We start from the raw sequence: 144,179 nt of genomic DNA on the forward strand, positions 1-144,179 counted from the left end.
AACCGACACTGCCTTTTGTTTGGTTTTCTTTTGCTTTTGGAGACAGTCTTGTAACTGATGTTGGCCTTCAATTGTGAGCCTCCTGCCTCAGCCTTCTGAGTGTGTGCCAATATTTTCAGACTTATTTGCCTTTGAAATGAAGTAAAAGACCCACACAAATGCCAGTTCCATGACCTTGTACTCTTAACCTCAACTCATCTCGGGTTATGCAAATACAGCTACAAAACAAAACTGTCATCATGCCCTTTGCACATGTACTGTGTGTCTAAGGTTGGTCAAAAATGTTGGGTTGTGCAACATCCTGAACATTGAAGAAACAGAAGATGGTCAGCTGTGACCAATGGAATTGTCTGCCTGGTATAATGGATACCACAGAAACTATTTGCTGTGGGACGGTCTATATGTGAAATTGCTCTGATTGGTCAATAAATAAAACACTGGTTGGCCAGTGGCCAGGCAGGAAGTAGGTGGGACAAGGAGAGAGGAGAATTCGGGGAAGCAGAAGGCGGAGGCAGAGAGACACTGCAGCCACCGCCATGACCAGCAGCATGTGAAGATGCCGGTAAGCCACCAGCCACGTGGCAAGGTATAGATTTATGGAAATGGATTAATTTAAGCTATAAGAACAGTTAGCAAGAAGCCTGCCACGGCCATACAGTTTGTATGCAATATAAGTCTCTATGTTTACTTGGTTGGGTCTGAGCGGCTGTGGGACTGGCGGGTGACAAAGATTTGTCCTGACTGTGGGCAAGGCAGAAAAACTCTAGCTACTGTAGCTGGAAGTCTTCTCTCCAGGTTCCCCAAGCCCCGCAGTCCCACAATCCACTTATAAAATAATCACTCAGACGCTTATATCACTTATAAACTGTATGGCCGTGGCAGGCTTCTTGCTAACTGTTCTTTTATCTTAAATTAACCCATTTCTATAAATCTATACCTTGCCACGTGGCTGGTGGCTTACCAGAGTCTCTACATGCTGCTTCTCCTGGCGGTGGCTGCAGTGTCTCTCCCCCCAGCCTTCCGCTTCCCAGAATTCTCCTCTCTCCTTGTCCCACCTACTTCCTGCCTCGTCACTGGCCACCAGTGTTTTATTTATATAGAACAATATCCACAGCACTTCCCCTTTCTTCTTTTTTTTAAAAAGGAAGGTTTTAACTTTAACATGGTAAAATTACATATAACAAAACAATTATCGAGCAAGAATTATAGTTACAATATTAAAGAAGATGTCCTATCTATCTTATATTTGTGAGTTTAAGGTTTTATATCTAACTTATCTTTTATCATAACTGAGGAAATTACAACTATCTAGTTTTCAACCACATCAAAGACCTGAGAAGGAACATAATGGTACCTGAGAAATGGTAGATGGATGCAAGCAACTTTCGGGAATCTTGCAAAAATAGACCAAGACAGCTGGCAGCCTGGACAGTCACCTAATGTTTCTCAGCATTGTTGGTGCATTCAGATTGGCTACAGGCCTAGAATATCTGACAGACCATTTTCAGAAGCAGGAATTTTGAGAGACCATCTTACCCTGTCTTGGCAGAGTACAGTGGTCACTTTCCTTGTGTCCCGCTTGTCCAGAAAGGACAGCATTGCATTTGTACTGTCAGCCATCAAGGCAAGGGCAGTTCTTTGCCCAGTAGGCCATTTTGTGCCAAAAAGACAAACTTCCAAATGGAAATGTCTTAGAAGCCCAACATTCTCTCGGGATCAATTGGTGCAGCCAGGAGCAATTGTGTCTCACATCAACAGAATTTTAAGTTATTTAAATGCCATATTCTCTAGGTCTATGAAGTGTTTGAAGATTACCTATCTATCTGAAATATATCTATGTATACCTAGAAAACTTAACTAACATGGCTACAGATATGATTATCATAGATGACTAATTATTAATCTATTTTTTAATTATCCATTACAATTTTAAATGAGTTACATAAACATAATACCTCAAACAAGAATAGAAATATATATATACACAGTATAACAATATTAACTTCAAGTTTGTATCAATAAACTAAAATCCATACCAATGTAAAACATTTTAAACATAAACTAAAATCTATACCAATGTAAAACATTTTAAACAAGTTGTTCTTTAAAAGTAGGTTCATTAATCTACCCTTTTATCTTATCATCTCCATATCCTATATATCCATATCATATCCCCTTTTCTTTTTTAGAAAGAGATCACATTTATAATCAATCTGTTTTAAATAAAAATATTGGTTTTCTCTGTCCCACACCAGAGGGCTCTTCTGATTTGGGACACAAGAATTGCCTAACCATTTTTTTTTTTAAAGCAATATGTCTGGGTTTAGAGGGGGAGTGAGCCAATTCCACCTCTAAAGCCAGCTTGGTATATTTGGGAATTTGGGCGTAGCATCTCTTACTACTTCCTGCTGGAGGGGGGCGCTGTATCTTATGGGGATGCAAAGAAAATTTTAGACCTATGGGGTAGTCCGTGAGGCTGTATTGTTTGAACCAGTTGCCTTGAAACCGCTCTGGATGCTGGATCATCTGGGCCATGGTGTCATCGGAGACTTCAGGGGGTCTTGGCTGTTGAAACCTGATGTATCTTAATCTGGAACAAATCCATAGCCTCTGGCTTTCTGTGGAAACAAAAGCAGAACCTCTTTTCCAAAGCAACATATCCTTAAATCCAAATTTTGAAGTCAAGGTACCTTTAAAATATACATTTTGGCATAACTCAACAGCTTTTGTAATCAAATGTTTTTCTTCAGTTACAAATATCAAAGACAACATAATCCAGATTCTCTGTGTGGTAGCCATCGTTACGTGGCTTATTTTTTATATTACCTTGAGCCTTGAGCCTATTGCTTTAAACTGTACCATTCTAAGACTGAAATAGCATTGTGGCTGCTGGCTCCACCCACTTTAGCTGCCCAACATGGCAGTGGTACATTTTCAGCCAGCTCTGGGAGTCATCAAGTCTCAGAAATAGTGGGTCTAAGCTTTCATCAAAGCAGCGTGTAGCCCAGAAACCTCTTTTTTTTTTTTTTTTTTAATAATAGTAAAGACTAAATCTACCACACAGCTTAATGTGCCGCTGGCAGATGCCTCATTCCCGCCATACTGCCGGTCAGACGCACACGCCAGGAACCCGCCAGTGTTCAAACCCGCGTTTTGCGCCGTCTAGCTGCTCATATGAGACAAGAAGCAGGAACCTGGTTTTGGCTCTGTTTAGAATTGGTTATTAAATATTCTCAGGTTTAAGGTGGAAGCTCGAGCCGTTGGGCGCCATTTGTAGCTGGAAGTCTTCTCTCCAGGTTCCCCAAGCCCCGCAGTCCCACAATCCACTTATAAAATAATCACTCAGACGCTTATATCACTTATAAACTGTATGGCCGTGGCAGGCTTCTTGCTAACTGTTCTTTTATCTTAAATTAACCCATTTCTATAAATCTATACCTTGCCACGTGGCTGGTGGCTTACCAGAGTCTCTACATGCTGCTTCTCCTGGCGGTGGCTGCAGTGTCTCTCCCCCCAGCCTTCCGCTTCCCAGAATTCTCCTCTCTCCTTGTCCCACCTACTTCCTGCCTCGTCACTGGCCACCAGTGTTTTATTTATATAGAACAATATCCACAGCAAGCTACAAATGGCGCCCAACGTGTTGGCAAAAGTTTCTACCTAAAACCTGAGAAAAGATTCCAAAACGGAGCTAAAAACAGCTTCCTAATTGTCTCTCTCAAATGAGCAGCAGCTGCCGGCTTGAGTTACTGATGGGTTCCTGGTGTGTGCGCTCGATCTGCAGTATGGCGGGAATGAGGCCTCTGCAAGTGGCACATTAAGCTGCATGGTGGATTTAGCCTTTGCTAGTACAAAACAAAAAGAGGTTTCTGGGCTACACGCTGCTTTGATAAGAAGCATAGACCCACTATTTCTGAGAGTTGATGGCTCCCAGAGCTGGCGGAAAACGTACCACCGCCATGTTGGGAAGCTGAAGTGGGCGGAGCCAGCAGCCACAGCGCCGTTTCAGGCTTAAAAGGCTGCAGTCTAAAGCAATAGGCTCAAGGTAATATAAAAAAATGAGCCACATAAAGATGGCTACCACACAGAGAATCTGGATTATGTTCTCTTTGATATTCGTAACTGAAGAAAAACATTTGATTGCAAAAGCTGTTGAGTTATGCCAAAATGTATATTTTAAAAGTACCTTGACTTCAAAATTTGGATATAAGGATACGTTGCTTTGGAAAAGAGGCTCTGCTTTTGTTTCAACAGAAAGCCAGAGGCTATGGATTTGTTCCAGATTAAGATACATCAAGTTTGACCAGCCAAGACCACCTGAAAGGTCTCCGATGACACCATAGCCCAGATGATCCAACATCCAGAATCGTTTCAAGGCAACTGGCTCAGACGATACAGCCTCACGGACTACTCCATGATCCTAAAATTTTCTTTGTGTCCCCATAAGATACAGTGCCCCCCTCCAGCAGGAAGTAGTAAGAGAAGCTACGCCCAAATTCCCAAAAATACCAAGCTGACTTTGGAGATGTGTAAAAGTTAAAACCTTCCTTTTAAAAAAAAAGAAAGGGGAAGTGCTGTGGGACGGTCTATATGTGAAATTGCTCTGATTGGTCAATAAATAAAACACTGGTTGGCCAGTGGCCAGGCAGGAAGTAGGTGGGACAAGGAGAGAGGAGAATTCGGGGAAGCAGAAGGCGGAGGCAGAGAGACACTGCAGCCACCGCCATGACCAGCAGCATGTGAAGATGCCGGTAAGCCACCAGCCACGTGGCAAGGTATAGATTTATGGAAATGGATTAATTTAAGCTATAAGAACAGTTAGCAAGAAGCCTGCCACGGCCATACAGTTTGTATGCAATATAAGTCTCTATGTTTACTTGGTTGGGTCTGAGCGGCTGTGGGACTGGTGGGTGACAAAGATTTGTCCTGACTGTGGGCAAGGCAGAAAAACTCTAGCTACAACTATTTCTACATTAGCAAGGCAATTTTCACATTTTGTTAGATGGTCCATAGAAACATGGTGAGCCCTTATTGAGGTGACCATCATCCTCTGCCATCTTTAGTTCTTTACAAAAAATGAAAACAAAAACAAAAAACCAACCAACCAACAAACAAACAAAAAGAAAAACCCTCAACATTAACCTTATATTTATGGGTTTGAGCTTATAGGCTACAGCTTTAATGGAAATGTAGATGTTACAGAGCAGGAGTTTAGAAGTGTAAGTGCAGAGTATGGAAGAACTCTGAGGACATAGACATGCTGGTCTGTATCAGGAGAAAACAGTTGAAAAGAACAGCTAGCTAATGACTAAAATGGCAGAGCATGGAGGGCTATACATCCATGGACCAGCTCAAACTGTAGCTTGTAAGAGACAGGCTGAATGCATTATCATCATGAGTCTTCTGTATTATCATTTGGTCCATTGCATTATGTTGTAGTTCGCACTCAGAATATCTAGACTCTATGACTCTCAAACAACCCTAGTGGGATAACACTAGGATAAACAACCAAATATGTTTCACCATCTCTTGAGCTGAAAATTTTCTGTCACTCTTACTATGTGAATTGGTTCTGTATGTGTGCCTCTATAGTTAAGCACTTTTCTTGGTTATAGATTAAAAGTCACCACCTCAGGTAGATCAGACAAATGTGTGCTATGACATGCTACAGACTTGGGTAGTGTTTCAGAACTTTTGTTTTCAATCAGCATGATACAGGACTGTGATTAACCTTGATTTAATGGTGTGAGAAAATGAATAACTCAGAGATTAAAGAGAAAGTGAGGTGGGGAACCATGAGTTCTGTACTGGGCAACAAAATTTCTGGTGATAGTGGGGGATTTGTGAAGCATGTCGTCTGTCAAGGCCACAATGTCCTCATCACCTGGCCAGAAATTACATACTCAGTTGCCGAGAGGGACCAGGCACATGTACAGGACTGCACCTGCCTAGAGTGTGGAGCTGTAGCCAATGATGAGGGCCACTCAGCCTGTCCTCAGATCCAGGTCTTCCAGGCCATGTGACAATACTGTGTCATGCATTGCAAGAGAATCTGGAAATACAGATTTCTGTAAAAGTTCTTTTTTTATTCTTAAGTATTGATTAAAATGTTAAAGAATGTTCAGGCCAAACAAAATGTCCTGTGTGTTAACGATAATTTACATAATTTAGTCAGTGTTTGACTCTGGAGGCCTGCTAAATAAGACAACCCCTTCTGAGAACTGATGGGGGCGTTCCCGCTGGCTGGGGAAGACCGTTGAGAAGGGTACAGCTATGTATGATGCTGGCCATGTTCACTCTTGGGGCATCTGCACTGCTGGGGAATCTGACGTATTAATCTAGTAAAAGGATAGAGGAGACAAAGCACCAACAGCGTCCCTGCAGTTTCAACATTAATGTCTACAAATGCATAATGACCTTCATATAAATAATAATGTGTGAAAACAGGTTTTCTCCAACACTCTAATAAACATAATTTTGTAGTGTTATGTGTGTATGTTTCCCCTTTAACATTGGTGTAATTTTCACTAACTAGTCCTAAAAAATGTCTTCATTGTCCTAAATATTTTGTTTACTCTCTAAGTCATCCTTGACACTCAACCCATTCATTCATTCATTCCTTCATTCATTTCTTTTTATGTTTAAGGATTTTCTCATGAATCCCCCTGCAGTCTTTCAAAATTTGAGATAGGATGCTTCCTTGCTACCAAGTGTCCATAAACTTAGTATATGCCCACTGTCATTAACAGCAATGTCGGAGAATGACCTCAGTATATGTGTGAAGGAGCTAGGGTGTCTTTAGGACAGCAGAAGCCATTCCAAGCTTTCTGGGATGGTGGGTTCACTACAAGGCGTTAGTGGTTTACTTGACTGTTGGAAGCATTGAAGGCACAATGAAGTTTGGGATATCCAGGGGTAGGAGGAAGCTGACACAGACCTCAGCCTGCAGCAACAGAGCAGGTGACTGAAAGACACTTTCTACACGGTACAGCTTCTTTCTCTCTCCTGCCCCTTCCACATTGTGGTGTCCTCTATGAGCAGCTCCCCACTCTAGGAAGGGAATCCTGAATGGGGCACCTAGAGGAGACAATGGCTTGGCCCCATTATAACGATCTGACAGAGTATCTCATGATATGTCAAAAGACAAAACTTCAAAAACATCATGACCTAATTGGATTTTACTTACCATTGCAGAATCATTTTTATCTAAAAAATGTAGAAACCCTCTGTTGGGTTTGGCAGACCAGTTGGTTTTTATAACATAGTTTGAGCAGACAAGGAGGCAGTGCAATATAGAACACAGGTCTGTCAATGTCCAGTTATTTCCAGTAACTTCCCCTTCAGAGTTGAGAGTAGGGTCCTGCTCATACTAATTATTTTCTGTTGCTGTGATAAAACACCATGACCAGAAGAAACTGACAGAAGAGTTTATTTTATTTAGCGTATGGTTCCAGAGGGAGAGTCCATGATTGTGTGGCAATGGTTAGGGAGAGCAGAGGGTTGAGAGATCATATCTTTAACTGCACACGGGAAGCAGAAAGAGCAAACAAAATGGAGAGAGGCTATGAACTCTAAAAGCCCATTTCCAGTGATGTACTTCCTCCAGGAAGGCTGTACCTACTCAAGGTTCCCCGGTCTCCCCAGAAAGTGCCTCCAGCTGAAAACCAAGTGTTCGAATACACGAACCTATGGGGGAAGTTTCTCATTCAAACCACCATAGTGCTTATCAAATTGTCTACTTTGGGGACTTTGAGTATCACTGGACTCTCCTAATTTCTCAGAAGTTAGATAAACAACTTCAGCATGAGGGACTTCAGTGGGTCAATCTTTTGGCTTCTACTGAAGAACCTTGGTCCAAATGGCCTCCTATAAATTTTATTTAGCATAGATCACCAGCTCTCATCAACCAGACAACGGATCTTATTCATTTCCTTTTTGTTTTCAGTGTCTAAGTTCATGGATAGAACAAATGTCCATGAAATGGTCGAGTGAATGAGGAGGGAACCAGATGAGCCTGACTGCACTGTAAACAATATTCAGAGAGGCCACTTACTTGCCAGTCTACCCAAAAGCAGATTATCAGACAATTTATGTTTGATAATTTATGCTACCGATAATGGCAACTCAGGGTGACATCTTTTCCAAGATGACCAGAGCTGTCACATTTCTGAAATTTTAAATCCTAGGTAGGAAAGAAGCTTTGGAAATCAGGGCGCTGCAGCTGCTGAGGCACATATTAGGGTGAAGAGCCGATTCCTATCCCTAAGCTCTTATGCCTTGTCCAGTAGCATGGTGCATAATATGATATGGCCACTAGGTGGTGCTCATGCTTGCTGTCTTTTCTAGACAAGGCGACCAGAAGCTAATGAAACCAGAAATGATTCAATTTGAAGGCAACTAAACCCTCCCTCAAATACTAACTACAGTACCTTTCAGTTCAAACAATACTTCTGGTAAGAAAAAAAATAAAAGAATAATTGTTTAACACCCTTTGCTGTGATGCTTTTGTGCTTTGAGTACAATTGGCACTAGAATCTCTTCAGAGAGAGAGAGAGAGAGAGAGAGAGAGAGAGTGTTGGGGGGATGTTATTAACCCCGGTTCATACATCCAGATACAGTGTGAGGTTCCTAAGCTCTTGTCTTACTTTTTTTGTTTGCTGGTTGGTTGTTTTCATTTTTTGAAAGGGTTTCTTTGTGTGCCCTGGCTATCCTGGAACAGGCGCCCCCCACCAGATTACGAGTGTGTGCCACCACTGCCCGGCTCCCTTTTGAAGTATCCCCTGACTCCAGCAGGTGAGTAGACTCTTGAATGAGTTCAGGTTATGACTAACAGAGGAGCATGACAAACAGACGAAACAGCTACAGCATGACTAAAATGTTTCCCTTTAAGATCCATGAATTTCTTTTTAACTGAGTTAGAGCTTTGCCTATGACGTCTCATACATTTTTATATCACAAAAGTCATACATACTCATTTATAAAACCCAGAAACAATAAAGAGAAAAAGAAAAACACCATTAATCTTGGTTCCAATAGGAAATAGACACTTTCATATTTTGTAGTCGTTTATCAGTCATTTATTTATACATGATATGATAGTTAGCTTTAACTGTCAACTTAACACAGCCTAAAATCACCTGGGAAGAGAATGCCAATGATGGACTGCCCCCCAGGGCTGGCCTGTGGGCATGTCTGTGAGGGGCACCGGCTTAAGTCAGTTCATTGGTGTGGGAAGAGCTAGCCTACTGTGGGCAGCACCATTCCTTAGGAAGAGGTCTCGAACTCTTGAAGGATGGAGAAATAGAATTAAGTGCAAGTAAGCAAACAAGTGACCATGTAATGAACTCATTTCTCTCCACTCTTGACTGTGAATGTGATTTGATCAGCTGCCTGCCTTGACTTTCCCACAGTGGTGGCCTGGGACCTAGAATTGCAAATCAAACCCTTTCTCCCTAAGTTGTTTCTTGTCAGGGTATTTAATCACAGCAACAGGAACAAAATAAGAACACATGGTTATTCTGGTATACTCTTAACATACTCACACTGTTTCACGCACCATGTTAAAATTTTCAGTTCACTAACACTGATTATCTCCAATTTGGACAACATTGTTTGTTGGATACACACTGTTTCGTGTGTGTGTGTGTGTGTGTGTGTGTGTGTGTGTGTGTGCATGCACTCATATGTGTGTGTGTATTGGATACCCTGGAAATGGATGACTGTTAACCAGCATCGGGGTGCTAGAAACTGATCCTGGGTCCTCTCCAAGAGCAGCAAGTACTCTTAACTATTGAGCTGTTTCTCCAGGCCAGTCTCATTGGTCTATATATTATAAAAAAACACTATCATGGCTCGGCGGTGGTGGCACATGCCTTTAATCCCAGCTCTGTGAGGCAGAGACAGGAGGATCTCTGTGAGTTCTGAGGCCAGCCTGGGCTACAGAGTGAGCTCCAGGAAAGGTGCCAATGCTACATAGAGAAACCCCATCTCGAAAAACAAAAAAAAAACCCTACTATTTTTTTTTTTATCTTGCTTTGTATTTTGTTTTCCTGAATGGTATACTTAGAATATTTTTCACATCTTCAGTTCTCCAAAAGCATATTTCAAATTTTATTTTCTGGATATATAGAAATTCATCTAATTTTTTCTGTTCTTAAACTGTAGAATATATATATCTTTTATAATAAAAATAATAATTTAACACATAATATTTCAGCCAAATCTTTACTCACATCTATAGTGATAAAGCTAAGTTCCCCAAGGTAGGGTTGGTGGGTTAAGTGATCTATAGCCTGCTAAGGTTTTGATCTTTCTTCTCATTCTTTCTGCATGAGACCTGTGTGGATTTGACTCTACTCCCACACTTCCTTGAATCCTCATCATCAATGAGCATTTTCACTTAAATGTAGTTTTTAGTTCTAAAGGTAAAATAGTATTTGAAAATTTATTTTATTTATTATTACTGTGTGCATGCATAGTTTATATGGTGTGTGTGTGTGTGTCACAGCACATGTTTCCGGAGTTGGTTCTCTCCTCCCAACAAGTTCTAGGACTTGACCTGTGTCATCAGGCTTGTGCAGGAAGCATTTTTACCCGCTGGGCCCCTTTTATGCTCCTTTGACTACTAACAAGATTGAAGATGTTTTCTAGTTAATTGTTCTTAATAGGTTTTGCACTGCTTTGTTGATTTTCTTCATCATTTTTAACTGGTATTAGCTTTTATTCTTATTGTCATGAAGAGATTAAAAATATATTAGTTAATAACTCAGCAATCATATTTCATATGTTAGTGTGTTTCTGTCGTATAGAATTTAACATCTTATGAATGAAATAGTTTTGGCTAAAGTTTCCAAGGTTAGCTTCCCCATTTTGTATCACTTAGTAATCAGGGGAGACAAGAGAGAGCATTGTATGGCCCACAGAAGTGGCCTTCCTTTTTGTCCTTAGATGACCATTTCTCTAGAGTCTTTGGCCAAACACCAAGGAAATACCTGGAAATCATTCAACTCTTACTGGGAAAACTTATCAAGTTGGAGAGCAGGCAACACTGTTTCCCTTGGGGACACTTGGAAATACTGGGCATTTTTTGTTGTTGTTGTTATTGTTGTCTTCATCAAGGTTCCAGAAGCATTTTAGAGAATGTAGAACAAGGGATTGTTCATCCCCAGTGCTAACAGCAGTGCCCACCAAGAAACACTGAGTTAGACCATTATCCAAAGATATCTTTAAAACATACCTTTGTTTGTTTTACTTATTACTGAGATTGTTTGAGATAGAATCTTACTATGTTGCCTAGCTTAACCTTAACTTTGTGATCCTCCTGCCTCAGCCCCCTGAGTGCTGGAATCACAGGCTGTATTACCTAGTTTGAATGAAAAACAATGAATTCCTTCCCTTAAGACATTTGAAAGTCACATTCCATCTTCTATGTCAGTGGTTCTAAACCTATGTGTTGTGACCCTTAGGGGAATTGAAAACTCTTTCACAGGGGTGGTCTAAGACCATCGGAAAACATAGCTATTTACATTGTGATTCATAACAGTAGCAAAGTTACAGTCATGAAGTAGCAACGAAAACATGAGGAACTGTATTAAAATGTTGCAAAATGAGGAAGGTTGAGAACCAATGTTCTATATGGCCATGTGTTTTCCACTGTGTTTATATCAGCTTAATGGATGGGAGCAAATGCACCTGTGTTTTCAAAGTAGAAGCATCTTGAGTCACGTGTGAGCACGTGACTGACCTTCAGAATGTGAATGGTCATCAATCGGACTTGGCAAGTTAATTAAATTATCATTTACTTAAAAGTATTGCAGAGGGAGTTGAAAATAAATTGTTAACTTGATAGTTACAGTCTTAATGATGCCACCACTCCAGGAAAAAGAAGAGAAAAAAATGCCCGTTGGGGACATATATACTTTCCATTCCCCTGATGCTTTCCCATCCATGTTTTCCACCAAAGATGGCAGCGGCAGCCTCAGCCTTGGCAGAGCAACTGCCTTGGCTCATGCTGTCCTGTCTCCTCTGAGTGCTGTTTGTGTCAGTGAAATGTGGAGGGCAGGAAACAACCAGGTCTATTTTTATCTGTGAGTACATTGTTCTTAGAAATATAATTATTTTCTTCATTGGAGATTGCCTTTGATCAAACAACAAAGAGGTATAAGCCAGAGTGGGTTTTTTGTTGCCTGCAGATGGCAGCAGTTATTAACTTGTCATTTTAAATACAAGGTGTTGGTTTTCTCCAGTTCCAAAGTGCTATATTAATGCAGGGCTAATTGTGTTCTAATCAAACATTAAAGGTGCACAGAACACATTTGGAGAAGAGAATTGAATTTACACACTTGATACATCATTTAAAATGTTAGTAATCAGAAATGGAACACAAAAGGCTTATTAAATTAATATACTTCCCCCATTAGACAACATATTGAAAATTGACATGAGAGTTTAAGAACAGGATTTGATTAATGTTAACCTGTGGTTAATCTCAATTAATATATGTTGGAAAATGACATTTCAAAATATGCTTAAAATATTATAAATTTTAAGATCTTTAATTTTAGTTTCAGAACAGCAAATAATAGTAATGTTGATTGTTCTTTGAGAGATACCAATGAGATGTATTCTGGATTGCAGACACTAAGTAATGCTTTCAACTAGTCATACCATTCAAATTGTAGACTTTAGTGAGGTACAACACCAATGCCATCGTCCTTTTGTGTCATGTAAGCATGTGGATAAAGTATGTAGTTCTGATGCCACAAGGAATATAGAGTGGAACTGCAGAAGTCTGGGAAGAGTCCAGTGAAGTGGACAAAGGAAATGGAAAGGAATTGAACGAGGCTGCATTTAACAAATGTGTCTTTCAAAAGAGATAAAGGGCATGGCAATGTAGTTGGAACCACTTTCATCCCACCTTTTGTTGTGAAGTCGTTTCTTCTAAGAATGGAACTACATTACATCCTACAGGATGCTCATTAAGATTAGAAGTAAACAATTCCAAAGAGTTTCAGGAAGTTCCTGAAACTGACCAGATTCACTAAGCCCCTCCTCTCATAAGCTTATGTAAATAGTAAAGAGCATTGTTGTCATTCTCTGAAGGGCCATGCTTCAAGAAGACTTTCAGACAAGCCCAACAGCCTGAGAGAAACAGAGACCAGCTGAACTGCCCAGAGCACCAGGAAGGGGCTCAGGCCGACTGAGATACCAGGAAAGGACACTATGCAACCTGTTGAGCTGCCAACAGGCTTTGCAGTGTGCTCCAGGTTTTCCAGCTTTGTGAACTGTCACCCATGCTGGGGTAGACTTTGGTGATACAGCTGTCTTTGAGTCATTACTGCTCCTGTAAGTAACCTCTTAACCGTATTCCATTAAGTAATATCAATAAAACACACTGGCTTATCAAGTTAGACTTTGGTGATATCTGTACTTTGGTCTTGTGGTGGGCTCCATATCTGAGGTGATATGTGTTGTGTCTCCCTAGAATAAGTCTGTCATACAACATCATTAAGTACTGCTTTACCTCCAACAGGGGCTAACATAGCAGATATAATGAGAGGTACCTCTTTCAGCTATGTGCTTTCACAGAATTACATATCAAGAGTATGTAGAATGTAGAAGCATAAATATGTTGAAGATCATGTGCCCAGATAAGGAAAATAGAAACTTTGGGACTGTACTTGGTCCCAGGCAGAAGTGATGAACTGGTTATGGAGACAGACTACTGGAGGCTTATGTCAAACTCCATGGCAATCCTTATATTCCTATCAATATAATCACAAAGCATTATGTAAAATCACTGTATTGGCATGAGTCTAGACATCTCTCAGATGTATTGGGTACTCTTACTAGAAGTATTCAGAGGAGGCTGGATAATACCTCAATGGAAATGCAAGAGGAAATGTATGCTTTAGATAGGGTCATATTAGATTTGTATTCTATAATTACTTTTTTGAAAATATGGTTAAAAGAGGGAAATGAGAGCCAAGTATGTGAGTGGGACGAACATGAATACACAATGCTGCCAGCTCTCTCCATTTTGCTCCCTCCAAGCTGAGATTTCATTTGTTTAGTAGGTAGATATTTACCAAGCTCTTTCTCTGAGCTGCTGTTAGGAGCCAATAGTCTCTCAAACCTTTATCTGGCTGGTAAATTATGACAATTAGAAGTAAAACAAAGAAGATCAAACATAGTTTCTCTCCTATGTGGGTTGAAGAAAATCTTGAGGAAGGGAGGCACAGAGTAGAAGAACTTGGATATAGATGCTAAAGAAATACGCACAGTACATGATGCGCCAAGTGCTCTGTTCCAGTGGCCTATAGAACCTTCCCATACATACTGAAATGTGATGTTCTCACTTTTGGCTCTTCTAAATACTTTCTAATTTCCATTAATTGACTTGTGGGTTTACTATAAGTGTTTTATTTATTTTTCCAGTATTCAGGCAAAATTTTCCAGATTATTTTTTGTAGATTTATTAATTTATTGCCATTGTTCTTATATATCACACTACAAAATCTTTAAAATTTACTGAACTTTTAAAAATAATATGCTTAATTATACTGTATGCTTATATGAAAATTTATACAAAGAAGATTTAAAAAGAAGAAATAATAATCATGCAGAATACAACTCCTTGGACTTGGGTAGTCACTGAGCATACTGTCAGGTTAAGTAAAACCAATGGCTTAGCTACTGTAAGGAACACCCACAACTTCCAGTAGCTTAACATAGTAGATGATTTTATTCTCGCTGAGAGTGTTTGGTGGCAAACTTTCCTGTGAGGATACAGGCACTCAGACTCCTGCATTCAGACTCGATGGTTCCTTAGATTCTCTTGGACTTCCTCTACTCCAATCTTTGTGTTTAGCTGCTTGAAATAACATGAATGATCACACAGCATACTCTAGATGCTGAATTTGGAAATGCTTTACATCAGAGCTACTTAGTTTTTATTGTCTGGGCCCAATTACATGGTCCAACCTAACAGCAGTGACAGAAAATGTTTAGGGGTGTTCAAAAGAAGAAGAGAGAGAAAGACTGAAGAAGGATTTGGAACCATTGATAAAGAAGAAGAATCTGGAGCCATTGATAAAGAAGAGGGATCTGGAACCATTGATAAAGGCAAGTGTTTCTTAAACTTTCTGAAGTTACTGGTTCCTCTCATCTTTAAACAAAACCTCAGGCTTTCTTCCTGTGAGGTGTCAGATTAAGCACAGATTCTGTAGGATTGCTGCTTGTCACTGGTCACCTATCTCTCAGATGGTCTTGGCTTTTGACACTTCCTCTCTGCTGTTCTGGCTTGTCCAAGTCACTATAAGCACAAACCCAGATCCATTTCTCCATCCTCTGGGACCACACTGAAGCACAGCAGACAACTAGTAGCAGTATACTAGCAAAACTTCATTGAGAACTAGGATGATCTATCAAGTAGGAATTCCAATCTGGAGTAAAGATGGCGGGCTTTGCTCTGTCAAAGTTTCAGCAACCAAGCCTGGAAACAGAACCCTGAAACTGGACATTTCCCTCCAGATTTTAGGGGATGGAATATTGACAAGAACCTAGAAGTCTATCTAAGCCCACCCCCATCTTCAAATTCTTTCACAGAAGTCCTAATCTAAACAAGCAAACCAGACAAATGAAAAACAAAACAAAACAACACCAAATTATTTGGCTGCTGAAGAAATGATCTTTTACCTGAGTCTTCTGAATGATCTAATCCCTTAGGAGTTTCTCATAGGGTTGGTTTTTCATTTTATTTTGTTTTTTGTCTTTGCTTTGTTCTTCTAAAAACCCTTAAATAATTTTTCCCAAATAACATTTTTCTCTCTAAAATGCACTTCCATTTCCCAGAATAACAATAATTGTTTTGTCCTTGTTTATTTATTTGCCTGATTCCCATCGACATTTCCCCCACCTCCCTATGCCAGCAGTACATTCTAATAGCATCCACACAACTTTTGGAAATTGTTTAAAAAGTAGACAGAAATCTGAGCTATTAATGAGTCCTTTGGAAAACACAGCAGATGCTCCACCTTGTCTGCACATTAGAGTCCCCCAGGGGGCTTCTAATCCTCTTGGTTCTCAGACCACACCCCAGACCAATTAGGTTAGAATGGCGCAGAGAGGCAGCTAGACCATAGTTTGCTTTTGAAAGTGCTTTACGTGACTCCACTGTGCAGCCAGGATTGAAAGCTACCAGCTTAAAAAGAGATCCATCTTCAACTTCAAAGAGTTAACTTTTTAGATGATGGCCAAATTGCAGCAAGATCTATGTGTTTTCAAAAGTGAAGTACTAAGTGTACCTTTAGAGCTACTTCTCTTGGGAAAGAGCCTACAATTTCTTTGGACTGTCACTGTTTGAAGATTTGACACTGGGGTATGATGTATTGGCTTCCAGATGAAATTATATTGCCTTCCCCCCTGCAAGTAATAGCATCAACCATAGCAATATCTTGGCTGTCAAATTTGTACATCTCAAAGCTAAGAATAATTCCCATTACCAGTAGAATTTTTTTAGGGGTAATTAAAACATTTTATCATAAATATCATTTAAAATAGAAGAAATTTTATTGAGCTTTATTATGTTCCTCATGATTAAGGTTTTTAGACAGCTGGAAAAGCTTTTAGAACCAGTCATATGAAGAAAATGCAAGAGTGATTAAATGGCTTTGCAGAGCTCCTACAATCTCATCCACCAAGCGTATTAATACATTATTAACTTCACCGCCAGCTCTCTGGGTAACAGCTTCTCTGCCCTGAGTGGTGGGAACCATCTGAGTCCCCTGAATTCCACCGATGTTAGTAAAAGCTGGAGAAACACACACACACACACACACACACACACACACACACACACACACACACACACACACAATTTCGTTCAAGGTGTCTTTCTGAATCTACCTCCACTTCCTACTAATTAAGGAAAGATTGATGGCCACCTTCCATCTGCTGTGGTTTCCATTCTTCTCTTTTCTCAAAAGTACTAATTCCCTTTAGTCTTCTAAAACAGAAAACCTTGTTCTTTCTTACTCTTTATGTTTTGCTATCTCTGCACTCGAGAGCTACTGAATGAACAAAGATCATTCTCACTTTGGATCATCTTCTAGATTCTTAACATCCTCTACATTTCAACTACCTTTTTGAGGGGAGGGTCAACCAGTTGCTTACTATTGAAGTTCTTAGCTGAGTCTCACTTTTAACATCCCCCGCCTTTCTAAACTAAACTTGTTTTTCTGTGAATTTTATCTTCTTGACTTTTATTTTCACCAAAGCCATGAGTTCTAACATCTTTAGCCTAGTTTAGGAATATTCTCTGACTCTCCCATGCACTACTTAAGAGCCCAATACCTATTTGTGACACCATGGTAGAGTTCCTACAGGAAATGAAGGAAAATGGGAAGTGGAATTGATATTAGGTATTTTGAAAATTGCTTTCAATGCAACATATTTCCCTGAGGATGTAATTTAGTTGATTTACACAAATGCAATTCATTTATTCCCCTAAAACCAATTGTTGTGTGCCTTGGGGAAATCACTTTGGCACTTGTCTGGTTGTAAAGGGATGATAGCAACTTCTGACCCTCTTCCAGTCCCGGTGAGAATGGACAGTCAGAGAAGATAATTGACAAGTTAGCATTCAGGAGGAGTTCGTAAGTACAAAAGATGTTGATTGTGAAATTTGTGCAAAGCTCATCCACTAACCGCCAGTCTCATGTGTAGAGTTTGCCCCCTTTAACTGTTTGGTAAGAACCTGTTGTTTATAGACACCTTAGCTATTTCATATGGAAGTGGGAGAGGGAATTCAGGCCCTTTTGCCTTTTATAATGATATTAATCCATTTCTTGGGGTCTCTACTGTGAATGAAAACTGAAAAGAAGCTGTTTCTGCAAAAACTTGTTGAAAGATTAGAGTTTCAGTACTGTGGAGAGATTGTAATGCTGCAGGTCCAGAGGCTAATTACCTTACCTTCGTCTAGTCCTAGCTTTCAGGAACAGCCGACCCTTGCCCAACTGTGTCTGAATTAGTATCTTGTGACTGATAGAAACCTTTTGGAATTTATTAACTTAACAGACCACTAACTTCTACCAACCCCCAAACTAAGAATGTTATCAAATAGCATCTTGGGTCTATAGAAAAGCTCCCCCTAATTTGCTGTAACTGTCTATGATATACCCACCAATGTATTTAAAATTGCACTGATTTGCAAATTTATTTTTTTTCCTGTAAAACTATAAAAACTTTATGAAACTGCTTTCATGTTGAGAAATAGAATCTGGGGTGACCAAAACCTGAGTTCCTGAACCTTAATGCCTCCAAATGTCTCCACATTGAACCTTCTCTGACTCCCTTTAAGTGGGAGCTGTGGGTTTTGTGTTAGCACAACCCTTATGACTTAGCAGCAGGGGCCTTGCCTTCTAAGCCATCACACAGGAGATTGCCCTTCACTCCACAACTTTGGTGAGGGGATTATACAAGCATTCATTCTTCAACAGACAGTCAAACCGAGGATAATGGATGAACTTTCACCCCAGCCAAGGGCCAGCAGCTTGACTGAATTAATTAATTTACTCTTTATGAAGGCTGACCTAAGGGAGAGCAGGAACTTTGGCCAGTTACTGATACAGCTGAAAAGTAGGTTGTGTTATGTACAATTTCATTAACATTTTCTCATTTTATTTCATCTCCCACCTCTACCTTCTACCCTTTATTTTAAAGAACATCCAAGGCATCTTGTCATTTTATTCTAAATATTTCATTAAGTACATCTAACACAAGGCTTAAAGTGTAGATTATTGACCCCAAATGGCAAACGATAAAATGTGTTAACAGTTAGAGGTTTCTGAGTGTGCAATCTACCAAAACGTAATTCAAAACCAAATGTGTAAGGAATCCCTGGTGCTTCTGAAAGCACTGACCCGTGTTGTCCATGCAGCTTCACTGAGACTTGGTTCTAAGCATGTCACAGGCTTGGTCTAAGCCTGTTTTATATGCTGTCTTACCGTGCAAGGCCAAGGAACACTGCCTGGAAAACTGTGGCTTAGATTCACGACTATTTTGTGCTATGAATTACAGAATCTCTACTTTAAATAAAGTTCCCTGGCCTTATAGAAACATAGTACTTTAACAATGGAAAAAATAAAGATTTTTTAATATTTTCCTACCATCACTTCTTAGTATCTAAGCATCAAATTAGTGTACTTCTGGATTACACTGTGTTAAAATTCGTGATTTTAAAAATGGCCGTTTGGGTTGCTGACCAGTTTCATTTTAAAATATCATAAATTTTGGTTTGGGATTAGAACAGAATGGCTTAACAATTTCTTAATTGACCCTAAATACTTTTTTTTTGTTCTTTTGTACCATATATTTATATGAAACTGAGTATAAGCACTGATGATAATGCTTAGTATCCTGAGGTATCAAATGTTCAACCTATGTGGAAAAAAGTATTAAAAGGAGGACACGACTGTTTCTAAGGGGTTGAGGGTTTTATTTTAGATATAAGGGAGAGAACATCGAGGAGAATCTAGAGTGGACATGACCAGCCGACTGGCCCATGCCATGTGAGGACATAAGGGAGGGGAGAGGGAGAAAGGAGGCCATGGAGCCAAGAGGCCAAGAGACCAAATAAAGGCTCACCTAAAGGTCTGAGGTTATACAAGGAAGAGCAACCGGGGGAAGAGCAGCCCAGCCCCTGGGCTGGAGAGTTCTGGGTAGAAGGTGGGGTATGAAAGCCATACCACGTAACTGGTAGGGACTGAGGAATGCTGGGAGAACCCGGCAGGCCAAAATCCACTTGGAAATATTAATAGGCTCATTAGCCATTTGTCCTAGGTTTGAGACCTAACATCACAGCCTTTTTGTTGCTGGTAAAGGGGTGATGTAGTCTCTTCTATAACTACTCCAGCTGAAATTGGGGTGTCATAGTTGGGGATCCAGAAAAGCTAGAATGCTAGCGAAGGCCAGGAAGGGAGAGGAATGCAGGCTGGTTTGGAGCAGTCTGGGGCTAGCTAGTGCAGGCTGGTTTGGAGCAGTCTGGGGCTAGCTAGTGCAGGCTGGTTTGGAGCAGTCCGGGGCCAGCTAGTGCAGGTTGGTTTGGAGCAGTCCGGGGCCAGCTAGTGCAGGCTGGTTTGGAGCAGTCCGGGGCTAGCTAGTGCAGGCTGGTTTGGAGCAGTCTGTGAGGCTGGACCACCGGGGGCTAGCCACTTTGGAGCCATCTAGAATGCAGATTCTGAAGGAACACTGAGGCTGGAACATTGTAGGCATCCTTGGAATAGTCTGCAGTTGACTTGAAATCTGCTAAGACAGATACAGACTAAGGAACTGGGGGGGGGTGCTTTTTATCTTGGGTGTACATTTAAAACATCTAGGCTCATGGTCTTGGTAGTGGGGGGAGGACAGTTCTAAGACCAGGAGAAAGAGGGAGAGAGATCCCACCCTCAGGAATATGCAGTAGGCAGGGAAAGTTACTTATCTGGAGTCCATTTGACCTATGACAGGTGGATCCAAGTCCCATGACTCCTTAAAGCTTACATAAAGTTTTAGGAAAAGCATTTTTAAGTCTATACTTAGAAGACAATGAAAGGAAATTTATATCCTGAGATACAGTTTACAGAACAGTTTTAAGAGATTTTTTTTTTTTTGAGAGCAGAGAATAGAGAAATAATAGAAACAAAAGAATTTTAAGAGTGGGAAGTAGAAAAACCTTAGAGCAGTGGTTCTCAACCTGTGGGTCATGTCCCCTCTGGCAAACCTCTATCTCTAAAAATATTTACACTATAATTCATAACAGTAGCAAAATTATACTTATGAAGTAGTAACGAAAATAATTTTATGGTTGGGGGTCACCACATCACGAGGAAGAGTATTAATGGGTCGCAGCATTAGGAATGTTGAGAACCAGTGCCTTTGAGATGAGATGTTTAGAAGGTAGAGCAGGACAAGTTCAGACATATGAGATTTGGGGATCATTTGTTTGTGCAGTGGCAGAAGTTGTTACCATAGCAGAAGATTTGAAAATCGAATGTGCCAATCTTTGGCCATTGATCGGTACTGAGTCAAGCAGTAGTCTGAGGAGGAGAGAGGGAGGGAGGGAGGGTAGCAAAATGAAGCTCTCCTGGAGGGGATTTCTCTAAGCAACAAGGGGAGCTGAGAGAGCACAGTGGCCCAGGGACTTTTAGGAGGGAGCTGGGAGACAGAGACCATGGCTGCAGGGGACTGCAGTGGAAATGCAGGTGATCTCCAGAGGGGTTGCAGGAGGACTTCAGGGGGAATGCAGGGGGATGCAGGGGGACTGCAGGGGGGATGCAGGGGGGATGCAGGGGGACTGAGGGGGGATGCAGGGGGGATGCAGGGGGGATGCAGGGAGACAGCAGGGGGGATGCAGGGGGGATGCAGGGGGACTGCAGGGGGACTGCAGGAGGATTCAGGGAGACAGCAGGGGGGATGCAGGGGGACTGCAGGGGGATGCAGGGGAGATGCAGGGGGACTGCAGGGGGATGCAGGAGGGATGCAGGGAGAATGCAAGGGGGATGCAGGGGGATGCAGGGGGACTGCACGGGGGATGCAGGGGGATGCAGGGGGACTGCAGGGAGAATGCAAGGGGGATGCAGGGGGATGCAGGGGGGATGCAGGGGGATGCAGGGGGATGCAGGGGGGATGCAGGGGGATGCAGGGGGACTGCACGGGGGATGCAGGGGGATGCAGGGGGATGCAGGGGGGATGCAGGGGGATGCAGGGGGATGCAGGGGGGATGTAGGGGGATGCAGGGGGGATGCAGGGGGATGCAGAGGGGATGCAGGGGGATGCAGGGGGAATGCAGGGGGGGATGCAGGGGGGATGCAGGTGATCTCCAGAGAGGATGCAGGGGGAATGCAGGGGGAATGCAGGTGATCTCCAGAGGGGATGCAGGGGGGGGTGCAGGGGGAATACAGGGGGACTGCAGGGGAATGCAGGGGGGATGCAGGGGGAATGCAGAACCAAGGTGAGGTCAGAGAAAGAGCTGAGTTGAAATGGATAAAGTGTGGTGATAACTTGGCGTCCCCAAGTGGAATGGGAAACTTGTCAAAGAGAAATGTTCCAATCACAGAGGAAAGGTCTCCCTTGTCTTTGTGACTGGGTCCAGTGGGGGCACAAGGAGCTTCCTAGCATACCAGTGTGGCTTTTGTAGTAGTAGCAGACAAAGCAGGCCGCTCCAGGATGACATTACCCAGTAGACAAGGAGAGAAGTGGCTATAGCAGGTAGAGAAGAAAACATCTGGAGAGGGAGACTGGAAGAAGGTTTTGGGGAAGGGGAGGATTTTACAGAGGGATAGGAAAGCACCTTAGAATGGGGAGGTGCCAAGATGGGTGTCCAGGAGCCAGAGAGACACTTACTGATAGTGGAAGAGAGTTGGAGGATTAGAGCAGGTGCAGGGGCAGGGTGGGGGAGAGCAGGTGAAGAACTGGACTCTAGAATTTGGAATAAAATTTGGTGGGTGGCAGAAGCCAGCAGAAACAAATGATCCATACACACCTTAGGAGAGTCAAAACCGCAGCTGGGTTTGGAGTGGCCGAGTCATTGGAAGGGAACTTGTTGATTCCACTCCCAAGTTTTAACAACAGATGAAGGAAAAAAGGAAATAGAAGGCGGGCATGACTGCTTCTAAGGGGTTGAAGGTTTTTATTATAGATACAAGAAAGAATGCAGGTGGTGGCAGAGACATTTGAGAGAGTCTACAGTGGACATGACCGGCAGACTGGACCTGGCCATGTGAGGAGATGGGGAAGGGGGAGGGGACAGGGAGAAAGGGGAACATGGAACCAAGAGACCAAGAGACCAGAAAATGACTGATAGCCAAAATGGCTGATATATGGGGAAGAGCAGCCTGGTGGAGGGGTAGCCCAGTCCCTGGGCTGGAAAGTTCTGGGTACGGGGCTGGGTATGCCAGCCAGAAGGATCCTGTAACAGGTAGGGACTGAGGGATGATGGGAGACTCTGGAGGGCCAGCATCCACTTTGATACGTTAATGGGCACCTCAGCCATTTGTCCCTGGTTTGAGACCTACACAACCAAGTGTTAATCTTTAATATAAAAGTAAACAAGCATATTCATCTCATAGTGTGCAAATTTGTGTTAGTTTTTAAATTTTTATTACATTTTGTTAAATTTATTAATTGAGTGTGTGTATGTGTGTGTGTGTGCGTGCGCGCGCGTGTGTGTGTGTGTATGTGTGTGTGTGTGTGTGTGAGAGAGAGAGAGAGAGAGAGAGAGAGAGAGAGAGAGAGAGAGAGAGAGATCAGGAGGGTGAGAGGGAGAGATAAAGAAGACAATTAATATTTTATTATGAAAAAATTTAGGCATAAATATGAAATGGCTGTGGAACCTTTAGGAGGTGGAGCCTCACTGTATGGAACTAGTCCCTGAAGGCTAAATTGGAGCTACAGTAAACGTTTTCTCTCTTATTTGCTTTTACTAGGCATTTTGCCATAGTAACAAGAAAAGAAACAAGTACATTATTCTATTGTTATGTATTGCAGATCTGGTGCCTACATGGAAACACCTTTGATTATTATTCCTATGTATTTGCCAAAAGTGACATGGTAAATGTATTTTTCAAAAAACTTTCTGATACTTGTTTTCATAGAAAATTACTTGCTTTATCAAAATTTTCTAAATTTGCCTCATTTTTTGCCAATAGCGAGCAATCATTTATGATTTTTATTGTTCTTGTTTGATTGCTCATCATAAACTTGGAATTTTGAAATGAAAGATTTTTACAACCTTCCCAAGCAACACTACTATCTGGGGACCATACATTCAAACATATGAACCTATGTGACATTTCTCATTCAGACAAATGGATGATCCCAATAAATTTCAAATGCATAGATAAAACAACTAAGAGTTTGAGATGAGCACTACAGTGTTATCAAAACCTTATATTCACCATACTTTGTGCAGATATACACATAAACACACATATATACATACATACATACATACACACACACACACACACACACCATACATGAACACAATAACACATAAATAAAATTTTAAGTTAAAAATAAGATAAAAATGAAATCCTAAAGTAGTTTGATTTGCAATGGCTAAGGATGTTGAACTACTTCGAGATTTCATCTTATACCTATCAGAATGGCTAAGATCAATAAAACAAGTGACAGCTCATGCTGGTGAGGATGACAAAAGGCATTCATTTGTTGTTTTTAATCTAAGTTGTTCATTTATCTAAGACTCCACCCAAGTCTTTATTGGTAATAGAGGAAAACCTGCTAGATCAGAGAAGCCAAGAAGCAACCAGCTGGCTTTCCGTTTTGGCCAGAGACACAACATAGCAAGAAAGCGCCTCTCCACATCATCCCAAATCAAAATCTAAGTCCCCTCTTCTCCTTCCTGTGTGACTCTCTGTTTTCCCAGGTCCTCTGCACACTATATAGATAATTCTTGTCAACTAGTCACTGGCTCCTCCTGATCCAAAGTTAATTTTATTACCACAGTTTCAGAGTTTCACAGTGCTATCAAATATCCTGAAACATCCATTGCTGGTGGAGTATAAACTGCATAACCACTATGGAAATCAGTGTGGTCTCTTCAGAAAGATGTGTATAAATTACCTCAAGATCCACTCTTGAGCATATACACAAAGCATGCTCCATCTTACCACTTGCTCAAGGGACACTTGCTCACCCATGTTCATTGCTGCTCTGTTCATAATAGCCAGAAATTGGAAACAACCTAGATGTCCCACAGCAGAAGAATAAATTTTAAAAGTGATACATTTATACAATGGAGTATTACTCAGCTATTAAAAAGAATTAAATTTACAGGTAAAAAAATCATCCTGAATGAGGTATCCCAGACCCAGAAAGACAATTACAGTATGTATTCACTTATATGTGGATATTACTGTTAAGTCAATGATAACCAAACTACAATCTATGGAACCACAGAGGCTAGGCATAGAGTAAGGGGCTATAGGGAGAGATAGACCACTCTAGGAAATGGAAGTAGACTAGTTATGGATAGATACGGGGTGGGGAAGGGCTTGACTGAGATGATCAATTTGGGAGGGGAGAGGGAGATGAGGGAAGGAATATGGAGAGAGACAGCTAAAATTAAGAGCCACTTGGTGGGTAGTATGGAAACATAATACAGAAGAAACTTCCTAAAATATATACATACACAAAGGTGATCTAAGTAAAATTGTCAAATAATGGGGGGAGACAAAACCTCAACTGGCCATCTCTTGTCACCAAATGAAACTTCCAGTATTGGAACTGGGTTACATCCAATTGAGTTGTTGGCATAATGGCACCGGAACAATAGATTGTCTTCCACAAACTGACACCAAGGCCCTGTTGCTGAAGACGGTACCCACACAACTCATTGAAAATGGGGTAGAGCTGATGTATATCTAGAATCTTCACCTCTACATTCTAGCATCCTTGGTGCATGCTACCAAAAGAGAAATGTAAATTCTCCAAGCCAGCCACAAACCCCTTGACCTATAATGGTGTACCACCTACAAGAAATGCTAGGGCAATGGTGGTACAAAGCATATGGGAGTAACCAACCAATATCTAACTTAACTTAAGGCCCACTCCATGACATGGAATCCAAACTTGACATTGCTTGGGTGACCAAGAACCAGAGACTAGATATCCCAGAGACCTAGGGTAACAACAAAACAAAACAAAAACACAGTGATAAATGTTTCCTAATGACATTCTGCTCTGCTCATAGATCAGTGCCTTATTCAGTTATCATCAGATAACCTTTCTCCTGCTGCAGATGGTAATATGAGACCCTGACTTTACACAGAGTGTGAGAGACCCTGGAACACTCAACTCTAAATGGGATGTCTCCATCAAATCTCTCCCCTCAGAGCTCAGGGAACCCTGCAGAAGAGGGGGCAGAAACAATGTAAGAGCCAGAGGGGTTGGAGGTTACCAAGAAAACAAGGCCTTCTAAGTCATCATGAGTAAAGCTCTTATGAGCTCATACAGATGGAAGCAGAATGTTCAGGGCCTGTGCAGGTCTGTGTCAGGCCCTCTGTGTACGTATTATGGCTTCTAGTTTAGTGTTTTCACAACATTCCTGAGTGTGCAAACAAGTGGGTTTCTGATTCTTGCGCCTTCTCTTGGGCTCTTTTCCTTCTGTTGATTTGTTTTGTCTGCCTTTGATGTGATAGTTTGTATCTTACTAGATTTTGTTTCATCATATTTAATTATTATCTCTTAGAAGCCTATTTGTTTTCTATTGAGAGACAGAAAGGGAGTGGATCCAGAAGGGAGGGGAGGTGGGGAGATACTTGAAGGAGTAGAGGGAGGGGAAATATTAATCAGAATATATTATGTGAGGAAAAAAATCTGTCTCCAATAAAAGGAAAAAATATAAAAAGAAAAGATAAAAATGGGATTAGCACAGAAAAATAGCCTGCTCCCTATAAATGTTAATTTTTTCCCATATTAAAAGTTTAAACTATAAAATAAAACTGCTTCCTTGAGGTGAATCTGTGATGTTATATACATGTACAATGGCTCATTTTTATATATTCATGTATATATGTATCCTGTTTTGAACAAAAATGATCTATAAATTCTAAACAGGGCAATTTGAATATGGGTAAGATAGTTTACGATATTAGGAAACTGCTGCTAATTTTCTTGGTGATAATGTTGGGGCCATTTAAGATAATCTTGTTAGGAGATTCACATTGAAGGATTGAAAGACAAAATGTCATATTTAAAGCTTAATCCCAAATTACTCATTAAAAAACTATATGTAAAAAAATCCTACCTGGGTCATGCATGTACAGTTGTATTATTTTCATCTTTTATGTCTAGATTTTTTTAGTAATAAAATTTATAAAGTAAGTAACAATGGAAAATTTGCAATACAGTTTTGATTAGTAAGTATTACATTTGATGCTTTCTTTTTTTTTGGTTGGTTTAAATAATTGTATTTTCACATTTAAAATTTTTACCATTTGTAAGTTATCTTTTTTTTACTCTTTACATTCCTTTATTGGATCAAGATTCCTGATGATACATCCATGTAGTTACTAAGCAGAGTCCTGTGCAGAAATTACACATTCTCTATCTACACACATTTTAGTTACCCTTTGTTCATGGATGGAGTGGTTCCATTTATAAAGTTCTATAAATCAAAAAGCTTTGACTTTGATCATTCTATTAGTCATCTCTGAAAGAGTGATGTTGAATTTTAGCTCTTTTTTTTACAACATTAAAAAGCGTATGCCTCAGATAGCTTCCCCAAACAGTATTATCTGCAGAGTGTCGTGGAGGACAGAGCTCTTGATCCACCCAGATTCATTCACAGAGTCACTACTGAGAGCTTCTGCTACATACTGGGGACAGAGCACTTCTGACCACATCACAGACTGCTTACTCTGACAGCCCACCCACCTTCTTGGCCAGTTCCCATTGCCAATGAAGAGATGCTAGCAGCTGTCCTTCACACAGATGGCATTCGAGGAACAAGTCTGTGACACAGTGGGAGTCGGTGCTGTCATAATATCCAGGTAACTAAAGGGACATTAAAAAATATCCAATTGAGATGTGATACAAATCCCTTTAACTCAATCTCAAAGCCCTGAGGTCATCTTACAAACTATGCATCAGAAAATATGACATTATGGAGACAAAGTTTGACATGATGTCATTAGGCAGGTCAAACTTGGAAGATCATGTTGAGCATCGACCCTCCTGACAGAGAAGCATCTAATCCTTTGAGCACACAATGGTTTCTTATACACTTCAACAATTAAAATGAGCATTATTTCCTTACAGTAAAAGGCAAAATAAATAAATTATAAACTTACAACAGAGAATGTCAATTCTAAATAAAACCCTACAGGTTCTGCTGATCCTCCCAGTGAGTGGCAAGGCTCAAGTCATCATTAGGGAAGAATTTTATTTTAAAACTGTCATCTTATAAAGCACAGGAACAAATAGCCAAAGAAATGGAAACACATGAACTATGAACCAAAGGCTGAGGGGCCCTCAACTGGATCCGGCCCTCTGAATAGGTGAGACAGTTGATTGGCTTGATCTGTTTGGGAGGCATCTAGGCAGTGGGACCAGGTCCTGGGCTCATTGCATGAGTTGGCTGTTTGAAACCTGGGGCTTATGCAGGGATGCTTGGCTCAATCTGGGAGGAGGGGACTGGACCAGCCTGGACTGAGTCTATCAGGTCGATCTCAGTCCTTGGCGGTGGCTTTGCCCTGGAGGAGGTAGGAATGGGGGGTGTGCTGGGGGGAAGGGGAGGGGGGCAGGAGGGGGGAGAACAAGGGAATCCATGGCTGATATGTAGAACTGAATGGTATTGTAAAATAAAATAAAAGGAAACAAAAACTTTCATCTTAAACTGCAAGGATGTGGGTGGGACATGACAATCAAATGTGCTAAAGGCGAAGCCATGTTGTCACAGTGCCCACTCACCTCCCCCCAGGCACCTCAAACCCACCCTTGCTGACCTTTTACACCCTCTCTTTTCTTTTTACTAAACAAGAGAGAGTAGACAGATACATGCTGGTAAATGCTAACTGTATTCACATAGAGACACAGTGTGATCTGTGAGCCCAATATACAGAGAAAGGACAAAAGCTAGAATCCAATGCACCACTTCAGGGGCCTGGCACCCTCCACCCTCCAACAGAGCCAAGGTGGCAGGAGGGCTTTTATTCTTTCCCACAGAGCACAGTGGTAGTGTTGAATCTACAGTTTTTAAGACAAGAAAAGATCAAAATGAACTTAGAAAAGTGGAGATTCTTTTCCCGTTGTATTTTGCTCAAGGTGTCCACCCCCCACCCCAAAGCAAGTTGAGAATCATGGTGTTGAGAGAGACCTCAGAAACAGGGTGACTGAGCACAAGAGGGATGGGGTGGGAATGACTGCAACTTGCTCCCAGGGACTGGAGAAAATTAAAAAAGAAAAAAAGAAAAGCAAAAAGGTGGGAATGCATCAGTCTTCTGTGCTTAGTCATCTTTGCCTTCATCCTCCTCTCCCTCCTTCCTCCTCTTCATCATCATCTTTGTCTTCTTCACCTTCATTCTCATCCCCTTCATCAATATCTCCCAGTCCTTCCTCCTCCTCCTCTTCATCATCTCATTTTCCATCTCTCCTTCCTCATCATCCATATCAGGAACCAAATAGTACTGCAAAGGATTCCACCAAATATTGTTTTTTGACGACCTCTCCTAACTCATCTGCACCTGATTCAGAAGGGTCAGTAAACTGGTAAAGCTGCTCTCTGGCTCTGTGTGCTGTGTCTTCCTGCTGGTCTCATTCTGCATCTGACTAGAGCGTTTTGTCAAATCCTTACCAGACTTCCATTTGAGTTCAGTGGACTTGGATGATGGGTTGCCACTCTGAATCAGATGAAAATCTTTGGACAGAGCTTCATTTTAAAAGTAAGGATTTCCATCAAAATGAAAATCTGTTCTGTAACCTGATTTAGTGTCTTCAAATTCTGTTGTGTCTGTTATTTGGGAAATTGGACATCTTACAGCCTTCTGGAGTTTGTAGCCATCAGCATGAGAACTCACGTGTCTTTGTCCTGCCTTTGTGCATGTGACCTGCACCTGTGCTGTGGGAGGTCCAGGTCTTCAGTTTTGTTTACATTTTTCTGTATACATTTACTTCTCTTCTGGTCAAATAATGCAGGATCTTTTAGTCTTCTTCCCCAAGCGGTGCAGATACTTGTGGATGGCTGACAAATGCTGTTACCACCAAACTGGGATTTTGGTGATCAATTCTGACCTCTTTTGAAAAAAAAAAATGGTTGGCAGAGTTTGTTATAATTTTGTTCTACTTTCAGAATGTCCTCACTGGCTTGTTCATCAAGTCTGCCTCTTTCATGTTGTACTTCATCCATATGTTCAGTTGCTTCTTGCTGTTCTTTTCCCCCTTCAGCAGGCCAGGAGAGGCCGGTGTGTCCTCCAGCTTCAGGGCAGGAGCCTGTCTGGGTCTCTCTGGCTGAGGCAGGAGCACAGATTGCTGTTGTAGGGCATGGCACCAGGGACCAGCCAGAAGCCAGAGGCCAGAGGCCAGTGTTCTCAGCAGGAATACACTCACAGGAACTAGTAAATAATTCTTAGTAACTTGTTCCTGATGCTCTTTAGGATGGTTATTTTTGTTTGTTTTGTTTTCTAGCTTTTTAGGCAGGATATTTAAATTAGATGATTTTTATTATTAATTTAATTTAAACTTGATGTAATCAATTTTACTGTGGTCAGTGCCTTAATTGTACCTGATAGATTCTGATATATAGACTATTTACCAATATTCCTTAGAAACGCTGAAATTTCATGTGTGTATTTTACTTTGATCCAAGAATTGTATAACACGGCAAGGTTATATGTCCAGGTAGAAAGTCTTTACATTTCTAGTGTGAGCACATGGCTTACTGTGTTGAGATTTGGGATATATTTGCTTATCTCTATGTTGTTGAGACTCTGGTTTTCTTTGTGAAAAGAAAAATGATGTGTGCACTTGGGAAGCAGAGTGATGTTATATAAGTGTTTACCATTCTTGCTTCTCTTACAGCTGCTAAGTTTTGAAGGCTGTTCTGTTATTTGGGAAACTAGGTGTCTTATAACTTTTTGTAACTCATAGCCTTCAGCATGAGAACTCATGTGTCCTTGTCCTGCCTTTGTGCATGTGACCTGCACCTGTGCTGTTGGAGGCCCAGGTCTTCAGTTTTGTTTGCATTTTTCTAGAATAACTGGGTCTCCTTGAATCTTCCTGAATCTCCAGCTTTTATGAATCACCTTAAGTATGTCTTGTGTTTAACAATGTTTTGCTTCCTTCTGCATCAATGTGAGCATCTGCAAACACTTTTTTAATTATAAAAGCAGTGTGTGCTTCTTTCAGTGAGGCAAATAATAGCTACACTGCTCACAAAGAAACCCCCAAGCTCTTCTAGCTCTGCTCTGCAAGGCCAACTGCTGTTAGCATTATGCTGTATTTCATTTGGTTATTTTCTGTCCCTTAAAAAGTTCGTTATACAATAGTTCTACTTTTTGTCACCTATTTTAAAAAGAATATTATTTTTCAGGGCATAAATTCCACTTTCTACATGTTTTTAGAACCACTCAACTCAATATATTCACATTTTCTGTGTTCCCACATCCAGCTATTCATAATATACACTCATGTATTTGTACTAAATTTCAGACTAAAGGATGAAGAAAAAACCTCCAACTAGATTTTTTTCTCTGAAAATTTCAGTTCTGTAAAGTTTGTTGTTACACAAAATATATTGTCTGCTCTGGTTTGGCTAACATGTAGTTCAAGATGAGCTGAATGAGCATATAATGTAGGCTTTAACTTGGAATGAAAGGAGAGCTATTAATATTTATCTCAGGATAACAGACTTTAACTGAGGGTGTTTTGAGCAAACTAGATCTACATGTGTGCTTCCATCCTCAGGACCCCTGTAAGGTCTCTCTCTCTCTCTCTCTCTCTCTCTCTCTCTCTCTCTCTCTCTCTCTCTCTCTCTCTCTCTCTCTCCCTCCCTCCTCTCTCCCCCATCCTTATCTAGCTAGCTGACCATTTCATTGAATTAGACAAGAATCTTCTGCTTGCTTTCAGCATTCATCTTGCCTTGGTGTTCTTCAGCTTCATGGTCTTCATAATGAATGTAGTTTGAGTGAATCTTAAGAACTAACTGGTGGAGCTGGAGAGATCAGTGGTTAACAGTGTTTGCTGCTCCTGCATACATCCCAGGTGTGGTTCCTAACACCCGCGCCAGGCAGCACACTGCAAGTCCACTTGCAGAAAATCCACCTTCCTTTTCTGGTGCACATAGTACTAATAGTTAAAATACCAAAGATTAATAGGAGTATCAAAGCAGGGATGGGCCAGCTCTCTCAGATGCTGTCTGGACATTTGTACACAGGCCACAACTTTCTCAATGTTGATGTTGTCATTTATCTTCTCATTATTGAGGAAGTCCTGAAAAAGCTTCTGATTGGTGAATATGGGCAGAGTCACTAAAATGGGATGGGCTTATGATTTATCTTTATTAACACCATGAGGAGATTTCACCACAGAGTCCATCATACCACAAAACATATCAGCATTCAGGTATCAAAATGGGAATGAGCAAAAAAAGCTAGTGAGGAAAAGAATCTCCCAGGTTTTTTTCTGGACCCTGAGAGCATGTGTTTAGTGTATTTAGAAGTGTTAGAGGAAGAGGTTGGAGAGATGGTTCCATGTTTAAGAGCATTGGTTGCTCCTCTAGATGTTTTATTCCCAGTGGCTCACAACTGTCTGAAACACCAGTTTCAGGGGCTCCCACACCTTCTTCTGGCTTTTACAGTCACCCACCAGGCATGCATGTGGTGCACAGAAAGACATGGAGGCAAAACACCCATATACATAAAATACATTAATAATTTTTTAAGTATCAGAGGAAGCAAAATAGACATCTTGTTATTCCCTAACCCCTAATAATTTTTATTATTTTGACCCTAAGCCTGTCTTAATCATGGTTTCCGTTGCTGTGATAAAACACCATGACCAAGGCAACTTACACTCTCTTACAGAGCCAGAGAGACAGGAGCCCATCAGAGCCTGGAGTAGGGCGGTGGGCAGGCATGATACTGGTACAGCTGAGAGCTCACACCCTGATCTGGAAAGAGGAAGCTGAGGAAATACACTGGGCATGGCAAGAGACTTCTGAAGCCTACCCCAGTGACACACCTCCTTCAACAAGATCACGGCTTCTAATCATTTTCAAGCAGCCACCAGTTAGGACCAAGTTTTCAAATAAAGGAGTCTGTGGGGGCCATTTTTATTCTAACCACCACAAGCCAGAAGCTGAATTACTCTTCGACTGGTTCAGGCAAGCCCCTCTACTGGCACAGATACCCCTACCTAAAGACGGGACTGTGGGCAGAGGAAGAAGCCATCGAAGTCCAGAGTGAAGGTGTGTTGGTAACAGGCACACTGTTCTATCAAGGACCCTAGCCTCAGACCCATGGATAAATGGCAAAGGTCAGAAGGATGGCAAGGCCTTCCTCTGGTCCATGTGTGTATTTTGAGAGCATGTGCAGAAAATATTTACTCGCTTCCCCCGCCCTGGATATTTATGGTCTGAAGACTCCTTACATATGGAGGGTACTCCTACTAAGATTAGCTAAACCTGTTTCCTTCATCCTGCTGTGTACCATAAACCGCACCTCCTTGTTTATCTGTACCTAGTAACTTTGCCACCGTGTCCAGCTGTGACAATTTATTGACCCTGCACTGCTCTTCAGTCGTCTATAGGAAACGCTCCGAGCTTCTCCCCGAGAGAGCCCAGCCCACCTGACCCCAGCCTTTCTGCATCTGTGTGTCTGTGTTTGTCTTTTCCTCATTCCCCCATCACCCAGTGAGGTCTGTCTCTGGGCTGTGCAAGGATGTGGCATTGAACACTGAGGATTTCATCTTCAAGACTCAGGACGAATGCTGTAAAAGTGCCAATGAACTCCAGGGTTTAAGGTCAACATGCTGTATCTGGTAACAGCCATGCTGTCCAAAACACAAGCGATGGCAGTGGCATTGGGCTTGTCATTAGTAAAGAGATCAGGGATGCTTCTGGTATTGTTTTTGCCCAGACAGTAAAAGTTATGAAAGCAGCCAGGTGGTGGTGCATGTCTTTAACCCCAGCACTTGGGAGGCAGAGGCAGGCAGATATCTCTAAGTTCAAGAGAGCCTGGTCTACAGAGAGAGTTCCAGGACAGCTAGAGCTACACAAAGAAACTCTGTCTCTACAAAAAAAAATTATGAAAGCTCTAGTACCATGATGATACTGTAGCACACCAAAATTAGCCTCTGTAATTTTATGCATCTCTTCTCACCAAGCTGCAGATAAAATTCTTTCATTTCCTTCTTATGAAACATTTGGTCTTTGGCCTGATTGGCTTATTAAAGAAACAAATAATCAAAATGTTCTCTAGTCCTACATTTGACAACAAAAGTCATATTTTGGTATTAACTGTAACTGGCAGTGATCCTTTGTATCTGTAAATGTAACATAGCTTCAGTGATGGCAGTGAGCTGGGGTCTACTCATGGGAGATAACCTCCCAGGAACTCCTTGTATCAATGCCAACTCTAAGTTTCTTCCACATGACTCAGAATAGACTAATAGCTCATTAGAGACAGACACAGAAGCCAGAGCTACTGCTGTATTCAGCAAGCAGTATTATTATTTTAGTACATAGAATGTGGAGACAGATTTCCTGTTCCTACTGCTGCTATCCTTTAAGTTTGGTATAATGAGGCTCTTCATGCGCTCAGTCTCGCTCTTCTTCCTTCTCCTGTTTTGGAATTCTTCTGAAGTTGAACCAGCAGTGACTTGGATGCTTTCTGATGACTGGTCGGTAGTGAGGCTGCGAAGACAAGCCTTTGATAATAACACCAAAGTTAGAATTGGTGACACACACCTGGGAAATAACCACCCTGTAGGCAGGATGTTGACTTTCAACCATGCGTTCTTATCCTATATTTCCTGTGGGATCAAAATTTTATGTTCCAAGGAAATGATGTTTTCTTATTGCCCAAGATCCATTGCAGACCAATGTTGGATAGCTGTTATAAACTCCAGGTGGTTGGCTTTGTTCAGAGGCTTAAGCTCTCATTTCTGGTGCCTTCTGGAATGAATAGGTGTGATGTGAGTACCTTGAGTGACAGCTCTCAAGGAACAAAGGAAGTACAGCCTCAGCTTCCTTATGAAGTGAAATCATAAACTTGATTTAACACTGATGCCTGTATTAAGACTTTCTCTCTTCCCCAAGATTCGGGAGCAAGCAGTGCATACTTTTTTGGGGCTCAGTTTCATTAGTAGTTGTTCTGTGTATCCTGAATGAGTAATAGCACATATTGCCTGTTTAAATGCTTTCTGGAATTTTGGATAGTAGACAACTCTAACATGATATTTAAACTTTCTTAATGAGTTAATTTCAACTGAAATTGCCACTAGAATTTTGTATGTGAAGTTATTATATCTTACGTGGTGATAAGTAAGAAAACAAGATATAGGCAAAAGCAAGGACCTTCTTACTACATCAGTCATTCAGGAAATAAAGCCAGCAACTCACAAATGAGACTTGATAAAATTAAACAACTTTAGTACGAGAAAGGAAGCAGTTAATCCGGTGCAGTGACTGCTTACAGAAGTGGTCAAGGAGTAGAGAGAGATGGATGAACACTTCTCAGTTTGTTTATTTTATGTGGTCCAGGGTCTCCTGACCAGGGAATGGTGCCACCTGTGGTGGGACAGTCTTTTCACCCCAGTTAACATAATCAAGATAATCCCCTACAGGCATCTCCCAGGACAGTCTCCTACTGACAATTACTCACTCCTTGTCAAGTTGAGTCTCAAAACTACCACTGTGAAGCTTAAAACCTCCACCTCTTGCTTTCAAGGGCTCATGACCATTTTATAAAGGGAATTCAGTCCACCTTCAAACATCCTCATAGTCTTTAAAAATTCCAACACTTTAAAAGTCCAAAGTCTGTTAACCATGAGCTCCTATAAAAGTAAAAAATAAGTTACATACTTTCAAAACCACAATAGCACAAAATAAACATCATATTCCAAAATGGAAGATCCCAGGCATATCATGGATCAGTCATACTAAATCCGACAGCTCCAGGTCCCAGTCCTCCAGCTCTGCTGCCCTCAGCACAGTTTTTCCTGGGCTGGCACCGTTTCATTACTTCAGCTTTCCTTGACGCATGTGTGATGGTCCTGGGATCATCATAACAGCTCTCCTCTTTTCTTCGAAGCTTCACACAATTGGCCTCTCTGATATCATGGACCTGAGATTCCTGGACCCCATCAACCCTTTCTCTTCCATGCTTGCAAAACCACAGGGATCATGCTGCCAACCTCAGGCCGCTCCCGATGCAGCCTGACGCAGCTGGCCCACGGGTGTTTGAGCTTCTGTATGCAGACCTTGATGAAACACATTCCTAGGCAGCTGCTTTGGAGGAGCTTGGAATCCCTTCCGTTTAGGTTTCCTTCTGAAATGAATTCGGGTCATTATTAGGTAGCCTCTGGATGAGTGGGGTTTTGCCCCGGGAATAGCTTTTCTGTTCTCTCAGTGCAGCTCAAAAGGCTTCTTTTTAGTAATGCTGATCTTTTAAAATAGTTGCAGCTGCTTTCTTGACACTGATCTGAATGTTCTCCTATCTTGAAATTTCACCTGGCCAACACGCCAGTCTATTATTTTTAAGTTCAACTTTACTTGGGTTCTCAGGACACAGGAAGAGTGGAGGCAGATTTTTTGCCATCATAGGATGACACTGGCCCCGAGTCCAGTTCCCTTTAGAGTCCTTGTTCTCCTTTGAAAATCACATGTGGGGCTGCCACTGTTGTTTCAGTGTTACTGTCTTCTATCACGGGGGTGGTGGTGGTGGTGGTGGTGTCTCAATGCACTGTGTGTGTGTGCGCGTGCGCATGTGTAAGTGCACGTGTGTGTGTGTGTGTGTGTAAAATGCCCATATGTAACATAGTATTGTATAAATTGAATATACACCATGGAATAAGAAAGAATAAAAGAAAGAAAGAACTACAGGGCAAACCTGACTTTGAAATTTAGTGTTTATTGCTTGGTATCTTCTACTTGGGTTTCCCACTCAGACTTCTGTTGATCGGATTTACCTGTAGTGATATGTGTGGTCTAATACATTCGCTGTGTCATAGCCTTATATTGTTTGAATAGATCCAAACTAATTCATTTCCCCATTTTTATAAAGATATGCTATTAGGATGTTTCCTTTTTTATTACAATGAACAATGCTGCTGTGATCACAAAAGCAAAGATAAATGCATTTAATTATATTAAAATATAAACTGCATTAAAAAATCTTAGGGAAGCAGAAAAGTCAATTTGTGAAATGTATTTTCAGTGCATATAACAACCAGAGGGCTGGTATTTGGGAATCTTAAACAACCTATATAAATCAATAAAAAGACTATAAAGACAATAACAGTTAGAGATAGTCATAGGATGATTTACTGAGGAACAGAAGAATAAACCTGAGTGGCCAGTACAACAGTAACAGATGTCTCACAGCACAAAAATGCAGATTAAATTTACAGTAGCTACACCTATTACTCTGTAGGAAGAAGAGAAAGAAGCCATGCTTAGAAGCTGTGGGTTGATGAAAACACATTTTTTCATGGCTTGGAAAAGTGTAGATTGGTACAATTATTGTAGAGAACAAATTGACACAACCTGGTAAAGTCAAAGGTATATATACATAGAGAGAAAACTCCCACCTGGCTGTCTGCAGGGGTGTGTGAAGGACCTCCAGGCCTACGACTAACTTGGATCGTGCAAGGCATACTACGTTAGGGTGATGGAGTTACTGCTGTCTCTGTATCTGGAGCATGTGTTGTCTTTTGTGGGATTTTTGTTTGTTTGTTAATTTTTGCTGGGATTGAACCTTGCATGTTTGCACATTCTGGGCATGTGTTCTCACTTGGCTTTGCCCTGGATTAAGGGGTGAGGGAAGGATCCTGGGTAATGCCTGAAATCTAAGGTGAGTTGTAGTTTTTCTGTTTAAGATTCATCTGTACATTTTAAAATATATTTTGTGTGTAAAAAATGCCCTAAGAATTTAAACTATTCTCCCTTCTCTCTCTCTCTCTCTCTCTCTCTCTCTCTCTCTCTCTCTCTCTCTCTCTCTTCATATTACTCCTCCTCCTCTGACATCTATTATGGGCTGTGTAATGTACTGAAGTAAAGGAGGCCCAGCAACTACTGGTTATGACTTTCAAATTTTATTTTTAAAGCTTTTAAAGCTTTTTTTCTTTAAGAGAAAAAAGTCTGTGCTCTTAGAAATATCTCTACCCAGAAGGCAAGTCACAGCTTTTCAGGGAGCATCCCATCATCCGGATTGACCTACCCCATTTCCCGTCATCTCTGTCTGGTCCTGCAGAGGCTACTCTGTAATCAGTGGTTGATAGTGACCTGTGATTCACTCCTCACCTGCTCGTCTCCTGGGCTTTTATCTGGGAAAGAGACATTAAAGACATCCACTTAGTCACTAGAAGGAAATGAATATACAGATACAGAATGGCTTATGAAATTACAGAGCACAGCCCAAGAATAATTCCCCGAGGTTCCCTCTCTCAGCTTCTAAGAGTCAGAGGAAGTAAGATTAAGAAAATATGATGGAAAGATAGTAGAAGAGGCATTTATATGGTTCTCTGTGTGCTCTGATATATTGTTCTTAAACATTTCAGAGGGAAAATAAAATGCATTTTCAAAAGTTCTTCCCCCTCAACCCCCAAACCATTAACACGAAACTGTAACCCTGAGGCTTGAACAGTGAAGGGAGGAAGATCAGAAGTTCAAAGTCACTCTAGATGACACAGTGAGTTCAAAATCAGCCTGGGCTGCATGAGATCCTGTCTTAACAAACAAAAACTTAAACCCCAAACAAATACAAAGAGTTTTTTTCCCCACTTATGTCAGACAGGAATATTTTTAAAAGCTTTGAATTTATTCTCTGGAATTTTATACATGAGTACAATGTATTCAGATCATATCCATGCCCACTCCCTACCTCAGTCCTCCCAGGTCCCTTTCCCAATCTGCTTCTACAAGTCATGTCCTCTTGTTAAAAAACTAACACAGAAACGAATAGTGATATCATTTGGTTTGTACATATCACATATAGTATCACATACGCTGAGAAAAAAATCTGAATTTTACATTCCACATATTCACCCAATTTGTGAACACCTCTTTCTCAGTTAGAAAACTGGATCTTAATCTGATAAATGAGATTTCAGAAGGTGCTGTGTACAGATGATCAGACTCGCCAGTTTTCAACCCTGCAGGCAAGCAATGTCTTCTATAGTTTATATCACTCCATTATGTATGAGTAAGTTTTTCAACAGTTTTGGAAATAAGACCTCAGACTGAAGACATTGAATTCTCTGCCATGATAAAATGATGCCTGTGTGTAGCACACCTGGTTCTACACGCTTTGCTGCCTGAATTTTTTCTTCCTTGTGGGGGAGCAATGAGACACACATGTTCTTCCTGCTTCAGACTTTAGTGATGGCCATCAGAATCTGGAACAACAAAAATTGATAAGCATGCATGGCAGAGAAGAGGGGAAACTGAGCAGGCAGCACTTTCCTAAGCCTCCCTAGAATATTTTGATTGTCTACTACCCACTGAGACCTCTAGTGCCCTTCCCTGCCAAAAGAACCTACTCCACAGAGCCTAGGGAGAACGCGCCTCTTCTGTTCCAATATCTTACACGTTGCTGCCGCTCAGGAGCTGGGCCTCCACCCAGCATTTAATTTCGAGCCAAGATTAAGGATGCAGCTCACACGCAGGAAGCACAAATGCTTATTACTACATAATGCGGCCCTCTGGGACAAGCAAATTAGCTACAGAGATGGGTAAGAAATGAGGTTTAGCGTGGTCTAAGGTAAGGACTCAGGCCCCAGGACACTGGAGTGCTTACAAAAGCTGCTTTTCTTGGAAGCGTGGGAAGCTGCATTCTGATTGAGGGAAAAGCCGAGGGCTGGGCGAGCTCCCTCTGCGTGTTCCATTTTGTTCCATGGGAACATGGCACACTCCAGGTCTTCTTGGGTGGCAGCTGCAAAACCTGGACAGAAAGGTAGAGATCTACCCACACTTGCAGGGCTTAAGCCATTGTGCAGCTCAAGGGAAAGGCAGGCCCTTTGTTCAGGGTGTGAGATTGAGGAAACCCAAACCTCAAACACTGGCACCAACACTCCCCACACTCTTTCTTAGCTCCCTTTTACAGCATTCAAAATTTCAGAATCAAAAGTTCATGTATAGCCTAGAGAGATGGCTCAGTGGTAAAGAGCACCAAGTGTCCTTTCAGAGGACCCTGGTTCCATTCCCATCAGCCACGTGGTGGCTTACAACCATCTGAAAATCTGGTCCCAGGGGTCCAATTCTCTATTCTGGCCTCTTTGGGCACTAGGCACTCAACAGGTGCACAGATATATGTGCAGTGTAAACACACACACACACACACACACACACACACACACACACACACACATACACACACACACTAAAAAATTAAAGTTCATTTATTTTGATTCAAGCTGATGCAAATGTCCATGGCAGCATGAAAGCTCTTCTTCCATCAGCCACTTAAGGAGAGGATGCACTTCCATTGTGAAAACGGAATAAGTTCTTACAGAAGGGACCTGAGCAAGCTGTTTTAAGACAGCCTGGAAGGAAAGAACACATTCATGATATAAAGAAATGCTCAGCGAGCTCAAGATCAGGTAGGACCACCATGGCAATTCATTCTAGCAGGCATCAAAATGGGATCAGAGACACAGGAGATGGAGTTATTGGCAATGAGAAGGGAAACAGGAAAGGGAGGGGAGTCTGTGGTCAGAGCAAAAGCTCTGGGCACATCAGAATTTGACTAGTTAATTACCCCAGCAATCACATCTTTGATTGGGTTCTTTTCTGTTTCCAGATTATTTTAAAATATTTATTCATTATTATTTTATGTGTATGAGTATTTTGCCTGAACATATCTAAGCAAACCATGTAGCAGCCAGAGGCCAGAAGAGGGAGCCAGATAAATTAAAACTGGAGTTATAGACAGCTGTGAACCTCCATGTGGGTACTGGGAACCAAACTTGGGTCCTTTGCAAGAGCAGTAAGTGCTCTTTGATGTCTCTCCAGACCCTAGATGTACATTTTATAATTAACTTTCTAAAAAATACATTTTAAGAATGTCATTTTAGGTTATCTTTGTTCTTTTAGGTTAGTTTCTCTTTTGGTCTGCACATTGAGTGTGGTAACATCACTCGGAGTGACTAGAACTAAACATTTCCCTATAAAACATCTTTGCCACTTTTCAGAGAATCCAACTTTCCCCCAAATGAAGGCATCTTCTAGCAGTAATGGAGGAATGTTAGGCAGCAGAAACTTCCTGAAGAGGATGCATTATAGCATCGTTCCGGCAAGTGCTAGTTCAGCTCTGGGTATTGTGCACAGAAAACACGATGAAATAGCTCCAAGGGTGGCAATAAAAACTTGGAGCAGTCTGTGCTTCACTATTAAACAGAGTTGTAGATATTTAGGCAGAATGTCAAATAGGGAAGCTAGAGTTACACACGAATAAGTGCTATTCAAGGAAAGTCACTCAGCAGACATCATCGGAGGCTCAGTTAATGAGAACAGTCAGTAAGTGCTCATGCTGGGAGAGATGTTTTATTAATACCGTGTCATTGGTTGTTTCAGAAATGCCTGAAAAATGGCTCTCAAAACATTCCATAAAGCCAAGGTGTACATGCAAAAAGTGTAAATAACAGATGCCGGGTGTCTGTAGTCTCCTTTGGCTGGTACCCGGCTGAACAAGAACCCACAGTGGGGTGGGTGTGGCTGAAGACGGTTTAGAGGACATGGCACACAGGGACTGCTGTTATTTGAAGATGAAGATGACGAAGGAGAGGCAGGGCTCTAGGTCAAGGATGGAAGACTGTAATGAGAAGCAGGGTCATGGCACATCTGAAGGAGTCCGCCCTAGGTGTGGTGGAGGGTGATAGAGCCTTGCCCAGGGCTTCAATAACATCTTGTTTTGTGCACAGCACTCCATTATAGACACAATATACTTTATCCATAAATAAGAAATATTAGAGGCATGCAAATGCAAATAAGATTTAAGAGTTTGGTAGAGATCCATATTCACAAAGACAAGCTTAAGAAATAATATACATGTATCTCCAGAGGTAGACACCACACTGAAAATGTTTACTATTGCTACTTACATTGCCATGCTTCTGTGATATATGTGAGTGTTTATGCACAGCATCTAATATTGTTTCACATTTTTCAAAAATTTCATTAAGAGTATGTGCTTTCTGCAAAGCTCTTTTTCTCCTCCAATGGCATGTTCTTATGGTTTAATCATATTAACTATTATGAACTATTTCATTGATGAAAAATCCCACAATTCTTTCCTTATCTTTCTATGGACTTTTCTAGGACAAAGGTTAAAGAGAAGCCATCCTGAATCACTGAATTTGTGTGTCTAGAACTTTCCAAGCTAATTATGTGAAAGGAGTTATTAACTTAGAGGGGTTATGTTGGAGAAATTATTTTGGCCACTCCATGTAGTTAAAAGGATATTTATTAAATGGCGTAACTCACAAATTAAGTAATGGGTAGGTCGCAGGGTCTGGGGAAGGTGTAATGCCGTCCAGCGGTGTTCTCCGGAGCTCTGCACAGTCAATCTGCACCGGTCAGCGTTCCGGCAGGCACCGAGAGCGCGCCCAGAGCGAGCGTTGGCCCATCCAGCTCTCGGGTCCCCAGGCGCCTCCCCTCGCCCCGCCTCGTAGGCGTGACAGTTGCCAGAGTCTCAATGGGGGTTGGAACTTCCAGAACCAAGCTATCCACTACATCTCCCCCTTTTTGTCTAAATAAGAAGGTTCTAAACTAATACAAGACTATATACAAAGGAATGGTTATCAAATATTGTCCAGAAATAATGAGAGATAATGACCTAGATAAGATGTAACTACAACCAATGCAAACAATATCAAGCAAGAAACACATACTAAAATCCAGAGAAGTATAGAGCATAGGTAAACAGCATGTTATAAAGATCATTCAAAGGTGTCCTATCCTAAAGAACCTGAACCTAATACTTAATATGTTCTATCTAAGATATTATATATACTAAGTTGTAACTATAACTGCTAGTCTTCAATCCCATCAAAGACCTGAGAAGGAACATAATGGTCCCTGAGAAATGGTAGATGGATGCAAGTAACTTTCGGGAATCTTGCAAGAGTAGACCAAGACAGCTGGCAGCCTGGACAGTCACCTAATGTTTCTCAGCATTGTTGGTGCATTCAAATTGGCTACAGGCCTAGAGTATCTGACAGACCATTTTCAGAAGCAGGATTTCTGAAAGACCATCTTACCCTGTCTTGGCAGAGTACAGTGGTCGCTTTCCTTGTGTCCCGCTTGTCCAGAAAGGAGAGCATTGCATTCGTACTGTCAGCCATCAAGACAAGGGCAGTTCTTTGCCAAGTAGGCCATTTTGTGCCAAAAAGACAAACTTCCAAATGGAAATGTCTAGAAGCCCAACATTCTCTCGGGATCAATTGGTGCAGCCAGGAGCAATTGTGTCTCACATCAACAGAATTTTAAGTTATTTAAATGCCATATTCTCTAGGTCTATGAAGTGTTTGAAGATTACCTATCTATCTGAAATATATCTATGTATACCTAGAAGACTTAACTAACATGGCTGCAAATATGATTATCATAGATGACTGATTATTAATCTATTTTTAATTATCCATTACAATTTTAAATGAGTTAAACATAATACCTCAAACAAGAATAGAAATATATATATACAGTATAACAAAATTAACTTCAAGCCTGCATCAATAAACTAAAATTTATACCAATGTAAAACATTTTAAACATAAACTAAAATCTATACCAATGTAAAACATTTTAAACAAATTGTTCTCCAAAAGTAGGTTCATCAATCCACCCTTTTATCTTATCTTCTCCATATACTCCTATATATCTATATCATATCCCCTTTTCTTTTTTAGAAAGAGATCACATTTATAATCAACCTGTTTTAAATAAAAATATTGGTTTTTCTCTGTCCCACACCAGAGGGCTCTTCTGATTTGGGACACAAGAATCTCTTAACCATTTTTTTTAAGCAATATGTCTGGGTTTAGAGGGGGAGTGAGCCAATTCCACCTCTAAAGCCAGCTTGGTATATTTGGGAATTTGGGCGTAGCATCTCTTACTACTTCCTGCTGGAGGGGGGCGCTGTGTCCTATGGGGAACGCAAAGAAAATTTTAGGCCTATGGGGTAGTCCTTGAGGCTGTATTGTGGGAGACAGTTGCCTTGAAACCGCTCTGGATGTTGGATCATCTGGGCCATGGTGTCATCGGATATCTTTCAGGGGGTCTTGGCTGGTGAAACCTGATGTATCTTAATCTGGAACAAATCCACAGCCTCTGGCTTTCTGTGGAAACAAAAGCAGAACCTCTTTTCCAAAGCAACATATCCTTAAATCCAAATTGTGAAGTCAAGGTACCTTTAAAATATACATTTTGGCATAACTCAACAGCTTTTGTAATCAAATGTTTTTCTTCAGTTACGAATATCAAAGAGAACATAATCCAGATTCTCTGTGTGGTAGCCATCTTTATGTGGCTTATTTTTTATATTACCTCGAGCCTATTGCTTTAAACTGCACCATTGTAAGACTGAAACAGCGCTGTCTGTTGGCTCCGCCCACTTCAGCTTCCCAACGTGGCGGTGGTACGTTTTCCGCCAGCTCTGGGAATCATTAAGTCTCAGAAATAGTAGGTCTACGCTCTTATCAAAGCAGCATGTAGCCCAGAAACCTCTTTTTTTTTTTTTTTTTTTTTTAATACTAGTAAAGACTAAATCTACCACACAGCGTAATGTGCCGCTGGCAGACGCCTCATTTCCACCGCCGGTCAAACACACCCGCCAGCAACCCGCCAGTGTTTAAAGATGCGTTTTGTGGCTTCTAGCTGCCCGTATGAGACAAGAAGCAGGAACCTGTTTTTGGCTCTGTTTAGAATTGGTTATTAAATATTCTCAGGTTTAAGGTGGAAACTCGAGCCGTTGGGCGCCATTTGTTGGAGAAATTATTTTGGCCACTCCACGTAGTTAAAAGGATATTTATTAAATGGCGTAACTCACAAATTAAGTAATGGGTAGGTCGCAGGGTCTGGGGAAGGTGTAATGCCGTCCAGCGGTGTTCTCCGGAGCTCTGCACAGTCAATCTGCACCGGTCAGCGTTCCGGCAGGCACCGAGAGCGCGCCCAGAGCGAGCGCTGGCCCATCCAGCTCTCGGGTCCCCAGGCGCCTCCCCTCGCCCCGCCTCGTAGGCGTGACAGTTGCCAGAGTCTCAATGGGGGTTGGAACTTCCAGAACCAAGCTGGAATGGCTACCCACTACAGGGTTATTTATTTAGACATTAATCCTTATCAGCTATATGCATTATATCAGTCATTTCTCTTTTATTTTCATGATTTCATTCTATTAGCCAATAGTGTTCAATGGTACTGAATTTATTGCTACATTCTGCTAAGTTTTTAAACTTCAAAGACAGTCTTACATATTCTCTTCTTAAGTCCAGAGTCTCGATTTTCCAATCATATATTAAACACTCAGTACATTTGGAATTTGTTGTTGAATAGAATGCCGCATCTCAAGCAAACATTTCTTTTGTTTGGTTACCAACTGTCACAACAAGATAGCTGGATCCATTCTCCCTCCACAGATCTGTGAAATGGCCTGTTTCTATGTGGTGTGAATTTGCTGCCACTGTCTGGACGATGCACTGTATACTTGTCTATCTCAATGCCAATACTATAAGCTATGTTTATTATAGCTTTGTAACAAATCTTTATATTGGGGTGTGTTTTATTTGAGATCAAATGATCTGAGCTAGAGGATAGAAAAGAAGTAAGTAAAGAAGGCAAGAACCTTAGCAAGCATTTCCCTCTAAGTCAATTTCCTTTTTGAAAAATTATCTTGGTTACTATTTGTCTGCTGCTTTTCTGTATAAGTTTATGAGATTAGAAAATTCCTTAAAAACCCATTGGTAAAGAGTTGGTTTACAGTTAGAGGCCATCATTAACCATAGAAAAGGGCATGAGCTAACAATGCAGTACATTTAGGAGGGCTGAAAGCCAAACTGAGGATACTAACCAAATGCTGAGGATGCCGGGCTACATGAGCTCTCATTCAGTGCTGGCAACAAAAGATGGCACAACCACATGGCTATTTTTTATGAAAATAAACACCCATCAACACAGCCAATAACTTCACATCTTGGCATTTACTCAAAGAAGTTGAGAACATGCTCATACTGTAAAGCAAACAAAACGAAATGAGTTAAAACTTGGGAACAATGAAAAGTTGATAAAAAAAAAAATAGAATGTTATTGGCCGGCAAAAAGACATTATTTTCAAGTCATAGTGGAGAAAAGAATCCATTTCTAATACAAAATTAGAAAAAGCTGATATGGTCTGTCTTTAAATACAAGTGAAGGAGGCACTGAATGAATGCCAGATGTTTTCCCCTAAAAGCTAGATCCATATTATTTGCCTTTCAATGTAAGGTTTGCTAACATTTTTCAAATTCACTATGTTAGGAGTACAGCACAGTTTTAGAAAATAAATTCATGATTTTCTCTTGAACTTCAAAAAACTTAGACTTTTTCTTTGTTAAAATAGCCAGTCTTAAAAAGATTATGTATTGTATGGTCTCATATACTACAACAGATGACATGCCGGGAAAGGCAAGACATGTGACAGTGGGAAAGATCAGTGGTTGCCACAGAGCGGGGGGAAGTTAGCGGGATGCATATAAAGAGATGAATGGAAGACTAACTTTTAGAATAAAATAATGCAATGGAAATCATATATATAAAAATATATTTATAATAAATATACTTAATGTATTTATATAAAAACTATATTAAAATTTATATAGTTGTAGATGTAACCAACCGTCTTATTAAATAAGAAACACAGAAACAATGTAAAAGAGAAAGCTGAGAAGTCAGAGCTCAGAGCTAAAATCTCACCCTTCCTCCTGCTGTCCCAGCTTCGCGAAAAGAGACCTACTTCCTGTCGGTTCGTTTTTTTATAGTATGTTGTTCTGCCTTCTCATTGGTTGTAAACCCAAACACATGACTGCCTCGTCACTGTCTGAATGTACAGCCCCCTAGGTCTTAAAGGCATATGTCTCCAATGCTGACTGTATCCCTGAACACACAGAGATCTTATGGGATTAAAGGCGTGTGCCACCACCACCACACTCTTGCTATGGCTCTAATAGCTCTGACCCTGAACACACAGATATCTATGGGATTAAAGGCGTGTGCCACCACCGCCACACTCTTGCTATGGCTCTAATAGCTCTGACCCCCAGACAACTTTGTTTATTAACATACAATCAAAATAATAATTCAGTACAATTAGATTACCACCACATATAGTTACATAAAAATAACTTTCAGAATAAAGAAAAGTAATGTATGTCCCTATACATTGGCTAGATCTTTTCTTACTATAAAAAAAATATTCAATACAGGCTACTTATAAAGAGAGGAAGATTCCTTTGGTTTATGTTTTTGTCTATGACTTGAAACACTATGCTGTTTCAGTCACTCCCACCAAGAGCTTTTTGTTGTTTTCTAGTAATCTCTCTATCCCCACTGCCCAACCAATCATTATCATTTCACTTCGAGACATCAACAGACACCATCATGAAAGGAACAGGGCAAGGTACTAATGGGGAAAACTGTTTTCAGAACTTAGTTTAGCTCATGGGATGGCTAGTCTTTGTTAGCAACTGGACTACATCTGGAATTAACTAAAATCTAAAAGTGGAGGGCACACCTGTGAGGGATTTTTGCCTAATTTAAAGGAGGAAGATCCACTTCTAATCTGGATCTTGAGGCAGGAAAGCACAACTTTAATCAAGGCCACACCTTCTGCTGGATTCTTGGACTTTCCATTCACAGCCAACCATTGTTGGACTAGCTGGACTGCAACCTGTAAGACAGCCTAATAAATCCCTTCTCTATCTATCTATCTATCTATCATCTATCTATCTATCTATCTATCTATCTATCTATCTATCTATCTATTGTGGTGGTAATCTAATTGTACTGAATTATTATTTTGATTGTATGTTAATAAATAAAGTTGTCTGGGAGTCAGAGCTATTAGAGCCATAGCAAGAGTGTGGCGGTGGTGGCACACGCCTTTAATCCCATAGATATCTGTGTGTTCAGGGTCAGAGCTATTAGAGCCATAGCAAGAGTGTGGCGGTGGTGGCACACGCCTTTAATCCCATAAGATCTCCGTGTGTTCAGGGATACAGCCAGCATTGGAGACATATGCCTTTAAGACCTAGGGGGCTGTACATTCAGACAATGACGAGGCAGTCATGTGTTTGGGTTTACAACCAATGAGAAGGCAGAACAACATACTTTAAAAAAACGAACCGACAGGAAGTAGGTCTCTTTTCGCGAAGCTGGGACAGCAGGAGGAAGGGTGAGATTTTAGCTCTGAGCTCTGACTTCTCGGCTTTCTCTTTTACATTGTTTCTGTGTTTCTTATTTAATAAGACGGTTGGTTACATCTACATCTGGCGCCCAACGTGACAAGAATCCATTAAAAACCGCTTGGCTTGACGGCAGGTCCGCTTTCCCGCAAGGGCGGCAGGCGGTGGCAGGCGGCGGAGGAAGCGGCAGGAAGCGGCCGGCGTCTTAGTCCGAGCTTCCGGCGTCCTAGTCCGAGCTGCCAGCTTCCTAGTCTGAGCTGCCGGCTTCCTAGTCCGGGTAGCAACTTCTAGCCCGGGCCTAGGTCTGTGAGCAGCTTGCCTAAAGCCGGTGCTACAAACAACTCAGACCTGCCCTGCCGAACAGGGCCCTGCCTGTAAAGCCAACGCACGTGGTCGGAGCTTAAGGAAGCCAGACCCAAGCCTTGACTCGGCACAAGAGGGAACACGTGGCTGCATTTAAGCTTTAGCCGGCTACGCTTTCTTGTGTGTTCTCTCTTTTCTCTCTCTCTCTCTCTCTCTCTCTCTCTCTCTCTCTCTCTCTCTCTCTCTCTCTGGATTTACACCTGGGACACTAGGTGGCTGCTTTGAAAATCCCCTCGGATTTCTACTGTTCTACGCAGATTTGGTAAGTCATAATATATCAGATATTTTAAAGGAAACTATCTAAAAGAGAATTTTTTCCACATTAAAAAACAAATGGGTTTTATGTGTACATTGGAAGAAAATTGGTTTTTGTTCGAAATTTTAGGCAGTCTGGCAATGGAACAACTATATAATATTAGTATTGGTGGAATTATGCACCTTATCACTATAATAATCCACATTTTAATATTTAAAAAGATAGTCAATTTAAGTGCCAGGATAACAGCTTTAGAAGAACTTGTTAAACCTGTAAAAATTCAGACAGAAGAAATTAACAGTGAAGTTGTTTCAAGTCGGGATCATAAGGTTGCAGAAAGAAAGCCTGTTTTCACACAGTCACCCTTAATTTATCCTGTAACTGTACAGCAGATGCCTGATCAAATGGCTACACAAAATACTTGGGCTCCAATTGAAATGTTGGATTTAAAAAGGTTTAAGGAGGCAATAGTATCTTATGGCATGCATTCCCCATATGTAAAGCAAATGTTAAACACTTGGTCAACATATAATAGGATAGTACCACAGGACTGGCGGGACCTTGCACAAGGTGTTCTGGAACCCAGCCAGAGACTTCAATTTCTGACTTGGTTTAAGGAGGAGGCTAAAAACATAGAAAAACAATGGAGGGATAAAGGAGTACAAGTTTGCCAGGATCAGCTTATGGGCGAAGGCCAATATGCTTCAGCACAAGCACAATGTTTATATGATGTCCAAACCCTAATTTTATGTCGAACGGCAGCCTTGAATGCATGGGACAAAGTTGAGGAACCAGGAAAAAAATCTGAGTCATTTACAAAGGTGAAGCAAGGCCCAAAAGAGTCTTTTACAGATTTTTTACAAAGACTGGCTTCAGCAGTAAAGAGAATGGTCTCGGATTCAGAAGCTGGTAAGGCAATAATTGAATCTTTGGCCTTTGAGAATGCGAATGCAGCATGCAAAAGAATAATCAGGCCATTAAGGGCAAGATCTGCACCTATGGAAGATTGGATTAGAGAAACAATTAATGTTGAAGCTGATGAGCATGATGATACATGGGTAGGAGAAGTAATTTCAAAAGGTTTGAGGAGTGTTAGATGTTTTGGATGTGGAAAGCAAGGACATTTGAAAAGGGACTGTAGACAGGTCATTTCCAGAAACAATGTTTCTTCAAGGAACAATGGCAACAGAATGCCCCTTCCTTCTGGAGTATGCAGAAGGTGTGGTAAGGGAAAACACTGGACCAACGAATGTAGATCAACAAAGGACAGACAGGGTAATCCTTTGCCTCAGTCTTCGGGAAACTCCCAGAGGGGCCTCAGGCAGGCCCCCAGTGCAAATCCAGTTCAAACCTTTCTGGCAGCCATAGAGGAAATGCCTGCTCTGGAGAGCGATTAAATAACCAAATGCCTATTGGAATAAATCATGCTGGTCAGAATGATGAAACAGAGAGAATAGAAAATTCAGGAGAAAACATAAAGAAAATTTTTTGGCAAACTTCTATTAATGAACAAAGACCAAAATTAACGATAAAAATAAATGGTGTTTTGTTGTCTGGTCTGGTAGACACAGGTGCGGATGTTACCATAATAGCACCAGAATTTTGGCATCCAACTTGGCCTCTTCAGGAGGTAAACGTTCAACTGTTAGGAATTGGGACATTATCTCAGGTGAAACAGAGTGCAAGATGGCTCGAATGTATAGGTCCAGAAGGACAGAGAGGAAAATTAAAACCATATGTGGCTAACATAACTATGAACCTGTGGGGTCGAGACTTGTTGCAACAATGGAATACTCAGATTAACATCCCTCCAATCTCAGAAACAAATCATAAACTAGCACATGTTACTGAGAGAAATATTAGAAGATATTGTTCTAATGAGTGGTCACCAGCCATCCATATTATACAAGAACAGGGCACAATAACTGATGATCTTCCAAAGACACCAACAGCTCTACCTTTAAAATGGTTAACAGACAAGCCTGTATGTGTCCAGCAATGGCCTTTAACAACAGAGAAACTCCAGGCTTTAGAAGAGCTGGTAGAAGAACAGTTAAATGCTCAGCATATTGAAGAATCAACCAGCCCTTGGAATTCTCCTGTATTTGTTATTAAAAAGAAATCTGGTAAATGGAGAATGGTAACAGACCTTAGAGCAATTAACAAAGTAATTCAGCCAATGGGCTCTCTACAATCTGGGATGCCTTTGCCTACTCTGTTACCAAAAGGATGGCCTCTCATAGTTATTGATTTAAAAGACTGTTTCTTTTCAATACCCTTACAAGAAAAAGACAAAGAAAGATTTGCTTTTACAGTGCCTACTTATAATAATTCTCAACCGGTTAAAAGATTTCAATGGAGGGTCCTCCCACAGGGAATGTTGAATAGCCCAACTCTGTGCCAATATTTTGTACAACAGCCATTGGAAGTGATACGTAAAAAATTTCCTAAATCTATAATTTATCATTATATGGACGATATTTTACTAGCTGACTCAAATGCAGATACTTTAGAAATAATGTTTGAAGAAGTAAAGAAAATTTTGCCTTGCTGGGGATTACAAATTGCTCCTGAAAAGATACAAAGAGGAGATTCTATTAATTATTTAGGATATAAAATAGAGCTACAAAAAATTAGACCCCAAAAGGTGCAAATTCGGAGAGATAGACTACAGACTCTTAATGACTTTCAAAGATTATTTGGAGATATTTCTCATCTACGAACTATTGTTGGGGTAAAAAATGATGAACTGACTAATTTGTTCAAAACATTAGAAGGTGACAAGGACTTAAATAGTCCAAGAGAATTATCACCTGAAGCTGAGAAAGAATTAGCCTTGGTAGAAAAGAAAGTGCATGAAGGACACGTGAATCGTATTGATCCAAAGCTGGATTGCATTTTGGTTATCTTACCTTCTAGGCGTTCTCCTACTGGAATATTAATGCAGAGGGAAGATATTATATTGGAATGGATATTTTTACCAAATAAACCAAATAAAAAATTAAAAACTTATGTGGAAAAAATCTCTGACTTGATTTACAAAGGAAAAATGAGACTTCGTCAATTAGCAGGCATAGACCCAGCAGAAATTGTCGTACCATTAACTAAGGAGGACATTGAAAAATTATGGACAGAAAGTGAACCTTGGCAAAGAGCTTGCAGTAATTTTTTAGGAGAAATTAACAGCAAATATCCCAAAAGCAATAGAATTGATCTTATAAAGAGAGCTGATTGGATCTTGCCTCGAATTGTATGGCAAAAACCCATATCTGGAGTTCGTACATTTTATACAGATGCCAACAAAGAAGGAAAGGCAGGTTACAAATCAGAAAATTTAAGTAAAGTGGTTCAAAGTCCGTATAATTCAGTTCAAAAATCAGAATTGTATGCTATTCTGTTGGTATTAATGGATTTTTCAGAACCTCTCAACATAGTAACTGACTCTCAGTATGCTGAAAGAGTGGTGTTACATATTGAGACTGCAGAATTTATCCCTGATGCTTCAGAATTAACTTCACTATTTATTCAATTACAAGATACAATCAGGAAAAGAAATCATCCTTTATATATAACTCACATTCGATCCCATACTGGTCTGCCAGACCCTCTAGCACAAGGCAATGATGAAATTGATAAATTATTGATAGGAAATGTGCTGGAGGCCTCAGAATTTCATAAAAAACATCACGTTAATAGTAAAGGTTTAAAAAAGGATTTTTCCATAACCTGGCAACAAGCCAAAGAAATAGTAAAGAAATGTCCTACTTGTTCCTTCTACAATCAGACGCCATTACCAGCAGGATGTAACCCAAAGGGTACTCAGAGAAATGAAATCTGGCAGATGGACGTGTTTCACTTTGCAGAATTTGGAAAATTGAAATATGTACACCACACTATCGATACTTATTCAGGATTTCAATGGGCAACTGCTTTGAGTTCTGAAAAAGCTGATTCTGTAATCACTCATTTGCTAGAAGTTATGGCCATCATGGGTATACCTGCACAAATCAAAACTGACAATGCTCCATCATATGTCTCTGTTAAAATGAAACAGTTTTTTGCTTATTACAATATAAAGCATATTACAGGCATACCACATAATCCTACAGGTCAAGCAGTTATAGAAAGATCAAACAGAACTCTAAAGGATATGCTAAATAAACAGAAATGGGTAACAAAAACCCCCAGAAATAGACTGCATAATGCTCTTCTAACTTTGAATTTTCTGAATGCCAATGAGAAAGGAACAACAGCTGCAGAGAGACATTGGATAATAGAAAAAACTACAGAATTAAATCAGCCTATATACTTTAAGGATGTGCTGACCTCAGAATGGAAACCAGGGTATGTATTACATTGGGGACGTGGTTTTGCTTTTGTTTCTACAGGAGAAGATAAGCTGTGGGTACCATCAAAATTGATAAAGGTTCGATTTGAACAAGAGAACCAGCATGAACATCCAATTTAAACTAACTTGTATCAATAAAACATGCCTTTTCATTTCATCAGATAATAACTTGCCAAAAAGGAACATCCCCAAAATTAGTCTTGGGGAAAGGTTTTTGTTTTTGTCTTTTAGGAGAATGAAGGTTAAGGAATCTGAAGAACACTGGACAAATGAGACAACTGAAGAAAAGGGACAAATCATCTATCCCAAGAAACAGAGTGAAACGGTGTATGGGTATATATTATCTAAAAAAATTTTATGTCTTCCTAAATGTTTGTTTCTGCTTTTCTCTAAAGATTTAACACTCTTGGTTTTCTAATAGTCCCAGTTCAATTAAAATTTAAAGCTGACTTTGGAGTTGGAGAATGGCTCTCTCCTTCTTTAAAATCAAGCATGTTGTTAAAAGGAAAATGCAAACTCCCTGTATCATGCCAGAATAAGAGCCATCTTCTGCTATGGTACAGGACAAAAGCAAAATTAATTAAGGGACTATTCTATTACTAATCTCAACTCTTTGATTCTATTCTGATTCTTTAAACTTTTCTCAAAGTATAAATTTTATATCAAAATTTACAAGATTAATATATATATATACATTTTAAACTTTGTTAAGATATGAATGGTCACATAGAGTACTAACTAATTCTAGAAAAAAGGCTAGCTGCATATATATGTTTTTGTGTTCGAGTCTCTTATCAGTTTTCTGCAGGAAATCATGGCCAGGCCTAACATCAACTGAAGTCTCCAGAAAGAAGATGGGGCCCCACAACAACAACAATTCCACTTGGACAATAATAATATCATTAAGCTGACAAACATCATCCATAGATCAGCTTTGAACTACAAGGTGCTCAGAGCAAATTTGAGATGACTAGCTGAGATGATCCAGTCTCAAAGACTACTTGAATAAGGACTTGAGATAAACCCTAAACTTTGGCATTATACACAGACTGGATAATGAAGGATATAGTTACCTCTCCTAGAATTTGACAATTAACCTAAAATTTTTCTTTCAGGATAAAGAAAACTTCGCCCATACCCAGCAGGAAGCAATTTTAAGAATACGACGCCCACATTCCCAAAGAGGTGGTGTGGGGCGGGTGGTTTTTTGGTCTTTTTAATGGGTTTTGGGTCTGGGATAATTTTCAGTATTTAGGGGGGTTGGTTACAAGTTATTGTCAAGGGTTAGGAAAAAGGCTAAGCAAAGGAGATTAGATTTAAGGTTCTTGTTTAAAAAAGAAAGAAAGAAAGAAAGAAAGAAAGAAAGAAAGAAAGAAAGAAAGAAAGAAAGAAAAAAGAGAAAGAAAAGAGAAAGACAATTACTAGTTTTAAATACTTTACATTGGATTGAATTGTTTTATATTGTACACAAATTTGAAACTGATATTGTTAGAAAATGCTATATGTATATTTCTAATTGTATTTATTCCATCCATTTAACAATGTAATGCAAATTTCTGATCCTTGAATGTTATTATTATCAACTATTAGGATATAAAGAAATGAAAGCTAGTAGTTAGACATTATCATAGAACTTGTAGTCATATTAGATATGTTTTAAAAATTGAGCAGAGATGTTTTAGACAGGTCATCTTCAAACCCTTCAGAGATCTACAGAATATGGCATTTAAAATGTTTTAATAACTTAGAAAATTTTTCTTTTTTGAGACATGTCGGCTCCTGGCAGTACCAATCTACTTTAGAGAAAATATGGGCATTGAAGAAACTGCATATGGAGTCAACTTTCATTCTGGCAAAAGTTAGCCTCTGGACAACAAAGTATCCTCGAATCAACAGGACAAAATGGACAGACAGATCACGAAACAAGGGACTACTGATTCTTGCCAAAACAAGTGTGGTTATGGCTTTATCAAAAGGCATCTTCTGAGGCCAGGACAATATGGCCCCATCCCTGAAGTGGCCTTTGCATCCGGAAAAGGTACGGTGCCCTTTTCTTTGAAGGCAGCTTAACAGGCAGAGGGCCGATGGATTCTGTTGTACAATGGAACAGCAGCTGAAAGCTCATGCCTCTCAAAAGTAGACTGGCATTTAATAGAGGGATGTGGAGAAGAAGGGGATGCTGAGATGAAGCCATATATACACAGCCAAGAAGAATGGACAGCTGAATTAAAAAACTGTCAACAATTTCCAGAATTTAAAATCCTGAATCATGACAGGACACTAGTGGAATTCAGGTGTTTCTGGTACGTGGACTGCTCTCACCCAATGTGAGGTTGAACTGTTGACCTTGTGTACATCCTACTTCACAAATGAGTCTGTCAGATACACTAAGCCTATAGGCTGAAGATGATGCCCCAACACCGTGGAGAAACCTCAGGTGACTGCCCAGGCAGCTGGCTGTTTCTGTCAACTCACAAAATTTTTTGGAAGTTGCTTGCATGCACTTCCTGTTTTTATTTTTGTTAGCTACTATTATTCCCTTCTTGGGTCTCTGAGGGAGTTGAAGATTAGTTAGTTATGGTTGAAGATTAGTTAGTTATAGTTGAAAATTAATTAGGATAGAAAGTGCATTAGATACATCTTGGATTTACCAAAATAGGATAGATAATGGAATTGTTTTCTCTGATTTGTCAAATACCTGTTTAGTTATTTATTACTTGTATATATTGTATATAGTTATTGTACTTTTGTATATAGTTTTTCTTTTGTTAGTTATAACCTTTTGCTTTCTTTTTCTTTTTATTAAAATAGAAAAGGGGAAATGTGGTGGTAATCTAATTGTACTGAATTATTATTTTGATTGTATGTTAATAAATAAAGTTGTCTGGGAGTCAGAGCTATTAGAGCCATAGCAAGAGTGTGGCGGTGGTGGCACACGCCTTTAATCCCATAAGATCTCCGTGTGTTCAGGGATACAGCCAGCATTGGAGACATATGCCTTTAAGACCTAGGGGGCTGTACATTCAGACAATGACGAGGCAGTCATGTGTTTGGGTTTACAACCAATGAGAAGGCAGAACAACATACTTTAAAAAAACGAACCGACAGGAAGTAGGTCTCTTTTCGCGAAGCTGGGACAGCAGGAGGAAGGGTGAGATTTTAGCTCTGAGCTCTGACTTCTCGGCTTTCTCTTTTACATTGTTTCTGTGTTTCTTATTTAATAAGACGGTTGGTTACATCTACAATCTATCATCTATCTGTTCTGTGATTCTAGAGAATTCTGACTAATAAAGCTAGTAAGTAGTTAGTATTAAGTTGGGCATGGTGGTTCATGCTTTTAATCCCAGCCCATGGGAGGCAGAGGAAGGGGGATCTCTGAGTTCAAGGCCAGCCTGGTCTACAAAGCAAGTTCCAGGACAGCCAGAGTTACACAGAGAAACTCTGTCTCAAAAAACAAAGCAAACAAACAAAAAAGTTAGTACCCACAAGAGAGGAAGTGTTTCTATGAATAAATCAGAAAAGAACCAATTTGGTTGAGGACTCAATAAGTCAAAGGCATGCTATTTAATACTGCAGAGAAATTCCTGAAGCTGATAGGCTGGAAAGACTGCCAACAAGGCTTCCAATACTGTAGAGATGGTGTGATGGAATTGTGCTAACACTGCTGAAGACCAGATTGCGTCACCCAGCAGAGTTATGTATGACTAGACTTGATGAACCAGGCAGTTTACTAGAAAGAAGATTCTTGGGAAGATCCTCACACACTAGGAGGCAGCATTTGCCAAATGCTAACAGCAGCATTGTTCACAATAGGAAAAATGCCAGCAACTCCAGTTGTAAGTCTCGACAGTAAGTCTCATAGATAAGTATGGAACATTTTATGTAGTAAAGTATTGCACCACAGGGAGAGGGAATCAACTTCAGAACACCCATCAGTATAGATGGTCTCCAAGGCATAAGCTTGAACAAAAGAAACTGGTTAAAAAAGAAGATGGAGTAATCCATCGTGAATGTTCAAGCAGAGGGACTCATAGGTCATAAAGACAAAACAAACAAAACCAGAGGAGATTACAAATGAGTGGAGGGTGACAATCACTTCCAAGGGGAGTAAGATGGGGAGTTCTGTCACGGACCAGAGTGGCATCTGGGAATGGTGATGTTCTATGTTTTGGCCTAAATGGAAAGTACGTAGTGCTAATTTTATCATGGCTCTTTATGGACTCTCAAGTTGCATTTTATAATTCTGACAAAGCCCCTGTAGGTGGAGAAGTCGACTCCCACAGAGCTAAGGTGCCTTAACTTGCTCTTCCTGCTGTTAATTTTGCTGTTTCATTTCAGGCCCCTCCTTCCTTTCATTTCCCTCTCTGCAAGCTCCTGCTTCTTTACCTGTCTTCAATAATCACCGTCCCCTGCTTCCTTTGTAATATCCTCATATGTCATATGTGAACCAGGCTCACATGCCTTCCTCTCGGAGTCCACCCCAGTGGTAGCCCTTCTTTGTCCTGGATAGCAAGAAAATGCAACACTCCCTAAAGAGACAATTCTTATTAGGCAAGGACAGAATTTAATGGCTCTGTAAGTAACTAACTACATAAGCTCATTTCTAACAGAGACTTTGTGAATCACACTGTCTGTTAAACATTGCAATTCAGGCCTTATCCTAGACCAGGGCCCCACACACCCCATTACACCTTGTCTGCCAAAGCTCATCAACCATAGAGGATGCCACTGGCAGGGCAGCTTTAGGAAGACTTTCCTGTGAGCCATAGAGAAAGAGAGAGAGAGAGGTGGCCAAAATCTAATCATGGAATCCAAATAGGAAGGGTGGAAAGCATAGGACCCAATTCTAGAAGTGCTGTCTAAATGCATTGACATCAGTGTGTCTGTCAAAACAAAACAACATTTTTAACAACGCTCGAGGAAGTCAGAGTTTGTTCAATAAACTCATCCTATGCAATCATTCTCTGCTGAACTTCCCTAGTGAAGCCTGTGTTTCCCATTTATTCAGCTTTAAACATGAACCCATTTATCTTTATTTGCCTATTCGACTCCATTCCACTCTAGTATTAGCTTGAACTTGCACGGATGTGTCCTATGGGAATTAGAACATAAACTTGTATGCTATATGTCTGGAAGAATGTTCATCTGACTGTCTTGTCGGAGGTCCTTTTAGCAATAGGATTGAATCAGGTGGTTAGTAACACTTAAAAGCAATGGCTCAGAGTGAACCAGTGAGCTGCTGCCTTAGCTAAACTGGATAGCACATAGTTGTTTGAAGTAAAAGCCTGAGCTACTGAGATTCTAACTTGCAAACTTTATATTGATAAGCTTAACAACATGTGTGGGAAACCTGCAAATATTCAGTATTTAGATGATTTCTTCCTTATGCCTTTTTATGAATTCTGAATAACATGGCAGTGTTCTTTTTATAGCATCCCACCTACAAGGTATAATTTAAGGTAAGTGCCATATTACATATTTCAAATATAGGTTGTCATCTTAAATACCCTTTATGTTATTGCTAGAAGTAGTTAGATACTTGTGTACATTGTCAAGCAGCATTATGACATCATCCTCTTCTGTTTCAAGGATATGCTTCCATACAGACAAACACGTAAACAGAAAGCTAAAGACCTTCACCACAGAGAAAGCATGTGAGCATAGTGTGGTTTTAATATGCTATAGAATGTCTCTGGGTTTTGATAGAAGATTGAGATTTGGGGGAAATGTATTCTATAATGAAAATAGAATTAAAATTAAAACAATATGCTTGAAAACTTGAGATATCGAAATGTTACAAAGAAAAGTATCTATTTGTTCTCCATACTTCAGGGGCATTTTTTAGTCCAAAAGGCCAAGCTTATGAAGGGCCAGCCGCTCTTCTGTGGCTCCAGGTATATCTAGGCCCATCTCAGGTTTCCCAGGACCATCTCTATCTCTGATAGTCTACAAGAGGCAAACCATTCATTCTACTTTTGAATTCAAGGTTTAAAGAAAAGTTTCCCTAGGAAAATATGACAGTGATTTAAAATCAAACAAAGGCCTCTGATACTGTAGCTAGATTCTTACTTAGAGCAACTTTTGGTAGATGTGTACAGTGGAGGGGTGCAGGAAGGAACAGATAAAGTACAGAATGTCCAAAGTGAAAACCACTTATGTTACGGTATCTTATTCATGTTCAATGGACAGTTATTGCCTTCCAATACCTCGATGTCATGAGTGACAACACTGAGGGGAGAATCTCTATTACTGGTGGCTTGCACAACACCTCCCATGCTGTGACTCTTGCTCACACTGCGGCATGTGGAATGGCGGAAAGGAAGAACACTATTCCTCCTGCGTGCTATGACAGTGACAGGTGGAAATCATGATAAATCCTGGTTTTCCTTGGGAACTCTGTTGGAGAGAACCTGAGTGGTGTCTATGCCAATATTATTACACCTGTGTAAACACAGGAATTAGTGTCACAACAGCATAGCACATATCCTATGTGTTTAGCATATGATTTGATTAGTAGAGCATGTGATAAGTAAGAAACAGTTTGGTGTCACTTGTATAATAGACGCTGTGGGTTTAAGGATGTCCCTTATCCTTGTTAAAATATTGGAAAAGTTGAAAACGAAATTGTACTTTCTACAGCATACAGAAAAACAATGTAAGCCCTGTCCAACTTTCAGAAGGACAGTTCTAGAGTATGTATTTCCGATATAAAAATGTACAAAGTCCACTGATTAGGCCAAGTGCTGTTTAACTGCATGTAAGGAGCACACATTTTTCTTGGCCAATTAAATTCTGAGACACACTTCTCAATATTGACTTTAGGAGGGAAAGGAGATGGTATTGGATTTTTCTGCAGAGAGGAATTAAGATCAGATACCAATTAAGGTTGGTAATGACACACCTGGGTGTATGGATTTAGAGGTAAGCATGGACTATAACCATCCTGACTACTCATATTTAGACATAGCTAAAAAAAAAAACAGTGTTAGTGTCCTTAGAACTCCTCTTGTGCTTCAGTGACCCCTGGAACACAGTTGAAACCAGGGCAACAGCAGGAACCCAAAATTATTCTGGAGAACTGACTTTTCCTTTCACTTTGCTTAAAAGGATGCACAGTAATAGAGGTAGCCAAGATAATATTCTTATTAAAATGGGCAATGCACCACCAACTTAGAAAGTGAATAAAAGGAGAGGTCAGTGTACATTAGCATTTTAGGAGAAATGTATGGACATGATAATAGAATGAAAAAGAGTTGCATACTTTGCAAAAGGAGAAAAAGTAAGAATCAAACATCAAGAAAACTATCACAGTAAATAAAGAAACAAGCAAAAAAAGGAGCAGAACTCAACACAATCAACCAACCACAGCCATCACTAGCAACAAAAGCAGGCACCTTGGGGATGGGAGAAGGCTCAGTAAACGTGAAACATGTTTGGTTCCCCAGGACACATGTGAAAAAGCAAGGTGTGGTTGTGGGCATCATGAAGGTGAGTTGGGGGAGGCAAAGACAGGTGAATCCCTGGAGCTTGCTGGCCAGGAAGTCTAGCCAGTCAGTGAACCCTGGGTTCAATGATAGATCCTGTCTCAAGAGAGATCAGTTGAGGAAGACACCCAACATTGCCCCCTGACCTCCGTGTGTGCACTCTCACACACGCACACATGCACGCCGACACGAGTGAGCACACACACACATTTCAGGGGGTAGGGAGAGAGAGGCTTGCACATTTAGGGGCAATTCTTTCTAAGAGTGTGAGCCAGGTCTTAACAAAAATGATGGTAAATGCAAAGGTCTTAGCTGGGGAACATTTCCTGAAGAAACTACTTACTAAAGTGCGAGCAGTTAACTTACGAACGTGGTGAAGCACCTTGATTAGCATCGAGCTATTCCCTGAAAGGAGGGGTAATAGGGGAGAGAAATGTATTAATGGAGTCAGGTACGATCTGCAACTTTCAAAGGGTTTAGATCTGGGTGAGGCTGTAACAACGGAAAGATGCAGCCATTGCAAGGCCATGACAAAGCAGGGAAGAGTGAGAGAATTAGCTTGACTCTTCCATGGATGTTTACTTAACTTCATGGAAATACTTAGTAAAACATTGAGTCTGATGAATAGAGTTTGAAAATAACATCCTGATAGAACAGAAGGAGATGCAGAGAAATTTGAAAACCCAGAGGAACATTTTGAGGACCAGAATCTCATAACCACAGATTAAATGTACAGAAATGTCAAGTGCCAGAACTAGTGTCATTGATGATGGAATTAATATCAACGAGGAATAGATGACCACCGACATTAGTAAAAAGACAAAACAGTTAAAACCGAATACTCACAATGAAGATGATCCAGCACATGATACCAAGAATCTTTAGTAGAATAGAAGATATAGAAGATAAAAATTGCAATGTGAAAAAAAAATCCTTGTAAGGGAAGCAGAAAAAATTCAGACTAAAAATACATGATGCATCAGGCATCGTGGCACATACCTTTAACCTATGATCACTTACTGTTTAAGTCCCTGAAGCTTGGTGCTTCTCAGCAGTCCCATGTGCATATTGCTCTTCCAAAGGACTTGAGTTGGATTCCCCAAGCACCCATGCCTGGCAACTCACAGCCACCTGTAACTACAGCCCCATGCGGTCCAACTTGCTCTTCTGCACCTTTACTTGTGTGCACACATATGCAGCATTTTAAATAAACCTTTAAAAAACACGATGTTCCTGCTGCAACCAGGACCCAGTATGTGGTATTCCACAGTGCATCTCCACTAGTCTCTCTCTATTTTACTTACTGCTGAGCCTTATCTCAAGTGTTAATTTACCACCAAAGACAAGAGTAAGCAGTCAGTTATATAGAGAGATGTCTTTCCAGTGGGCCAGTTTATCGTGAAGCCTTTGCTGTGAGCGAGTTTCAGAACTGATATTCTTTTAATCCAAGTAGAGGATAAGTCAATTTTCTATTGGTTTATCTATTAAAAGATAAGACCAAAAAGCCCATCTCTCACTTAACAAAGCTGAGAGAACCTGCTGTTCAGAAAGCACAGTGAATGAAATACATCTTCCCAAGAAACACAACATCCCTCCCTTCAATGGACTTACTAGCTCATGTGTACATAGAACAAAGCAAAACAAAACCATATAGTGCTGTAAAAGTGTGAGCTGGAAGGAGCTATTGGCTAGTGTAGACAGTAGAAATTTAACACTTCTTAGAGGCAACTGAAAGAAGAAAAGGGGATGGTGTGGATTTATAAGTTGTGTTGTCCCTAGAACAACAGTCATTGAACTTGCTGTGCATGCTAGGTGAGTTGAAGAAGGAAAATAGAGGTTCAGACATGGTGAATATCTAATATGGGGACCAGCAGGAAGATACAGGGTAAATGAAATTGAGCTGTAGCCATAGAAATAAGCAGACAGGGCAACTGCCAGCGTCTCCCGACATATTTTGGTCTATGCAATGAATGCCGAGTGCATTAGTTCAAAAAGGAAACTTCAGATCATTGTAGATGGCGCATTGTCCTCCCGCTTGGCAAAGCCATCATTTGCGGCTCCTTTCATCTTCATGATGACAGGAGAATCAGAATATAGCTCTTTCATGAGAAGAAAGAACTCTGAGTACTTGATATATATAATCTCAAACCAGAAATTATGACGTATTTCTGTTTCCCTCAATAACCTCATGTCTTTCAGTCTTGGTAGCTTCCCCTTACATAATGCTTTGTGAGCCTCTACATTTTTTTTGTTCAAAATTTGGTGAGCAAGCCAGCACTTTTGTGGGCATTAGTCTGCATCCCGTAGTCTTCATAAGCAGTGTCTTCAGAAATATGCTGAGTGGCGATGTGCCCTTCTATTTCAGCTCAGTTGAGTGCACAGCTGGGCCAGCAGCATGGCAGCTGCTGGATTGTTTGGGTTCCATGGAAGTCAAAATTCTAAGGTGATCTGGGCCTTGCATGTGGAGAAGACCTTGAATACAATGACCGTTAGGTTATATTAGCTGGCACAGCTGGATTAAAAAGGGTGGTCATTCTGGGCTGGCCTGAGCTAATTATGAGAGCTTTACTAATGAATGCCTTCTTACTGGAAGGGAACAATCAGGGAGATTTGAAGGACAAGAACATTGGGCCTACAGACATCTTCCATCCTCTTCCCCTCTTTCCCCTCCTCCTCCTTCTGTCCTGGGAATTGAGCCTAAGCTAGGCAGGGACTTGGCACCCACATTCTTCCTTCTCAACTTTGAAAATTAGAGGACCACATGTCAAGGAGGAAGGGTAACCTGGATGTTGAGTACAACTCTCAGTCAACAATCAGCAAGAAATGGAGATTACAGACCTATACATACAAGAAATGAAAACTGCCACAAATGACCTGAGCTTGGGAAAGGCCCCAAGATCCAGAGGAGAATTTCCTGGCATGGCTGAGACTTTGATTTAAGCCTAGGGAGAACTTGAGTTGGGTCTACTTGCTATGCTAGGGATTCTGGGCTAGAAAACTATGTCTTAATAAGTGAGAGTTGTTCCACACTCCAGTTAGTACTAATTGGTTATGTGGTAATAAACATTGATTCAGATTCTACACTTTGTCTGGTGTAAGAAAAGCTGATTTTTCCCTCGCTAGAGACAAATATTTATGTTGAGGACTGAGAGGAATCATGCTCTGTCTTGTTTGTCCCTGTGTCACCGAGAGACAGTGTGATTTCTTTGGATGTCAGGTGCCTCAGCTGAGAATGAAGGAGTCAGGTAAGACACCGTCTGGGTTCTTCTGCCCCACACTCTATGACTCTCTCGTGGTGACTTGTGTCTGTGGCTGTCGAAGTGAAAGCTGCTGTGAGGGGAGCCATCCACTCTGCTTACACAGAGAAATTCCACCCTCTCTTCCACAAGGAGAAGGTGGAAGACTGGCCATCAGTGGAGAAGATGACCCAATGCTGACTGGAGCCACGCTGACATTATTTTTCAATCTTTATACCTCCCGATACTCTCACCTCTGTAGATGTAACCAACCGTCTTATTAAATAAGAAACACAGAACCAATGCAACGAAGAAAACCAAGAGGTCAGAGCTAAGAGCTAAAACCTTACCCTTCCTCCTGCGGTGGTCCTACCTCTCCAAAACCAGAACTACTTCCTGTGTTAAAGTCTTTATATAGAGTTTCTGTTCTGCCTTCTCATTGGTTGTAAACCCAATCACATGACCGCCTCGTCATGGCCTGTCTGTATAGACCTCCAGGTTTTCTATGGTTGGTATTGAGATTAAAGGCATGTGTATCCAATACTGGCTGTATCTCTGAACACACAGAGACTTACCTAGCTCTGCCTACCAAGTGCTGGGATTACAAGCATACGCCACCACCTGCTTTCCTATGGTTTGCTAATAGCTCTGATCCCTGGGCAACTTTATTTATTAACATACAAATAACATTTTAATACAAATAAAATATCACCATACACCTCTATGGCATTCCTCAGACACACATGGAAATCTGTGGTCTAAGCATTCTGATCAAATATTAAAACCCCTATAGATGGACTGACACTCATTGGGAAATTTATGAACATAAATCTCTCACAAGCGTCATGTTACAGGTCAGATCTGTCGTCTCAGGCAATGGATGTAACAGTGTCTTATTTAGAATAAAAAAAAAAGCAAGCCAAGATACACAAGACAAAGAAATAGAAACATGTCAGTTGACCAAAACTGGATAGCTTGTCCATGCTTCATGCAGACACACAATTCATATTCAGGGTAATGCTCTTCCCGTTATTGTAAGTCTTAAAATGTGTGGGATGCGCTTAACAGCGACTCCATGTCAAGGGAGAGTGATGATGCCATGTTTCTTGTTCTGCTTTGAATGCATGGCCTTCTGACTGCCAGCAAACTGGTTTTGCTGCAACTTAGTGGATATTAATGATTAATGGCCTTTAATGATAGCAGTTTTCCAACAAAGTTAAATGCAGCTCCAAACTGAAATATATCTAACTCCATTTCACTGTAATATAGGGTGCTGTAACACAACAATTATAAGATTAATCCCAGAATTTGTTTCTCTTACCGTTCTTGTTACTGCAAAGGGGAAGAGGAACTGTTTCTCCTCTATTAATTATAGAATTAATTCAAGTTCATTATAGAAACAAAATGCAGATAAGCATTATTTTGTAGTCCCAAATAGTTAAAAATTATTGCTAAATTGTTGATGTGCCTTCTTCCACAAATTTGACATACATATATTTATGCAAATTGACTCTCCCACCTTCCTTAGCCTGACTGGTCTCAGCCCTTCTCACCCATGGTTCAGTAAACAGAGGCAGAATTTTCCCAATGTGTTTTTACTCAGTCAGTCCCCACTTTCCCTTAAAATGTATTAATGAGTGACTTTGTATTGTAACTGCTAGGAATGGATTCCAGGGCATTGTGTAGCTGGCCAAGCACTCCACCACTGAGCTGTACCCCCAGGCCGATAATCTGCTTTCTCATTCACTCCATACTGAGGCATCTATCCATGCCTGCAGTCTGCATCATTGCTTTAAGTGGTTGTACATTACTTTCTTGGGATGCTATGTTATCATTTGTTTAATTAACTCTACGATATTAAACAGCTTTTAGTTTTTCCACTGTATCCAATGCCACTCTGATAAACATCTTATTTGCAGATATTTGGATCTTCATCGAGTAAGTCTTTTTGGAGTAAGGTATTCGATGTGGCTCCCTGCTGTGCACATGACTGTAATGAGTGTTTTTTTTTTTTTTTTTCATTTTCATCACTCAGCATCTATTGACCCTAGTTTAGAAACAAAACCAAACAAAACTGTACTCCTCCTCTGCGGGTTCTGCCACCTGCCTTTGTGTTCCATCTCACTGGGACTGTCACACACAAGGTGTCACTCTCCCCAGGCCAGCGAGTGAGGCCGATTGGCTCATCATTTCTGGTGACTGTAGTTCTTGTGGAGGGACACGAGGGCCTAAAAATGTGGGGGATTCTCACTCATCTGTTTATTTCCGTGAGGGTGCTCTAGTGGGATGACTGGTTCAAGTTTAGTCTTGCTGTTTGGCTTGGTTCTCCTCCTTCCCTTTTAATTCTGTTTCTCCAGCCAACATCATTCCAACACAGTCAATTTCTGCTGAAGTCAACTAGAGACAGTGTCTATCATGTTATCACTCCAAGAAAACAAAGAGCAACAATGTTTTAAGTTTCTTTTAGGATTATAAATAATCAAAATGACTTTAAAAAATATCATTTTATATTTCTACCAATGGCATTTTAAACTATGCCTTCTTTAATTCTTCCTCCTTCTTTCCCTCCCAAGTTCTCTTTTTGCCCCCTTCCTTGTATTTTGATGACAAGGTCTTGCTGTATCACTCTGTAGCCCAGGTTGTCTCTTGATTTCTAGCTCCTCCTGTCTCGGCTTCCCAAGCATTGGGATTTCAAGTGTGTGCCACCACACTTGGCTCTCTAACTTCCTTTAAACAGTTTATCATGAAATATGTTAATCCTTATGGTCCTATCACTTTTCTGTACTTATCTCTAGTAAGCCTTCAACAGGCTTTCTGTATCCCCAGGATTACAAGATTGATCCCTCTAACTTCTTCTTAACAACAATATTTAAATCTTGAATTTGTTTGAAAAATTACATGGCATGGCTCTGTTTCTTTTTTTAATGGGGATATGTCTTAAGTAGCCCAGGCTAACCTCAAACTCCCTATGTAGTCAAAACTGATCTTGAGCTCTTGATCCCCCTGCCTCCTCCTCTGGAGTTCTGAGATTATAGATGTGAGCCACCAAGCTTGGCTCAAGGACTCTAGTATCCTTGCCTTTGGTTAACCAATGTGTAATGAAAATGCCTTTGCCACCAGCATTCCAATAGCTAGTCTTTTTTCTTTTCCCAGACAGTAGAGTGGAAAAGCACATTACTCTCCTTCCCATACCCAGACTCTGTCCCAGTCCAATTTCCCTACAAATTTACCAAAGAGAAAGGCGTGTTAAACTTTTGAACTACTATTATTTTCCCATTGCTTTCTCTCTGTGTTTTCTATATGAATTTCAATCTCATGTGGTGATACTTTAAAATAAGTATTCAAGAAAGTTATTTCTGTTGTGGATTGTCCATTCTTCACCCTATTCAAATGTTTGTTATTACATAGAATATTGGTATTCATTTTATAATGCTAGGTCTCTTTATTTTTATGACTCAGATTTTACCTTCACTTTTATGACTCAGATTTTGTAAATTGTTTTGTTCCTATTTTAAGCTAAATTTTTGGATATAGCATGTAAGTTTAATGATTTTACTTTTCATGGATGAATTTATCCTACTTATATTTATTGTTGCGTCTATTTGACTTTCTTTCTGAAATTTTTGCTAATGTTTCCTATTTTTCCTATTCATTGATAGTGAAATCTTTTAGTTTGTTTTCACACATGCTCTCTAATTTCTTCCCTTTGTGCTCTCTTCCCCTTTCTGGGTTGAAAAGTAATTATTGCTTTTTAACCCTCTTACCAATTGCCCCTGCATCTTTCAAATAATTTATGCTATTTCTTTCTTACTATTATTTCAAATAATTACTATTTACTGCAATCCATCAATGTTGAGAGTCAAACCGTATTTCTTGCCTTTTCCCCAAAGAAGTAATGATGAATGATTTCTGTGTTAGCCTCCTGCCTTCCATACACACTGTTTGACATTTTCTGCAAAGTTCAACCTAGTCTATTATGCTTAAATTGTTCTTATTTTACATTTGTGCTGTTCCTTCAAAAACTACAGAATTACACCACGTGAATACATTATTTGGACCTGAGTGATCATCAACAATCTCTTCAGAGTGTGCCTTTTCCAACCACAAAGTCTTTATTTTGTCTTATCTTTCAACTGGTTGGGTAATGTTTGAAAATAGATTTTTTTTTCAAAATGCACGGTCATTAAAATCTTTGATTCTTCATTTAGTGAGACTGTCTTTCTCTCTTTTCCAAATGGATGACCTTCTGGGCAGAGCGTGTTCTGGGTGGAAGCCTATTCTGGCTAATACTTAGTGCTCTCTGCTGTGGTTGGAAGTACTTGATCAACCTGCAGTGACCCTCCTTCCCAGACGTTGCTGCTTTGCTTAGACAGCGTCTCTTTTAATCAGAAAGCTTTGAGTTTGTTATTTTTAATTTAATTTCTTATTTCTGTGGTTTCATATGAAGGTTTTCATGAAAAGCTCCATCTCTGTGGTTTTATTAGTCTTGTTATGATCAATATTTTATATACATTCTTTTACATGCTTCCTAACAGAGTTATATAGAATTTTATGTAGGTCATATGTCTTTGGAGTGGGATTCCTAGTTAGTACAGTGTATACATGTTTTATTTTACAACATAATGTCAATGCTTTTAAATCAATGCTTTTATATTAATATAACACCACATATACAATGTCGATTAGTTTCCAAAGTACTTACCATTTTCCACATGAGACTAATTATATATTTCTTGATGATGGACAAATATCATACAAGCAGAGATTCAGCATAGCCACTCATTCTTACAAAATTACTGTAATCCCTCCAGAAATAAATGTCAGGTCTGCTGTTGGAATTCAGAGCTCAAATGCGCAGTATCGTTGTCTGTAACACACACTGCAGTTCTTTGTAAGTTCATCTCTAAATGCTCACATCTTTACAGACTCATTTGCCAACAGTATCAGAAGGACAATGGGGTTTGCCTCCCTTTACCTCCCAAATATTCAATGCACTTACACGCTCAACTCCATTTTTCATTCTTGCAACTTTTCCTCTGTGGAAAATGGCTTTCTTTCAGTACTTTTTTCATATGACACTACCAGTTTCGTATATTTAAATGTGTACATGTATACTGATTTTCTCTTGCCATCATGGTACATTACTATAAATATTGTGGCTAAAACAACATCCATTTGTTATTGCACAGTTGTAGACATCAGACTTTACAATTTCTGTAAATGCCACTTCTGAAATGATGGCCTGCTGGTGGCTCAGGTGAGGTCCTCAGCTTTCAGAGGCTGCCTCCAATCCCTAGTCACAGTTTCCTAGCTTCTTCCTTCAAATCCAGCAATGGCCAGTCAGGTTCTCATGCTTCTGGTGTCTTATCTCCCGCTCCCCCAAGATTGAGCCATTTTTTTGTTTTTCCTGATAAATCCAAAAACCATGAGGGAAGCCATGTTTAGCATGCTTTTCAATCATGGAAGGATGCTCTAAGAACCTGAGATAAGGCAAGCAAAGCCAGCTGCAGAACAGGACTCCGGCATGTGATGGCATTTAACAAGCCTTCTAAAGTACCCGAATGCATGCTCTAATTTCAGAACTGCAACTGTTCCCTCAAAACTCTGGTTGCTGGTTCTAATCCTGGACTTACTGATGTAGGTGACACAGGAGGAGCTTAGGAATTTGCCTTTTTTTTTTTTTTTTTTTTTTTTTTTTATCATGTAAAGAGGATGCTGTTGCTCATGGCCTGGGAGCCAGGCTTTGAGAACCTTGAAGTAGTAAACTAACCTCAAACATAGGAGTCTTGTTCTGCTATCCACTGCTCTTGGGATGTCTCAGTTCTTCGAGGGTCTTTCCATGAGTTCTAAGAACCTGAAAAAAATGTCTTCCCTTAAACTAGTTAGATGGTTTCAAACTAGATCATTTTGGATTCTTTTGTACCTCAAGTTGCCTGAAAATGAAACAGGCAAACAAAAATACTTTGTTGTTGCTGGGTTTTGTTTTATTTTTATTTATTTATTTATTTTACCAGAGAGCCCAATGCCAGTTTCAGTTTCACTGATAGAGTTGTGGGGTTCATGCTTAACTATTTCCTTTCCTTTCTTTTGAATTCAGAAGCTATGTGAGGATGTTTAGTTGTAGATCAAATACCGACTTTTTAAAGAATTTTCACAGCTTTCAGAGGAGAAAGGTAGCAAGTGTGCTTGCAAACAGCCTTTCTCACAGGCCTCAACTGTTCAAAACCTAAAATTTTCTGTTCAGTGTCTCAAGAACTAGATCGTGCTAAGGAAATGCACATTAAAATAGCGAAGGTATTCGGTGATTCTAAAAATTTATGATGATGTTTTAGTTAAGATGAAGAACACTTTATAGTTTACCAATCATAGCAAAGAAAATGGACTAAACTCCTTCCATGTCTCTATAACATCTGTTCCTGTCACGGTCTGATGCCTGCAGACAATAAATGTGTGGCAAATGATCCCTGCGCTATTAAAGGAACTAGTTGATGGCATGGCAGAGCAGAGCTCGTAACTGGAGTATTGGTGTGTCAGAACCAGACTGACAGAACCAAACAACTGAGTAAAAGCAGAGCTACAATTCTAGGCCTTTGAAATTTAAAAAGACAAAGATATATTACTTTTGTAACATGTATCATCTTAGCCTTTCTTTTTATTAATCTTTCTCTGTGTCTCTCTGTCTGTCTCTGTCTCTGTCTGTCTGTCTCTCTCTGTGTGTGTATGTATATAGGCCACAGTGTATGTTTGGGGGTCAGAGATCAACCCTCAGGAGTTGGTTCTCTCTTTCTCCCATCTGTCCTATGGCCCTCCATCTAGGAAACACCCTGGTCTTCTGTTTGCTCCTAGGTGGTTAAAACATATCATGTGTCACATGGGTCATCATGGTCCTTTAGTGAAGTCATATTTAGGATCATTGAAATATGTCATCCATATACTACGAAGACATTTTAGTGTTCTTTATACTATAATTTCTGAAAGTTTACATTTTGTTTCTAACTTTCAAGGACTTGAGATTTAAAAGACTCATTTTCTAGCTTAACTGGAAATAGAACAGAATTTTTTTTTACTATTCTATATGGTGGAAGAAGCACAGTTAACTAAAAGATACTATGTATAAAATATAGCCTCTCCTAGACACTGAAAGATCCTGGTCTGTTTTCATCTATAGCATTTGCACATAGCGTGTTGAAGATGTGAGGAGTAATTTTTACCATCTAGGAGCAAAGAGAAGAACACTTTCTGAGTCATCTTATGTTTTTGTAGTTTGATATTCCTTTAATTTAGGTATGTATGGTTTATAATACTTTGTTGTTTGAATCTTAGATGGTCTTTTAATAAAAAAAAAACCTCTGAGATATTGGGGTGAAAGCTGAAATATCAGAGAAGCATAGCAAGCCACTGCCATGTCTCACCTCACCAACTCCATGAATCCTCTGACTGAAATCCTCTGAGTCCTCACTCAAAAGGGTCTCAACTGAACTGCCTTTAGTTCCTATCTCCTCACATCTTATATACCTTTCTCTGCCCTGCCAAATTACTTCCTGGGATTAAAGGCATGTGTGCTTCCCAAGCAAAGGCATGAGATTTCAAGTGCTGAGATTAAAGGTGTGTGCCACCACTGCCTGACCTCTCTGTTTAATCTAGTGGTTGGTTCTATTTTCTGATCCTCAGGCAATTTTATTAGGGTACACAATATATCACCACAATACTTAAAGATATGCAGTTATTTTCCATAGCTCAGGGTACTTGTATAATTTTTAATAATTTTACAAATTCTAATAATCTGTCTATTTTCTATAAAATAATTATTTACAAATGGTAAATGATAAAGTGAGACATGGCCAAGAATGCCTACAGTCCCTGTTCTTCTGAAAGCTGAGCCAGGAGGATTGCTTGAGCCCAGGAGTAAGTCCAACCTAAGTGATATAGTGAGAACCTCACTTTGCAAATAGACAGAAAATAACCTGTGTTTCCAAGATGTTGGTCTTACCTTTTGCTGAGCTTTAATGGAATTGCTGGCAATTCAGACGTTCTGGTAGTTAATTAGGACTTCTGTCCCACTGAGCTTTTAAAAACAATCTGTTGCATTATAGAGGGCAGTTGAAGGTTGGTTTTGATAAAATGGCAGTTTAGACTCTCCAAGTGACCCTTATTTCCACTTCAAATTCTTTGCTGTCTCTACAATAGAAATGCTTGCATGATCTAGTTTTACATTTAAGGAAAGGAAACAGCTCAACTATCAAGGCCACTTTAAAAAGAGAAGTATGGAGCCACCATATTTTAAAGCAGTTGCTACAGATTTCGAGGACAACTTACAGAAATCCAAGTACTTTCTGAATTGTGTGTGCCATAGAACTGTGTGCTTAGCACCCCAGGGAGACTCCTCTGGAAAGAATGGTATCCATTTGATATACATAGTTCAGCCAATTCCTCCTAGTCCTGGACTGCATTTGCCCTTAACCTCATGTATGATTTCTCAAGGAGTTATTTCATGATTGTGGCAAGGGAAGCCGAGGATCATGCTAAGGTATCCATTGCTGAAAAGGGCTGAGTTAGAATCATCAAAATGGCTCACAAGCATGACTTTGTTGCTTAAAATTGTAAATGCATCTTCCAAGGACCAGATTTCTTCACTATTCAAGCTCAGGTAATAAAACACCATCTTTTTCATCATTTTTTTTCCTTTTCCTATTCAATAAACAAGACCAACTGTGATAGGCTAGCACTGTCTTAGTGGCAAGGGCTGACCAGAGAGGGAGAGGCAGTATCCTTCGCCTACCCAGGGATAATTAGACTTTTTTTATGGATGTCTGTTTTGTCAATAAATACACTTTGGTCTTTGGGGTATTTTTCATCTTCTTATTAATCATTAAATGTTTTGATATCACTGTTATTGTGCAGTTCATGGTTATTTTCCCCTGTTAGAGTCCTCACAATATTGTACATCTATAAGACAGTCAATGAGTGATGACTGAATGAATGGACGGCTGAATGAATCAGGATTTCTGCTCTATTGTGCCTGAGTATTATAATAAATTTTACCCCCGGAACAAAACAAGCTCAACCTTGATCACTGTGGATTAAAATGATGTAAAATACTTGAGCACCAAGGAAGCCATTACAGTAGAATTGTAGAGCCATCTAAAGTATTTCTGTGGAATTATAAGATTCATTGTTATAGCCTAACAGAATTGAATCAAGATACAAAAAATGGTTTTAAGTGGAGAATGATATATTTACCTAATAGGCTTAGTCTATTTAGAAGAGGCCATTAATACATATTAGGAAAGAGTAGTATTTTCTAAAATTGCAGCAAGGGAAGTTTTTTTTTTTTCATTTTCCTAAATATTTATTGTCTAATAATAGGTTACAGAGCAAAGATTAAAAAATATCACTTACTTTATCTTAGAAAATAAATTTCTTTTGTCTGTGTAAAATATTAAGGAAGAAAAAACAGGCTACCCAGAAAACAAAACAAAACATTGTTTTAGACTGAGATTCATATATACCACGTTTAAAAAAGGGAAGGACCTTTCTGCCCTCTCTTTTTTCTAAGGTGGGGGCCAGTTTGGATTGGGTTTACTCTTTTTTTCTTTAGCTTTTAATTTCTCTCATATTTCTTACCCCTCATTACCCTTTTGTCTTTTATTTATCATGAGCCTAAATTATTTTGTCAAGATTTTCTCTCATTTTTTGTGTATCATGTGCATATGTTTATGCATGCATGTTAGCACGTGTGTGGACATGCTAAATCAGATGTAGAGCTCCACAGTGTGGGTAGTCTTGCTAGCCGTATTGCTCTGGATATCCAATCTCTGCCTTCTGAGGCTGGAGTCACAGATAGACCCCCATGACCATCTGGTATTTTTGTGGGTTTCTGGGGCACAACCTCTGGTCCTCTTGCTTGCTTTGTAAGCATTTTTGTCTCCAAAGCCACCTCCTCATCCTACTTACAAGATTTCTTCTATAAGATGTTTAACTATCAACTCTGTAAAATATTTCTAGATTTGAAGGCTGGGGGAGCAAAGGGAAGAGACCTCATTTCAATCTTATGGCTTTGTCTTTAAATTTGGAAACAAAGTCAACCAAGGGTGTTGTTCCTTTAGGAGACCAGTTAACACCACGCTGGTATCAGTTTGCAAGACAGGTCAAGTTTCAAGAAATGGAGAAATGAGTATAGTTTTGCTAAATACCATAACCTTTGAAACTTGTGTGTGTATGCTTGCATGTGTGTGTGTGTGTGTGTGTGTGTGTGTATGTGTGTGTGTGTGTGTGTGTGTGTATTGTATCATACAGTATAACACTGAAGAAATATGTTCTGCATGTTCATATGTTTTGGAAAATGATTATGATTATGAAATGGACAAATGTTAGGGAATCAAATATACCCTGTAGTTAAAAAATATCTTGTGTAGCCTCTGTTCCCTCTTCCAATAGAGGAAACTGACAGGACAATGGTGCTGGTTGTTTGGCGGAAGAGTCACGAGCCATGTTTACCAGAGTTAGAATGGGCTTTATTAGAGAGAAGAAGGGATAGGACAGGAGAAGCCAGGCCTGGCAGAAAGAGAGGCGGGGGGTGGGGGAGAGAAGGAGGGAGGGAGGGAGGGAGAGGGAGAGAGAGAGAGGGAGAGAGAGAGAGGGAGAGAGAGAGAGAGAGAGGGAGAGAGAGAGAGAGAGAGAGAGAGAGAGAGAGAGAGAGAGAGAGAGAGAGAGAGAGAGAACACACGACACTGCCTTATAAAGGCCAGGATGCACCTGTGCACACAGGCTCACACACAGAGATCACACGGTCACGTCCATGCAACTACGTGACCATGTAATCATGGGGCGTGGGTCACGCAGGATGTATGACCCAGAGATGACTAGGTGGAGATGGCTAAGTGTCCCACCCGGCATGCATGACCATGGGGCGTGGTTGGAACTCCTATCATCCCAGACTCTTATCTTTTATAAAAGATAGCAGATGAGTGGGTATGGGACGTCATTTCTCCCAAAAACTGCTTCCAGCTGATTTGAAGGGTGTCAGTTGGCTCTTGGGGGTAATAGGGAGGGGAGCTTCCGAGGTAGACAGGTGTTTTGGGATGATGTGCTGTCTGTCATCTGTTGCTCTGGAGCCGTGCATCCCTCTTGGCTTGGCACCCTGGCTGCTTTTGTATCTGAAAGGATGCTGATGAGACAGGAAAAGCCTGAAGTAGGTCCGACCTGTCCAGATGGATTTAAACTGGTTTCTGGAGCTTGGGAAAATCTTTGAACATGTTAAGAAGTAGCCATGAGAAAATTAGTGACCATATGTGGTGTTTAGTACTCTGTTTGTATTGGTTAGTGTTAATGGGAGAGACAGAGAGATTGGAACATGTTAAGTTTTATCAGAGACAGATTATTTAAGGCACCTGTTTCCTTTACTGGTTTGGCATCCAGGAGACAGGTAATCAATTGTTGAGAGCATTTAACAGTAATAGATGGTTATATTAAAGTCTGTTTTTGCAGAGCCCAGATTAAAGTCTGTTTTTGCAGAGCCCAGATACTTTTGGGTCGGGGTGGGGGTGGTGGGGGTGGTGGGGGTGGTGGGGGTGGTGGGGTGGTGGTGGTGGTGTAAATACCTTTTAGCTGTTACAGTTTCTTACTTGATGATCTCAGGACTCCGGTTCTGTGGTGGTCCTGTACCATTAGCTGAGCAGTGAGTTAGAACAGGGAACTGGGAAGAGAAAAGCTTGTGGTACATGAGAACATATTTCTTTGGAATTAGGGACAAGGCAAAGAGCAGGGCCCTGTAAGCACAGGCGGGTGGGTATGGAGTGAGGCACACGGAAGGGAGCAAAGAAATGAAAGCTCCTATCTTAGCTGGGAATCTTTTCCCATTAAGTAACCCTGAAAGTGCAATTAAGTCTGGTGAGGTGGGTAAGGCTGTCCTCCCTACCCTGACAATAGGGAAACAGGAGAGGTGACATCCCAAAACTCCCAGGACCGGGTCAGTGGCGGTCCAGAAGGAAAGAAACGGATCGCTTCCCTACTGCCTTCTGGATTCCCTGCAAGCCTGTAGCCAAGCCTAGGTCTGCTGGAGGTCTTAGCTTGATGTTCCCATGCCACCTTAGTGCTTGGGGGCAGTCAGCTGACTGGCTGTCTTTCTAGGCGGCACTTTCAATAAGGCTGTTGATGGCCTGGCAGGGCACTTGCTAGTCTGTGGCATTTTTCCTCACTTAAAACAGGGACTCAAAAGCTTTCAGAGTCAGCGAGTACCAGCACTTGGCAATTTTGTTCTCAGGTTTTTTATCTCTTCCCTGGCACACCTTGAATGACACAGATGACACTTTCACCTGTGGGGTCAGGAGCCTTCTCTCCAGATGCTTAAGTTTTGTTTGGGGAGGTCTGGGGAACAAGAGACAGATTTTACTCCATGTCTCGAATTTTTTTTTCTTTTTTTCTTTTTTTTTAATGTTTGCTGGCTTGAGGACAGCTTTTGAAAGATCTGCCAGGAAGCAGACTATAAACTAATTTCTGGCTTAAGAGTCATCCTGATTACTGTAAACTTATTTGCATGGATCTAAGCCTGCTTCCCGACCTGTCTGTGCCTCTCACGGCAGCTTGAGAATGAGTGGGAGGAGTTAAGGTGAGTTAAAGTGAGCCTGCCCACACAACAGTAAAGAACCCACCCATTGCTGGAGAGCAGAAGGCCGAGATCAGATAGACAGAGATGGTTGCATGTGGCAGAGAAAACATCAGAAATGGGGAGGGAGAAGGGTACAGAGCTTTAGCAGAGAGCTTGGCAATAAAGTAACTTTTTTCATTTGCCTGTTCGCTGGCAAAAGTTCTCATGAAGCTGTCATGCGGCCAGATTTACTGGTATCCGCCAATTTTACTTGTATCTGCCCCTTTATCCCATGCCTGCAGCCGAGAGAAAAATAAAAAATTAAAATAACAAGCTGGGATCCTAGGCTCCTATCCCAAGCATCTCTGAGACTAGAAGAAGGATCTATGAATCAGCACAAGTTAGCGCCCCCCACTTTGTCAAGGGAGGGTTAAGGGCTGGAGCATACATACCCAGAATACCCAGACAACATCCTATACTTCATCAAGATAAAATGTGTTGTGGTACGCAGCCAAGGACCACCCCCGGGAGGTTCCAGCACGAAGAATATAGGTGAGGCTACAGCCCAGGGAATGGCGGTAGTGGTAGCGGCGCAGTGGTGGACAAATGCATAGTGGGCACTGTCACAAGCCCTCAGTATAGAGTTCCCCAACACTCAGCCCCGGATGCTGGGTGTGAAGAGAACTCTGAGATCCCCGAAGTCCAAAGCACCAATGAAAGGAAAACCGTGCTGGTGGCTGGTGCTGGCTACCACGTGGAAAGGTCACAGTCATGACAGAACCCAGTGGTACCTTTTAGAGCCTTTAATGGAGGGAAGTGGGGAGGGGGGGGAGAGGAGCCAGGCCTGGTGGAGAGGAAACAGATAAATATATATATATATATATATATATATATATATATATATATATATATAGAGAGAGAGAGAGAGAGAGAGAGAGAGAGAGACCAGGGGAACATGGCACTGCCTTATAAAGGCCAGGATGCACCTGCGCACATGGGCCCATGCATAGAGATCATTCTGTCACGTCCACATGACTATGTGACCATGTAATCATGGGGCCTGGGTCACACAGGACGTATGACCCAGAAATGACTAGGCAGAGACAACTAAGTATCCTGCTGGGCATGCATGACCATGGGGCGTGGTTGGAATTCCTATCAGAAACACCATTTTTTTATGAGTTATGTTAATTATTTTTTGGGTTTTCTTTATATTATTACCTCTTATTTCATATATGTAATACATGTTGCCTAGTTTTTATTTTTAGCTGAATAAAAAAAAATGCAAGATGTGTTAGAAAAGGAGAGAGTGATGGTTAATCTAATTTGTCAAGTTAACTGGATGTACAGCCCCTACATGACACACCGTGGGCTTATCTGGGCATTACCAGAGAGATTTGCCTGAGGAGGGAGACCCCACCTATATGTAGGTGGCAGCGTCCCATAGGCTGGGGTCTCAGACTGCATAAAAAGGAGAAGATAAAGGGAGTGGGGTACTAGAATTCATTTCTCTCTGCCTCCTGATTGGATGCAATGTAACCAGCTCCCACATGTTCCCATCAGCATACCTTCCCTGTCATGATGGACTGTACTCCCAAACTGTGAGCCAAAACAAACTCTTCCTTGTGTGGCTCACAATTTGTCTTAGTTGGGGTTCCTATTGCTGTGAAGAGACACCATGACCACGGCAACTCTTATAAAGGAAAACATTTAATTGGGGTTGCTCCCTTACTGTTCAGAGGTTTAGTCCATTATCATCAGGGTGGGATATGGCAGCATACAGGCAGACATGGTGCTGGAGAGGTAGTTGAGAGTCCTGCAGTCTTGATCCTTAGGCAACAGGAAGTGGTCTGAGGCACTGGACAGTATCTTGAGCATATATGAAACCTCAAAGCCTGCCCTCACAGTGACACACTTCCTCCAATAAATTCACATGTCCTAACAGTGTCACTCCCTTTGGGGGCCATTTTCTTTCAAACCACCACACAATTCCAGGCCACAGTCGATCACTGAAGAGAAATCAAGGCAGGAACTTGAAGCAGGCCACAGCACATCTATAGTCAAGGGCAGAAGGGTCCCCTCACAGGGAAGGTGAGGAGGGCAATCTCTTATTAGCAAGAGCTCGGCAGCTTAAGACTTCCAGCTTATTTTCTACGACACTTAAGGATTTTCTTCCCCTGGCTATCAAGGAAAGTATAAAGCCATGCTGTGTTGTACTGGATCCATAGTGAAGGAGTCATTTCATTTGCTCTCTTAATTTTGCAGTGTTTAGATAGATTACAAAAACGATTAAAACAGTTATAATTGTGAGAATGTGTGGTGCCTTGATGGTTGCAATACTGATGTAAATGACTGAGGGACAGATTGGCCAAGCTTTTCTTTAATTCATTCTTTGTGTTCTTTTACATCATGCCTCCCGATCCCAGCCTTTTCCCTCCCCACCCCAAAAGAAAACAAATTAAAATTTAAGGGAAAAGTGGGAGAAAAATTAAAGGAAGAAAGGGAAAAATCTCTTCAGGGAAGCTGCAGTGTGACACAGTGAGTCACACAGTAAACCCCTTTTTATCCATATATTTTTGTATGCAGGCATTTGTCAAAAAGAATCATTGCTCTGGTTCTGGGCCCCTGGTCTCTGCTGCATCGTCAATGCTGGGCCCTCACTGGGACTCTTCCTGGACATCCTGTTGCTGCCCTGTGTCATGGAGTTCCTGAAACCTGGGTCCACAGGACTCATCCCTACTCCTACCCCTCCCTTACTCCAGCAGATCACAGATGGGATGGATGTTGGGATGGGCCAACACATAAGCCTGGTTCTGGGCCTGGGGCGTTGCAGGGTTGATCAGTCCCAGCCTGCCAGCTTTCCCCTGATATAACCACCTGGGCGGGCTCTGCAGCATTGCCCTGGAGAGTTCACCCCTTGCAGTGATGAGCAAGGGGCGGGGCCAGTTCTCCAGCTTTCACATCCTGCTTCACATGTGAGAGGTGGTTCTCTCACACCTACACCTTCAGGGCTTGCTCTACTATGTTGCCCAGTAGAGATGTAGGGGCCAATCTCCGGAGTGCTGCATTTGATGAGGGGCAGGGACAGCTCTCCTGCTTTTAACTTCAAGGCCAGCCCTTCTACCTGCATCAGGTGTTCCCAGAGTGTGCAGAACTCTGCATCTGTAGAAAGAGAAATCCACTTATGAGTACTCTATAACATGTCTCCATCTCTCAGAATAATTAAAGAATCCCATTGTTCTCACTGGGCAACCACCCAAGAGCCTGCATGCTCTCAAGCAAGCCCACTTCTCTAAGCTCACCTTTTGCCACCTGCCCATTTGTAGCTGTGCTCAGATGCTCACACGCCTTGGAACACATCCTGACATTTCACCTTTTGTCTCTGTTCATGGTGCTTGCTGACATTGGAGCTCCTGCCTTCCTGATTCCTCTGGCACACTCATCCTTCAAACCTCCTTTCTCTCTTAACAGGGATTATCCCTCTGGCTTCCTTATTCACGTTCTTCCTGCATTCCTACAATACTTATGTCCTAACACCAATCTCTATCAAGTTACATCTTAATCTTTCTTCTAAACCCATGCATTTCTCCTACTCACTGAAAGCTTTATGAGCTCAAAGACTATGGCTCACATATTTTTAACTAAACCATAACTTCCTTTTTGTCATCAAATACCCAGGATTCAAACTTCTCTGGCTGACTCACAATTTTTAAAATTAGATTTATGTGGATTTCAAAGAATGCCCATACACTGCACTGGTTGATGTTTCTTATATTCTCTTCCTCCATCTACTACCGCTTTGTTTTTCTTTATTTTAAGGAGGGTCTGGGTGCTCTGCTCTAGCATGTGTCCATAGTTAGGCATTCAGAATTACATTCTTCTGCAGCCATTTAACACATCCTTGTGACCTTTACTATCAGTTAAATAATAATAATAAAACATGTGTTCATCCTTGTTTTTGGCAAGATTACTTACACAGTGTACAAGTCCATCAAAAAGCAACAATGACTGGCTTATGTCTCTCTGTGGTCTGAGCAGCCGCTGATGACTGTCACCTGGGTTCATTGCTTCATTGGAGGCGAGGGAACAGTGATGGTTTAATTTTAACATTTCATTTGTTATCTAGAAAACTTGAACAGGGAGTAACTTCTTAACAGCTTTTATAGTAAAGTAGGATGAGTGATTGAATCCTTTACTTTATTCTCACCACTTTTAAAATAATCAGTTGGTTCCCTTAAAAAAACAACCCAAGAATGCATTTTGTCTTTTTATAGCTAATGCTCAACACAATGTCTATCACACACACACACACACACACACACACACACACACACACACACACCCAACAAGTTCATAACATCATGTTTTATGAGTGATCAGAGTCAATACATTAAGAAATGAAATAATAAGCCAGGTGACGGTAGCACATGCCTTTAATCCCAGCACTTTGGAGGCAGAGGTAGGAGGATCTCTGTGAATTGGAAGCCAGTCTGTTCTACAGAGTGAGTTCTAGGACAGTCAAGGCTACACAGAGAAACCCAGTCTGGGAAAAGTAAAAGAAAAAAAGTGAGATGAAATAATATACTAGAGATTGAATTAATATGAACTGTATACAACTCTGTTGTATACACTGCAGCTAAACAATGGTTCCCTTGCAGTAACGGTGGGAAAGATTCAGAAGCCATCAGCAGGAAGTTGTTTGCGATACCACGCTAGACCTTAGTCACTGGCAAGATGTGCTGTGTGCACATGGAGGATAGCATGAAGCACCAGGTTGTTTTTTAATTGGTTCTACACATACTTTTGGTTACACTATGCACTATTCTCTCAAACAAGACATGTCTTAGATATGCCATGGATTACCATGAATGGATTTTTGGTATATTTACATAGGTCAACACCCTACCATAAGTAATTTTAGAACATTATTAATATCTTAAAATGAAATACTCTACTTGCCATAAGCATGCTATGCTAGGAATATTGATGAACAATCTGTGTTAATCAGGGTCGCTAAAGGGACAGAACTTATAGAATGAATACTTATTAAAAGGGGATTTCTTAGACTGACTTATGAGATACAGTCTGAGTAGTTCAACAATGACTGTCTCACACTGGCAATGCGGAGAACCCAGTAGCTGTTCTCCATATTTGTTTCTGAAGGACTGGAGGATTTCTAGAGAGACTCTGGTCTTCAGTCCACTTTGAAAGCTTGAAGCTGTGTCCTACCACCAGCGAAGGAATGCAGCAGCAGCAGCAGCAGCAGCAGCAGCAGCAGCAGCAGCAGCAGCAGCAGCAGCAGCAGCAGCACAGTAGATCAACTTGCCAGTGAGAGTGAAGGCAAGTAGCCAAAGCAAGACTTCCTTTTCCCATCTTTTTCTGGGTGGCTAGCAGAAGGTGCAAGAAGACTTGTGTTTCTCCGCTTGTCAGAATTTATTCAATAATAGTAAAGTCACCAACTAGAGGTTTCAATGGCAGCAGTTTTCCAGATAATCTTACCTACCTGGGTAATTTGGCCAAGGCAAATCTAGATTCTTTTACTCCAATCTTAATTATTAATATTAATTCATATATTACATATCACATAGCACATGGCAAATTATGTGTCTATGTACCTACCTACGTACATATCTATGGGGATACAAGGTTTACAGAATGAATATAGGTTAAAAGCTACAACACTGTTTGGGAGGTTTCATAAGTGGGTTGATTGAAATTAAAATAGAGTCTGTATTTACAAAACAAGGATGCAAACCTGCCACAGGAAAGCAGTTGTTGCTGTCAGGCTCCTTGAAAGCCTGGAATAAGAGCCAAGAGGTAGTCATTTGCAGAGAGGAAGGACTAGTCCAGAGCAGGAGTTGATAAGTCCAGGTCTTGATAGGTGAGCAGATAGACAGGCAGATGGCAGTTGAGTGAGGAGGCAAGGGACCAAGCTGAGCTAAATCCCCAGGAACAGTGGGTGTTCTCGGGCTTTATTCTCACAGTGTTAGGTAGCTACCACTTTATGGGGCTCAGGGAAGGAGGTGTAGCTTTCCCTCCATATGGACTGTCTAATAAGTTCTTGGGCCTCATTTTCATGATATGATTTTAATATACCCATAGATCCCTACTGTTTCAATTTACCCTGATGAATCTGCAGGCTAGCACTACTATTATTTTCATGTTCAGCCTGTGCTGTGTGGATGGTGCTGGAGAGATAGTGTTTGTGGGTTTGCATAGGTACAAAATCAACCCCCACTCTTAAAATGGAGCCAAAACTGTTGGGAATGCAATCTCGGGGCCAGGAAAGGCCCGAAAAACCACTGCTTTCCACAGTGAGGCATAACAGAGTAGGACAGTCTCATCTTAACTCTTAGCAGCCACCCTCCATTTTCTGGGCCATTGTGCTCCCTGGAAACTACTCATCTATTGTCTGCCTCTGTGGAGGAGACTATTCTGGACATTTCATATAGGTGGAACAATAACATATGTGTTCTTCCATAAATGATTTCTTTCACCCAGAAAAATGCTTGTAAAGTTTATCCAGGTTAGTGCCCACACACCCACATCCACACCCCCCCACAGAGAATTTTATTTCTTTTTTCATATAATATTCCATTATTTATGTATACTGTATTTGGTTTGTCCACTCATCAGTTGATAGACATGTTAGTTTCTCCACTTAAATTCTTTAAATTACTTACTATTAATTAATTCTTCCCCAGCTTGATCAGTTTCCACTCCCTCCCCACTTCCTCCCAGTCTCTCCCCCAACCTCCCCTCTGACCCCCCCCCATCCACTCTGTCTCCTTTCTCTTCAGAAAAGGCACGCCTCCCATGTATATCAGCCAGCCACAGCATATCAAGTTGCAGTAAGTCTAGGTACCTTCTCTCCTATTAAGGCTGAACGAAGCAACCCAGTAGGAGGAAAGGATTGCAAAAACAAGTAATAGAGTCAGAGACAGACCCTGCTCCCTCTGTTAGTGGTCCCACAAGAAGACCAAGTTACACAACTGTTACATATGTGCAGAGGGCCCAGGTCAGTCCCACGCAAGCTCTCTGGTTGACAGTTCAGTCTCTGTGAGCTCCTATGAGCCCAGGTTAGTTGATGCTGTGGCTTTTCTTGTGGTGTCCTTGGTCCTCCCTGGCTCCCATAAACCTTCATCCTCATCTTCCACAGAATTCCCTGAGGTCTGCTCAATGTTTGGCTGTTGGTCTCTGCATCTGTTCCCATCAGTTGCTTGTTGAAGCCTCCCTGATGACAACTGGTGTAGGCAACGATCTATGAGCATAGCAGAATACCATTAGGAATAATTTCATTGACTTATTTTTGTGTTTGTTTTTGCCAGTCATGTTTGGTTCTCTTCTAGGTCTCTGGGCTGTCCACCCTCTGGATTCTGACTCTCTAATCTGTGTCAGGGGTGAGCTCCCTCTCATAGTATAAGTCTTAAGCTGGATCAGTCATTGGCTGGCCACTCCCATAATTTCAGTGCCACCTTTGTCCCAGCACATCTTGTAGGCAGGGCAAATTGAAAACAGACAGGTTGATCAATGAAACCAAATCGAAGACCCAGACATAAATTCACATATCTATGAACACCTGGTTTCCAACAAAGAAGCCAAAAAAAAAAAAAACCTGTGGACAAAAGAAATTATTTTCAACAAGTGGTGCTGGTCTAACTGGATGTCAGCATGTAGAAGAATGCAAATAGATCCATATCTATCACCCTGCATGAAACTCAAATCCAAATGGATCAAAGACCTCAATAAAAATCCAGTTACACTGAACCCAATAGAAGAGAAAGTGGGGAATAGCCTTGAATGCATTGGCACAGGAGACAACTTCCTGAACAGAACACCAATCGTGCAGGCACTAAGATCAACAATCAATAAATGGGACCTCATGAAACTGAAAAGCTTCTATAGGGCAAAGGACACCATCAAAATGACAAAACAGTAGCCTATAGAATGGGAAAAAAATCTTCAACCCCACATCTGACAGAGGGCTGATTTCCAAAATATATAAAGAACTGAAGAAACTAGACATCAACAAACCAAATAATCCAACTAAAACATGGGCTACAGATCTAAAAAGAGAATTTGCAACAGAGGAATCTCAGACATCTGAGAAACATTTGAAATGTTCAACATCCTTACCCATCAGGGAAATGCAAATCAAAACGACTCTGAGATTCCATCTTATACCTGTCAGAATGGCTAAGATCAAAAATACAAGTGACAGCTCATGCTGGAGAGGATGTGGAGCAAGAACAGTCCTCCATTGCTAGTGGAAGTGCAAACTTGTACAGCTACTTGAGAAATCTATATGGTGGGTTCTCAGAAAATTGGGAATTGACATATCTCAAGACTCAGCAATACCACTCCTGAGCGCTCTACCCAGGATACCCAATACCCCAAGGACATTCTACCACACAATGACACTTGCTCAACTATGTTCATAGCAGCTTTATTTGCAATAGCCAGAAATTTCAAACAACCTAGATGTCCATCAACTAAAGAATGGATAAAGAAAATATGGCACACTTACATAATGGAGTATTACCCATCTGTTAAAAACAATGATATCTAATTTGAAGGCAAATGGATGGAACTAGAAAAGATCAACCTGAGTGAGGTAACCCAGACCCAGAAAGACAAACGTGGTATATACTCACTTATAGGTGGATAATAGCTGTAAAGGATAACCATGTTATAATCCACAGACCTAAAAAGCTAAGTAATGAGGAGGGCTCAAGGTGGGACACAGGAATCTATTGTGAAGGAGAAATAGAATAGATATCAGAGGTGGACTTGGGTGGGAGGAGGCCTGAATGGGAGAAGAGCATGGGAACAGGAATGATTAGATGTGGAGGGAGGATGGAGGGAGTGAGTACTGAGAAAGACAACTGCAATCAGGGAGCATCTCTGGGATAAGCTAGAAGCCTAGTGCAATGGAAACTCCCAGGAATCTATGAGGATGACCCTAGCTAAGAATCCTAGCAATGGGGTACATGTAGCCTGAACTGGCCATCTCCTGTAACCAGGCAAGACTTCTAGTGGAGGGCTGGGACCCCAAACCAGTTTCTCCACTTTTTAAAAGTGTATATACTATGTTGCTATGAACATTCATATGTAAGTCTTGTGTAAACATACATCTTGTATACATATGCCTAGGTATGGAACCCATAGTAACTCTTTGTTTGCTATTTGGAACAACTATAGACTATTTTTATCTGTGCACAACTTTTTATTCTTCCAAGTAATATATGAAGATACCAATCTCCTACTTTAACCTATCTTTTAAAATTGTAACTACCTAGTGGGCATAAAGTAGTTCCTCACCTGGAGTTAGCCTTTGCCCTATGACTAATGACATTGAGCAGGTTTTCACATGATTCTTGGCCAATCACTGGATATATATATATATATATATATATATATATATATATATATAATATTTTATATAACACATTTCTATGTAATATATACTATATATTCATTTATAATATTTAGATTGTTGCTCATTTTACAATTTTCATTTTATTAATGATAAGAAACAAAAAAAGTAAGAACCTTAAATATATAACCCGGCTACAAGTCCATTATAAGAGATAAACTTTTCAAACACTTCCTTTCACTCTGGTGGGTTGTATTTTCATTTTCCTGATCATTTTCTTTGATGTAAATAGAATGCTTAAATTTGATAAGCTATCAAAAATTTATCATTTTTTGTCAATATTTTGCCTAACTGAAGAACATGAAATTTACTTCTCTGTTCTCTTCCAAGACTTTTTTTCTTGTATTATCTTAGTTTTTAGATTTATACTTATGGTCTATTAGCAGTCTCTGTCTCTCTCTGTCTCTGTCTCTCTCTTTGTGTGTGTGTGTGTGTGTGTGTGTGTGTGTGTGTGTGTGCGCGTGTGTGCCTACACGCGTGCATGTGTGTGTTTATTCTGGCATTGTCCAGGTGAGAAGATTATTTCCTGCTTTGAATTGAAAGCACACTAGCTACAAGTCAGAGGTTTTATTTCTGGATTTTAGGTTCTATTCTGTGTCTACACATCTGGCCTGATGTCAGTGCAGCAGTTTTGATTACTGTAGCTTTGTAGTGACTGTTGATATTGGAGTGTGTGAGGTTTCTAAAGCTTGCATTTTGTCAGAATTATTTTGACTCTTGGGTTCATGTGAATTTTTATAGAAGTGTGAAGATCAGCTTATCAGTGTCTCCAGAAACACAGCTGGGAGAGAGCAGGTGTGGGTGAAAGCCGTGAGAGCATCTTTTGCTTTTGGTATGCTGTCACAGCCAACGTCATTGTCAATCTTTCTAGTGGTGAATTACTCGTTTCATGTACCTTATGTATTTTCTTGCATATACATATATTTTACACTATATGTGACAGATAAATATGTAATATACATGCAAACCTATTATATACAAATACAGTTAAACGTATAAAATATATACATATATACATACCTATCATATAACCACATGCCATATACATTTTATATAATATATAAGACATTATATTTGAGTTTATTATCTTTATCATTTATTTATATGATTATAGTTGGTCTGACCTATAATTTTCTTGAATTCTTTTTGTTTTAGTATTTTATTAGGTTGATCTTCTGAATGATTCAGGTAGTTTTCTAGGATAAGCCCGGTCCTGTACATTGTGATGGGTAACTAACTGGACCTGTTCTTCTATGTATCAAACAGTTACTATAAAATGGGAATGTTCATTCCTGGAGTTGTAATTGGAATTCCCCATTAAGAGGTTGGGGAATTTGTATGTCAGCATGGGGAAGAGTGTAGCTAATGACCTATAAATTCTGTCTTAGCTATCAGTCTATCTCATTCATTTAATTTTAAATGTTTTTAAAATCCAGTAGTAGAAAATTGTACTTTCACTGTATATCAAAACATTCATTTAATACAAAAGTTTATTCTATCTTAATTTTTTTCAAATTCTTATGTTTCCAACAAATGTCAAATTATTCCTCTTTTTAAATTATAGCTTTCTAAAGTGTATCTTTTGAAAGTTATTTCTTTCAAAGAATGATGTCTATAACTTTGTGTTTGTTCTTACATTTTCTTTGTTTTATTAATATCTGGCTTTTATCTTAATTCTTGAATTATGCTTTCATTGAACTTATTTTGTTCTTTTTAGTGGTGTCTGTTGGAAGTTGATTAGTTAAAAATCAATTATGTTGATTTCAAAAGAACTTCATAGCAGGGCACAATGGTTCATGCCTGAATCCCGGCACAAGGAGATAGGCAAGGAAGTTCATAAGTTCTAGTAAGATGCTGTCTCAAAAGGAAAAAAAAGATATACTTTTGTTGTAAACTCTCTCTGAGCACTGTGCTAGTCTGTGTCTAGGCTTTTAAAACGGGTCTGACAGAGGGTACAGGACTGAATGAATGTGGCAGGCCTGAACCTCTAAATCCATAAAGACTGGCTTGCCTAGCACTGAGAATAGGCATGGCTGACTGGTTAACTCATCCCTTCCCTGATCCAGAATACACCTTGCAGGATGATCATGGTTCAGTTGACATAGTCTGTACTAATAAGGTGGTTTATGTGGAATGACTGCTTTACTTCTGGGAGTCGGGGATTTGGGCACTCGCTGCCTGGAGAGTGACCAAGGACAAGACTTCAATACAAGTCTGGGTGACAACATCTCTAACAGGCTTCCCTGGGCAGAAATACTGAAGCCATCCATGTTGCTGTATTTGTACTGCCTTGAGGAGCATGTGTTCCATGCCCCTTAGGGAATGGGGGAAGCACAGGAGCGCTGCACACGTGTCTTTAAAGGATCAACTTTGCCATCTTTGTCTTTAGTAGGTCCAATAAAACTATAAATGTGGTCAGGTTTCAGCTGGGTTTTTTTTTTCTGTCTTTCATTTGCAACCTCTTCACTCTTGTATTCTTCAATTGTATTTAACATTTCTTCTACCTACTTTGTCAGATATATATTCACAAATTTATTCAAATTTAGCCTTTGTACACTCCTACTAGAAAACTATACTTCCTTATCTCTGTGTCTTTGTGGAGATGGCTATTGAGCCAGAGTCTCTGTGTATAGCCCAAGCTGACCTCAAACTCATGGTGAGCCTCCTGTTTTATCCTTCCAAGTCCTGGAATTAGAGATATGCAGCCTGACTTAAAGTCTAGAATACCTTCTCAAGAGGGCAAGAGGTTTGCTGTCCATTATTCTCTTTACACGGGTTCATACTTCTCCTCCAACTCCATTAGATATACATTGGCTATTTGTTTCCTTAACACACACAACTAACTTCAACTTAGAAATATTTCTTACGTGATGATTGCTGTGGGACATCTTTCCATACACTGTGAATACGTGTTGCACTAGTTGGCTAATAAGTAAGCTACTTTGGCCTATAGCAAGGCAGCTTAGAGGCAAGTGGGAAATCCAAGCAGAGATAAGAGAGAAAAAGGGTAGAGTCAGGGGAGATGCCAGCCTGCCACTCTCGGAGCAACAAGATGCTAGATGCCAGCAGACTGGTAATGCCATAGCCACGTGGCAACACATAGATTATTAGAAATGGGTTAATTTAAGTCATAAGAGCTAGCTAGCAAGAAGTTTGAGCCATAGGCCTAACAGTTTGTAATTAATATTAAGCATATGTGTGTTTATTTGGGACAGAGCAGCTGTGGGACCAGGCAAGACACAAGAAAACTTCCAACTACAGATCACTTTGTTCACCAAACTCCTTGTTAACAGTTACTTCTTCCTAGATTTAGTTTCCTATTATTGAATCCATCCTCTAGTAATTCCGTCAGAATAGGTGGGTGTAAGATTTCTGTTTGAAAATGCCCTAAAATTTTTAGGAGAAATTAGATGGGTGAATTCATTCCACAGACCCAAGCAATATCTGGTGTCTGTTTCTGGTCCTCCCCTTTCTATTTAATCCAAGTTGACTGACAGTTGCTAAAACCTCAGGTCTTATCTTGTGGCACTTACAAACATGTGCTAACAGCAGCCTTCATTCCCATACTTTCTATGAATCAGAACACAGCAGTTCTCAGAATAGCATGGAATGTGAACTGACCTTCATGAATGCAGTATATAATGTCCTTAGGCAGGATGCTCTTCAGAACTGTTGTCATATTAGGATGGTTTTAATAAAGATTTAAGCTAGTCATAGCTAGTTTCTTTATTCCATAGATTTGTCCTCAGTTTTCAGTAATTGACAGGGAAATATTGCTTTAGTTCATGGTTTTGAGCACATATGTCATGATATGCATCATTACCAGGGCAAATTGGTTTTCTTCAAGGACCACTGTCTTGGGCCAGCACCTCTCCTGGTTCTGGGTTTCCTATAGGGTCTTCGCCTTGATGATGATGCTGTTCATGTGTTTTCATTGGTAGGGACTGGCTTCATTTCTGGTCTACTAGAATTCTTTCTACTGTTTTGAATAAACCCCTTTGTACTTACTAATCTTTAAAAACCTACTTCAGAAATCACACCTTTATTTGGTTTAAAGGAGAGAATTTAACATATAAAAACAATGAAAATATGTGATTTGTATTATTTGATGTTTGTTTGTGTTAGTGTGAGCCTATATGCTCAGGGTGTAGCTTTGGGCAGCTGGAGGAGGGATTTCACCTCAACTTTCATTTCTTATGTGAGTTTCTGTGTATCTGCTTCCTGTGAACATCACAGAGCACATACTGCTGGGGGTCTGCCTTTCTCTCTCCGAGTGTGCCTTGCCTTCCCATTTTTCCCCCTGTGCACTGCTTGGCATTGCTGCTTACCTGTGGACCTCCTTCAAAGATCTTCACCCTGTTCTTGGGTTGAGTTTGCTCAGCGGGAGGAGAGCAGGGTGATGGGTCGCCTTTCTCTGCCCCACCCTCCTATATCACACTGTTTGGTTTCCACTTCCCTCAGGAGATGGCAGCTGCCAGGCACCTGTGTTCCCTTGTGACTCCTCTGGCCTGGAGTAGCAGTGGCTCTCCCAGGGTGCTAGTGTGGGGATGGGGACCCGAGGGGGACCACACGGGGACCCTTGCTGCTTGACAAAGTTCCAGCGTTTCGACATTGCAAACCCGCACTTCTCCAACACCTTTTTACTTTCATTTTTAATGATTCTCACTATGGTGTGTTAAGAGAGTTCCCTTATGCCTTTTCCTTTGGGAAATTTTGTGCAGGCTTTGAAGGATGAAAATGTAAAAAGTGGCAGCCTCTTTAAAACAAAATAATTATTCGGAAAAAAGTCCCCGTCACCGTGGAACCAGGAATCCCATTTTGTCTTCTTTATTATACCAAGAACAGGAATGTTAGAGATTTACTAGACACACCTGATCCCAAGGATGAAATGTCTACAATTCAGATCCAGAGCCTGAGGCCATTAATGGCAAGAGGTCAGTTAATAAGCATAGAGAAATCAGAATGGTGCTGTGTAATGGGAAAAGAATAAGACATCAGGACCTTCCCTTTTGGAGTGTATGAGGGGAACAGGCCCATACAGTAAGACTAAGTCACAAAAGGGGCATAATTAGGGAACAGCTCAGTGATTATCCCCTTGAGGAATGAAACTTGCTCTTAAATTGTAGTGGGGTGTCTGGTCCCCAGAAGCCCTTTTCCCAGGGTCAGGCATTTGGGTAAGGGTCCCCATTCTCTCTGGGGCTTAAAGAAAGTGCCAGCTTGCTAAAGCAGTCATTCTCCTTAGCTCTGGCAGGAGGGACTTGTAGCCCTTTCATTGATGCAAGAGGGCTCCGGAGAGAGTTTCTGAACCTTTGAGAAGAATAGGCATTTAGCTACTTAATCGCTTTTGTCTCAGGCAAATGCTATAATGAAGTTAATGGCTTCTTTCTGTCCCCAAGTCTACATTCAATCCTGCCTGTGGCTAAGCTACTGAATACAAAAGGTGTATTCCTTTTTCAATAAACTGCACAGGTAGCCATCCCAATTCACTCTCAGATCATCTGTCTCCTCCTCCCCCTGCCAGCTCCATAATATCCACACATCCTCTTTGGGACCTAAAACCATATCCCACCCTCAAGCTGGTCTTGTGAGAACTAGAGTTACATTTTAAGTTTTAATTGCTATGCCTAAGAGCTCCATGAAACAAAAACGTCTCTGGGCTGGGCGGTGGTGGCGCATGCCTTTAATCCCAGCACTCGGGAGGCAGAGCCAGGCGGATCTCTGTGAGTTCGAGGCCAGCCTGGACTACCAAGTGAGTCCCAGGAAAGGCACAAAGCTACACAGAGAAACCCTGTCTCAAAAAGCCAAAAAAAAAAAAAGTCTCTAATCTGCAAGCTCCTGAAATGCTGGAGACTATTGTTTGTAGCAGATAGCAAGCCACGTGCTTTTTACTCCTCTAAACAAGATTGTTTGACCCATCTGCACAGGATGTGCTTGATCACATGTGCAGGAAGCAGGCAGGATGTATGCTTGCCTGATTGGACCTGATGGTAAATATTTAAACTACTGCACACGGTGACTCGGGGCCATTTTTCTGGGAAACCAGAGATAGACCTGGCCAGAGAGTCGTCAACCTGGCCAGTATTTAACTGAAGCTTGCTTCAAATTTGACTTTAAATTGTGGTAGTGGTTTTGTTTTTGACTGGTGGGATTAACAATCTCTGGCAGAGAACCACAAACTCTACCCATCCTCAGTACTCACCCCCTTTACAAAACCTACTCAGACTACTCAGCTTTAGTTAGCATCACATTGTTTGGCCCTCAACGGTGGTCAAGATGAACACAAACAAGTAAGATAAATAAAGTAATAAAATATACAGGTAACTTCTTTATATGGCTTGATCTTTTTGGTGTTTTAAAACAAAATAAGATAAGCAAGAATGGCAGTGAAGAAAACTTATTTTAGCTAAAGGAAATGTACCATGGGCAGAGAAGCAATAAGAGTCAATGTTTTTTGAGGACCAATGTCGGGCTGAAGTCTCCTTCCATTGCCCTAGTCACATCGCTGCCTGGGCTCTGGGTCTGAAGGACAGCAGGCGTGAGTGTGATCATGCTGAATGCCTGTCTCTCCACAGCACCAGGACTGTGCCCCACAGATTTATAGGATCTTACAGTTAACAGGGGCCAGGGGACTAGCTTAGTGCAGCCACGAACAACACAGAGCATGCTATAATTTGTGGTCTAGCCCTAGATGTAATTTGTGAGGAAAATATGTAAAAGCCACCCCCACCCTGCTGCTGGTTCAATGTGCCTTTGAAAATCTTCAGGGGCTAACATACAGTGCTGATTTTCCCACAGGCGTTTGGGAGAGTAGCTGTGAATGGTAGCAGGTAGCATCCTCTGAAGACATACTGTGCGTGAGACATTATACTCCGAGTCTCACGTGTGTCAAGGCTTTATACCATCATTTTGCTCAGTTCTCACCTGAGCTCCACTGAGGTGCCACTTACTGTTGTGACTGCTGTCATGGCATTTTCACTCAGGAGGAAAATCAGTCAAAGAAAGGTTAAGGGGCGTGCTCGACATCACAAGTGCATGAAGCTGAGCCCAGGTTTCAGCCTAAGCACTTGGACTTTGAAATGCATGCTCGTGCTCATGACATTTTTCCCCTTATTACAACATATGTGTATTATGTATGTATGTATGCATTACGATGCAGAAAGGCTGCATTGTGCCCAATAGCAAACCACAGTTAAGCTGCCATGCTGCTGTTACACACCAATGTCGCTTTAAATTGCTGCATCCTATTCTGCAGCATCAGCATGTTTCGCCAACTTCGTTATTACCTTTTTTGTCTTGCCATTTCCTCAGTAGCTCCTTTGCAACCCACAATTCCCTCATATACAATCCCCCATCTCAACAGTTACTCAAGCTTTATATTCCCATCTGTAGAATGATTACACTAACAGTAACAAAAATACATCCCCCATTGAGTGATTATACATATACATAATATAGCTACTTTTGTGACATGATCTGTTATCATATTACAATAGAGCATCAAATGTTGCTGTTATGTGGTAGGGATTGAGAGGTTTTTTGAATATTTAAATATTATAAATGATGACAGTGAGATGATAATGAAGTATAACCTGTAAATATAACTATTCAGTTCCAATACTGACACTGACGTTAAATTACACTTGGGCTTTCCTGCAGATGGGTTCACTGATCAGCAGTCACCAGTACAGCCTAATTTCATACGGTGTTACAACACTGGGTGCTTCTGGGCCTGTACTGTTTTATTCTCTCTTAGTGTTTCACACTCTGTGCATTAGGAAACCAGTTCCAAGGACCTCTGGCCACCTTTCCCCTTGAAGAAGTGCACACGCCCTTTCCTTTCAGTGCTCCGCATTTATTCTTGATTCATTTCCTCCAAGCTCCTGCTAAAGGATCCTGTGTGTCAGCCATGCAATAGCATCCCACAGAAATGCCCAAAAGGATTTCTTGCCTTTATTACGACTGGGCAGTCCTCAGATGTCCACATAGTCTTCTGAGCGTCTGGTTTGCTATCCTGATTCCTGTGCCACTCAAGCGCTAGTGTATTTATATGTGGGTTTTAAGCAGACGTAAACCTGTAGTGTGCTGATGTGATATTTTATTCAACAAGGAACTAAAACAGCCAGTGAAATTAATTTTGAAAACAGAACAGATTATTATCTGCAACAAAGAGTCATAGGCATATTTGGCTTTTACTCTTTGTATCCAAAAGGAAATTTCTTTATTTAATATCTTTATTTTATTTCTTTATTAAAATGACTCCCCCCCCCAAAAAAAAAGAAATGTGTGTTTGGGAGGGGGCATGTGTGTGAGTGAGTGTGTGCATGCACACATAAAAATATCTGCATTTGTGTATTGGGAAGGGGGGTGGAGAAAGAATGTGTTTTAACCAAAACAGCTTTGAACATACTTCATCTAGTACAATAATGATTGTTGATTTGACATAAATATTAATGAAAGAATGTGACAAAAGTCCTGAAGATATATTCTTTTATTTAAAATGGTAGCTATCACAACACATCATACAATGAATGAAGACCAGAGAATCACACTGAAACTTTTAAAAACATCTCTATACAGTCACAGAACAAGAAACATGCTGCTAGGATACCAGTAGAGTCAGATACCAAAGTTTCTATATTATCAGCGTAAAAGCAACCGGGGGAAGCACAAGACTGCACAGGAGTTTCTTCACTGCCAGTGCTAGTTGTCTGCACTGGCTCTTGTTTCCTTGGGAGACTGCCTCACCAGTGAGCTTGTACAATTCCATCGACACTGTGCTGTGCTGAGGTTACTACTAGTTTCTACTTCTGAGGGGTCACCACATTAGAATTACAACACTTATTGGCACAATATGAAAAAATAAACACTTTTTTTAGTTTTTCCATTCATAACATTTGTTATTAAATAAATAATTATTCCGCATAGTGCATGTTTTATTTTACCTTTCTTCGCTCATTGACCCAAATGAGGCTGAATATAGATAGTGTGTTACAGAATTTATTTACGTCTTCTCTCGTAGTTCTGCATTGCACTTCTTTCATATGCCACTGAAAACAAAGAGGAAGTAAAAAGTGTGTTTTAAGGGGATTTACAGAGGGCATGAATGAAGTTCAATGCCTACACTAAATTACTACAATATCGTAATGACTTTTTCCCCTAGAAGAAGTATTTCTAAGATTTTTTTGTACATCTTTCAAAGATGTCTGACACTGTATTCTGCTTAGAAGTGTTCTAGCCACAGCATTCAAGGCTTATTTTGTCATCTGCTATACATGTGGCATTGTAAAGTACAGCAGTGTGTTTCTATGATTGAGTATGATGTTCATTTTCAGCAACTTACTGAAGGACTGGCGGCACTCAGAATAACTGGAGAGTAACACGTCTACCGCAGCCGTGCGTTAGGAGGATAAAACAGAAATGAGGAACTTTCATTCGAGGATGGAGGTCAATAAACTACAGGCCATAGGTCAAAGGTGCCCCCCCCATTTGTTCTTATAAATATAGTTTTATTTAGACACATACATACTCAGTTCATGTGTATATTGTCTATGGTTGCTTTGGTTTTAAAATGACAACTTTGGGGAGTCACTACAGGCCAACATAGCTTAGGAAGCCTAGAATATTTAGGGCCTTATTCTTTTCAGGCAAAGCCTGCCCAACCTCTGTTCTAGGGGAACCTAATGGTATGAGGGTCTCTTTTCTCACGGATGCCTTCTGATGACAGGTTGGTTGCCCTTGATACTAAAGTGACTCTTACTCTCTGTAGGCATGCCACTGAAGTCACAAATACACAGCACAATTTGACTTACCTCTTAACATCTGGGGGCCTATGAAATGTCAATTGCTACTTCCAAAAGTACTTAGCACCTGACTGCTAAGCAATTTAAGTACTGTGACTCATTCAGGCTAAAAAAAATGCTAAGATGCATTATATTACACCATATTAGATATAATTTCATAGGATCTGTAACTACAAAATGTTAAGGATCAGAATAACTGTCTATGTATGGGTATTTCATCATCTCTGCCAGCATTATTACTTAGATTGGCATTATAATGAAATGAATGTGTTTGTGGAAAATGCCCTACATGAAATACTTAATTGAGAGGAAACAACAGATTTGTAGAAGTCATGCTGCTTCTGTGAACAGTTTCCTAGTTGAGAAAGGTTTAGGATAAAGTGGAAGGCACCAGGGCTATCAGTTCTGCTTTCCCAGGACAGCTCACTAAAAGCCTGCCTCCCTCTATGAGGATCATGAGCAATACACTAAGTGTTCAACGTCAGTTCTGTGTGTAAACCTGAGCTAGAGCAGACTGCACCCCAAACTGGACACTTCTGATGGAGACAGAAGTTGGTTTCTCATTCTCTTTTCTCAGGAGGGGGATGTGTAGCCTGAGTTTGTCCCCGACAGGCTTTTTGGGTACCAAGACTCTGTGGCTCACAGAAGTGAGACAAATGCTAATTAAAGCAGCCAAAGTCAGCTTGGCAGTGTAGCTGGGACACAGTGGTCTCCTTCAGGGAAGCAGACTCTAACCTGGTCCTTGAACTCTCTGAAAGTGTCTACCAGCCTGTGTGCATCGGAGCTGGTGAGAGTCTCTCAGTTTACCAGATTGTCAAAGGTGTGTGTGACCCAGAGATAGTAAGGATCAGAAGGAGAGGGTGATTTTTAGAAACATTTTGCTTATTATATCTATTTATTCTTATATTGGAAGATGGTTTATATTGCCAGATGTAACATCTTATGAAAATTTCATATTACTTCAGTCATAAGTGAAAAGCTCTCACCTCTCCCTAAGGATCCAGTATGTTTTACTGAGAATATCTATGAAAAAGAGTGTCAGACCAGCTCAAAGACTCAGGGTATGTAATGACTAACTGGGGCAGATGCTGGAAGAGCTGGTATTTTGAGAGAAATATACCAATACTGTGGTGGTATTAGCTTAAGCATCTAACAATGCATTCTTGGCTGTAAACACTACTATGAAAATTTATCTACAGACATGCTCATTTTAAGTCAATTACTCCTTTTTCAGTACTTTGAAAACAATGCTTTATAAAAATAATAGAACTGGATTTGCATATTTTCAGACATTATTTTATACATACCAGGATTTAAAGCTCTTTTTCCCATTAGTCCAACAAAGGAATCTGTTTTATGTCCTGGAAAATACATTTAAGGGTGTTTTAGTATGTATGTCTTTGAAAAAATAAACTCATAACTAGTACAAAGTATAGCAAGCTTCTGAATATACACCTGTGTAATAAATATACTCCTACTTCATGTACTAGTGAGCGAGCCCACAGAAGATTTTATATAAGCTTACAAATCACACTAAAACAGCTCATCACAAGTACTCTTCTCAATTCTATGTCCAGACATTAGCAGGCTCTTTGATCTGTATTCTATTTCATCTATTATGAAGTTTTAAATACATTGCATTTCTCAGCAAGTGAACCTTAAGCCAGATCTCTATCCTTGGTGACTGGAATCTTCAAAGAGTTCACATTTACTGGATTTAAACTAAAAAAAAAAAAAAAAAAAACTCCTTTGGTGAAAATATGTTGGCTTTGACATTAATAGGATACATTTATTTTTATTTTATATTTCTAGCTCTATAACCCACACTCCCTTAAAATTTAAATCCTTACAGGGTAAATACAAATAAAGTTTTCCCCCCAAAGATTAAGTCTTTGGGAAAGGTTATTATCTTATTTCTACTGGGAGAATTTTTCTTGGTTTCCATTGTGTTATTTGAGACCAAGGTGCTATGGGTTTGGGGGGGTCTACCCTGCCACTGGGTAAGTCCATCCATGGCACTCACAGAAGCAGGCCACACTGCCAGGGGCCCAGGGGACTTCCTGCCCTCCCTGGCTCCCGTTAACTAGGAAACATCTCTAAAGACTCTAGCGCCCACCCTTCTATGATCTTCACTGTCCGCTATCAGGTTTCCCTGTCAATTATGGGATCAAGGGGGAAATAGCCCATCTCTATCTGTTTCCACAGTTTAAGTGGATTTTCTGCTCAAATATTCACCCACTCCACTTAATTAGCAGCTGAATAACCACCTTCCTTGCCATTATAGGACCCAGTTCATGAATATGAGTTAGAAGATACATATAAGTGCTTTTTCCTGTAGTGTTCATGGAGGGTGGGTGGGCGGAGATGAACGCTTGTGATGGATGTTTAACTGTACAGTTGGAATTCTACAAATAAAAATATACAGATCTTAATTCTTTTTCCTTTTTAAATGTAATACATGCTTTGGCACTGCAACATGCCTACACAATTGTTTAGTCATAGTGATTATTCATCAAATCACATTCTGGATATGTCTTTTCCTTTCCTACATTGTCTTAATTAAAATTATTGGGCCCTATGTTATGCCTTAAAAGGTAGCATGAAGCAGAATTCAGTATCACCAACATTAGCATTTGATAAATGCCAAAAATAACTGTGAACTTACTTTTGTGAGAGATCTGGCCATGTCCTAGAAGAAAAGACAAAGAATTAGCACACATAAGTATTTCTTATTAAAAGCTAATTTATATCTTTTGTGGAGAGCTTCAAGAATTGATTTTCAAAATACTTAGCACTTCCTATTTATGTGCCTTCTTTAGGAATAAAGTAGAGGAATGCTAACCAGTTTATTAATGAAAGCCAAAGGAATGTTTATTGAATAACCTTTTGGGGCCATGGGTTAAAAGGCACAATGGTGGGACTCGAACAAGGCTTTGTAAATGTACTGACTTCAAGATTGGTCACATGTTCAACACACACACACACACACACACACACACACACACACACACACACACCTCTTAATTAGGCTTAGTTGTATTTCTTACATAAAATACTTTCTTACATGACCATTCATAATAGTAAAACGAAGATTTATAGGGATGTTTACCATAAAGAGCCTTTAACAGGGCCACTTGTTTTTCAATTGAGGAATCTGACAAGAGATGAATTGGCATTAACTCTTTACACACTCCACTGATTGTGCCACCAACTAAAGGCAACTGAATGCTTCTCTCACTGTAGCAAGGGGTCTCCAACTCGGAACCCAATCCCAGAAACACATAAGCATCTTTCACCCTGAGCCTGGACCATCCGCACCTGGAAGCCCTTGTAATTTGCATCTTTAGTCAAGGAAGTGTTTAGCTAACGTTAGTTCCCAGTGCGGGGTCCCTTTGGTGCTGTGAAACATGAGAAATGGTCCTTGCCCCCTCCCACCCATCCGCCCTCCTGGGCTAGTGCATATGTTAGTGCAGTGCAGATCAGAGTTCTTCGGGAATCACAAGTCTTTTGACGTGTAAATTTATACTCGCAGGGCAAGAGACGCCTGGGTGCTCCAGGAAGGAGCAAGCATGCAGATCGGGTAGCCTGATAGACCTAGTGACTACTGCTCATCTCACCAGCATCCCGTTTGCCCATTAATCCAAAGAACTGCTGAGGCTTGGGTCTCCGGGCGATTCTCTGCAGAAGATGCTCAAAGGGCTCTGGCAGCGCCTCCTGGGGGACAAACCCGCGTGTAGACAACATGAGTGAAAAGGGGCCAGCTCCACCGTGCGCCCCGGCTTCTCCCAGAGCTACAGACCCTCCTCCCCCAGACCAGAAGCTGGTGGGCTCGCACCAGTCCTGCCCCCACAAAATCTGCCCAGCACTCTGTCTTACTTGGCCCCACCTGGGACTTCCTTCTCCCCAAAGTCTATCCTGGGTGCCTCTGTCCAGCATCACAACACCTTCAGGTCCTATGCGTTTTCTACTCTTTATCCCACTAGAAAACTCACTCATGGTCTCACCCTCAGCGAGGCTTCAGAGACCCCACCCCCACCCACTGTCCTACGTGCACACAGTGGGGGTGGATGCAGAAGTGCGCTGATACTTTACAAGCGACCCTGCATCACCTCACAACTTTCTGTTTCCCAAGGTGCGCTCCTTCGCGCCAATAGCCGAGAACCACGTAAAGGGAAACTTGGAACATTAAATACAGGAGTGTGGAGTTTGCTCCCGCCCCTGAGACCCCGCAGCTGATTAAGATTTCGCTTTTGTCCCCATCGACTGGTTTGCTTCTCTGCCCAGCATCTCAAACGCCCAGTGAACATAGCTGAACCAAAGCCCCTGAGATCTCGTAACTAGGGACTAAAACTACGTGAGAGGTTTCCAGCTCGGTGAGGACCGGCTCTTGAGAGAGCATTGCTCCTGCAGGAAGGACCTTGAACCAGGACGCAGCCCTCCTGCAGGGAGGAAACTTAGTTCTGGGAGCTGGGCGCGAAGCCTTGTACGAGGACCGGGGGGGGGGGGGGGGGGGGGGTGACGCTCTTTGCATTTCACTGCGCCTCTCGGGGTGCACTGATCAGGATGCTAGCACAAGGAGAAGGGAACAGCTTCCATGCCCGGTTGGGTCTCACCTTGATCTGGTCACTGTCGGACCAGTCGGACCAATAATTTAGATCATCGTTGACACCGATCTCCTCTGCAAACAGTTGAGTGGAAATGAGGAAAAAGACCGCCAGGGCCACGAGGATTTTCATGTTGGATTTCTGGGAGTAGAAGAAAAGAGAGGAGACATTACACACACGTAGGCGGTGACCACCCAAGAGTTAGAGCAGCAGTATTTCAGTGCCACTAGAAAGGAAAACATGTCCCGCTAAACCAAGATAAAAACAAATCAGGGCTAGCATTTCTCCATACCCCTTAGAAAGGAGGATGACGCTTCAAAGAGTCTCAAATCCTCCTCTCTCTGAGTCTCAGGGTCCCAGACCCCCTGACCCTCACCCTCAAGCCCGGAGGCTCTGCAGGTGGGAGACAAAGAGGGGCGTTGGCATTTGCACAATCTCCCCCCCCCCCCCCCCCCCCCGTCTGTGGCTGCAGCGGGAGCAAAGCCAGGCAGAACGCCACCTCCGACCGAGGCACGACGGGCAGCGGGCAGCTACAGCTGGCAGGCGGGAGAGGTACTCACTGCGGTCAGCTCGGCGGCGGGGATGCTCGGCAGGTGCGCACTCGCTGGGTGTTCCGCTGGGTGCTCCTTGCTCTGCTCTCCTCGGTCGGTGCAGGAGTGGAGCAGGTCGGAGTGCGCTCTAGTCCCTGCTCCTGCTTCGCGGTATTTATCGCTGGCGTGACGAGCCTGGAGAGCCACGTGACACTCTCCCCACGCGACTTTCTGCTCAATATTTAATTAGCCGCCCCCTCGCCTTTTGCTTGCGTGATGGAGAGTTTCCGAGACGGTAACCCGTCGGAGTCCATAACATCTGGACCCAATGGGGTTCGAAATGACGCAATTTTAGGGAAGTCGAGGTCTCGCCACCCAATCCAGAGAGGACTGTTTTCTTCCGTCTGCAAATCTGACGCCCCCTCCCCTCCTCTTCCGAACAAGGTTCAGTGACACCTGAGATTACTCATCAAAACTGAGCGGAGTGACTCATGCCTCGGACTTTGAGAACTTTTCTCTCAAGAGACTTCAGGAAAAGTTGCGCTTTTTAGAACGGCCAGATAGCTTCAGCATTAAAACCTTGTCTCGGGAAATCACACTCAGACAAGGAGCGAGCACAGTAGTGGGATGGAGCAAGCGGTTTTTTCCTCCCATTTTTACCTCCATGTGTCTTAAGGGTTTGTGAGGCATTACATTTAAGGTTGGAACAGCCCTCCCTCCCTGAACCAGCCAGAATATTCTCCCATTTCTTTAGCATTGCAAAAGAGTTTCAGTTCAGTATTTCAGAGGATGAAAGCAGATTTGTTTTACGTTTGGGGGGAAGAGAAATTTAAACCTGGCGACGCATGTAGAATTTACTCATCAGCCATTCGAGGACATCTTTTGTTCCCTAAAGCTTTTCCCTTGTCATATTCAGACGGGGCTGGAAGAGGATAATTGTGCCTCCTCTCGCTGGAGAACTACGGATGCTGGATGCTTACCTTTTGTAACCACAGGGCCCTGCAGGTGGGTCAGAGTCAGACGCCCTTAGCAAACATGGTTTTATAGATAACTTCTGTCGGAGCAGTGTAACACTTCATCTTTCAATGAACTAAATGATGCAGTTTGTTTGGTTTTGATTTTTAGACTAGGTCTCATCATGTGACTTCAAACTGGTTATTCTCCTGCCTCAACCTACCCAGTGCTGAAATTATAGGTGTGTGCCACCACAACTGGATTGATGTTATCTTTTTGGGTAGAGTTGTTTTCTCTTGGGAATTATATCTTTCTACTATGTTTTTAGTATATAGTACGTAAAGAAAATTAGTGTTTGCAATTCAAATCGATGTTTCACCTCCAATGTTTATTGTTTTATTTTTAACCCTGAATGTAGAAGTTCAGATGGATTTCCTAATGTGAACATTCTATTTTTATTTTCAAAACTTTTAAAAGGAGAGATTGTGAACACAAATGTAGAGTCATTCACCTGAGACAATTTGTAAATTTCATGTACAGCCCCCAGTCACCCTTTACCTGGAATATTTTAAGCAAATTCTCACAAGTGAAAGAAACTAAGTATTTCAGCCCAAGGTAAGAATTTTCAAAATGAGAATATCAACAATACTATTCTGTCTAAAATAATGTAAAATAATTCTGGTATCATTAAGTATTTAAATGTTCTCTAAAAAGTCCTCATTACCTCATGCAGTTTATTGGTTAAAATCAGAATTATAATGAATCTCATACATATACCCTGTGTGAATCAGTCTGGACAGATACAGATAAATACCACGAACCTGGTGACTTACAAACAACACATTGGTTGTTGTTTTGTTTTTCTCCTCACAGGTGTGAAGACTGGCAATCTGAAGTCTGAAGTCAGGTGTCAGGGTAGCCTGATTCTCATGAGGGTCCTCCTCTTGAGAGGAGAGGTCCCAAGGAGGATCCTTATGAAATAACATTCCTTGTAGAGTCCTGTATGGCAAGGAGAGGTCAAGGAGGTCCGTTGGGTCCATTTTAAAAGGGGTCTACTCATATTTATGAGGGCTCCTCCCTCATTACCTATTTTTAAACGACATTACCTTGGGTGTTAGATTTCAGCTTATGAAGGGTTGGAATGACAGGAACTCACTCTGTGTCTCTTAAAGCTCTTCCCTCCCTTCTCCTGAGCAGTTTATTGATGAAGCAGGTCAGCAGAGTGTACCACATTCTGTGTTTTGCTGACTCTTCTTCACCTTTCCCTTTGTTCTATGTATTTCCTGTTAATTGCTCTTGTAACATCTAGAAGCTTCACTCAGCCTTTATGCTTATTTTTGACAGGTCTTTTTTCTGTATGCTTTGTAGCTCTTTTGAGGCACATGGTATCTGACTGTTTCTCTTTCTGAGCATTCATCAGCATTGACAATCATTTTGTATACCCTCGACTCCTTCGGAGCTGCCAGGTGGAGCTCTTCAGTCAGTCATTGTTTATTGGCTGGGCTGTTGCTTCCACATACAGAGAAAGTATTTCCTCATGAACTATGTAGTTATTCTGAGGCATACTATAGGAAATATGAAATAAATACCTGATTTTTCCCTTTACCAACTTGCTACAATTGCTAATTTACCACCTTTCCAGTATAACCTGTTTTTTTAAGACTAGGACCTCAGAGATTTAAACATACTTGAAACATTTCAATGCAAAGCAGATACTCTTTTAGCTGATGCTCAAATTATGACATTCTTGGCTAGCAGATGACTCTTCCAAGGCTCTTGGCATGCCTTTAAGAGGATGTGATAATATTCTTGGCTGTGGTCTGAAAATATTCCAGGTTGAAGCTTTGTGTTTCCTGTCTCAGACTCCTAGTCTCCTTCTAAGGAGCCTTCACTTCCATGGGCTTGGAAATGATAATTAGAGACTGTAATCTGGGTATTTGGGCATACATTGCTGTCAATTTCCTTGCTTCAAGATTATTCCAATGTATAGAGTTAAGGGATGGTGGGTATTGTGTGTGTGTATGTATATGAGTGTGTGTGTGGGTATGTATTCTGTGTGTATGAGTGTGTATAATTATGTGTTAGTGTGCTATGTATGTGTACTGTGTAAAATCACGAACATGTGGATACTTTCTAAACAAATGAGGATATCAGTCTTTATCTAATCTTGTCTATTTTACAACCTTTTCAATACCAAAATTCCCACTTGCCAATCACATCCCCATGACCACGCATCCACACAATTGTCAACATGATCAACAGCATCATATTGGAAATAGATAAAAGTTTTTGTTTGTCATTTTTTCAGTCTTTAGGGGCATGTTGCTGTAGGTATGTCCAATCAAGTTACTGCTTTTAAAAAATATTTTTAAAATGTCTGTAAGTAGTTATGCTGTGCTGCCTTATTTACTCATTTTGCTCTTAAGTTTAGGAGTTATTTTTAATTTAATCTTACGATTGTGTAATATGCACAACTCTAAAATGCAGTCTTTAATCTCAAACACTAACAATATATTCAAAGTACTGTAGCTTTGGGCCTTGCTCTTTCCTTTCTTCCCTTTGGTAAACATTTTCCTTTACTGGAGATTGAGTGTGGTTTGTTCCCGTCAGTTCATGGGCTAGACACTTGGTCAACACTGTGGCCATGTTGATAGGTGGGGAGACATTTAATAGAGAAGTTTTAGCGTTGGGTCAGCAATCATTGGAGGTGCTGGCTTTGCAAGAGATTGGCATAGTTTTTGTGGGATTTCTGCTTGGTTCCTGGGAGAAGTTGTTATGCCAAGCAACCAGGCTCTTACTCAGAGCTGTATTCTGTTTTTTGACTAGGACCTTCCTCTTGAATGTGTCCCCATAGCTGTGATGCTATCTACTCTGAGATCTTAGCCAAATCCCAGTCAATGATAGTACTTAAACCATTTTCCATTTTGTTCATGACATTTATTAAGTGCTCCTTAATTTTCTTATTAATTTCATGTACTTTCTGACATTTTTTTCCCTTGAATATAGCAGAACTGAGGATATTTGCATTAGTAACCACTGCATTTCCTAGAATATTAGGTCTTTAAAATATAAATTGTAATAAAGTACAAGTGTCCCTAATGCATACTAAGTTCATGAGTACTAAAACAGAATGGTGAACAAAGTATTTAATGTATCATATTTTTGAATTTGCCAATTAATCATTTATAGGAAACTATAAAGAGAACCTAGAGAGATAGCTCAGTGGTTAAAAGCACTTGTTACTTTTGCAAAAGATGGGTGTTCAATTCCCAGCACCCACATAGTAGCTGACAACCATCTGTAATGGTTCCAGGGGATCTGCTGCCCTCTTTCGTCCTCTTTGAGCACTGCATGCACATGGTCCACACATGAACGCATGCAAAGCACCTAAAATAAAAATAAATACATCTTTAAAAAAACCAGAAAGATACTGTTGTCTGTTTTCATGTAATCGAACATAAATCACTTTTAAGCTTTTATATTGTTTACAATTTTAAAGGGAAAAAAACCTCATCAGATTATTTCATAAAATACTCTACAAAAATGAAAAATCAAGCAATGTAGCAAAGTACAATAGTTTGCTTTAAGAAATTGTTCCTAGAGGCTGAAGGGGTAGGGGAAGGGATGGGAGGAGAGGAGGGAGGGAAACTGCAGTATGTGGTACCTGTTCTGTTATTTGACATCATTAAGGCTCTTAGCGCTCACCATCAGTTTTCATAGCAAATTGTCAAGTGAGTTGTCTGCTCTTCACACTTTGTTTAAATGGAGTCACAGTTCCCTGCCAAACCTTTTAACCTAACTTGGCCATTCTCCAGCTGATTTTTAATCATCTCTCACTGCTCAATGTCATTGTTAAGCAAATTTTCCTTCTGTAAGAAGTGAATGTCTGCCAGTCACTTCTGTGTTCAAATGACATCTTAATCAGTCCTAGTGTTTTTCGACTAAATTTCATTTTCCGCAAAACTGTGTGGACATTCCTCCGTGGTCTTGTGTATTGATCATTACAAGGCATTCTGGGCTAGCATAGTGCTTTCCCCTAAATCTTACATGACTTGCTTTTCTGCTTAAATAACTGAAGAATCCTTTATCTCTGATGTTCAGTAGTGTGAATGGGATCTATCCCCTGTTCACTGCAATATATCTCCCATTTTCCTGAAGTATTCCAACCACAGTTTTCCTTGACTGTGTGGGTTGACTATTTGTCTGTTTTTCTTTTTTATTTATTTTAGGGAAATTTTATTGTGCAATGGCCTTGAATCTGTCTTGAAGCAGAATGTTCACTTGAAGAATATTGCAGTACTTTTGTTCAAATTATAGATACTAGTTTACTATAGGTGATACCCAATGTGTAGACTATCTTCCTCAAATGATAGTTTTAAGCCTTTGCATCTGTATTCCCTTCATTTAGCTCAGTTTTTTTTTCCTGTGTGTGTCAGTAATTCACTTTTGTTTACTCTGGATTTGGATGCTTTTAATTTACTTATTTTCAAAACCATGTTTCATCACCCCCAACTCCTCAAAGATAGTGATTTCTCTTTTCATCTCATTTGGATGTTCTATTATTTTATTGAAATGCCCTTGTTCTATTTAATTCATGTTCATATTAAGATTCTTTTAATGCCAAGTGATTGGTGGAAGATTTTTTTCTGTCTTCTGATTCATGTTTTCTTCTAGTTCAGTGGCAAAATAAGTAGATGAGAGTTTTAAGTGAGCCCCATTTTAAAACTGTCTTAGTGACTCTCTAGAATTTCATCTTGGATAGATGCTCTTTCTACATCAGGCTTTCAGTCTGTTCAGAAGAAGCATAAATACTATTTACCCAGAAAGATCTGCCATGGGTACTGGACATGCTGCACAGGCATAAAGAAGCCCGTAGAGGACCAGTAGTGATGTGTGTGCTTGCAAGTATGCAATGGTTGATTTTAGGCATCAAGTTGTCTAGGCTGGGTTGCCCACTGTTTGTTCCAACAGCAGCCTGCAAGGTTCTTTGAAGGTATTTGTTTAGATGTGCTCAATATTCTAATCAGTTGGCTTTAATAGTCATTGCTCTCCGTGTTATGAGTGGATTTGTCTGGTTAGTTGAAGATATTAAGAGAAAAAGATGGAATTATCCCACCCTAGGAGGGTGGGGGTAAGGAATTCAGCCTCCAGGCAGCCACTAGACTCAAGACACCTCGAATATTAAATTCTCGCTAGAGTTCCCAGACTGTCTTTCAGGCTTCATGTTTGTCCTCTCTTACAGTTGTTGCATCAAATTTCCTTCCTTTCTCTCTTTTAGTGTTTATTTTACTTTTAAGTAGCACATAGTTAGACACATGTACTGTGTGAAGTTCTGATATATACCTGTGTAGTACTCAGACCAGGTTAGCTGTCATAACCATTATTTCAGGTATCGTTTCTTTGTTGTGAAACATTTGAAATCTTCTCAGCTATTTTGAAATAATCAGCGTGTAGAGATGTATTGTAGTCACTCTTCTGTGTAATGGAACACCAGGATTTATTTCCTCTGTGTGTGTGTGGTGGGGGAGGTATGCACACTGTGTGTACAGGTGTTTGTGCCCATGGATGTACTTATGGAGGCCAGAAGAGGTCATTGGTTATCTTTCCCTATGATTATTCACCGTATTTGTTTTGAGACAGGGTTTGTCTGTCACTGAACTTGATACTCAAGATTTCAGTCAGGGTTGCAGGATCTTCCTATCTCTGCTCCCATCACTGGGTTTACGGGGATGTGTGGTTATGTCTGGCTTATGAGTGGGTACTGGAGAGTCAAACTCATGTGATCTTATCCACTGATTTTTCTCCCTGTCCTGATTCCTTTTAAAGAATAGTACCTTTGTATCTATTGACTGACATCCTCCTATCTCCTGGATCTTCCTGTCTCCAAGCTCGGATTGCTATTATTCTGTTTTCTGTTCTATGATATTGACATTTTTAGATTCAGTATATGAGTGAGATTATGCAGTGTTTATATTTCTGCATTTGGATTACTTTACTTATCATTATATTCTCTAGGTCTATCTATGCTGTTGCAAGCTATAGAAATTAACCCCATGGGACACTCTTACATTGTGTACATAGAGCACACTTTATCTCATCATCTGTCACAGAACACTTATGCTCTGTTGTGGTTATCATAAATATCTGCAGTAGAGATGGGAGTGCAGATGCCTCTCTGTTATATTGATTTCATTTCCTTTGCTATGCACTGAGTGGTGGGATTGCTGTTCTCCTTTTGCAGAACCTTCTCGTATTTTCCATAAAAGAAGTGCTGTTATATTTCCAGCACCAGTATGTAATGGCTTTTTCCCCTCCAGATTCTTGCCAGCACGTGTTAGTTTTTGCCTTTTTGATGACAGCCATTCTTGTTGGAGGGAGGTGGTACATCGTTGTGCTTTTGATTTGCATTTCATTTTGATTAGTGATGCTGAGCATTTTTCCATGTTTCCATCAGCTATGTGAACGGTTTCTCTGGAGAAATGTGAATGGCCTCAGTGCTGGACTAAAGTTCTGGGATAACACAGCATTGTGATCTAATCAAATGCTCTCTGCTCTATTCATTCCGTCTCTGTGCTGTGAGGATACCTCTGGGCAGACAGAGTGGGAGTGACTATTTAATCAGTTCCTACAGTAGCTGAGGCTTTTGCCCATCTCACGATAGATATCTCATGTTCCACTCACTTCTTTATCCTTTGGGGATGGCAGTGGGAGGGGAGAAATAGAAAGAAGCAGTGTGCAGTCTGAGCAAACAGATTCCATCTGTCCTCAGAGAATCCAGGCAGTCTCCTACTCCACTTTAATGCTCTGGTTGGGGAGTCTGGACCTTTCCTGTCGAAACAGAATGAGAGGCTGCCTCTGTTCTTAGGAGTCAGCTCCAGTTTTGTTTTGGTGCCGTCCGTCTCTCAGCCGCGTGTATCCGCTGCACCTAGAACAGAAGTGAGTGTACTCATTCCATTTCCTACTCTCCATGGATAGCATCAGTCATGACTCTCACAATTTTTGTCAACTTAGGAAGGCAAGAGCACCGTAGAGGCAGCCATGACTGCACATCCCTCTTTTATTACAGAATGTTTGGTTTCATACATTGTGTACGAGTTTTCTGAAGTGTTGTTGTTGTTGTTTGTTTGTTTGTTTTTCGAAACAAGGTTTCATTGTGTAACAGCCCTGACTATTCTGGAACTGGCCCTGTAGACCAGGCTGGTCTCGAACTCACAGAGATCCCGCTGCCTCTGCCTCTGCCTCTGCCTCTGCCTCTGCCTCTGCCTCCTGAGTGCTGGGATTAAAGGTGTGCACCACCACTGCCTGGCTCTACTAGGTCTTAAAGATTATTATATTAATTGAATATGACCTTTGCTTGGCTTGTGGTTATAGATTTCACTTAAATTATGGAATTCATAACTCTTACTTTATTTTCTAAGGATTGGGGGTGGTCTAGAATAATATTGTGCCCATATTATCTAACTAGTAAGTGCTTGTAAACTGCTACTTATCATCACTGTCTTATTTTCTTAGACTTCAGGGTAGGAAAACTTCCATGGAGCATAACTGTATGATGAATATTACACAGAAAAGCATGTTAGATGCAAGGGATACTCCTCCCTCTGCCTGGCTACATTTGCTCACCTTTTACATATTGTTTACCTGGGAAACCTTGCTTCTAGAACCCCCCTTTTTTTCCGCAACCTCATGTATCATCACTTGCTTTATTGGCTTAGTCATGTTTTTTACTTTTCATCTGTAGGTAAAGTAATCTAACATGAAATTTTCTGCATTAAATGTCTTCTTGTCATTGTCTGACTATTGTCACCATCCTCTTCCTTCTTTCAAGACTGAAACTCCCTACACACTAAATAACAACTTCCATTCACTATAGCATTCTACTCTCCAGAGCTAGGATTTTGTCAACTCTAGATGTCTCTTACACATGGAATCATACAATATTTCTTTTTTTGGGTAGCGGCTTACTTTGTTTTATATAATGCCCTCAAGACTTGTCTGTGTTAGAATTTCTTTCCCTTTTAAAGACTGAGTTATATCCTACTGTATGTATTCCATATTTTGCTTATCCATTCATTTATGAATGTATACTTGGAGTAATTTCATGTTTCAGCTATCATGAATAATACTGCATTGTGAATGGCTATAAAAATACCCTTTCAAGAAATTCCTCCCGTTCTCCTGAATATATACCCAGAGATGGAGCTGCTATATCATGAGGGAGTTCTTCTTGGAAACACTGCTGCCGTTTTCCATAGTGGTGGTGTCATTTTTTGTCTTCACCAGCAGTGTTGGAGACTTACAGTTTTTCCACATCTTACCAACACTTGCTATTTGCCTATATCTTTAAAGACACATTTTGTCTTTCATTTTATGTATGTGGGTGTTTTGTCTGCATATGTGCCTGTGCAGCACTTGTGTGCACTGCCCACAGAGGCCAGAAGAGAGCACCGATTCTCCAGGAGCTGGAGTTATAGAGGGTCGTGAGCCCCCACATGGGGCCTGGAAATTAAAACCAGATCCTCTGGAAGAACAGTCAGTTCTCTGAACCACTGAGCCATCTCTCTAGTGCCAACATTTGCTATTTTTAATGACAGGCATTGTCATGGGTATCCTGATAGTATTCATTTGCTTTTCCTTAGTGATTAGAGATGATGAACGTCTTTTCATGTCTCACTTGGTTATTTGTTTGTTGTCATCTATTTTTTATTAGAGATTATAATTATAGTATTCCCCACTCTACTTCCTCTCTCCAAAATCTCTCATATACCCCCTGTTGCTTTCTTTTAAATTTATGGCCTCTTTTATTTTCATTAATTGTTGTCACACGCATATATGTATTATATATTCCTAAATTCTTCTCAGTCTGTATAATATTACTTGTATGTATGTTTTCAGGGATGGGCATTTTTGTTTTGTTTTTTGTTGAATTTTAACAATAGTCTCGATATATCTTTGCTTTCATTCCTTATCCACATGCAATTTGCAAACAATTGCTCCCACTCTGCTTGTCTTCTACTCTGTTGATAGTGCTATTTCATATGCAATTTAATTTTTTTGTAGTAAGTTCATTAAATTTGCATATTTTTCTTTTGTTGATTGAGCTTTGGTGCCACATCCAAGAAGTCATTGAAAAAATGTGCAAGCATTATGCTTTCCCATGCTTTCTGGGATTGCATAGCTCTAGGACTTAGGCGTAGGATTTTGATGTACTTTGAGTTACCAATTATGTGCAGTATTAGGTAAATTTTCTGGCTCTATTTTTTTTAATGTAAATGCCCAGCTTTCTGAGTACCATTTGTGGTAAACACTACCTTTCTCCACTAAATGATCTTGATATCTGTACTTGATCACATACACAGGGAATGGATGTTTATCTCTTCCAGGTTCATATGTTGAAGTCCTAATCCCCAAAATGATTGGATGATAAAGTGAGGCCTTTGGGGGTGATTATATCCTGAGAACAGAGCCATGGTTGATAGGATTAGTGTCCTTACAAAATAAATCTTAGAAAAACAAAACAAAAAACAAAAAAAAAGAGGGCTGGGGGGCGGGGGTGGCGCACACCTTTAATCCCAGCACTTGGGAGGCAGAGGCAGGTGGATCTCTGTGAGTTGGAGGCCAGCCTGGGCTACAGAGTGAGTTCCAGGAAAGGCGCCAAAGCTACACAGAGAAAAAAAAAGAAATCTTAGAAGAACACTTTTGTCTTCCATGTTGTCAGATCAAGGTAGAAAGATGGCCATCTACAAACTGAGAGGAGAGGACTCTTATCATGTAGCAAACATCCTATACTCTGACTTTGTACTTCCCACTCTCCAGGACCGTGAGAAACAATTTTCTATGGTGCATAAACTATTGCTTCTGGTATTTTGTTACAGTAACGAAAATGGCTAAGCCAACATGTATTTAGGTTTCCTATCTTGTCTCATTGGTGTACATCTGTGAGTGCTACATTACTTCGATGCCTTTTTATCAATATCTCTAGCACATGATTTTGAATTTAAGCTGCCTGCTGCCAGAGTTCTGGCTGCCAGATCTTACACTGTGTTGCTGTACAGCTGATAGAGCCGCAGTAGCCACTAAGGTGCTGAGTGTTTGATGAGGCTTTTGATTATGGCTCTTTGATTATGGAAATGAGAAAGTGTGTGCCCCTGACTGTTTCTGTTCACTGTACTAATGTGCTGGATTGCATCAATCAGCTTTTATATATGGAACCATCCTTGCATTCTAGGAATAATCCCCTCTTGGTCCTGATCTAAAACCCTTTTAATGGGTTGCTAAGTTCAGACTGGTAACAATTTTGAAGACGCTTTGCATTGATGTTTATAAATAATTTAAGCTTTAGTTTCACTTTTTGGAAATGTCTTTGGCTTGCTTTGGTTTCAGTACAATGATGGTCTCACAGGATGACTGAGGAGGTGTTCCCTAGTCTACTTATTTATTTAGTGTGTAAAACTGACAAGGATTTTTTCTAAAGTAATTGGTAGAGTCAGTTTTTCTTTTGTTGGGGAAATTTATTGTTACTGATTTAACTCACTGTTAGTTATGGATCTGTTCATATTTTTCTATCTCTTTGTGATTTAGACTTAGTGGGTTCCATGTTTCTTGGAATTTGTCCTTCTCATTCATGCTGTTCAATATTTGTGCTACAATTACTCATAGTATTTTCTTTTTTTTTTTTTTTGGTTTTTCGAGACAGGGTTTCTCTGTGTAGCTTTGCGCCTTTCCTGGAGCTCACTTGGTAGCCCAGGCTGGCCTCGAACTCACAGAGATCCGCCTGGCTCTGCCTCCCGAGTGCTGGGATTAAAGGCGTGCGCCACCAACGCCCGGCGTATTTTCTTATAATCTTTCTATTACTATAAATTTGTAAGTAATGTCTCTATTTTTATTTCTAATTTTAGTAATTTGAGTCTTCACTTTGTTTTTTTTTAGTCAGTCTAGTTAAGATTTTTCAATTTTGTTGAACATTTTGAAAACTGCATTTTAGTTTCATTGCTCTTATCAGTTATTTTTTTCTATTCTCTAATTTGCCTGTGTTCAATTTTTTCTTCTTCTTTTTTTGCTTTGTATTTAATCTGTTGTTCTTTTCCTAATTCTATCAATGAATTGTGTTGTTGGTTTAAGCTCTTTATTTCTTTTTAATTCTAAGCATTGCATCTGCTGTCCATAAATTCTGGTATAATATGTGTAGTTTTGGTTCTTCCTTGGGTTCACTGGCTGCATTGGTCCACAAGGGTGGAGGAAGCAGAGCAGAAAACAGGGTTCAAGGACTGTGGATATAACACAGAAAGCCCTCAGGGAGATGACTTAGGTGAATCAGCTCAGCCTTATTCCAGAGTATAGGGAATATATAGGATTGGGAAGTCTGGGGACAAACTCTAATTTGCACTAAATGGCATGCTCCTATCATAAGACTTTCTATGTGGCAGTAGGATCCTATAGCAAAGTTCCTAGCACAAGTCTTAGTTACCATATGTGCAGCAGGGGCGGCTTCTAGCAGGGGACTGTGCCAAGAGTCATGCTAAAGATAAATCAGGCATCCAGGCTTTCAGATGAGGTCAGTCCTTTGGGCCCAGAGGCATTTTCCAGATAAGGGCAGGTAGAGAGCAGGAAGTGTCGCTGGGGAGGGAGTCCTCATGTTGCCAAGCTTTGGAAAAAGTAGCAATAGACAACTAGATAGACTGCAGCCTCTGACCAGCAAGGCTCTCCAACAATGTGGTTCGGTTTTTCCAATTTCTCTATGTACTTTTTAATGTCCTTTGTGATTCTTTTCTTTGATTTGCTAACTGTTTTATGTTGTACTATTTCATCTGTGTTCCTCAGTTTCCTTATGCTCTGATTTCCAGATTCATTCCATTGCAGTTGGAAGTGATGCGGTGTATGACATTGTGTTATTCTGGCCCCTAGTCCCTTTCTTGTCTTACGTCCATTGCACCACACATTACTACATTATTATATGTTGATATTGAAGTCTCTATTATGCTAAAATAATACTTGTATACCTTAATTTCTGTCAGCAAAAAAGACATTCTGAGTGAATATCTATATTTATAATTGTTATATGTTCCTGTATTAAACCTTTTACTGATACATAATGTCTTCATTGGCTGTTCATAATTTTTGTATAAAGTCTATATCATCTGACAGTGTAGCTGCCTATGCTCTCTTTCTTGTTCATATCCATCAAGGATTCTTTAAAATCATTCCTGTCCATGTTGCTACTTGGCTTGGAACTACTTTTGTATTTCTCATAGTATATTAGACATCACTAAAAAAGGCAAAAGATCATTTAATAGGGTTTTATATTATTAGTGGTGGACTAGTTGTTAAGCAAATTTACTGAAAACCAGGTAATAAAGGGACCATTTTAAAGGAAATGTTGAGCCTCTGAGCATGATGTAATCACTAATATATTATTATTTAATGGCACTGTTTCTTCAAGAGCTTTTATTTTGTGTTGCTTTGTCCACAGAACCCCTCATGGGAAACTGTTTACAGTTCTTGGTGTGATCATTTCAGAAATAACTATACAAATGGGAAAAAAGGACACAGTATTCTGACCCTCCTGCTTTCTGCATATGACTTCAGAAGAATTTATTCAATAAACGTTTGTTTAATGCTTGCTAATTACCAGACACACAGGGTAAAAAGAATACAGAGATACACGAGTCATAGATGTTCCCCCAACAGAGCTCAAGAAAGTCAGGGGTACAGGAGATGCAATAGAGGGTATTAACAGGGGGTGGGCACAGTATCATAGCAACAGAAAATAGATTTCCCCTAGTTGCAAGGGGTGGGGTGGGGGAATCATTGCATGGAGAAGAAGTAGTTAAGCCATGGTAGAGTGGTCAGGATATCTATTGGACATCCACTGGAGGAACAAGAACCAAGGTAGTAGGGACTCAGAGAGATGAAATCAGGCGAAGACACTTACCTGATACCAATTCTTTGTTTAGAGTAATCATCAATAAATCATATTACCAAGACAAAACAGTTTGTTCTCAGGGAAAGGCAAAGCTCACAGCTCTTTTCATTTTTCCCCTCAGTAAAGCACTTATTAACTTTCAGTCACTGGCTGTTAAAGCAAAGATTAAGAGTTTGAGGGGATATCTTTGAACTATGTCAATATAGTGGAGAAAAGAATTATTTAAAATATTCCACAAATATGATCTCTTTCCATAGCTTCTGTGTACAATTAAGATGGACACATTGTATATACTTACCAGGAGACTGAAGATAATCTCTTTATTCAACATGACTCTGCAATCTTAAAATAACACATCAGACTAATAAGTCTATTGAAAATACTCATAATCAGATATTGGTTTGGCTAAACTAGATCCTTGAAGGTCAAAAATCCAATTAAAATTACAAACAACAGACCCAATTGCTTTTGCAAAATGGCAAGTTAGTAATGTGTCCTAGAGAGAAGTTAAAAATTAGGAAGGTCATCAGTTTGAACTGGATTAATGATAGGAAAGATCACATTTAGATTCATTGGCTACCCTAAAACATGGAAGAACTTTTTTCCAATGTGAGTGAAAAGCTCCATTGTCTTAGTTAGGATTATCGTTGCTGTGATGAAACACTAGGACCAAAGCAGCCATGAAGGAAATGGTTTATTTGGCCTACACTTCCATATTGCGGTTCATCATCAAAGGAAGTCAGGACAAGAACTCACACAAGGCAGGAACCTGGAGGCAGGAGCTGATGCAAAGGCTCTGGAGGGATACTGCTTACTGGCTTATACAGTGCAGCTTGTTCATTCTGCTTTCTTATAGAATTCAGGACCATCAGGCCAGGGATGGCACCACCCACAATGGGCTGGGCCCTTCCCCATTGATCACTAATTTAGAAGGTGCCCTATAGCCAGATAGATCTTATAGAGGCATTTTCTTAATTGAGGTTCCTTCCTTTCAGATAATTCTGGCTTATGTCAGGTTAACATAAAACTAGCCAGCACATCCACTATAGGTTGTAGCTAGAGTTTTCCTGCCTGGCCCACAGTCAGGACAAATCTTTGTCACCCGCCAGTCCCACAGCCGCTCAGACCCAACCAAGTAAACACAGAGACTTATATTGCTTACAAACTGTGTGGCCGTGGCAGGCTTCTTGCTAACTGTTCTTTTATCTTAAATTAACCATTTCCATAAATCTATACCTTGCCACGTGGCTGGTGGCTTACCGGCGTCTTCACATGCTGCTGGTCATGGCGGCAGCTGGCAGTGTCTCTGCCTCAGCCTTCTGCTTCCCAGAATTCTCCTCTCTCCTTGTCCCACCTACTTCCTGCCTGGCCACTGGCCAATCAGTGTTTTATTTATTGACCAATCAGAGCAACAGATTTGACATACAGACCATCCCACAGCAATAGGTATGACGATGACTGAGCCATATTTGTAGCATTAATTTAATAGCTGATATAGCAAGCTGAAGAGGTAGCTCAGAAGGTAAGAGTATGGACCCCTCTTGCAGAGGATGTGGGTTTAATTTTTGGAAACCTTGTCAAGCAATTCACAATTGTTTGTAGCTCCAGGGGGAACTGATACCTTTGGCCTCTGAGAACTCTCCCCGACACAAGGGAAATATTTAATACAATTGGCAAATGGTTACATCCTTTCTGATTACCCCAGTCCTTCAGTAGCTCCTACCACTGAGGAACCACAGCCACTGTGCTTCCATCAGCATTAGGATTCTGAGCCCTGCTTGTCTGGTTTTAAGGTGGATTGCTTTTACCCACTCTGTTGTCTGTTCCTCTGTAGAGCTGATGTTACTAACTGCTGGGAGCATGGAGTGGGCACACGTGTAGTGAAACGAGTAACTCTTTTTCTCTTTGTTCTTTTGGGGTGCCCATCACTCAGCTCCCAAATAAATACACGGACGCTTATTATTACTTATAAATTATCCAATTTATCTTTTGCCTCTGGGCTTTTATCTTTCTCTTACTTACGTATTTTTACTTTCACTCTTACTCCATGGCGGGCTGTGTAGTTGGGTGGCAGGCCCCTGGAGTCCTCCTCTCCTCCTTTTCTTGTTCCTTAATTGTTCTTTCTCTCCTATATATTCTCTGCCTGTCAGCCACACCTATCCTTTCTCCTGACTTGCTATTGACTGTTCAGCTCTTTGTTAGACTGATCAGGTGTTTTAGACAGGCAAAGTAACACTGCTCCACAGCATAAACAAATGCAACACATCTTAAAATAGTATTCCACAACAACTAACTATTTTTATTTTCTAAGCTCTATTTGGGAGTCAAAAGGAGTCAATGTATAATTCAGTGTGTGAACTTTATTGCTCTTACTACCTATAGAAATGCTCTTGGTGGTCGATATAAAATACTTTGAACTTCAATTGAGTGTTTAAAATATAAGACAGGGGAGCCATTGATTTAATAAAGTACTTATTAGGCATATATATATATATATATATATATATATATATATATATATATAATAGCTACATCATGGTTTGCTATGGTCATGCGGTCATGCTTTGGTTCCTTTTACAAAAGATTGAGATTTATTTCTTTTAGAATTTAGTATATCTGCATTGGAAAGTGGTATGCCTCCGTGTATTACATGAGTGCTATTTAATCCAACACATCTACCTCTTCTGCCCTTTAACCTGTTATTATTTGGTTTCATTTTTCCTGGCTGTCAGAGAACTGACATAGGGACATTTGCAGAGTTTCAGTTGTTCTAACTTCCCAGTCCAATTGGCTACATTTAAAACTTTTTCCCTGTTGTGTTTTCATTTAAGAAACATTTTATATTCTTTATTTATGGTAAATAGCATCAGCCAAAAGGTCTATTAAATTTGTGTCTTGTAAAATTTCTAGTACTAATTCCATGCTGCAAGTCTTCACTATCTCTATGTGATGTTAGAATACCCTTAAATTCTATGGTTCCTCCCACTTCCATCACTAACTACCCAACCCAACACAGTTTATAGCATAATCCAAAGTCCTCCAAATTTTTCCAATTTTTTTTACTAAAATAAATGAAATTTATTTGATTTGTGGCTTCTGAAATTCCCTAACATTGAAACTGATTCAAACTCAGATTTTCACGTGGGATCATAGGAATATACCTACATGCTCAACTTGGGTTTTTCTCTGCCTAGTTTCTTTTGAAGTTATAATTTAGTCCAACCTGTCTGCTCACAAATCAATCAAATTGCTTCATCTAGAATCTATGCATCAATGTTTTAATCAAATATTATTTTACCTCCTTTTCATTCAGTCTATCATTTAAGATCTTCGCTTTAAATGTTTCTCAAATATTTTTATCACTCCCCCATTTTCATTGTAAATCCCGGCCATGATTATGTATCCAGAATTACTCCAGTGATCTTCCAATCCATGCTACTATCCTCAAAATTTTAAGTGGCTTACAAGAAATCTAATAAATTCTACTGTTCTTCCATGGCCAGCAAAACCACAGATGATCTGCTGCCTTCTAATCTTAGCAAGCTCATTTAATGTCCCTTTTCCCATTTGCTCCACTTCGGACACCCAAGCCTTGCATTGGTTTTTTTTTTTAGGCTGAGCAACTACTGTCTTGTTTTTGATCTTTTGCCCACGTTATACGTTAGCGTAAAGGCAGGTGTTGCCAAACAATAGCTCATAAACCAAATCTGGCCCACTGCCTGTCATTTTCAATAAAATTTTACTGGACTACAGCCATGCCCATGAATTTAGGTATTGTCAGCGGCTGCTTTCATACTTCAATGCCAGACTTGATTTGTGGTAACAGAGAACAAATGGCCTACAGAACGTGAAACTACTCTTTATTGTGTTCAGAATGCCTGCTAATCTATCCTGCTTTCCCTTTGGAAGGCTGCTCTTTTCTCAGTCTATAATTCCCAAGTAAAAGGTCTCCCTCACAAAGGCAGAAAGACTTCCTCATCTGAGCATACCACTTGCTGAAGTTCCTGCCATCTTACCTAGTTTATGACTCCTTTGAATTTATCAGAGGCTGAATTTAAATATCACTTGTTTACCTGTGACTCTCTCTTTTACTAGACTATGCATAGCTGTTTTCCTTTAGCCAATTTGTTTTTTACAATTCCATAAATGTGTATAGTGCGTTCTGGTTGCTCTCACCTCACTCTTGTCTTTCCACCTGCTGTCGGTTCCCCTCTTCCCGATAACTCTGTTTCCCACACTGAGGTCTGTTGGAATTCTTTGTCGATTCACTGATTCTAAACAGGCCCATCTGTGTATCATGAGTTTGGAAGTATCCAAAGTTTGGAATACGGCGGGCTCGCTCAGCAGTGGGGACACAACTGGACTAAATGATGTTTCTCCTCCAGAGAGGCCGTAACTCATCAGGCAGTGGTAGGGCCCATGATCCCCCTTCAATCCATGGTTGGCTGTTGACCATCCCAGTCTTGTCCAGGCAGCCTGAGCTGCTGTGAGGCCATGTTTGCAATGGTTGTGCTGTGCCCCAAATAAAGCATTTTGCACCCCTTCTCCCCATCTTCCAGGTCTCACATTCTTTCTGCTTTCTCGGCGTTCCCTATGCCTTAGAGTGAGTGGCATAAATGTCCAGTGTAGAGTTACAGCAGGGTATTCAATGATCCCTTCTGTCCAGTGCCTTGAACAGTTGTGAGTCCATGCACTCACACCATTCGCTGCCCACTCTGGATGCTGGAAGCTTCCAGGATGGAAGCTTGCTTGACTATCTATTAAGGCAGGGAGGGTGCATTTTGTTCACAACTTTATACTCAGTTATTAAAGCAAAATCTGCTCATAGTATTTAAAGCAGGGAATGAAAGTTATCTGAGCAAATGAATGAAAATGTCCTATATTTTTAATTCCACTTTAGAAAAACCTAGGTTCTATTTGGCTTTGAAAATATTTTGAGATTTTTTAAGTGACCCACATTACAAATTTAACCTCTTCTGGAGAAGGCTTTTTTCTCTGAATTCCACCTTGTGAGGCTCTCATTCTGTTTCACTCAGCTCACAGTGAGATGCAGTCTTTAAGTCTTTACTGCATCTTGGGCTGTGGGGCTCTGCATTTCCCCAAGAGAGGAAACAGCTTCTAGAAATGGTTCCCTTATTGAAGAGTTCCATCAGAACTAATCTAGAGTGGCTCTGACAGATGAAAAACAGCATGAAGATCCTCCCGACAATGCACATCAGAGGATCAAGCCATGCACACACACACACACACACACACACATACACACACACACACACAAACACGCACACATGCGCACACATGTGTGTATGTATATACAAATGTTTATATTAAATATATCTGTATCTGTTCTAATAATGCCTGTCCATAATAATTAATCAACATTAAGGAACATCTTCGAAGATCATAATATAATAATACTAAAGAACATAAACTTTCATTATTATAGCTTCCATCAGAGCAATTCACTCCATAGGTAGAATCCAAAGATGTTTGCTCTTCTTCAGATATGTGCTCTGAACTACAAAACTGAGAATACTGATGTGTGAAGAGTCAGGTACAAAGTTACATAATTGGTCAGGTTGAGAAATGTTATTTAGAGTCCATGATATTTTGAATAGATTTGTCTGAGAGGGGTGTTGAGCAGGGGACAAGGGAAGGGCCCTGTTCTAGAATGTTCTGTTAATGTCACTGATGAAACTTCAGGAAAAGGAGATTCAAGAAACCTGGAGAGACCTGACTAAGTTCATTAGTGGGTTTTCAAGACCTTGGACATGAGAATTTAACTTATTGGCAAAGAAAGAAAAGCCGGTTGCTGAGACTTCACTAACATTTGACATGAGAAATGGTGGTTAAGTAATATGCAGTTTAGAAGAAATCCTAAGCTTTGGTTTACCTCATATCCAACATGCTGTGGTTGTCCCTTCCAAGTTTAAGAAAACTGAGGAGCCATCTAATGCTTTGGTAGAGGATTGTTCTATACATAGCAGGGAAAAGGCCTGCTGCTGCCTTGCACTCATTTGTCCTGTAGAGACCATGAATCATTGTGAGGGGTATATAAAAACCAGTCATAAGACTGTCCCACTAATAGTGTTATCCTGGAGGCAATTACCTGAATAAACCATTTTCTATAAAATAGTACTTTATTATTCTGCATTTATGTTAGCCACAGGAAGAATCAATAGCATTACGAGTAAATGGATTTTTAATTATAAGGAAGTAATTTGAATAGAGGGCCAATGGCTTTTCCTCTCTACTAGTGAACTAGAATCAAGAGACTTAGGATTGACTCTTCCCAAGTTAGCAAATAGCATGATGAGAAATGCAGAGAATTTTTTAGGAGATTGTTACTATTTCTTTTCTGTTGACTTCAATTTGGATTCTCCCATCATGTTTCTCAGGCAAGTTAAGAAGGAAGAGTACACAGAATGAAGAGAAGTTAGTCACATGTAATATTTAAAATGTGTTCCAGTGGCAGATTCATCTCAGTGTTTGTTCCACCAACATTTAAGCATGTGCCAGGCATATGAAAATTGTTGTTCCTGTTCCTCTACCTACCCCAGCTGGACTTCAGCACCTAAGCCACGCTATGTACATCCTTTAGAACTTTGAGGTTAATAGGTGACTGGTGTGCACACACTTAAAATCGATTATCCATAGATAACAGAATGGGAAAGAGATGTCATAGGAAGACGGATTTGTTTTACAGTCTGGCTTCTATCATTTATTAGCCATTGACCTTGGGCATCTGATTTTCAGTGTGTACTTTTGTGTGTAGGATGTCTACACTGTAGGGATTTCTGTGAATGTAATGTGAAGTCACATCAGCAAACACAGATTTTAGTAAATCACAGTCATGATTCACATCATCGTTATTCATTTTAATACTGATATTTTTGTGTTAGAGAAACATTAATATTTCACTGGGGGATACTTCGGTATGGAGACTATTTCTGGAGAGGAGTCAGGTTTGTGTATGTAAATGAAATCATTTGACACTCAGTTTCTGTAAATAAAACCAGGCACAGTGTATCTTCGCTTTTTCTTATTACCAGCCCACAGCATGGTCCTGTACTTTGTGAGCTTTTGGAGCTTAGTTCACATAATTAAGGCATAGCTTACTTTAAACAAATGGATTTGAAAGACACCTTAAAAATGAGATGAAAGAAAGATTTGTTTTAATATTAGCTTCTTGTTCTTGCAGAAAGACCCATGGTAAAGTATTAGAATTGGCAAGTATCTTAGGAGCAATTTTGCCACTTTTTTTCCAGGTGCTTAAACTGATAGCCAAAGGGTATTTCTAAATATGTCTAACCAGCTTCCAGCAGAACTAGGATTCCTGTTTTAGCTAGCTCTTCCTCTTGTGCTGGCTTTCACACAGTCACAAGAATTTTATTAGGGGTAGCATTTGAAATAACCCAGAATCACAAGTTTTTCAGATGGTAAAAAAAAGTGATGTTAGTTACAAAAATTGATTCTTGTTATTGACATTGGGGGTGTTCAAGAACACAGATAGTGTAGAAATATGGTAAGGCAATGTCTTAGGGTTTCTATTGCTACAATAAAACATCATAACTAAAAGTAACTTGGGGAGGAAAGGGTTTATTTCAGCTTACAGTTCGTCATCCAGTGAACCCAGGGCAGGAATTGATACCAAGGCCATGGAGTAGTGCTGCTTACTGTCTTGCTCCTCTTGACTTGCTCAGCCTGTTTTCTTATAAAACCCAAGGCCATTAGACCAGGGGTGGCACCACCCACAGGGAGGAAGACCCTTTCAAATTGGTCATCAATCAAGAAAATGCACTGCATGCTTGCCCTCAAATCAATCTAGCAGGAACATTTTTTCAGTTGAGGTTCTTCCAAAATGTGTGTCAAGCTGACATAAAACTAGCCAGTACAGGCAGGATACATCCACTCTTTCACCCACAGGCATATTGATGACCAAGTTTACTGGGACTTCAGGTAATTTGCAAGATCCTGGGTTACTGCAGGGGGTGAAGGGAAGGGTGTACCAGTTGTAGGCAAGAGATACACATCTTGGGAGAATAAAGATGTTTCAAATAATGTGAGGGAGAAATCATTTCCTCCAAGACTCTAGAATATTGTTAGTAAAATGTTTACTTCCCATAATCACACCTATTATTTAGTGGCTTGTTAGGCAGGATGTAGGGGGTTTGCTTTATGTCTGTAAGGGCAAAGCACAATTCCCACCTCAAAAGGAATAAAACCCATGTTATTCTGGGGTTAATTATAAGTGAATGTGGCCTGAGAACACAGATTTAGGTTTCCCCAGATGCTCTACTCCAATGTGGAAACTGTTTCAGGAAGGTGTTTTGTACAGAAAGGAAGACAGTTACAAATCAAGGCAGTTTTCAGATACATCAGTGCGAGCATTGGATGAGCAGGATGGAGCAAAGCGAGGAAATCCCTGTTTAGCTTTCAGATGATAACTGATGACAGCCTTAGGTGGAAGTGAGAAGTCTATTAATAGATCCCCAGGACATTTCTCCTGATTATCACAAGGATGTTAGGTCAGACACAGAGGCAAGCAATGCATGGTTATGAAGAACGCTAAAGATAGCCCACAATAATTTGATTCTGGATCTGCAACATTCTAATTCTCCACATCATGAAATTCTATTAGGCCAGTCAACCTTGTAGACTTTAATGTAGTTGTGCTCTGCTCCATGAACTTCAGTTTACACTTGAAGTCTTAATCCTTTCTTAAGACAGGTGCAAGGTATTGGTAGCAATTGCCAAAGATGTCACATCATTACTAAGAATGGTGAGATTGTGGTGATTTTTATTGCATTCTTCCCAGGCTTGTGCCCTCTGCATAGCTTCCATTTTTTGTTGATCATCATGGTGACCCTGTGATGAAAATACAATGGTTATTTCTAAGTTAGCAACATGGCACCTAAAGGTTTGAGAAATCAATGTAACCCCAGTTCCTAAAGATATAGTAGAGCCATCACCCATTTAAGAGCAATGTATGCTTTCTTTTTTTCTTATTTTATGAAGAAATTTTCTATTCATTTTACATACTAACAACAGATTCCCCTCACCTCCCTCCTTCCACCCCCCAGTTTCTCCTCCCCCATCCTGACCCCCATTTCCACTTCTTCCAAGGCAAGGCCTCCCATGCGGAGTCACTAGAGTCAGTTGAGGCAGGTCCAAGCTCCCCCCCCCCCACCGACCAAGGCTGTGTAAGGTGTCCCATCATAGGCAGTGGGCTTCAAAAAGACCATTCATGCCCTAGGAATGGTTCTTAATCCCACTGCCAGGGGGCCCCTTAAGCAGATCAAACTACATAACTGTATCAGCTACGCAGAGGGCCTAGTTCAGTCCCATGGAGGCTCCACAGCTATTGGTCCACAGTTGATGAGTTTCCACTAGTTCGGTTTGGTTGTCTCTGTACATTTCCCCATCATTATCTTGGTGCATCTTGCTCATAGAATCCCTCTTCTCTCTCTTCAACTGGACTCCTGGAGCTTGGCCTGGTGCTTAGCTATGGATCTCTGCATCTTCTTCCATCAGTTACTGGATGAAGGCTCTATGAAGACAGTTACAATCTTATTACTGGGGTAGGCTAGTTCAGGTACCCTCTCTGCTATAGCTAGTAGTCTAAGGTGGGATCATCCTTGTGGATTTCTGGGAAATCCTAGCACTTCCCTAGCACCCAGTTTCTCCCTATCCCCATGGTGTCTCCCTCTATCATGACATCTCTTTCATTGCTCTTCCATTCTGTCCTGGTTCCAGGTTGACCATCCTATTCCCTATCCCCTACCCTCCATTGCCCCCTCACCCTCAGTCTACTCATGGAGATCTCATCCATTTCCCCTTCCCAGGGTGATCCATATGTCCCTCTTGGGGTTCTCCTTGTTGGCTAGCATATCTGGAGCTGTGAGTTGCAGTCTGGCCAGCCCTTCCCTCACACCTAGTACCCACTTATGAGTGAGTACATACTATGTTTGTTCTTCTGAGTCTGGGTTACCTCACTCAGGATGATATTTTCTAGTTACATCCATTTGCCTGCAAATTTTATGATGTCATTGTTTTTTACAGCTGAGTAGTATTCCATTGTGTATATGTGCCACATTTTCTTTATCCATTCTTCAGTTGAAGGGCATCTAGGTTGTTTCCAAATTCTGGTTATTACGAACAATGCTATGAACATAGTTGAGCATGTGTCCTTGTGGTATGATTTAATATTCCTTGGGGATATGCCCAAGAGTGATATTGCTGGGTCCTGAGGTAGATTGACTCCCAATTATCTGAGAAACCGCCATACTGAGTTCCAAAGTGGCTGTACAAGTTTTACAAGTTTGCACTCCCACCAACAGTGGAAGAGTGTTCCCCTTGCTCCACATCCTCTCCAACAAAAGTTGTTATCAGTGTTTTTGATCTTTAGCCATTCTGACAATGTCATTTCCTGATGACTAAGGATGTTGAGCAACTCTTTAAATGTCTTTCAGCCATTTGAGATTCTTCTGTTGAGGTAATTTGTGCTTTCTTTTGGGGAGGAGGGTTGTTTGTTTGCTTGCTTTGTTTTTCGAGACAGGGTTTTTCTGTGTAGTTTTGGTACCTGTCCTAGATCTTGCTCTGTAGACCAGACTGGCCTTGAACTCACAGAGATCCTGGCTCTGCCTCCTGAGTGCTGGGATTAAAGGTGTGTCTCACCAGCTCCTGGCATTGTAGTCTTTAACTCTACTTCACTGTTGCTTCTTCTTCATCAAAATCTGAGTATGAATTCTTTTCCTCATCCACCAACCAGATAATTGGATGGGACAGACAGACGTCCAGGCAGACCAAGCCACTACAGAGGTTATCATTGCCAGTTGTTCTTTTGAGCAAAAAGGTGCAGCTCATTTAAATCCAGTCTGACCTTTGCCTTTAATAGCATAAACTGGCTAAGAGTTAGAACAAGAACATAGTGTTTGTGCAGTGTACACTCTGTATCGTATCGGTGTGCCTGCTTCAGTGTGACTCACCTGTTCACATCTCCAATTCAGCCCCTTCTGAAGGCAGCATGTCCTTAATTTGCATTTTTATCTTCTTTGGTTTCTGTTTATTGACTTTTTCCACCTCAGCTATGAAAGGTGCGTCACACAGCTGCAGAGAAAGTGAAGAGAAGCGGCAAGCCAGTGGGATCAGGTCTGCACAGGGCCAAAGATGAGTCTCCTTTGACTTTTAATCACCCAGTGATCAGTTGAGAAACTGGAAAGAACAGTTATAAATGGCTGTCAGTAATTTAAGAAAATGTACTATATTACAGCCTTCCTTATTAAATGCTGACTTTGTGTGTGGAAAAGCAGGTGTGTTTATGTGGATGCTGAGTTTAATCTTTTCTTTTCTCCCATCAAGTCCATGTCTTTACCTTCAATTTGGTATTTGTGGTTTTAACTCAAGTGACACTTCGCTGCCACAAACCAAAGTCATTTGCTCTTGTTTTCAACATGGAACATGATCTTTGGTCTAACAGGTTTTATGAGCCACCTCTACAGACCACTTGATTTCTTCCTGGTTGGGTGAGCAGAAAAAAAATAACATAATGATCATCATGAAAATTTGTATTAAATTCAGATTTTCCAGGATTTGATGGCTATTTAAAAAGCTACCATCTTTTATTGAGCTCTCCTTGAGACTTTAGTAGAGTAGTTTTTCAAGTACTATGTCATTTTGGCATCACTGGCTTCTAAGGACTACTGTTTTGGAAAAAGTTGCACCCAAACTTCTATGGACAATGCTGCTGCTGTCACTTGGGGAAGGAATTAGGATTTTCCTAAGCCTACTGTAGGCTTTCCTTCATTGTTGGTTCTCTCCCAGGTATCCACCCAGGAGAATGTTCATCCAAGTTCTGTTTGTTCTTCTTGGATTTCAATGAAAACAAAAGAAAAAAATCCACATTTTCAATGGTGCTTGGAGGACACAGAGACACTTCAGCAATAAAGCTGAATAATTGACTTCTTGTCTTTGAACATTCTCTGGCCTTTCTTCTGACTATCGAGACTGTCTACATTTCTGTGTCTTCCGTGTCTATTGGCAGGACGACTCCATTGTGGACTCCTTCCTGATTCAGACACCAGTAGTTACATTTCCAGCCATTGCAGGCATTGACTTTCCTTGACTCTTCCAGGTTTTCTTAGTTTGTTCTCCAAAACAACTGGTGGACTCTGGTTTCTTTGAAGGAGTGTGATGACTTAGTGTTTCAGATGTGTTTTGCCTCCTTCCATTGCTGGTTCACTCTTACAAATTTTGAAGGCAGGGTGATGGGTGAAAATGTTACACACTAGAATATATTGAGGATGGGTTTAATTGAACAATACCTCAGCAAGAAGTTTGCCACATGACTAGGTTACTGCACCAAGTTGGACACTGGCTTTTAGAAGCTGAAATAAACAAGGACCATCATTAACTGAAGAAATGCTGAAGGCTAGAAAGCAAGATAAACAGACATGAACAAAGCAAAATAAAATAATGGTTAAAAGCATCCATACAGAGACTACATTCAAACCAACAAGATAAGGTAGGAATTTTACAATTTGACAAAAAGTTTTTAAAACTTACTAGGAAAGGTTAAAATATAAAAAACATTTGTTAAAAATAAAAGCTAGTGTGGAAAAAAAGCTAGTATCTTGTAGAAGGTTCATAAAATTGCAACTAATGGAAAAGAAAAAGAAAAATATATAAAACAAATAACCAGTGACTGGATTCTAACATCTAATATCCAGGAAGAGAAAAATAGAACCGAGAGGGAAGACCCTGCCAAATAATGAACAACACAACACAAAACAAAACAAAATTAAAAAAAAACTTAAGTTGAAAGACACATGCTTCTGCATTCAAAGAGTCCCAAGTCTTCAGACATTTGTGATAGAAATATCACAACTATTAAGATAAAAGGAAATAATAAAATTGTTCAGAATTAAAAACTGAGCAAGCATGAAATAATTATATACAGATAAGCAGGTAACCAATCACGAGATAAAATGGAAGAACTCTAGACTTCTCACCATGAACACGGCTTGGTAAAGGACAGAACTGTCAAATCTTGTAGGAAAATAATTTCAATACTGCCAAAATCCCAGTGAAGAGGAAAGCCAGAATAAAAACATCCTGGAACACATGATAAAAATGGAAAGTCTGTTTTCTTCGTGTAATTTCATAAGAAGTCACATGAAGACATGTTTCATCAAGATGAGGCAAACCAAAGAGGGAGATCAGAGATTTAAGAAACAAACAACTCAACCAAGAAAATGAATGGAAGGAAAGTCTAGGATGATGTCCACTGAATTAGTTCCAAGAATGAAAACCCAGAAGGATGAAGGTCTTCAAGAAGCATGCTTCTCATTTAGAGGGGCTCTAAATTAGGTGTTACTGGGTGGAGATTCTGAAAAATTTGAGTCAGTAAACAAGCTTGGAAACTAAGGGTGCATTTACCACCAAACAGTGAGATACATCCAGAATTCAGCTGGGTCTGTTTTAAAGATGCTTCTCCTGTACTAGGGTGTGAACAAGAAAACTACAGGAGGCACTCGTCAAGCTTCAGTCCTTTAGTTCACACAAGACATTTACATTTATATGCAGTATACAAATGCAGTATCCAGACAAATAACTAATTTGAGGGATGCTTCAGTTTTGTATGCATCAATAAAAATATGACAATATTTTTAATTTGAGTATAGATAGATCAACTGCCTAATTTCTTTGAGTTATTCTGATAAATATGATTTAATACTTTTTAATGAATATTCTAGCCAGAATAATAGCACCCCACACAAAATATGATCATCTCAAAAAAAGGCAGTCTTAAAATCACTTATTGAGATACAACCTATTGTTCAGTAGGCAGGAAGAGATTTTCTCAGAAGATTAGTGTTGTTTAAACACAAGAACATGAACACTTTAGTAAATAACTGCTTTAAAATCTTTTCTGAAAAGACAACTGTTTTCTTTTGTGGGAAAGCATCAAAAAAGAATGAAGACCCAGTTTATTTGGTTTTTGAATTAAGAAATTTATACAAATTTGAAATTCTGCTTGTTAGAGTGATAGTCTAGGGACACTAACTTAAAATATGTTGTTAATTAAATCACACTGATGTTTTAAAACCAAATCTCACAAGGTTAAAATTTACTAGTTTATATACAATGTTGAACTATTTTCTTTTTTTATCTGTGTGCGTATGTTCATGCATGTTCACATGTGTGGGGATATATGTTTGTGTGTATGTGTGTAGATGTGCTTGTCAAGGCCAGAGGTTAACCCCAGGCATCAATTTTTAGGAGCCATCTACCTTATGTTTTAGAGGCAGGGTCTCTCACCGGGACCTGGGAGTCTCTGATTTGGCTAAGTTGTCTGAACAGCCAAGGAGCCCTGGGTGTCTCTGCATCCTCAGCCCTGGTATTTTAAGGGTGTGCCACCTTTTACCTGGGTGCTGAAGATCAAATTCAGGTTCCCATGCTTGCATAGCAAGAACTCCATCAACTGAGCCATCTTCCTAGTCTTCTAGTACTGAAAAATTCAGGAAAACTCGAGGCTCACTACATTTATTAGTTTAGCTTATTATACTTATAAAAGTAGATTGGTAATTGAGGTTTTGTTTTGGAGTAGAGAACTGGTACTTTATATTAAAATGATACATGACATTAAATATTTCAAGGTTTAGTTAACTGAACTTGTAAATAGAACAAGAATCATTCAAATGTGAAAATAGTTGCTCACGTGTTAGGCTTGTACACAGGAACTTAGATTCATAAGATTAATATAAAAATTAAAAAAAACTAAGCTTATGGATTAGCTTTCCTTAAGCAATTTATATTCGCCATCTACAAACTTTTAAAAGTTAACTAAATTTGATCTTTGGAAATTTCACACATATACATAGTACATACTGACCACTCTCACTCTGTATCCTTTCTCATTACCCTGCTGCTGGGTCTTCTGCCCTGTGCTGTACCTCCCTGTCTTCCTTGTAAATTTGTTTCTCACATTCATGTCTACAGTTGTGTGGAGTCTTCCATTCTAGCCCATTGATGTGTATCTGCATTTGTACCAGTGGCATGCTTCATTACCATGGTCCTGTAGTGCAATTTGAAGTCAGGTAGGATTACGCCTTCTGTAGTATTCTCTTTGTTTAAGATTTCTTAGGCTATCCTTAGTCTTTTGTGTTTCCATATAGATTTTAAGATTTCTCATATGTGTGAAGGATGGCTCTCAAATTTTAATTGGGAATGTATTGCTTTTGGTATGGTGGCCATTTTCTCAATACTAATTCTTCTGATCCATGATGCTCGGAGGTCTTTCATAATATAGTGCATTCCTCAATTTCTTTCTTCAGTGTCCTAAAGTTATTGTTGCAGAGGTCCTTTGTTACCTCATTTAGGTTTATTTATTTCTAAACCCTAATTTTTTTGGTGACTATTGTGAATAGGATCTATTCTCTGATTTCTTTTTTAGTATATTTGCCATTGATAAATATGAAGGCTACTGGGTTTGTATGTTAATTTTGTATCCTGCCATTTTGCCTACTGGTTTTATCAGTGCCAAGCCTTTTTTGTGTGTAGTCTTCAGAGTCTCTTAAGCACACAATCATAGCATCTGTAAATAGGATGTTTTAATTGCTTTTCCTATTCATATTCCTTTTGTTGCCTTCTCTTGTCTTCTTGCTCTAGCTAAGACATCAAGCATGGTGTCAAACAGAATTGAAGAGAATGAACAGTCTTGTCTTATTCCTGATTTTAGTGGGAAGGCTTTGTGTTTTTCTCCATTTAATATGATGTTGGCTGTAGGTTCTTATATACAGCCTCTATTATATTGAATACCCTCTGTCCTTAGCTCCTCCAGAACTTTTATAATGATGGAATGCTGGAATTTTTTTCAAAAGTTTTTTTTCTTCATCTATTGAGTTAATCTTGTAATTTCTGTTCTTGAGTCCATTTATATGATATATTTGTTAACTTACATATATTGAACTGTTCCTGCATCTCTGGAATGAGGCTCATTTGATCATGATTAATGATCTTTCTGATGTAATTTTGAATTCAGTCTGTCAGTGTTTTATTAATAATTTTTGTATCTAAGAAAAATAGTATTTGCCTCATAGAGATGTTTAGAAGCATTCCTTTTAAAACATTTAGTTGAACAATTTGAGTCATTATGATATTAATTCTTCTTTGAGGGTCTTGTAGAACCTGAAGTGAATCCATCTTGTCCTGGATTTCTTTTTTAGGTTAATTTGGGAGATATTTTATTACTGTTTTAATCTCATTGCTGGTTATAGACTTGCTTAAATAATTTATTTCATCTTGATTTAATTTTAATGGCCTACATTATCTATAGTGGGACACTTTGCACAGCCTTGATGCAGGGGGAGGGCTTGGACCTGTGTCAACTGAATGTGCCAGGCTTTGCTGACTCCCCATGGGAGGCCTTATCTTTTTGGAGGAAAAGATGGGGGGTGTTAGGAGGGAAGGCTGGGGGAGTGGGAGGAGGGATGGGGGACCTGTGGTTGGTATGGGGAATGAATAAAACATTTCTTAATAAAAAATTAATTTTGATAGGCTACAAATCCACCCATTTCTTCAAGGTGTTCTAATTTTGTAAAACAGATTTTTAATGTACTTTCTTATGATTTTTCTGATTTTTATTGGTATGTGTTGAAATGTTTCCCTTTTATCTCTAATTTTATTCAGTGGATTGTCTCTCTCTCTCTTTCTATAGTTAATTTGGCTAGTGGTTTGCCAATATTGTTTATCTTTTGAAATAACCAACTTTTCATTTCATTGATCCTTTGTATTTTTTCACTTATATTTTCTTATTTTCTGCCCCAATCTTAGTTATTTTTCCTTGCCTATTGCTTTTTAGTTAGTTCTTGTTTTCTCCAAGGCCTTCAGGTACATTATTGAATTATTAAATTGAGATCTCCCAATTTAAAAACAAGATTTATTTAATTTTTAATTATATGTAAGTGTATATGTGTCTGTGTGGGGTGGGTATGCACATGTCAGCACAGGTTCTCACAGAGTTCAGAGCAGCAGGAGCCCTTTAGGCTGGAGGCACAGACAGTTGTGAGCTATCTGACTTGGGTAGCAGGAACTGAACTTGGGTCTCCCACAAGAGACAACATGGTATTGCCTGCTGGGCCATCTCTCCAGACACTGTGCAGGCACATAGGACTATAGGCTTTGTTAGGGCTCTCTTCATCTTACCCCACAGATTTTGGTATGTTGTGTTTTCATTTTCATTCAGTTTTAGGATTTTTTGATTTCCTTCTTTATCGACTTAGTGACTATTGTTCAGTAGTGACACACATACTTTGAAAAACAAAATAAAACTCTGGTAGTCTTTTCTGTAAGAGAAAAAAGAAACCTCAGGTCACCAAAAACAACACTATAGATGAAGATATTCAGTCATTAAAGGCTAGGCTCACAACCCAAATATACATGATGATATTTTCCCTAAAAATGAAAGAACCAATAAAACAATGAAACGTAGAATAAAGTAAATAAACGGTATGAGAAAATGAATGTTTAATGGTTTTTTTTGCACATTAGAAAATATGTATATAGTAAGAATGAAAAATTGTTTAGACTTCATTTCTGGAACAACAAATTAGCAAAACACAGAGAGGACATGCACAAATTTCAGCTTAACTTTTCCTATGCTATTTAGAGGATGGATTACAGAGTCATTTAAATCCCACTTCAACCTCCTAACTGTGTGTCCTTGGGTGCATTCTCCCACCCACTGTACCCCAGTTTCATACAATCATTCAGTGCACTAGCTTCACAAATATTTGCTGACCTCCTACCCTGTGTCAGATACTGTTCTCACGTTAGGAATTCAGAGGAACAAAAGAGACTGTTTAGTACTCGTGGAGCTCACACCCCAAAATGAGAAACAAAGCCGATCAACAACCAAACAACAGAGGCAAACTCATGAACATCATATAGTTTCCAAGAAGTTGTTAACTCCGGGTGCTGAGTAGGGGATATGAGCCAAGAAAAGGAAGAAGGAACACAGTGGGATTGGAAGGAGTAGCGTGATTCTCAAATGGTGATTTTACTGGAGAGACATTATTGAAACACACGACACAGCTGATACACAGACCCTGCTTGACAAGAAGGACAGCGAGGAGGGCGGGGGCTACGGTGAAGCTGGAAGGCGGAACGGTAGTAAGTAAAGTCGGCTAGAGAACAGTTTGTTCCGAAGCATCCTCATCACTGGGGGGCTTTGAGCAGGCTAGTGCAGCGGTTTCCTCAGGCTTAGGGCTTTAAAAGTTATTCTGTAGCTGTGATGTGAACAAGTGGGGCTAAGGGGCACAGGGGGGATGGCAATTAGAAGCAGGATCCATGTTCAAAGGTCGAAAGGACAAAATAGGTGAAGCAAGCTAGTTTCTGCATAATCTTAGCTGTTACTCCGTTTGAATGTCATCTTCAACAGAAAACAGTGATTTTCTTGAAAACTCCTCTGCATAATGTCAGTTTGATAGAGATCTGAACATTCATTCACATTTCGAGAAGACAGATACTAATTAAATTGGGGCTCAACAAAGAGAAGAGAATCAGCCCTGCTCTTTGGCTCCATACCACATCGGCACTGTTGGGTAGTTCATCAGAGATGGCCAGCAGGAGTGGGTCTGCCCTATCTTGGGATCACTGTGAAGAAAGAGTGGCAGAATCCAGGTGAAAACAAAAAATTAGGTGCATTTCTGTTCTACATTTCTTAGCTCATCATTTCCTACATCAGGTGTTGTTCGAACAGTCCAGTTCTTAAGTGTGACCCTACTTCAAGCAAAAGTGAATCACCTGAGCCTAGGGAGAATGACTCTTTGCTTCTTAGATTTAGCATTTCCTTTTGGATTCTAGAGGCAAGTTTAAAGAAAAGGAAGGCAGAGAGAGGTCAGGCATAGTTGTGAGCACAAAAGGGCATTTCCATGTCCTAAATGGAGGTGTAAGTGTTAGGACCAGTGTTTCTGTGCTCCACTTCACTCCCTCCCTGGAAGAGTCCTCAAAGAACAGAAGCGGCAGTGTTTGGTCAAGCATCTTCTATACAGTTCAGGTGGTGTCCAAATAGAGGCCAATATCCAGCAGGTATGCAGAGATGCCAAGAGAATTTCCATTACCCTTATGAGAACCAGACCTTGGCTACAGGAGTGACAGTATCCAAATTAGACCTCAATGGATTGTGAAATTGGATGTGAAGAGGTTAGGAGGACAAATTACAGGAAAAGAAGAGAAGGGAATAGGGACATCTATGTGAAGGGATGCAAGGCATATGAGAAGTAAGCCAGATAATCAGGAACCAATAAAACCAGGAGCTGAGGGTGTTTATAGAGATACCATACTTGTTTTCACCGCTGGGACTTCAGCTTTGATGAATACTTTCTGGCCTTAGATCTTAAGCTTCACTAAGTAGATATTCCCATTGAAATTTATGAAAGTAAACTACAAGGGAAGATGGATTTAAATTCTTCTAAGAGGCAGCGTGGCTGAAAAACTATGTGCATTGGGTGTCATGACAACCTGAATGTGTGTGAAAAACATTTTTATATTTGGTTATTTATGATTTTAAAATGCTTCTCATGTTTACATTTATTTTGAAAAGCAACATTTAAAATATAAATTCTCAAGAGCTCACAAAGGTTGCCAATTCTTCATCAACAGCGTTTATGTGAATGATCTGCCTGAGATGGAATAGGAAATGTGCCCTCTTTACATATTTCCTAGTGTAAGAGTTATTGTTTTCTAAAATTGTTTCTGCTTTTCATTTTGTCTTTTCAGTTAAAAATGGCTTCTGAAATATGTATGAGGGAGGCCAACTATAATTAATGACAGTATATGCTGCTGCAGTGTCAATTTGTCACAATCCCAGTGACACAAGTCCAATTAGTATCCCTGAGAGTTTGTCAACTGTCTGCCACCCTCTGTCATTTAGCTACAGAACCAAATGTATGACTTATCTGTGATCTCTCTAGAACAAAAGTGAAATCCTACTGTTTAGTGAAAAATAGCTGCTCTATAGTCACATTTTCTCCATTCAGCATTGTGCTGCCAAGACCTGGTAGGTGGACAGCTCTCAGCGTATGCTTCTTGAACCAGGGAGTAGATGGACACACAGATTAGGGATGTGTGAAGAGCATGGGTGAATGGGCCCCCACTGAGAGACTCGCCTCCAGTTTTCTCTTACTAAGTAAGTTACTAGCATATCAAGCTGTGTTTGTTGCCCTTGTACTTCAGAGCTTCCCTGACATCGTTTCTCCAGTTAAGTCTCCTGTTTCCAAAGTTCTTGTACCGCTTGACTTCAATGAGCAGAATCGCATCTTTCCCATGTCCTCTTCGGCAACTGCAGCCGGTAGCCGTGTGGGAATGCTGACAGGCTTTTCAGAAGTTTCATAGTAGGAGATTTGCTTTCACCACGGCTGCAGAGTACATATAAAAGTTAGTAGTTTTTACTAGGAAGGATTAGTTTAAAATTATTGTCAGGTGTGTTTTGTTTAAAACAGAATTCTTGCTATTGCAAATATTTTAAGGAGACTGAATATGGTTATAAGTGATTTCTGCTCTTACAGAGGACCTGTGTTCAGTTCCCAGCACCTACATGGGGACTCACAGTCATCCTTAACTCCAGTTCCAAGGGGCCAGGGGACCTATCACTCTTTTCTGACCTCCATGGATGCTGTATGAATATGACACACTTACATTCATGCAAGCAAAACACCCATACACATAAAATAAGTAAATCTTTTTTTAAAAGAGAGAAAAATCTTTTTACAATATCCTAGGGTTTCTCTTTCCTTCTTTTCTTTCCTTTTGTTATTTTTCTCCTCCTTAACTTCTTTTTAAAAAAATAAAATCCAATTAACTGCCAGCACACAGTCTTACCTTGTTCCATTGGATGGCTTCAATGTACTGTCCTTCCAAACACTTGATAAATGGAAAGAAAGCAGCTCAACAGTGCAGTTTTCTCAAATTTAATAAGCATACTATGCCACTTTATCAGTCCCTTCCACATATTAAGGTCGTGTTGTCAGACTCTTGTGCATTTTGTTTTCCCGAGTTAAGAGACTAACCAGCTCTTTGTGGCAATTTATTGTCACATCACTTTCCAGGACTCAATATCCTCTTGGACATGGTCTTGACAAACACTGTAAGAGGATAAGGAGCGACTGCATAGTTTTCATAGCATTTGCTTTTCTACATTAAATCAGGCCATTTCAATGGTGTTCTGACAGTAAAAAGTTGTAGAATATGTTCTGCCATCCTCATTCTTTTCCCAGACTTTTTTTTACCCCTCATGGAACCCTTCAAGGCCTCACACTTTACTCCTACACAGCTTCTTCTTCTCATTGGCTTCCGACATTTAATGTCACATCTTCTGGGTGGAACACAAAAGCTTTGCATCCGCAGATATCAACCTAGCATGTGTGTGGTGGGAAGAAAGTGCCAAGGGAGTCCAACTGTCAATCCAACCCCTGCCTAGAGTAAAGTTTGAGAGAAGCTCAAGCAGAAGCATCCCAAGTGCTGGGGTTGAGTGCTGGGGGTCAAAAAAAAAAAACCTAAAACCCTGCTTCTTCTCAAATTTATTTTCACCAGGATGTGTGTGTGGGAGTTCACCACAATTCAATGAAATCATGGATTAATGTTTCCGGCATATAAGACCAGCTGAGGCTGGCCTCTTGTATATGATCACATGGGTCTAAGTTCTATAATATAAGATGAAAAAAATCTATATTGAAGTTCTGCAACAAATATAATAGATAAAAAGAGCTAACCCAGAATAACCAAAGGAAACCACATGGAGTTGCAGGCATTCCCCCCTGGGTTGCAGTTATCCCAGAGATGTAACTTACAGGAACATTATCACCACTGGGAAACAATCTGTTACAAATAATCAGGTACTTAACTTCATAGAACATCAGACAGTAGTCCTCCGAGGGAGTCGTTCCAATCACAGAATAGTGCTGGGAGAGTGGGCCAAAGAAGATGTTGAAAGAACAAGAGAGAGGATCTGGATGAGGAGGCAGTGTGCTGGGAGGATCTGAGAGGCGAAGGGAGTCATGTGACATTGAGCTTTGGAGGGAGGGGCAGGAGGTAGAAGAGGTAGAGGTGGGATGGGAGAGGTCTGGTGCATAGGACTTCAGTTGAGGTTTTCACTCACAAGCTGTGTGACTGGCTGTTATGATGCTACATGTGGAGCTCCTGTTCTTGGACAAGAGAACGTAAACATACTTCTTGCCTTTTTATATAGTCTCATGGGATAATATGAACCACTCCCTTATCGCCATTCCATAGAAACACTACCATAAGCAGTTGAGTTATTTAAAAAATTTAAGTATTACATTTTTAGTCATTTTGTGTTTTCGGTGAATTTTGGAAATAATTTTAAATGTCTCAGCTTTTGAATTAGCAATTAATTAGTGACAACTGAGGAGATATGAAAACATTTAAAAAATAGATAATATTATTCTTGATTTTAAAATATAAGATACAGGAGTTAGAGAGATGGCTTAGTGGTTAAGAACACTGACTGCTCTTGCAGAGGACCTTGGTTTGATTCCCAGCATCCACATTATGGCTCCCAACTGTCTGTAACTCCAGTTCCAACAGATCTGATGCCCTCTTTTGGAGTCTAAGGACACCAGGCATGCAGGTGGTACACAGACAAACATACATGCAGGCAAAACACCCAGGCTCATCAAAAATAAGTAAAAATAAAGTATAAGATATGGAGAATTCAGCCGGGTGGTGATGCACGCCTTTAATCCCAGCACTCAGGAGGGAGAGGCAGGCGGATCTCTGTGAGTTCGAGGCCAGCCTGGGCTACCAAGTGAGTTCCAGGAAAGGCGCAAGGCTACACAGAGAAACCCTGCCTCGAAAAACCAAATATATATATATATATATATATATATATATATATAGAGAGAGAGAGAGAGAGAGAGAATTCAAATGGATCTGATAAGTTGATTGCATCATGGGGAATCATTGCTCTCCCTGCTGGAACAGAATGCCAAGTCTGTTAAACTTTTGATCTGATTTCTACCATGGAGGAATCTTTTCTACAATAAAAGGCATCTTTTCCTATTTCCATAGACTTTATAGTTACTCAACATAAATTTACATATAAATCTACCTAGACATTTTAGTGCTCCTGCCCTTTCTCAGGGCTGTGATTTTTCCTTAGAATGAAGCCCTCAATTGCAAAGGTATATAAAAACCTAAAGCCATCTCCCTTGTCTGAGAACTTATCTGGGGCCAAGTTCCCTTAATGTGGATTGGAGCAGAGCACAAACGTGTGTCTACAACTTCAGATAAGAGAAGTGATGTCCTGCGAAGTTATTTAAACCTCTATTTAGACTAACACTTTAAAAAGTGTGGAGGAGAGGAAATCACCGTGTGGGGGAGGGAGAACCATTTTTTCTCGTTCAAAAGCATGTGGGTTGATATATTTTTATCTTTTGTGAGTCTTTGACAGTATAGGCTTGGTAAATGTTACTAAAAGAATCAATGCATCATATATTCCCATGTGTCAGTTAAAGCTACAGACAGAAGATTGATTTTGTACTGATAAGTATGGATGATGTGAGCTCACTACAATAAGATGGTGATTTATGTATATTAATAAATTTAATATATTTCTACATTATTTTATTATTTAACAATATGATATAACTTACATCAATACTGTTATATGTAATTATTAATAAATTTAACAGCTTTTATGTAATTTAATGTTGCCAATTATTAAACAGTTCATGTCAATTACATGTTCGAGACAGTATTATGTGTTATTAAATTAATTTATCACTTTTTCACAATATTCAGTGTTTTGAGCATCCTTCTTATAATTAGTCAATTCTAGCCCCAGTGAGCCCCTTAAAGAAATACAAGTCATCCCCACATTCCATTTCATTACAGTTTGGGAACTTGGCTTAGGTCTACTCATTGGATGTTTGAAGGAAGTGCTGCACAAAGTCCATTCTGGCTTGCCTGCTGGTAGATGCTGTGGCCTCTGCATCTCCTGGGCAGTGCTAAGATGGGTTTTAGGGGATCAGTGTTGTTGGAATTTCTGCTTGGTGAATCCAGAAGTAGTACCTCCGTAATAAGGAAGCACTGCGATTATATGATTAATATTTCTGAGTTTTAGAGTCAAAACGTCAACCTGGGATAGGGGCTCGGATTTACCGTTTGATGATTGTTTTGATCGTGGATCAGAAACATATCCTGAATTGTGCCTGAGCATCTTCATCTATGAACTAAGATTGATAATGTACCTGCTCTGTTGGGTAATGAACACAGAAGCAGTTAATATTTGTAACATGCTTAGGACAGTCTCTGGGTCAGAATAAGTACTCTAGGAACAGCAGGAAAGTTCTCTAAGTTACTTTTGGGGAGTCACGGACAGAGAGTAAGATTTATTGGCATTTCCCCTGAGGATAGCCTACTCTTTGTACTAGTTATAGCTTTATTCATTAAATTCTGTGCCAAATTTAGGGGCACAGGACCATGGAAGGACAATTTAATTTGGTCTTGGGGTGACATGGTGATTTTTGATGTTTATTAGACACCAAATGAACTACTTACTTAAGGTGGTTCAGAACACCAGTAATTTGCTCTATTTTTTTTGTAAAGTTTTTGTTTGCTTGTGTTTTTGAAAATGTATAGCTTTATACCACTGGATTGTTGTAGTTGGTGTGATTGAATGCAAGTGCTCTGGAATAACACATGAAGGAGACATTTCTTTTTATGAGTCTATAGCAATTGTACAAACTAATGGGTTTCACTATGACATATTCATAGATGCTTATACTCACCCAGCTTTAATATGATTCTAAGACATTTACATATCTAGTTGTGAAGTTCCCTTTAAATGACACATGCCATTAGTAAATTACCTTGAGATCAAGGACACTGACCATCAAGAAAATTTGGAAACTTTTTTGTTGTGTAATATTATTTTAAGATGTGTTATATTTATTTATGCTGTGGAATATTTGTTTAATAATGCAAATATGTGTTGAATTCTTTTATGTTGCATTTGTTTAACTCTGTGAAGCTGTGTTACTTTGCCTGTCTAAAACACCTGATGGTCTAATAAAGAGCTGAACGGCCAATAGCTAGGCAGATGTAGGGTAGATGGGGCTGCCAGGCAGAGACAATAAATAGTAAGAGAAAAAGAGAAGAGGGAGCACTAGAAAAAGAAAAGGGGGAGGAGGATGCTAGGGGCCAGCCACCCAGCCCTCCCCAGCCACCCAGCCAGACATGGGATAAAAAGGAAAGAAAAGATAGACAGAAATAGAAAAAGGTAAAAGCCCAGAGGCAAAAGGTAGATGGGATAATTTAAGTTAGGAGAAGCTGGCTAAGTTGGGTGGTGGTGGTGTATGCCCTTGATCCCAGCACTTGGAAAAGGCAGAGGCAGTTGGATCTCTATGAGTTTGAGGTCAGCCTGGGCTACAGAGTGAGTTCCAGGAAATGCTCCAAGGCTACACAGAGAAATCCTGCCTTTAAATACTGAAAAAAACTACACTTTTTATTTATTTATTTATTTATTTATTTATTTATTTATTTATTTATTTATTTATTTATTTATTTATTTGGGTCTTTGAGACAACCAGGCTGGCTTCAACATTTTCTGCAATGTTGGCTCATAGATCTCTAAAGTAAGAAGCAAATTAAGGGACAAGTGGAAATCATTAGAGTTCATTCTTGATACAAAAATAGAACACCAAAAGCAATATCATTTTCTAGAGCAAATTGCTAAAGATGTCTGTGCCTTAAAGACTCGACAGATGGTGATGTATGTGTGCCCACACTGCCTGAATTTGTCTTACTCTTTGTCCAGTGCAGGAGGCTGGTGGGTCAGGAAGCACCACAGCTTGAGTTCAGAAAGGACTTGAGACCTTTTCTGTGGATCGCTGTGAACATCCCTACCTCAGAATCATATTAAACCAAGTGTTAACGACTTGCAGCGGCTGGGTTCTGTAAATTTAGGCAAAGATCACTGTGATGGCTGCCATGATGCTAAGAATTCTCAGCGTATCTCCCCGGGTCACAGGGCCACCGTTGGGTTATCAGAGCTTCTGTGCTCGTCTGGAGTGTCTATTCTGTTTGGCAAGGCTATCGCCGATGCTTTCTAAATTCTGAGTTCAAGCTTACAAATGAGCATAGTTTAGGAAAGCTTTGAGTGAGATGAAATGGAAGGTATGAGTGTGTTAGAAGCTGTGAGGTGGGGTGTTGCTACTGACTCAGTTGCCTTGGGTCCCGGAGAACATCACCTTCTACCCAGTTCTACACAGATCACAGCCACAAGGGATGCCCCAGCCATCTCTTGACTCTAGCATGCCGCACAGCTGTCCCCGGAAGTTCCCACCTTGGAGTTGCTTTCTGGTGACTTGATGAATGAGGCTATTGGACTTTGACACCTTCTTGGCTTCTCTTCCATCCCCACCACATCGGGCTGAAGAGACAATGAACTGTCTCTTTCATCACAATGTTCACTTCTGCTACTTTCTATACCCTGTAAGACAATTTCTGCTTCAAAAGTTTTATCTTATTAGTGCTGCCTCACCTGTATTGGCATACAGAATTTCACAGAAATCTGCAGTTGGGCCTCCAATTGGAGTAGACATAAATGCAACACAACTGTTGTTGGCAAATAGAAGTCAAGTAGACCGTGGCATGTAGTGGTCCGATGGGTACATACATGATCACTGTGCAGTGAAATGTTGATAGACTTGGCTGGCAGGGCAGTTGCTGTGATAGAGAATAGTGGGAATAAAAAGCATAAACTCTGTGGGTGGGCTGGTTACTTACTTCTAAGTATGTTAGAGAACTCAGGAAAAGAAAATTAGGAAATCAGAGCTTTCGGCAGAGCTTAAGGCAAGGCCAGAGAGGTTTCAGCATTCCCTTGGAAGAAATACTTGTCTCTGGTACCACAGGGTTTGAACCATGAAGATGGCTGAATTACACACAACACAGATAAAGTCTGCATTCTCACAAGTTTTTTGTTTGTTTTTAAGTTGGCGCACTAACTGGCCAATCTAGGAAGTGAAATGGGACATCTGGGTGTGTTCCAAATTCCTCTGAGCTTCCTTTTTCCAGAAGTAACAGCCTCTTCTCTCTTGTCTGAGGAAGCCAGCATTCACATTTGCCGGGAATTTCTGATGTGTTCTCCTGAGGTCCTATAGGGAAATGATGACCTTCGCCACTCTCCTCCCTCTCTCTCATAGTTTCTGGACCCGTGACAGGGCTCAGACACAGACAGAACCCCAGAAGGAGCATCCAAATGGTGATCTGAGAGAAGCTCTCTAAGTACCGATGTTTGTAAGATTCTGCTCATTTTTATTCACAGAAATGTGGCTAGTGCGTACAGAATAATCCCTGTGTTGCAACAACGTGGGCAGCATATTGTATTGGGTCGGCTTGATTAGCAATGAGAGTATGCCAGCTAGATATACTCATTACAGCATGTAGACTCAAGTGGCTAAGAGTGCCTCTAGTGAGCTGCTAGACCAAATTTTATTCATTAAATGAAGATGAAATTCCAGGATGCTCTTGGGCTCTGTAAGAAAAGCATGTCAAAGTTCACAGAGGTGGGACTCTAAACTGGATCTGTAGAACTGTATTAATTTCTCAGTTGTTCCCTATGTCTCCCAGGTGGGCCCAGGGCACATACTTACCAAATCCTTGAAAAAACATTAATATAGAGAAAATCAGGGTCCTAGAAACAAATAGTAATGATGGCTCCCTGCCCCCGTGACTCTCCACTTAGAGTGGAGGCTGACGGAAGTAAAGACTAAAGAAGAATGCTAGTCGTCAGTGGTTTCAATTGGCCCAGCAAGCTCCTAAAACTACCTCTTGGTTGTTTTTCCAAATACTGAATTCAGAGTTGTGATAGACCTACTTTTAATTAGCTAAATTCCCTTTGTCTTACCAATCTGAGTGACGAGGGCTTTGATTTAGGAAGGACAAACTAGAAGCTCCTAAAATCGCCTCTCTATAGGATAAGCATTCCGTCATTTCTGGAAGGATGATAGAGATGCATGTTCATATCAACAACTTGCAGCTCTTAAAAGCCATTGTTCTACCACATCTCATTCACTCACCTCCCTGTGCTCTCTAAGAAGCCCAGACACTGGAACAACATGAATATGATCATAGGCCTGACTGTGCCTCTTAGCTTGTGTCAACTAGACACAAACGCCAGTCACATGGGAAGAGGAAACTTTAAATGAGGAACTGCCTCCATCAGCCTGGCTTGTGGGCATACCTGTGGGACATCTTCTTGGTTCATGATTGATGGTGGGGGGTCCAGCTCACAGCCAGCAATGTCATCCCTGTTCAGGTGGCCCTGGGTTGTATAAGAAAGGTCTCTAGGCAAGCCAGGCAAGCAAGCCAGTAAGCAGCATTCCTCTGTGGTCTCTGCTTCAGCTCCTGCCTCGGCTTCCCTGGATGATGGACTGTAACTGATAAGCTTAAATAAAGCTTTTCCTCCCTAATTGCCTTTAGTCAGTGTTTGATCACAGCAGAGCAAACTGATACCCTAATTGAGCTGCAGCTGCAACTCCACATGCGGTCTCTTCACATGGAGAAAGCCAGAACACTCATAGCTCGTCTTGTTAGTGTCCTAACAGGGAAACCATGTATTCTATCTTATCAGGCAATTGATTTGGATTACCCAGAGAACTAGCATTTCTGTTATTCAGTGAAGACAGAGAGGAATGGACAGGAAAAGAGTGCCCTTAAGCATGTTGCAATAATGCAGGAATATAGTAAACTGTACTGGAAAACTGGAGTGTCTTTGTCCAGGCAGCATGCCACACACTCAGACCCCTCAGGGTAAAATTTAGTGTCACCTCATCTGAAGAAGATGACAGTCGACTATATTGTTGCCTTAAGGACAAAAATGTGCAATGCAAATTATAAAAGAAAAATCAGGAATATCAAGTTTAGCTCTGTTATTTAAAGAAAATAAATGGACATGATAAATGTGTGTGCACAAAATTTGATGCATTCTTATCACCTACAGTTTTACATAGAACATTTTGGTGGTGATTTTATGTGTGTGTGTGTATGTGTGTGTGTGTGTGTGTGTGTGTGTGTGTGTGTGTTATTCAAGATGAGATTATAAAGAAAAGGAGACATAAACTTAGCCTAGATATCTGGGACTTGGAGCTGAATACAATAGTCAATGATGGAAGTTTCTAAGTAAAAGAATAGAACAGTGGAATAATAGTTTATTTCCTATTCTTTTAGCCCATTCTTTGTACCCTTTAAAGTTGTTAGGATTCTACCCAATTAATAGGTGTCTCACTGGGGAATCCAGAAGCTTATTTCTCTGGTTTCACTGTGTGTAAACTTGTTATCCAGATTCTGTCACTTAGGCTATACCTGTGTCAGTCTGAGCTGAGTCTATGTAATGATTGGGTGCCATTACAAGTCCATTCTGCCCTGGCTGACAGAAGAGTTGTCCAGCTTACAGTGGTAGCACTGGCTGAGGTTCTGATGACAGACAGCATTCTGTGCCT

The 144,179-nt window shown here is 40.4% G+C and overlaps 1 protein-coding gene and 1 pseudogene across 3 annotated transcripts; both read right to left on the bottom strand.

Annotated features, from left to right (window-relative positions):
- Positions 1–29,003: 29,003 nt before the first annotated feature.
- Positions 29,004–90,459, bottom strand: LOC102923852 (protein SET-like; annotated as a pseudogene).
- Positions 90,460–94,300: 3,841 nt separating this feature from the next.
- Tac1 (tachykinin precursor 1) lies at positions 94,301–101,172 on the bottom strand. Of its 3 annotated transcripts, none has more exons than XM_042272787.2 (7): positions 100,544–100,668; positions 100,261–100,392; positions 99,265–99,361; positions 98,757–98,801; positions 98,313–98,336; positions 96,955–97,008; positions 94,301–94,894 (listed from the first exon to the last, which is right to left on the bottom strand). In XM_042272787.2, the coding sequence occupies exons 2-7, from the start codon at positions 100,381–100,383 to the stop codon at positions 94,845–94,847; spliced, it is 393 nt and encodes a 130-aa protein (XP_042128721.1). In that variant the 5' UTR covers positions 100,384–100,392; positions 100,544–100,668; the 3' UTR covers positions 94,301–94,844. The 3 variants fall into 3 exon arrangements, with proteins under 3 accessions (XP_042128721.1, XP_006986952.1, XP_006986953.1); XM_006986890.4 differs by lacking the exon at positions 100,544–100,668 and adding an exon at positions 100,812–101,172 and having other exon boundaries at positions 94,302–94,894; XM_006986891.4 differs by lacking the exons at positions 98,757–98,801; positions 100,544–100,668 and adding an exon at positions 100,812–101,165 and having other exon boundaries at positions 94,302–94,894.
- Between the last annotated feature and the right edge of the window lie 43,007 nt (positions 101,173–144,179).

This window comes from Peromyscus maniculatus, chromosome 3, assembly GCF_049852395.1.
Source record: "Peromyscus maniculatus bairdii isolate BWxNUB_F1_BW_parent chromosome 3, HU_Pman_BW_mat_3.1, whole genome shotgun sequence".
In the NCBI taxonomy this organism is placed as follows: Eukaryota; Metazoa; Chordata; class Mammalia; order Rodentia; family Cricetidae; genus Peromyscus; species Peromyscus maniculatus.

Coding starts and splice junctions, on each gene's coding strand:
- Tac1 (XM_042272787.2), bottom strand. CDS start 100,383: ATGAAAATCCTCGTGGCCCTGGCGGTCTTTTTCCTCATTTCCACTCAA. Junction 99,362..100,260: donor CCGACAGTGACCAGATCAAG/GTGAGACCCAAC, acceptor TTTGTCCCCCAG/GAGGCGCTGCCAGAGCCCTT. Junction 94,895..96,954: donor AAAAAGAGCTTTAAATCCTG/GTATGTATAAAA, acceptor CTTTGTTTTCAG/TGGCATATGAAAGAAGTGCA.